Below are 144179 nucleotides of genomic sequence, written 5' to 3' on the forward strand. Positions count from 1 at the left end.
ACTTTGCTGCCTCACGCTGTGAGTCTAAGGCTCAGCTTTTGGCAGCAGAACAAAACCCTGGAAGCAGTCTGGAGGCATTCACATGTTTTGCTGCTTGCTTTGGCTACTGTCTAAGCATCCTAAGCCCTCTGCTGTCTTTACAGAAATACATTTTGCAAGGCATTCTTCAGAAAATATTCACAAGGAAAATATTTGCAATTTAGTCCCTCCCAGCCTCTCCTTTAAAAAAAGTTATTAAAAAAGCTGATTTACTAATTGTTCGGATAACAACTGCAGCCTTAGCCATAAGAAAAGCAAAGCACAATGCTAAAATAGGTCTTTTAAATTATCCTTTTTATGTCTCATTTTTTATTCATAACAGCGCAGATTCTCTCCTGTGTGATCTTGAATACCTAAGACCTTTTCAGACCTAAGAGGGTCTGAAAGACTTCTCAGACATTTCTAAGGCAGCGTATTTGACACTGCGTTCCCCAGGAGGGGCGCAGCACAGTGCAGCACACCTGAGCGAGCTGTAAAGTACACAGCGCTTGCTCCCGAGGTTATGAGCAGCAGGAGATGACTCTGGGGCAACAACCTAACGCTCATTCTGCTTCTGAAGTTAATTTAGCAGCCTGTATTGATTTCTCTGCTGCTTTGGCTAAACAGCTTCCGGTATATTTTGAAGTTATGCAAACTGAAAAGTTTTATGTTGCTTTCTTGGTGCCCTGCAGAATACATTCGCTTCCTGCTTTCTTAAGTGCCTTTATTGCAAATGGCACTGTGATCAGCCGCTTAATTAACCTCAATACCTGACACTGCAGCTCCACGTTTTTCTCTGACTAGCCAAAAATATTCTGATGGTTTTACTGTCTGCAGTTCGGGGTTAAGAATTGTCTCCAACTATCTGTATTATGTTCCCTTCGGAAAGAGCGCTGATGACAGTGACAGCAGTGAAGCCGAGAGAGAAAACTTTAATCATGAACTCAATTGCCACCCAAAGAGAGCACCGATTGCATTAGCCAGCTTTCCTGACAGGGACAGAAGTAAAGAAGCAAACCAATAGTACAGCACTTTGGAAACTTCCATCTTCACTAAAATGCCATTACACCTGAAGTTACGGGAATTAGATTAGCTTGATGATATGTCTCCAACAGCTGGATCAGAGAGGACTGCTGAAATTTCCCCTGGTTCTAAGCCTTGTCACCCTCAGTCCTGCTTACTGCTGCAACTCTGCAGGTTTATACCAGTTTCCATCAGCTCAGACTCTTTCTTAGAGCTAAATGAAGATGTGAAGTATGGCTTGAAGGGCAGAAGAGCTGAATTTGATTGTTCTGGGTCCTTGCTCATGGGTTGATTGAAATATGTGGTATTATCTACCCTTCTCTTCTCTTCAGAATAGCCTCAAACTGTTAGTTCTGAAATGAAACTCTTTGAGGAAAATGAGTATTCAGTAAGTATTTCACAATCAAAATGAGTCTTGGTATTTCTGGAAGAGGCCAGAATCATGCCAGCCCATCTGTTTAGGCCAAATTATTGACTCATTTGGGCAAGTCATTGTGGCTCTGTTTCCCCTTTCTAATAAAATAAGGATAAAAATTAAATCCTCAGTAGACTGAAGCTTTTATCACAGTTCCAAAATTGTTTCCTCTTTTTTTTAAGACCTTTATGATAGCAGAAGGAAAATGCTTGATGTTTGTTTTTCACCACTGTCATGCTCATCTGTTGTTCATCACAATGCAGACTGGGGGATTTTTTTGATACTCATATATGTCTTCTCTTTAGATGTCAAAAAAGAAAAAGGCAGAAAGATACTGTGGAATGAGAAAAATATGGAAAATATAAGAAGGTGATGGAATAGAAAGGTGAAAAAGCTATGTGAAGTACATGTTATTACAAAAAGTACTAAGACACTTTATCCCATGGGATAGCTTGGGATAAGAACACCTATTAAATGAAATAAAGTGTCCTCTGTGAGTGGAAAACAGCAGAAAATGTTCCAGGACCTTTTCTAAGGTATCAGCTATTTAGGAGGACTGGAGGATATCACTGAATGAAAGTGGCAGGAGACTACTAAAGGGACATGTAATTATCAGAGTTTTAATTTAATTAGATCATGGGTTGATGATGGCTATGGGACTATCAGTGGCTCACTGTCTTTGTTTTACCACTCTCTGGAAGGCAGAGATTATGCCATCAAGGGAGAATGGATCAAGTAGATGGTCTCCAAAGCACGCAACAGAAAGAAAGACCAATAGCAAGTGTAAAAAAATTCATAATGGCAACAACAGCAAGACTGTCTTAATCTACTTTCCCCAAACCTTCTGCTATACACATTAACCTCTCAGTACCACAAGCAGCACAGGGCCAGACAATACTGAGGTGATAGGTCACTGAAGCAATAAAGCACTACTATTTTAATATCTGTGTTTCTAAAATGCGTCTCCAAATTCCTTCCAGATATTTGACTGGTTGATGGAAATTTTGTTTCTGGGTTAAACCGTAGAGCAAACTGCAATCCTTATGCCCTCTTAAATCATGCAGCCTTCTTGGAATTACTAAAATTCCCTCCAAGTTGCATTACCCGGAGTTTGCAAATGTCTGGAAGGCATAAACCACTAATGCATGTAATTATTCTTTTTCCTCCTGCCATTTCTCCAGCTTTCCCACACAGATTCTGCTTTCTCCCAACCACTTCAAGAATGGAATATATTTATGTCTCAAAAACCATACACTATCTATCTCTCCTGATCCAGGGAGTCAGATTACACTAAGATTTAAAACATATTTCCTTGCTGAATAAATTAGACATTCATTCTTCCCTACAAGAAGGTATCTGCTTGCAAACTAGGTGTGACTCGGAATGGTCACCTCTTGATTTTCCTTCAGGGAGAATTTCAAGGCCTTTGACAGAAGGTATTGATCTTCCTGGCCTGACTAGAGCTAGGAGCAACCCACACTGCAAGGTCTTTGCAGCTGCACCCACCCTGCAGGAGAGAGAGCTGTGCTGAAGATAGATCTAGGCCTTCTCATGCAACTTTGGATCAAACCCTTAGACGAGGAGTTCTTAGGCAAAGCTAACTAACTCGGCCTCTTACTCCAACCCCCAGCCCGTTTGCCCTTCAGGGTGCCAGCTGTCCAACACTGGAGATTTCCCTCTGCAGGAGACTGGATGTTAAGCCGTAATAAATCTGCTTGGCAGCTCTGTTATGCTCCCCATCATTTCTGTCAGATACACTTTGCATGACATATCCTAGTGCTGGCTCCCAAGGTTGTGTCTCACATACAATAGGCATCTCCCACCTTCAAATACTCTTGAGTTAATAGCATACTCAGAGGGAACTTATTTCAGTGGCTCCTTTTCAAAGCAAGATGCTCAAAAGCCCCAAATGCCAAAGCCAAGATGATCTGGGCCACTTCATCTTTAATTTTCTGACTTCTCCAACTCACTAAAATGATGCACTCTGTATCAAAAGTTGACTGCTTAATTCTAAGTACTTGGATGCATTTTTTGCTCTCTCCAAAGCATTTTTACACTCATCCTGTACTAGAAATGCTTAGGAGATTGGATTCAGCATAATCTCAGTCATAGCTTTAAGTTATCTTCACTCATTCAGAAATGTTAAAACAACAGGGTTTTTCAGACTGCTTCTCTCTGGTTCAAAGATACACAGTTTTTGTCATTGTTGTCTGAAAAAAACAAATGTGATATTAAGGTGGATGAGGGAGGAAAGCAAATGTGACCCAGGATTTCTGATGCAGCAGTTCGACACAAATGTGGCTCTGTAAAGCTTGGAAGAGGTTGTTTTTGGTGTCTGTTTGTGTATTTCTGAATCTTGCTGCCCTTCCTCGCATGGTCAGTGAGCTGCAACCACACATTTCAGCTTGGGCTCATGAATCCTTGAAAATCCATCTGCAGGATTTTGATTTTGTGCACTCTGAAGACAGGAGCCATGTACAGCAATGCAGCTCCTGCTTGGGATTTCACATGCCTGTACTGCAAGATAATGAATGCCTGTGTGCCAATAAGTTTCTGTGTCTGTCTGCTTTCTTACCTGGGACTCCTGCAGTGGATAAACACCAAAGTAGCACAACTAGTTCTGCTTGAAGCCCATGAATAGTCCTGAACTGGTGTTTGCTAAGAAATCCCCACTCCATTAATTTCCTGCTTCCTCTTTCTGTTACAAGGATTCCTCTATGCTTTGGCTCTCTTTTTATTATTATTATCCTTACTTTTAAGACAAGTCGGAATATTTCTCAATACAGCGTTATGTCTTTGAACCTCCAATCATCACAACTAATCACTTAATTGTGGGGTACTTTGAGATACCAAGCATTCCAAATGAGCTTTTCCAGGTACCAGGCCATCAAACCCTGCCAGATTTCCCAGCTGTGCTGGGCTCTGTGGAGAGAATCCAAGTGGGTTTGGCAAGTCAGCTGCTCCCACCACCTACACACACACACCTACCAGTATTTTATTCGCTGAGCAACTCTTTCTTCTCCATCTCGTCCCACCCGCCACGGCTGCTTGGCCAGGAGGGGAATCTGTAGTTCAGCGGTTCAAAGGAAAGCTCATTCATCCTGCACCGAAAACTGCGACTGGGGCACGGCTGACCTGTTCCAGCTTGTCAGGAGCAATTAAGAAGTTCCAGCTCTGAGCTCCCAACCGAAAGGAAACGTGGAAGTCCTTCTGCTGTCACACCAAACAGTTTCTGGCATTGCAGGGCTCCGGCTTGCTTTTAAAACTGGAGAAGAGCAGGATTCTCTGTAGACATCTGACAGAGCTTCTTGCTGCCAGGCAGCTGGGAGCCAAGGAACCAAAGAAAGAGAACCAGCCCCCTCAGCTTCCCCAAAACAACACAATAATATCATGTACGCTCAATGGTACCGATGCCTAAATAAAGCTCCAGTGGATAAGATTTAAGAAACTAACTAAAAGCAAAGGCCCTCAGCATTATAAGCAACTCAAACAATGTAAGGATTTATTTTTCATGTTTTATTACTTCCATCACTGTTTTTATTATCCCCGTGAAATGCGTATGATTCAAGTAATATTAAAAGCATCTGAACAGTAAACTTCCAAAAGAATACGTCAGTCAATGCTTCAGACTTCACTTTCTTCCCCTTTATCTACACCTATGAAGAAAACAACGAAAACAAAAGTTATTATTTCTGGAGGACCAACAAAAACACCTTTTTGCCTCCAGTCTCCCAGCTACCTTACAGCATCAATCAGTTGTGAAAATGCATTCCCTGAAGTTCTGCTCATTCTATTTGCTGATTTTGGTGCACAGAGATGATTTAGCCTGATAAAGTTGCATTTATTTTTTTCATCTAACAGTGCAGTCCTCATTTCAGGAAGAAAATGGTGTTTTTCAAAAGGAGTAGGGCAAAAATGGTAGAAAAAAATACTGAATGCTGCATTTCTTCAGAGATCACACAGAATAAAAAGGATATATAAGTGAGGCAAACTCACCGTTTCAGTTGGTAGTTAGTCAAAATGCTGCTCAAGGAAAAGGTGATGTCCACATCCCAAAGTCACTTGTGCCATTTTCCCTGTGAGGTGCAGGTATTATTCTAAGTTCAGGCACATCCTATATGAAGCAAACAGAAGAAGATCAGTCTTGCGTTCTGCCATCTTGCTCGCTCTGGCTTTGAACTAAATGCAATTGAAACTAAGGGAAATGGCCAATTTAACTTTGTTGCGAGGCTGCGATGCCTGCTTGGTGCCCGGCATACCCTTGATCCTTTGCTATTCTCCACAAAGGAAGAATTCTCCTACAGCTTCTTTACCAACCTGTGGGATAAACAGAGGCCCATGGACAATGATGAATCTGACTGAAGCAAGACTGGGTTTCACAGATCCTCATCTTACCTCCTGCCTTATCTGTAGTTAATATCTGTAAAAGGCTTTGAATTTTCTTTTTCTCTTATCTGAGCTGAAACACTCATGGTGCACCCACTGGATGCAAGCAGTTGAAAGTGTCTCCTGGAGGGATCTAAGCTGACGAATGGGAGGAATCTCAACCTGCTTATCATTTTTGTTTTGCTATTATTTTAAACATGATTATAGTCAAGCACTTCTTGCAGACTTTAATATTAATGCAGGTTTTTCTGATCAATCAGCTAAGTTTGTTCTGTTCTGGTTCAGATCAGGCTGTGATTTTCCAAAGTGACTGACCAAGTTTCTCTCAACAGCTTGTTTCTACAATGACTTGGGTGATAACTACAGGTCCATGTAACATGAGAAACTTCAGGGAGGAATGAGGAAGGGTTCATGCACCCAAAACAATATGAGGTAGTGGTGTTCTTAGCAGTGTCAAAGTATGAGCTATTTGGCTGGTTTGATTCACCTGTATGTCTATGAATTTCCTTCCATGAAGAGTATGAAGTACAAACCAAAACTTTAATTTGTGATAAACAGTTGCACAAAGTAATTTGCTATGGAAAGATCCAAAATAATTCAGTACCAGCCCACTTCTTCATTTTTTTATTACTATTATCTCTAATTACAGGCATGAAATCCAGGTAATAAGTGGGTTACATTTTCTGCTAAGAAAATGAAGTGTATAATTATAGGCACATGTTCAACTGAGATACTGTGGCATCCAGTGCTTCCACAAAGATGATAATTGTCAACCTTTGCTCTGTAATTAAGTCTAAATGGGAATCCTAATCATTTTCCAAATGAGCAAACAGTAAGCCTATCATGACTGGCTCTGTTATGGCAATGAATGAAACTGATTTACTCTATGGGTTAATTAAGTTTTATGAAAGCCCATGCCCCCCTCTCCACAAAACCCACATTGTCAGCAAATATTTGAGCTAATTAGTCCTGTATTGTTTCAGTGCTGTGTGATAGCATAACCTAGATTATTCTATTAGGAGCCCTAGTTTTCTGCAACCTCCATTCCAAGTTCTCCCCTTGGAGTGACTACATTGCCTTTGATGCACCTGTCTTGGGTTCATGGCCTTCTTTTCCCTTTGAGGCTTATGATTTCAGCACTAGTCATGCACAAAAGAGGACACTATGCACATATGGTACTCAGCTTGCCTTACAAGTGTTCTTTACACCTAATCATGACCTAACATGATCAGTGCAAGTGGTCTTGTCTCATAGACTTTCTCTTCACTGCTTTTTCAGGTGGGATGAAATACCAAGGCAGCCAGCCCAGCAGGACTCTAGTAAGCATGGATCACACGTAGAGGTCCTATGCATTGCTGAATTCTGTGCATCATCCAAGGAAAACCATTAAACTACATGGGCCAACCAGAAACAACATTACTAGCTCTTACCTTCTGTGATTCCCACATTCAACACAGTATAATCATCTACTACAGTTAAAGAGACCATTTGAATTCTCAGCTTGATTTGCTCAATTCCCACAAAGACAGTGACTGTATTTAACTGTGCAGGAGAAGAGTCAGGAAACCGTCCCACATCACTTAACAGTCTGGTCTCCAAAGGAAGTCACACACATTTCTGGGAGGCCCAGAAATGGCTTCAGGTAGTGGCTGCTAGGAGTTGCCAAAGGTGTGGATGGAGAAAGGGGGACATTTTGGATCCGCTTGTCAGCCAATACCAATCAGCACAGATATGCTAACCTATTGCAGGTGAAGACCAAGTTTGTTTCCCCACTATCTCTATTCTCTCTCCACTTTCTCTCCTGGGTTGTTTGCCTAGATGAACATATTTATTTGTCCTTTCATGAAGGACTTGGGCTGCAAAATAAATGCAGAGCAAAATGCTTCCAATGTACTTGCCCAGATATAATGATTTGTGCAATTTAGTGGAAAAAAAATCACAGAGCTGAAAAAATATATGTGCTTCCTGTGGCGAGAGCACCTGAAAAGCAATGAAATTCCATTACGTGAAACAAGCCCATAAACAGCATTACGGAGCAGCCACTTGTCAGTGCTAGATGCTATTTGTGGGAAGCCACTAATTGCAGCTTTCATAAAACGGTTTGACTCCCTTCCAGGCTGATGCACAGCGTATTCCAAATGGGTGATTTAGAAGCTGCAGAAATGCCCCAGCCACAGGGGGAAGCTGCCACTTTGTGACTTGCTATGCAGAACATCCCAGTGGAGCAAGACACTGGCCACTTCTTGTCAACTACTGTCCACCTTCCATGTTGTCAACGTCTGCTCCTCCATTACAGTGACCCCAAAGACCAACAAAGACCCACTGGAGCAGGAATGGTACCACACATAACAAGGGGCAGACAGTCTTCAGCAGATTCCTGGCAGGATGCTATTACAGATAGGAAAACTAGGAAGAGAGACTAAGATCAAAATCCATTTATCTAAACAGAGACATCTGATGCCACTTGATACATACTATTCTAGGGCTCATGGAACTAGCAGATACAATGCAGGACCTACAAGAGATCTATTCTCTCCTGGAATGGCAGCTAGAGGCCAGACTGGGTATCCCAAATAGTTTGTGAAGTCTATGCTTAGGCAACAGAGTTGTGACATAAATGACTTTCTCATGGTGATTCAATGAGCCCACAGCAGCAGAAGTAGCTCTTCCAAGTCTAACGCTTTAGCATAAGACCTTTCTTCCTAATTACTTTTCTTACTATGTAACATGGTCTCTCTTATAGAAAAATTAAGGGAAATGAAATTTAAGTCAAACTTCTCATCTTCATTCTGAATCCAAAACATACATGCTTCATTTCTGACCCTAGGATTGCTTCATATCTTTGCCTGATGAAACTATACAGATGACACAACAGGATGTGCTTGAATGGCAAATGGCAAAATTGGCATGCAGCACTGTGATTCATTAGTCCTTCCAGAGCACAGAGAGAGGACAATCTGCTGATGTTTGGATAGTTTGCATGTTCTTATCTCAATGGAACTTGTTCACACAAGCAAGGTTTGATTTTATGTTATCCTAAGCATTGCCCTACACTTGTCCTAGTAGCTGAAAACAAGTTATTTTAGCTAGGGGCTCCAATATCCTCACTGCTTTTTCAATAAAAATAAACTGATCAGAGAATTAAAAAAAAAAAAGAAAAAAGAAAAATGCCAGAAAGAAACAGAACAGTATTTTCAGTGGCTCATGAGCTGGAAAATCAACATTTTTTAATGAGGGAAAAAAAAAAAAAAAGATTAAGGCCACTCAGCAGCTGAAAAAGCAAGCACTTATTAAAACAAAATATTTAATGTTCACAGTCATTCAATGTTTGGAAAAGCATGTTCTAATGACCATGTTTAATAATGTTTAGAGCCACCCAGAGCCTTGAAAAGCAACTTCTTGCCTAACAGTATAGAGCTGCTGATTCCAATAAATAACATTCATGTTGAACCCACCTATAGTGAATTAGATTCCCCACCACTTTTGGAGAGAAAAGGGTTAAAAAGCTTAAGGACTCCACTACTGGGAGCCCTAGGGAAGTTACGGAAAGGTAGCTGGTGTGAGAAGAGGGAAGGAAAATGCACAGCTGAGTGCTCTATTATTCTTTCCAGTGGGGAACATCTAGCATCCAGAGCCTCACCAGATATGCCCAGATATCAGCAACTGGAGAATGAATACAGAATTTCTACTGCTAAGAAAAAGAGGGAAAATTGTGCCACTGCAAGTATCCTCTACATCTTCATAAGTGAAAGGCTTTGGAGATGGTAACTGGAAAAAGAGGTTGGGGTAGACAAAGATCCAAGCACCCTGTAATATAAGGTATTCTTCAGTTCAAAAATCTAATAGTTTGTCTTGATGCAACACCATAGATTTATTCAAAAGCTCATCATATTAACACAGAAGATGATATCTGCTGGAGAATGGTCCTATTTCTAGCCATCTTCTACTCAGAAATGGCCCATCCATATTGAAAAATGGTCTTAATTTTGCTGCGTCTAAAACAAAAACTGCTCAGGGTCTAGTCCTGGGAGATCTGAGGTGTTGTGAACCAGTCTCCATGCTACTCGGTAACATGACTGCCTTGAATTTGAAACAGCACTGCAATTTGTTGTCAATATTTCACATTCCTTTAATTTTCATATGTGGAAAGTAAGTGCTTGGGGTCATCTCACCCTGTTGATGGGGATTCAGAGAGTCATTCTGAATCCCTCTGTGCATTTGGAACCTTTCCAGAAACTCAGCACGGTACCTGCAAAGCAATTTGTCCTTGCAAAAACATTTTGCCATTTAAAGCCACTAAGTGGCAGGGAAAAGCAAGTCCTGAAAATATAGGTTGTGTTTAGGGCTGGTTCATAGCTGTACACACTGAGGGCTTAAAATGTAATGCAGTAATCCTTCCCAGAGAAACCAGTTCCTAGGCTACTGTTAAGAGTATCCTTTCTACCCAGCAGAAACAAGAGAAATCAATGTATGTTAATCAAGATATCAGATATAAGAGAAATCTATCAACAAATAGAAATAGGACCAGTCTGCAGGCATGGTGCCAGGCATCTGGCCAAGACTTCGTGCAAATAAAGATATAGAATGCTAAAGCGAAGGCTCCCAGCACAGCAACGAAATGACAGTCAACTGCAGTGTTTCAGATCATGTTTGCAGAACCCTGCTGTACTCATCTGGTCCCACATCAATGACCAAGGCAGAGCTGAGACTGTAATTAAGATGATGACAGCAATTGCTCTGAACATCTAACTTCAGCTGCATCAAAGGAACAACTGACATTTCTTGGGTAAAACTGGAGGCTTTGGCTGTTTTGTTTCAGAGAACACTCATTTGCAATGTGTCTGCTGGTAGACAACGACCTTCAGTTGAAGGAAGGTCTACCTTAACGACACACTAACCTGAACGCTTGCAATGATACAACCTCAGCCTTCATCCTTAGTGAAATAGTTTTCTATCCAGAGAGAAAAAATGTTGCTACCATGCTGAAATGCTGGCTTTGCGTTCCTAGCTAAAAGGCATGTGTAGCTTTGACCAAAGGCCATATCTGCCAAGGGACATCAGGTAACTTGAATCTACTGGCCACTTTAGATGCTGTCTGTGGTCTGTAATCGTGTTCTGTGGTATCCCCCAGAAGTATAGGAACCTCCATGCCAGGATTTGGGGTCCTGGAGCTTGGAGCAGGGGGACACCAGGATATCAGCAAGCTTTTTAATCATATAAGAAGTTGAATGGAGCTTTTAGAATGCAGCATGATGGATAATCATAGGTGGAATGATACCAGTCACAAAGTCTAACCTGTTTATTAAGAGGTTGTTTACAGAAACTGTATCTACACCACAGGGTTTAATGCAGAGGCACAATACCACAAAAGCTAGCAGACTGCAAAGGTAAGGCAGAGCATATGCGCAGGATGAGGTCTCAGAATGCCTTGGCTCTGCACTGTAACATCTAGAAGAGACTCTGCTGAGACCGTAAGCTCAGTTCTCTGGTGCAGAGGGAAGATCCTAAGACAACAGGTCCCAGCACTGATGCAGCAGCATGTGGATGCCTGCTGGGTTCCCCACTGCCTCAGTGTATCCTCCACTACCACTTCTGCACAACTATCAGGGTCTTGCTGTTGCAAGGCCATCACACAGAGAGTTCACATCACACCTCTCACCAGCTGCAAACAGCAGAAACCTTCGTCAGATACACTGCAAATCCTCCGCTCCTTCCAACCCTGGGTGGCTGGTGTCCCCCACCATGTCCTCCTCCCTCACTCCACCTCCACACCATCTGACCTTCTGTCAAAGGATGACATTACTCTATCTTGGTGGGCTCTGGCCTGTTTCCAGCTCAGCTCACAGTATATTGAATATTCAGAGCATGACTAAAAGAAAGAACCATCCCATGCCGCTGACACAGGGCATCTAGCCGCCAGATGGCACTCAGCCAGCTAGTAAACTTGGGTTTCAATTTCACTCAATAAAGACAATTATAATATCTGTGTGCCATGCACACCCTGCCTCAGACGCACCGCATCCTCTGTCAGGGAGAAAGCTGACAATGTTATAAAGGGGCCATTCTCCCTCCTCAGCATTCAGAGATTGCAATTCTAGACTGTCTTCTCACTCCCGCACCTGGCTTTGTTGCCCACTCCTTACTGCCATCCCCAAAATCTTGATGTCACCTTAAAAAACAGGAGAGCTTTCAATTGCTGAGATCCCTTGTGTTCAACTTTTCAAATTTTCCTGGATACCATGCAATCAAGAAACTGGTCCTTACTCCCCTTTTAAATTGTTTTTAATTAAAGCTGAGATGGAATTTAGCCTGATCCTAAAGCATCAGGCTGTGAAAGCTGCAAAAGTTAAGCATGAGGAAGATACTGATTGCTGGGGATAAGCCCAAAAGAAGGATCCTGGAAAAAAAAACGTGAAGGACTGAAGGTAGCAGTTCAAAGTGACACATCTGTTGCTGCTCCCAGCAACATTCAAGCACTCTGTAAGAAACTAGTGGTTGCTTCACATGGGACTTTTTCCCATTTTCTGCAAGCATCCCGCCAAAATCCTACAGCTCAGTGTCCCCAGCAGCTCCCACCACCTGCTCTTTCTAGCCTCCAGCCCTGGGTTTGTCCAAGCTCTGACAGATACTGTGCAGATGAGAGCAGGCTACAAGAATCTTGGGGAGGAAGCAAATGTCTTTCTGTATATCTAAATGAAAAATGCCCCGGATCCAGTTTCCTCCTCTTAAGATCGTATGAAACAGACCCAGAAACACACACACTGTTTATGCCTGAGGAGGTATAGGGAACCACCTTAAGTCCTGTGACCGGTTAGACAACAGCTGCAGCAAGATTAATGCTTTAACTACATTAGTATCGTTATTGGTACTAAGTAGTTTTTCATATATTTGCTCTTCCACAGTGGTACTACAAGATATTTACCCGCTAGGAATGCTATACGTTAAACAATAAAAGGACTTGATTCTGTTCTCTCCCATACCAATTTTTCACTCATGATTTCCACTGAATTTACTGGGATCCATCATGATTTATACTGCAAACAAAGCAGAAGAGAAACAAAACCCCAGACCTGAGGAGTAAAGATGTTAAATTTCAGCAGTGGGGAGGGCTGGCTGAGGAAGGCAGGTAGCAAAGAATACAGAGCTCTTTGGAGACACCCCAGCATGCTCCTAATTTCTCCCACTCTAGGAAGTTTTCTGGGATGAAAGCTGATGAGTAAATACTATGAAACAAGTTGAGAAATGTAGATCTGGTGCCAAAAGATGCCAAATACAGTAAAGTGAAGCTTGCGTGGTTAAGAGAGATGGAAGGAAATGGAGAAGGAGAGACATGGCTATTAATGCGAAAACTGCACCTCTGGCCTGCACCGGTCTGCACTTGCCCTGAGCTCCAGAAAGCATTAAAAAGGGGGGAGAAGGGGAAATGGAATCTGTCCCTGGTGGCAGATCACTAGAAACAAGTAGGATCCATCTTGTCCTGAGGAACAAGAAAATAATCAAAACACAATCAGTAATTAATCCTCTTGCTTCCTAGCACAGGCTTGAAATACAATTATTACCATTTTTTTTAGGATTATTATGATTTGTTTCATTGGTTCTTCATTTAACAGTTTCCTTAAGAGAAAAAGAGAAGGTCTGTCCACAAAGATGTACTGAAGTGTTTGGTCCCGCAGCCTTGGCCAGCTGAGCTAAGCTGCAGAGATAGAGCTTTCCCTGCCAACGCTGCATTAGCTCAGTTCTTTGCGAAAAGAATAGAGGGGATAGAACTTGCCCAGAGACATTCATGACAGTGGCTTATTCAGCTGTGTTTGTCCTCAAACCGTCTCAAGGTCCTCAGCTCCCTGGGGGATTCAAAATCAAAACTTTTGGGGGAGGGAAAGGGAAACGGGAGAGAGGAATCTTTCAGGAATTTGGGCACAGCTGCTGCTCCAAATTTACTGCCTCACATCTGAAAACTCCCATGTAAGGCAAGACAGAACAATTGCTCCTTAAAAATATTCACCAGGCGTAGCTTGAAGAGCAGCTGTTGAAGCGGACACATTTATAACCACATCTTAGCAGTCCAAAAGCAACGCGATCGCAGCTTCTCCATCATCGGCACAGCGTCTTAACGTGATGACTGTAGATTGGCTAAAGTGGTTTTGGAGCAAAGAGGCATTTCTCTATCATTCTCACTTAAAATGGGCCAGCAGTGATGAAGTAAACAAGGTGGAGTCCTATGGTATTAGCTTTTTGTCATAAACCGTTTTGGACATACCCAGGTTTGTGTCCTGAAAAAAGATTTAAAAACTATGCAGAAAAAACAAATTAGGCTTTTTTGTAAGAACAGGATAGCTATCAGTTGAAGATATCTGAACGGCTCTAGTGACAATAACAGCTGATTTCAGAAAACATTCATTAATTAAAAATGAGGAAATTTCCAAGCTCAAATTACTAGGAACATACTGAGAACTTTATAAACCAGGCTTGGAAAGTGAAGAGGGAAAATAATGAGACATTACTTGAACATCAAGATAAAGTATTGAAAATATGTTGCGCCGCTTTCGGATAAAAGTCAAACCTTTGCAGTGAATAGACCAGGTCTTGTGTTGGAAAATGGAGGCCTTCAAATCTGCAAGTATTATTACAGGGCAACAGGGGTTCACAAGAACATGAGAAGTTAAATCTTTTTTTTTTTTCTTTCTGTGGACAGCACTACTTTTTCTCCTGCTCTGGGAAATAACCTGGTTGGACTCTTTGGAACAGCTGTTTTCTACCATCTTTGTCATCTGTTTTTCAAATTACCCAGACATTAAGTGATTACTTCTTATGATTTCAGCACAAGAGCATCTGGAATCTTCAAAAACTCAAATCATTTCAGGTTTCCCTTCCACCTCCTTTGCATCCTGTCTTCCTCTCTTTGGTCTCCAAACGAATTTCTTCCCCAAACCTTCTGACACTCTGGAACTTATGAGATCTCGCAAATTCTCAATTCAGAGGGTACAGGCATGCACAACAGAGCAAAGGGCAATAAATATTCTGCCAGAACCCTCACTATTTTCAGAATCTTATCCTCCTAGTAATAACTCAAAGGAAAGGAAAACACCATCTGAGTTGCTCATAAAATGACTGCTCCTGCAAGACAATTTCTCACAAACCACGTATGACCAGTGCTCAGCCTCCCGCTGAAATAAGGAAATTGCTCTCCTTTCCTTCCATCTGCTGGATCTCCATCACAATGGTCAAATCCCATGACCTTGCTCTGGAAGGGTACTTCACTGCTGTCTAACCTGAGGCATATTCCAAAGGCGAATCAATGCCCAAGTAAGATGCAGACGGGCCCAAAGAGCTCTGTGGTGAATATTAACCGATAAATGTCTGACCTGAAAGTTAACATGAAACAGCAAGATGGAAAGCATGAGTGTGGCTATAAAGGAATCAGTCAAAGGAGAGATTAACTGAATACAGTAAAGGAATGAAATGTGATGTCCCAGTTTACAGTGTGATGCAATTTACAGACATGTGACTACACAGAATCTCAAGGCTTTAAATGCAAGCAAGTTATTTTGCTGTTTTGCAACAAAATATTACATATTCTTTAATTTGCCACCTACTGCATGTGCTGTGCAATGTGCATCCTAAATGAGGTATCCCTCACTTTAATTGCACTTGGCTTCTCTCTCTCCAAATCATCAAACACACCTCTGCTCCTCTTACATCACCCTAAAATGATTCATCAGAGGTCAGCTCTGCATTCTCATCTGCAGCATGGCAATAAAACAGGACTTGTGATTTCTCATTTGGTTTTCCTGCACAGATTCCTGGATGGAATACACCAGGGACTCAAAATGAGTTTTATTTGTCTGCCTCCAGGTCATTTGTGGTGATTGCTTACTCTTTGTAAAGGTTACAACTGTCAGCACTGTGCTGCTTTAATGTACAAAGACTGCCACTAGGAGCAACACATGCAGGCAACACATAGATGTTTGCAGTCTCTCCAGCTGTCACAACATCCCTTCCACCTGATACAACTAAGGCTAAGAGGGACTCTATCTGGCTTGTCAGTCTTTATTCCTCCGAATAAACAGTGATGGATTTTATGGCCTGAGTTGTCTCCTTCCAGTGTGAAGGAACAAGGGAGTGTGAGGTACCTAGCAGGAGCAACAGGTTCAGTGTTACAGGGTTGGGATCCCTCCCATAATGTGTACAGGTGTTCACTTGTTGGTCCGCTGAGAAATCCGGCATTTTTGAACCTCTCTGTCTGAGTATGACTTAGAAGGGAAGGTTTGAAATGAGATGGGCTCAGCCCCTCAGAGTCTGAGAGATGTGCGGGGGTCTGGGAGTGCTATTGTATTTTAACTATCTCTAACACCAAATGCTTCAACTACGCCATCACCACGCTGTGCCTGAGGAAAGTGACCCTGCTCAGAGCCAGCACTGGTAGATAATCTGCACAAAAAGCTGTACTAGTGCAGCTGCACTGCTTTCAGGATCTGAGGTGGGATCTCTGCATGGTAGATGTACTGACTTGCTTCAAACTAGCTTTAGCATCTGTAGGACAGCACTGGACTGGACTGTGCAGAAAGTCCTTAATGAAAAAGTCCCAGGTCAGCAATCAGAGGATGGTCTTTTACCTTGGACCACTGTGGCCTATAGGCTCACAAAAATAAGCTCATAAGCAACTAAAATGAAATAGGAACAGAGTCCAGCAAGAATCCCATACTGGAGAACGACTTTGGGAAGTATCAGTCTAGCTGATCCATTTAAATTGGACCATGCTGAGTTTGAAAGATAAATTCAGGACTGAAGTTGTGCTGCTTTCTAAAGCAGCCATGGCTGCTGAATTGGCACCACTGAGGTCACTGAATGATAGGTTATATTTTTGTTCTACCTGGATTTTGAACACTCAGCAGCTCCCAGGCTCCACCGCCCTTCCTCCCAAGCACATCCATCATGACTGGCATTGATGGATTAGCCAAGGAGTGAGCGGACATGAACTAATGAGCACCATTCGGTTAAGACAGATGCATGCTAAAAGGGCAGCATAATGGGAGCTTTCATTTCACAGGATGCATCTGTGCTGGAGAAGCTGTCCAGCCACAGCTTTGCAAACTCATCAGCCTCTGATCTGTTTGGGATGCAGAATACTGTACAGCATGTGACCGCAAATGAAACAGCGTAAGGAATGTTCTTACCCCTCCTGCATGGCCGCCGCATGGCACATGGAGCCATACTAGAGTAGCAGCTGCCGCAGAGATGTCAAAACCCACACGCACACAGTACGATGAGATCAGGGCATACAATGAATGGTAGCAAAATATCTTCTGGAGTTGACACCAGAAGCACAGTTGGGCAGGAGCTATGGTAAGTGTTGCGCAAAGACAGGGCAAAAAAGACCCCTGTCCCAAAGATAGTCTAAGATGAAGAGAGAAGAGGTGGATAGAGACAGCCTGCAGGCTCACTGGGGAGACTGAGATCCGCAGGAGACCCAAAGCCTCTCAAAACCAACAATAGACAGAAGAGTGACAAGCCTCCAACATAGCAGTCTCTGCAAGGACAGGTCTTTACCACAGCCTAAGGAAAACTGATTCCCCAATAAGCCCAACAAGGCTTGGAGTAAGCTAAGGAATGGACATTGAGCCTGCATGATGGTTTATCCCATTATCAAACCTGCAGCTGCTAGACATGATGTTTCCCTGCAGCTATGCCCTAAGACCAAGCTCCCAGTGACCATTCTCAGACTTGACTTGCTCCCATCTTGCCTCACTTCTCATTTTCTGTCTTTTCTTCTTGTCCTGTCTTCCAGGTTTTTTGACTTTCATCCTGGCCTCTGTCCCTGCTTCTTCTTTAGACCTTCACTTCTGAAAAAGCCTTGGTTTCTTCAGGTCCTGGCTTCAGCTCATGTTGACTCCCATGCTTTCCTCCCATCTCAACCCCTTATTCCAAGCTGGCTCTATTAGTATATCAGCTACGTTTCCCTTATGTAAGATTCTCCAATCCAGAACTTTCCACAAGCATTAAATTAAATATTCCTTAGCAGCTTCCACACCATCCTCCACAAACCGACATTCATGGATCAACAGTCTCCCCATGCTACAGTAGAAAACTCCATGTACAAAAATTTCTCTGGACTCAAGTTATCCAGAAATCTTAGAAGTAGTCAGGTTCATCTGTGAAAAGCAACATTCTCTCTCTTCACAGGATGTTCTCCAGAATATTATATTTAACACCCTGGAGTCTTCAGCAACTGTTTCCCATTTGTAGCATCTTCTTTTCCATATGACATGTCTGACCAAAACCCTAATGCAAATACTGTGGAATTGCATATCTTTATAAGTACACACTGTCACATTCTCTTTTGAAGATAACTGGCAGCATACTGCATGCAAAGAACAGCTGGAAGTAGAGAAACAAGAGAGAGAGCAGATGAAACCATGAGTAAATACCATACAGATTGTGTAGAATGGCTATTAGCTGGGAGATTCCCAGAGAACTACAAAAATAACATCAACTTAGCTTGAATTTTTATTTACTTATTTTTTTAGACCCAAATATCAGCTGGCAAAGAGCTGCTAGGAGCAAATGGGGATATAACCAATGCATATTTGATGGCTGGCTGCTTTTTGTCAGAAAGGTGCATTTTACACCCATCAAGTATTTAATTAATACCCTTATGGCTTTAGGAATCTGCCCCAGAGTTTCTCTTCCCAGAGGTTCTGTCTGGGAAAGGCAGCTCCACACAGCACATTGCAGCACATATCTTCCTCAGTACAACATCTGGCAACAGAATGGTAATTGATGTTGTATGAAAAATAGATCATCTGTATGCTATTTTCCACCCTCCTCAGGAGGGAACCTTTTAATTGGCTGATAATATCCCCCCTTTAGTCTATCCTCTGAGAGGATTATATAAATCAGGCATCTAAAAGGTCAAGGGAGTCTCAAGAGAGGTTCCATAAAGAACAGAAAGTTGATGTCCCAGCCGTCCTACTGTCTTCCCCCAAGATACCCAGAAGAACCACAAAGGTCCAAATCCACCCATCCCATAGCCACAAAGTTCCTATTGAGAAAAACCTTTCACTAACAAACATTGCTTCTGTCTCACTAGGAAAATCCCAGTAAGTGGCACCGTCCAGGGCATCGGATGAATTTGCAGGGGAGGGGAGCGTGAGGATTTTTAACCTCCCCTCTCAGGTATAGCTCACGTGGCAGGAGGCAGCAGCCCCCTCTTCGTGGTGAGGGTCATGCTGTTTGGAGGGGACTCTCCTGACGTTGTCCTCCTGGCTGGTTCACGAGGGACTGCTCTAAACTACCACTCACCTGTGCTTAAAATGTGCCCCGAGAGATTATTGAGTTTGTATTTCCTCTGAGCAGTAGGGGTCCTCCAGCACCCCAGATGAATTTGAAAGCTCTCTTTACCCATGACACACCTATTGTTTTCTGCCGTGCCGGAGGTCCCTTTCCAGCTTTCACAGCAAACACGACTGATCCTCCCCACGTCCCTGTTTGCACAAGCCAGAGCATTTTCTGAGCAAGTGCCCCGTCAAGCAGGCTGTGTTGCATGGCCCTGACGCCCCGCTTGCTGCTGGAGCTGCCCTATAGCAGAGGAATCTGATTAATGCCACGTTGGAAGCTGGTGCCCGGAGGCTGCAAGAGAGGCGAGACTACCATTTGCAGCATGTGACGATTCCTGCTGCCCTCTGTCCCGGCAGGCACGGGCCGTGCCGTTTGCTATTCTTACTGTTAGGACTGTCAAAAGAACGCAGCGGCCTGGCAGCGATTCACTGCATCATGTTCAAGTGCTTTGACCTTTTCACTGTTCCAGAGTTTGGCCATTCTGGTCTTCTCTGGTTTGCAAACTCATTATGCCAGGGCAAGGGAGAAGGCATGGTCATCTTCATACGGGAAGAGAGAGCTGCATGCAACTGTGATTTGCTGACCAGTCACTCAAAGGCACAGATTTGGGTATGCGCATTAGTAAGGATAATGTGGGACAAAATTAAACAGAAGTAAAAGAACATTAGTAACTGCCATGCTGCAGCATAACTCTGCTTCCTGTCATGGGACTCCAGCCTAGAGGCAGAAGGCAAACTAGCATCCTGCCTGGAGACCAGGTTGTTTCACTACCTCAAATTAGCGTCTGCACAGGTCACAGGTAACAGTTTACCTAACTAAATAAGCCCAAAGCTTGAAAGAGGCAGTTTGTAACCAGCTGCATCTGATCATGTGACTGTATCATTGTGGGTTAATGAAAGAACCCAGGAGTCAGATCAATTCATGGTCTTTGCTTCAAAAGGGAAATCAAAAAAAAAAAACAAAAAACAAAAGAGCATCTACGTGCCTTCATTTCCTGCACTGATGAAGTTGCTTCCAATACTTGCAATTACCCTCTTGTTGAGAAAGGAATTAATTAGCATCACAATGTATCTTCAAAGTTCCAAGAAGAATAAAGGGATCTGGCACAATGCAGGATTCCTGGCATGGAAATCAGCCCCTCATCTAAACAGCAGGGGTGATTGTATAGGCATATTAGTGTGATACAGGGGGATGCACTTCTATTTGCTGCTGGAAGAATTTTGATGAATAAATCAAAATCCCAATCATGTCTAAAGATGCTTGTAGGACAGCTAGTGTTCAAGGAGGATCATTAATTGCTGCACATTAAGAGCTGGCTCCAACTGCACTGAAAGCAATGGGAATGTTGTTACTGAATTTGGGGGGTCACAGATCAGCCACCAAACCTCTGCTTCAGCTGCAGATTTCCAGCATTCTCAGCACTAATTCAGGAGCATTTTGAGGTGCCATCACTAGAAAGACCGATGTAGGCTGAATACAACCATCCCCTTCCTCAGCCGCTGAACAAAGTTCAAGATGCTTTAAATTAGGCAAAGATCATTCATTTATATCCTCAGACAATTTCAGCCATCAGCACTACCAATAAAATATTATATTCTTTATGTCTTATTTATTAAGACATCTTGATAAAATATCTGCAGACACTCTATAGACACACTGAGAAAGGCATCCCTGTGTCAGACAACAGAGGCGGGAGAAATGAAGGACGATGTAACAACAGATGAAGGCACTTCATCATAGATCTGCTGTTTGCAAAATTCAGAAGAGTAATAAACTGACGGGCAGCAAGAGTCACAATCTGCCACACATCTAAGTGCAACCATAGTAGTAGTAGCATGCTGTAAATCACGGCAGAAGATGACTCGGAGGTGGGATCTGAAGGACAAATAGCCATTGCTTCATCGGCCACTGACGCACAGGCAAGCTAAGGCTGTGGTGGGCTGCATCACTTGGAAAATGATGAGCCAGGTAATGTCAGACCAGAACTGTAAGCCTTATACTCCTCTTTGACTTGAACAAAAAAGCCTAAAATAAAACAGATATTGGAAACAAAAGAGCAGTTTTATGTGTTCTTAAAAAAAGGCAACTGGTATCTGTGAGTGTGTTTAACATCTTCCTTAAGGGTTATTGCTAACAGTAAACAAGAGGGTAGATGATTCTCTTTTGATACTTAAAGGACGGTGGAAAAGGAAGAGGTGACTTGAAATGCAATTATGTTTTGCAGTTGAGGGTGAGTGGGCAGGTGCAAGTAGTTACTGAGCAACCTGTTGCTTTGGAAAGAGCCATCTGAGATGGCTGCACTTGTTATCTTCAATCTGTTTACAGAGAAGTGGATGAAAGGAGAGATGTCTATCAGGCCAAGTGTAACAGTTTGTTCATGCTTTTCTGCCCTTTCAGCATTGATGCAATGATGGCAGCAGCGATAAAGGAGGAGTATCCACAAGGTGTGAAACCTATCTGATCGGCACCAGGACACGTTGTGGTGGGCACACTGTCAAGTTCGCCACCGCCTGAATGTTATTTTTACAGCTTGTGACTCATTTCAGTTTGTGCAACTGTTACGAAGCTGCTCCTGGCCATGGGGGCATACGCTTGACTGGAGTGGGATTCAGTCTGAATTTTGCGCCAGTCACTGTAGCTGTGTCTTAAAAAGGCAGCCTTGGGAGCACAGCTCCCAAAGCCATCTGCCTTGTTTGCAAAGAAATGCCTAGCAGCTAGTGGCATCCTAAAATATGGAGGCTACAGAGCTCAAAGCAGACCCTGTTAAAAAGGGAGGTTGTAGCATCCTGCTGCCAGTTTAGCTGCTTGTACACAGGCAGTTCGGTACTTCGGATGGACGGACTCAGGACAGAAGGAATCGTGAAGCAGTGCTGTTAGTTGTATACCCAGGACATGCCTGAGAAAGAAGAGCCATGAGCCTCACTTTGCTATATCATCTACTCCAATTTTTTATAGTTTCTCATACTGTTTTTTAGTGCTGTAATAGGAAAACACTGTATTAGTTGATTTCAAACAAAAATTGGCATTGAGTGAAATGTGTGTGGGGTTTTTTGTTTTTTTTTTTTCCTTTTAGACCAAGAGCTGTGCACTGGCCAGACTTCCTAGACTCTCCTGCAGATCTCTAGAATGAGACCTACGATGCTCATTCCTGCAAAAATGTGTGCTGACACAACAAATTTAATATTGTCACATATAAAAATGTAGCGAGAAAAAGAGTATTTATAGGATATAGCTTTTTCCCCATTTTGCAAGCTTTCCTTTGTCGCCAGTGCAGATTGTTAAAATCTGGTTCATAAACCACTAGCCATGTTTTTTCCCTTTCAAAAGAAAATGCCAAAGCAATAGTGGTAAAGTGTAAGAAAGTGGGCAGTGGACAGGTCCAGCTCAAGCCACAGCAAAAGCCTCTCTGCGTGCAGCTCAGTTGATACATCTCACTGCAGGAGGGGAAAAACTTTCTATTCCTATTGCATTTCCTATTGCCCCATGTACATAAATTGCTCATACCATAACTTATCTTGGAGAAGTAATAGGGAAAAAAACAAAAAACACAGGATCCCATATTTCAGCATTTTTATACTAGTCAAGGGCAACTTTATGGGTGAGGAAATTTGGTTGAAAGACATGGCAAGGCTGTATGATAAGTTAACTCAGAGCTGTTGTGTGTACCCATGAACTGTATCATGCTCACAGAGCACTGACAGCAACAGCCACGTAGAAAAATAAAATCTTGACTCCCAACCTAATGCAAAATGCCAGCCATGTAATAGGGAAGCAAACAAATGCTTAGAAAGACTTGGCACACAGAGGGTAAAATTCCTGTTATATCTGCAGACTGCTAAATATCACTGTGGGCATTTGCTCACTGCCATGATCACTGGACAACATCACTCAGAAAAGAAAATTTAGAAAGTAGAATTGAATACTGGAAGAAATAAGGAAAATTAGGCTATTCCATACCCCTATCAGACTTACTAGATCAAAGTCAGGCATAGGAAACTTCAGACAAGGTTGTCACTCATTGCAGTGTTTAATCCATTGCTAAAAGAGTATTTGAAAGATTATTTACTACTTGGAAGAAAAACAACAACAAAAAAACATTTGGCACGAGGGGAAGAGGAGAAGGGCTCCCAGGAGTGCTGTTCCTAAAGAAATAAATCCAATAGCACTTCATGAGAAAAGTAGAGATATATGAAATTTGGATCATGGTCCAAATCTCTCCCAGCTTTTTGGGATGGTTTTGTCATTGGATTTTATTTTGGGCCCTCTTTGGTAGAAAACAGGTCAAAAGTGAAAAATGCATAGAGAAGAAAAGACCCCTCTATTTCTGAGACCTTCTAAGTAAGATTTGTTTAAGGTTGCTTAACAATTCAGACATTCCCTCCATGCACATATGCAAAACAAAACCTGCCAGCCATGCTACCCCCAAATCCTGTTTATTCTTTTTCATGTTCTTTTGTTCTTCACGTTCTAGCTGGAACCAGCAGTGGCCATAGAAAGTAGCAGGGAGAATTCCTCATGCCTCGGTGTTTCTGGAGCAAGGACTATGAGAAATCTCAGTAGGAAGCCTGCACTGCTAAGATTTTTCACCCCTTTTTGAAGACGCAATGTGACTGAAGAACTCAGATAAGGCTCCAAATGCGTCTGTCCTTTGGGGTGAGTACTTGTGGCAAGAGCCTGCTGTACAGACCAAGGCCAAAGATTCCCATTGACACGGATAAAAAGTGGATAGGGTCCACACCTATGCTTCCTCCCTTCTCCTTTCTATCATGAAGAAGCATTTTCAGCTATTGGGTTGTATTCTCTGCTTAGTTACTGGCATAGATGATTGTACTGCACTGGTTTGCCCCGTGGTCAGCTTACTGGAGGAGAAAAAGTAGTGAATCCCACCCCCAGAGGTTTAACTGATAGAAGAGAAGAGAAGAGAAGAGAAGAGAAGAGAAGAGAAGAGAAGAGAAGAGAAGAGAAGAGAAGAGAAGAGAAGAGAAGATGAATGTGACTTCTTGTGTCCTAATAAACAAATGATACAAAACACTGCCAAACCTACTATGTGGTTGAATCTAGGGCTGAGATTTGTGGCTAGTCAGAACCCAAATCCAAACCCATTCCTTGCTCTGTCCCAAGTCTAAAGCCTGAATCTGAATTTTATGTCTTCAGCTTTTCTAACGTCGCTGCTTATACAGGGCCTGAAACTAGCCAACAACCTCGCGGTGAGTTTGGTTTCCTTCTTGCCCTGATGGCCAGGGAACGACGAAGCAGAGCACAGAGGGTTGTTTGTCTTTTGCAACCTGTCTTCAGTTCTATAGATCAGTCTGTGAAATTAAATTCAAGGCGTGAATGGCCCAGCTGCCCAACCTCTCCAATATCGATTTAGCCCATGCTGTCTGTGCCCCGCACAATATTTATGCCAAAGAGCATTAAAAAAAAATGCTGCTTCTTCAATATACTCTGACATTCAGCAGGAAAAGAAATGAAGGCAAGGAGGGGAGGGGGGAAGGAAAGAGGAAAACAGTCAGTTCCCAGAATGAAAAGCACAGACGTGCGTGTCGAACAGTTTTGTCTGCAGCAGTGGGACCAGGTGGTGGGAGGACACTGCAGTTAAGAAAACGCACAGCGTTCCTTCCTACCAGAAGTGCCTACATAATTGCAATTAGGTTGTGCCACGCTGGTCCCCTGCAAGCTTTGCCGAGGTAAAACTCCCTCAGAGGTTAAATTATTTAGCATGGCCGGAATGAGGAGCAGAAAATCTGGTTCCAGGTTACTTACTGAAGGGTATTTTGACAGAATCAGTCTGAAGGGAAATCAGAATAAATAAAGCCCTCGCCCAGATTTTTCTTGAGGTTCAGATGCTAACCTCACCTTGGAGGGGTATGGATAACCTGGGCGATCAGACCATCAGTGACTTTAATAAGGTGAATCTTAACAGCAGTTTTGAAGCTTTGCCCTGTAGGAGCCACGTCGCGCTCTCTAGTGAGTCCAGAGCCAGCGGCACAAGGATACAGGTTGGCACCTGGAAACCAAACCTGCCACTCATGCAGCAAGGACATGGGACAAATCTTTGCAGGACTTGCTCTAAACTCGTACATCTGAGACAACATTCAACAGGAGATCAAGAAGGACAGAGAGATATATTTTTGTTATATTTCTCATTTACCCACCTACGACTCATCAGCTTTTACCAGGGAGAAGAAACGTCAAAAGCGGTTTCTTTCCCAGACCAGGCAAGAGGCTGAATAAATTCCCTCATTAGCTTGGTGGCACCGTTATCTGTCTTTTCTCTCTTGCCCTCCATTTGCCATCTGGGATATTACAATTCACTCAGATTTTTCAACCATTTCTCCTTTTGTTCACCTCTCTTTTGTATTTCCTTTTCTGCAAATACTCCAGCAAATGAGCTCACTGGCAGGAACAAAGGCATTTAAGGCTAATGCTGCTACCCCTACAGGAAAACGGTTTTCAATTTTATCATCAGGTATAGAGCTAGGAAATATTTTTCAGACTATATTCGTTTTTGCTGATACAGGTCATCCAAAACATTTTACAAGTTTGGGCTGATTAATGTGAAATTGTTTTGATTGAAAAATGGAAGGGGGGGGGTGGAAATAACAATGCCTGCTTTTGACATTCAGAGAACAGAATAATTTTGGCTTTCAGCAGCATATGGTTTTACATTTACTTCAGTTTTATATAGGAGGTTTTTAAAACCTCAGAAATTAATCAAACATTAATTTGGTCCCAAAAAAAAATCTCTTTTTTAACTGACTTTCATTTTTCTTAAATAATGCAAAAATTACTTCCAGTTGAAAGGAATTATTCTTCCTATTTTCTTAACAGTTATACACCATTAATAGCTCATACGAGGTACATTTAGCCAGTGAGGTAACAGAAATAAACCACGTGATTGACAAAGACAACTTGAATTAGAAAGACTTCCAACAAATTGACCACAGATGAGATAAAGGCAGGATAAGTAAAAGTGCCATATAAATTACTCGCCATGAATTATCTGCCAGCTCAAGCAAACTGACAGTAATAGACCTAGGCAGCATATTCTGTCACCTTTCATTTTAGATCCTGATTTCCCAGTGAAACGATCAGCAGAAATCCTGCTTTGCTCACTAGGGAAGGTACAAGAAATTTAACTTCTACGGGGGCATTCTGTGCATCAGAGGAGACCGTTGTGTCTCCAGATGCAGTTGCACTCTCCTTGCCTTGTACCTTGACATTTGCATTCCTGAGAATATTAGTGCAATCCCTAGCGGGTCCAGATTCAGGTCCTGAGCAGCCAGGACCACAGCGAGTACAGCCAGGGCCACTGCCTGCACATCTTCAGGGATGCACATGGGAAAGAAGAGAACACCATCTCTCGAGACCATCACTTGCTGTCACAGCACTGGCTTGAAAACAAGAAAAGAGAAACGTTTTGCCCTGGACCTATCTGGCAGGCAACTGGGGAGAGTTTCTCCAAAATGATAGCCTGAGGCAAAATGTCTCCCTCATCTCACCTCAACCTAGGCAGCTTGTGTCTTCCTCCTGCTTCCCATGCGGGCAGAGTCCGTCAGAGCACAGAGCCTCCCCGGGGCTGGGGCACGTGGTGGGCAGGGAAGGAGCAGCACCACCGTGGCCCCGACGTGCCTGCGCCTGGAGGGAAGGGCTCTGGAAACTTGCCTCTTGGCTAGTCTCTTCTGCGTCCGATTGCCAGCTACTCGTGTCTGCTAATGGTCTGGGGATTTTGGAAAGTACTTCATCAATTTCCAATGCAGCATATTAAAAAAAATAAAAAACAAAAAAAACACCACTCTTAAAACCATTGGGAGTCAATACACAGAATGACATGTATTCTCCAGGGAGAAAAAGGCCCGCAGACTGCTGTCAATTGAAAGCACATCTGAAGTGCAGGAAGAGACAGGGAAAGAGTCTTATAGACTGTTTCCAGGCCTTTGGTTTCCATTTTGCCAAGAACATTTTCTGCGCTGGACAGGGGTGCGTACAGCATGTTAAGCAAGGCCTCCTAACAGTTATCTAAAGGGATTATATCGGACGGCATGATAAATCATTTCAAATAAAGGTATGAGACGATATCCAGAGACTTCAAGCTTCAATCTAATTAGACTTCTGGGAGCAGTGCCAGACTGCACTGGAGCTGCTAGATGAGCAGGGGGTGTGCGTGCAGACCCAGCGTGTTATCTCACGTACCTACATCTGGGGCACGTGAAGACCTCCCACATTTTTTGGGTATCCGTTTGACAAGGCTGCCAGTAGAACTGGTGATGGTGGTGGCCTCGATGGGAAGGGAGGGAAGGGGATAAGCACGCTACCTACCATTAAGTCAGCATACAGGGGAACAAAACTCACCTTGTAATAAGGTTACAGCACCAGGAAGCTTGTATTTCTTCTGGTGACATGTCAAGGCCCATGACATCATGCCTTGGTGTCATGGCCCCACATCACTTTACCATGAGGTAATCAGGTCAGGCCCAGAGTAAGGGCCCTTTAAATCACACGGTAAGTGTCAGGGGCTGTTTCTGATCGAATGACAGCCATATAAAGAAGGTGCCATTCACAACCTCCAGAATCCGTCTGTCATGCAGCTGCAGATCTTGGAGGGGAAAAAAAAAAAAAAAGAAAAAAAAAATCAAAATCAACAGCCAGGTGTCTGTAGTTTGTCCTTGCTTGGAGGCAGCCAGATGCTTTAGCGTTTCAGAAGGAGAATAGGAGGTGGGGGAAGGGGAAGAGAAAGAAATACCCTCTGATTTTCGCAAGGAGACCGACAGAAACTAGAACCCATTAGACGTCAAGAAATCATCCTGCAATATGCCAGGCACACTCGCGCAGCTCCTTACTCCACTCTCCTCCCAGCTCTGGGCAGAGATACTGCTTTATACGCATCTGACACACGCAGACTGCAATATTTTGCAGTAACACGCCAGGCTACGCGGTGCTCTCCCCTACTGCGCAGAACACTTCCTAAGGGTCCACCACCGACAGCACTGTGATTTAAGACCAGGGTGAATATGTGACCTGCAAGGCTAGTTAAAGCACTAAAATAAATTGCCAGAGGAGGATATGGAATCATCATCATCGGCAATTTTTAGCGGCAGGTTCAACGTCCTGCCTCCAAGCAGAGGGATGGAGTAAATAACCTTGCAAAGCCCCTTCCAATATGTTTTTTTATGATTTCATGGTTTAGGGAAGCAGTGTTGAGACCCCTGAGCCCCATTCCATATGTTTGCTGCTGCCTGACCAGGAAAAAAAAAATTAAACGTTAAAATAACCTTTAGACTTAGTTTATTTCTTTTAACATTGGTCTGCTAAAAGGCCTTCAAATCCCATTTCAGAGGCCTTCCTCCTACACTGCTCCCAACGTCCAGCACACCAGGCAAGAGGCTCTGCCTTCACTAAGGGAGATTTTTACAGTTGCTGAGGCTTGTTTTGCTTACAGCAACCTTGCGGATTACAGCCTTGTCCGGAGCAAATCGCCTGGCAAGGGGCTTTGCACACTTTCTGCCATGTAGGCAGGTAAAAGTAACTGTGTCCTGGCCCACAGTCTCTTTCCTCAGCTAATGTGGTCTTGGGACTCTCCTCTTCCAAATTTACCAGACACAGAGCTAAATCCTGGGAAGTGCTCTTGCCACCTCGCACACAGATTCGATGGCCACCTCAAAGCCTTTCTTCCTGGAGGTAAGCGCCTAGGTAACAACCTCAACCAGTAAACTAAAAGCGGTTTTCACTTGTGATCAGACCATTCTCTCCATCCTTCAAAGCCAGAAGGCAAACTGCAAGCTGACAGATGTGTTATTTTTAATCATCTCAGAACTTTTCAGTCGCTCTCCTGAGTTTTGCAGGGTGTATGCATGAGATTTGAAGGTGGCCTAGATCTGGCAGAATTGAAACCATACTAGCTTGGAGCCAGACAGCGCGAGACACAAAGTATTTCCCATGAGGATGCTAAGCACCCTCGTCTAAATCACTGGGCTGGTGGGGGCTCACTCTGCCTCCGGGTGCACTCAGTGCCTCACAGGATTGAGTCTCCAGTGCAGCAGTTACACCATTTTTACACAAATGAAGATAATGACATGACAAGCAAAATCAATTTTCATATGGTCTCTAAGCTGAGATTTGTTTCCAGAGGTTAAAGACACAGGGCAATACCCTTCAATGAAGCTAAACAATTTATAGCAGCTGAGGATCTATCCTTCAGAGCTTAGCCGCTAAGAGCAGGGAGAAATTAATTTCTGAATCCAGTGCATGTTCAGCCAGGCTTAAAGTAAATGGGGATTATTATTCTTTTCAGGTGCAAAGCAAATTATAACAATAAATATACACTGTAGGTTTAAAAGAAAGACTCCTGGGAGACAGCTGGATTCAGAAAGAAATTAGTCAGAAAGCAACTTCTGAAAGCACTGAATATTCTTTGTCATTTCCCAATCGATTCTTAACTCAGAAAGCCAGAAAACAGCCGACATTTCTAATAGCTGCTTTTGGAAGCGCACTCTGCCCAGCAGCATGATTTGTTAGGCCTGCTTGAGTTCCTGGCAGTCACTACAGATGAATCAGTGGTTTCTTTTTTAACATCTTCTGTGACAATAGTAACGCAGTGAGGAGAAAAGCTGCTTTCCTGAAATTCAGCTTTGCAGGATTCTGCAGACATTAAAATTCAAAATCCGAGAAGGCTCTAATGTAGAGAGTACATCCTAAAAATACCCGAGTGGCAGGTCAATGTTCCCCCTCGCTAACCCATTTATAAGCCTTCTTTTCTCTATTACTTTTTTCAGCTGAGATCAGTGCCACATTCTCAGGCACTGGCCAAATGAATAATGCCATTTCTTTACTTCAGATCACTGCAGTTTTAACTCTCTAGTCTTCCTTGCCAGAGCAATAACTGCAGAACGGCTGTGTAAGTACAGGCTGACCCGGGGGAGGAAGAGGACCTGGGAATCAGACCGTGAACTGCCTCCCCTTCTGCTCCGTATTTTCAATCAAATCCCTGCTTTCTCCCCCCCATCTAAAATGGACAAGCTGTGTCTTGCTATTAAACAGAATATCGCTCCAGGAAAAAAAAAAAAAAAAGACTTTTGTAAGATTGCTGCCATGCTGTTTTGCTGAAAGAGGTTCCGAGGCAAGGACTTTCTGGAAAGTCTCCTCGTTTGCTCTGTTGGAGCTGGTGGACTGGTCCACGGAGTTGCCCTGGTGGTGCTGTTCTTTCTCTATCACACCCTACTTAGTATACATGTGTGGGGCATCAAGCCAGCAGTCTTCACATCGCTCAGTCTTCCTGGAGCAATGATCTGGTCCGCTAATAGCTGCACAGTTTGTACCATTAAGGCAACTCACAGTGCAGCACCCAAAACATTGGTCTGGGACCTCTGTGTGTGAATGTTCCCATTTATCTCTCAGGAAGGAGTTCAGGTCAATCCGAACAATCAATCCTCAACAATTCCTGAAAGACATAATGAAATCTGGCAAAGAAAAGGAAAAAGGCAAAACCAAAACAAAACCCTTGCCAGTGCACAGGGGAGTTTTCTAGCTCTCTACACTAGGAGACAAAAGCCTCTCACGCTCAGCTCAGCTTGACGCTATTGACAGCCAGACCTTCGTAGCAGATTTCTCTCAGCATGAATTCCTGTCCCTGAAGTGGGCTTTATCCCCTCTAAACAGCAAACAACAAAACAAGTTAGAAAAGGAGTCACTTCAGCTCTTGAAGACAGATATTTGAGTATAGGCTTTATGTTCCAATAAATGCCAGCAAGGTCCTTTACAAACAGAGCATCTGGAGAGTTTAAAGAAAAAAAAAAAACCACTAAACACAGCCTTCTTTTCACCTGTACCAGCAATCAGCCAGGCACAGTAAAAGGCTGTTTCCCTGGGGCTGGGTATGGAGGGTTGAATTAGTGCCTTACAGATGGATGAAGTACTTAGTCAAGCCTCAAGTTTCTCAGGTTAGGGGTAAAAAGGTTGTTCAATAACAGTATACATCCCCACCATTGCTCATGGATAAGCGGGACTGACCAAGCATATATATATATATATATATATATATATATATAAGGGCAGCAGCTAACTAGTTTTCTCTTTCAAGTGCTTCGGTGTTTAACATTTTCTGCTTAGCCTGCTACAACAAGGAATCAATAACATTTTTGTATCTTGATGCTTTCTTTGGTTCACTTCTAAAAAATAATGGAGCAGATTTAACCCCTTCATGACCGCTGCATTCATATCTAAGGAGTCTGGCCTGAGGGAAATTTGGCCCAGTGCACTTTGAAATTCAAGGGATGGGAAAGGCTCTTCTGATGCTTTCTTCAAACACTGAATATGACCCACTTTTGAGGTCTCTCAAATGTTAGGATGGCCTTTTCTCGTTCCCATCATGAAGAAGTCATGCTAGGTGCTGCCTCCCTGGCCCTCATGAATCCTTCATGGAGTAAGAGGCTCACACAGTATGCCTCCCCATACAGTATCTTAACTTTTAAAACTGAAAATAGAAACCACAGATACTGTGGCACTGATCCTCCAAAGCAATTACACTTCATCTGACTGGTGCTTTGGTCATTCAGTGCTTAACAGTTGGAGAAAAAAGCACTTTGGCATGCTGAACCCAGCTTGATGCCATGGTCAGCTGAACCTTTGACTAACCCCAATTGATGTGAGAGAAATTTTGGCTTCTCTGCACGGTTGTTCTGGCCTTCCTTTACATTTCACCTGGGATCTCGGATCCTGACAATATTTAAGGTTTCTGAGAGTGAAAACATCTTTGTTTAATTTAGTCTTTGGCTTATGACCAACTGCACTGGCTCATGCTGACCGAAGTGTTTCTCAGCATTGCACAAATACACACAGAGGCAGAGGGAGAGCGTGCGCCTCTGCATGCACAGTGAGGTGTCCAGCTCTACCACCACAGCAGTGTGGACAGGGTGAGCTGGGAACTGGAGAGGCAGTCCTCCAACAGGGAAAAAAAAAAAATCAGTCCCACTCAGACCTGCTTGAAACATGATCTTGCCCTCCATCCCTGCCTTCTTTACTCCCCAGTTTGTCATTTTTCTCACTCAAAGAAGAAGGGGTGGGAGGTGGAAGGGGATCTTATCTTTTTAGGTATCCAGGACATTCAAGTACCATGTTCAAAACCACAGCAAACATGATTTGCATGGGGTACAAAGACAGGGACTGGTAGGGTAAAAACACTACCTCCTCCTCTTGGTGGGGGACTCAGAGCCATGAGGATTGTGGCAATCCAGACAGTCACTTCTTCACAGACCCTTTGATCTCAGATGCTCACACATCCTTCAGCAGCCTTTGTCTGAGCCGCTATGATCAAGAGGCTCTGGAAGATGCAGTCAGAGCCCTTCAGCAAAGCTTTGCACAGCACTTATTTATGTTCCTAAAGGAACATAAGTGAAAGCACAAGTTACAGAAAAGGAGATTCAGAGATGAAAAGGAAGCAACATGACTTGCATCTTGAGCAACCAGCCCGCCCTCTATTCCCCTGCCAGGAAAAGCTGCAGTGAAGTCGGTAATGCTCACTCAGCTGAGACTAGTACTTCAGGGAAGAGTGGAGAACAAACTGATCAGAATCACAGAATGGTTGAGTTTGGAAGATGACCCCCGGAGATCATCTAGTCCAACCCCCTCCCGCTCAAGCAGGGTCACCTAGAGCACATTCTAGTTCCTTCCTTAAGGAATGTCTTTCCTATGCCCTTCCCAACAGTAAAACAACTTGTGCTTGTTAATGACACCCCTCCTGAATTCAAATGTCCTCCTTTTCCTGCATCATTTGGTGTTTCAGCTGATACTTGGAGCGGATTCCTGCAGGCAGGACTCTCCCTGCAAGGTAAGTGCCAACTACAGGTGAGATGAAATAAGGCATTTTTCCTTTGCCTTCTGGTACATCAGAAGACAACAAAGTCCAAGTCCCAGTTTTGGTCCTGGAACCATTCTACTGCTGCTCCTAGTCAGGAGCCTCTGGTCTCCACCAGAAAGATTAGAGAATTGTTTTGAATACTAGAAAAATGCCAGGTCCCACTGAATCAGCTCAAGGATTTTCCCCTTACCCAGACTAGATAGCAAAGATGAAAAATGCAGAGTTTAAACAGCATCAAGAATGAACGCTGTTCAGTCATCTGCTTTAGATTTTTACAACGCCTTATTAGGAGCTGATTGACAAAGAAGAAAAGAAATAAAAAGAATAACAAATCCATACCCTGACTAGCAGGGAGAAGGCAAGAATGCAATGATTTTTACAAGACTGATGAATTGAAATGAACACAAACTCCACAGCTATAACCTTTTAAAGAGTCAGTCATATTGGGAGCATTGGCATGGAACAGTGCTTTTGATCTGCGTTATGATCAGAAACACTGAGAGAATCCATTCTGCACTTCATCATCGGCTAAGGCCGATCACCTTTTGCCACTGTAATTTAGAAAAGCCAAGGATCTGCTCCGCTTCAAGGTAAGAGTGAACACCTGCCCTCACTCCCCTTGGTTATTCACTGAATCCACATAGTGTCTTTAGGCAGTGTACAAAGTAGATGCGACTATTCCAGCCACTCCCCGCCCTAATCCCAGTCTCCCAGATGCAAGTGTGTATGGCTGGTGTGGGGGATTATTGCCAGAACTACTGCCTTCTTTCAAACTGCTCCTTATTACAGACCCTTCAGAAATATCCAGCAGCTTGGCACCCCTTCTGTCAGACATAAACATTGCTATTTTCCGTTAAGACCATCTACTTGGCCATCTTATGACAAGGAGACTCACTGGGCCAAGTGCTGTACAACTAACCAGCAAAGCTGCCCTCTGCTTGACACTAGAGATCATTTCTGATGTTTAGAAGATATTTCATGCTGCCCAAAGTCTGAGAGTGTTTGCCATGAGATCACTTCCCTCCAAAGTTATCTTCTTCAATGACAGCCAGGGCTTGAACAGCCATGGATGTATATTCTTGTCCAAGCCTGAACCTACACAGTTAAATAAAGTCTGCAATATGATGTCAATGCTCTCAAGAATCAACCTACACAATGACACATGGAGCTATACCAGGTATGACAACAGTAAAAGAGAAGTGTAACAAAAGTGGTATGGCAAAGGTAACATGAGCCCTAGAGTCTTTGGAGGCCTGCCTGTCATCTCTTGTTTGGCTAGAAAAGATTACCACTTCCTACACCACATTTTACAAGGATTCCGCAATAATTAAACAACATAAGGGAAGAAACTTCACAAGGTACAACTTCTGGCCCAGAAAGTCACCTATTCTTATACTTTTTCCTAACAGTCACTTGCCAGAGACGGGATCTTGGCAGAAATCAACATTTAGCCTGTGAGTTTATTCTAACCTAGTATGACTGGTTTTAGCTGAAAATACTTTAGATTATTCCCCTGTATGGGTCCAGAAGAAGAAGCTCTATGAAATGGTAGAGAAAGCTGGTATTTCTAACCCTGCAAACAATCAATATGACTTAGAAACACACAATGAGAGCAGATCTGCAGTCTGATTTTGCCAGTCCACGAACTGCGACTCATTTACATAAGTATTGGCTCTTTTGGGAAAGCTTTTCTGGGCTGAATAGCAGCTCCGTACCTTCTGAGGCTAAAGCATAATTCCTTCTGATAATGAAGAAACATAAAAGTGAAAAGCAGGATATCTGTGTATAGATTAAGTAACATGATTGCTTTCTATTAATATAATATAGGAGAGAGGGAAGGAGTGGGGAGGAGAGAAGTACTGGCAAAGGAGAATAGCTATTAAGCTAACAGGCGAAGCTGGTATAAGAACATATGAATTATAACTGGCCACAAACTGAAGAGCAGGGATTAGATTAGAAAATACCTCATCAGTAGAGCACAAGGTTCTGGAATGGCTGTTTGATCAGGCCACCTAGGACCTTTTGGTCCTAAATCCCCAAGCGACACGTTAAAGCAAGACAGCGTTCTAGAAGATTAAACTACTGATCTGCCATGGATGAGCTTGGCTGCTTGGGTGTAACTATCAGAGGAGGGCAGGGAGAGCTTTTGCAAAGAGTCCATTACATTGAGGATTATTTTAGCAAGAACATGGAAAAAATCCCCCCTCCTCAGTCCTGCCATTTCTGTCTCAGTCGGCACAAATCTTCCTTTTGTATCTACATTAAGATGTTGCCAGGATAGTAAAGGAGGAATTAATTTCTCTGAGGACTTTTCATACTTATCAGTCTGGAAGATTAAGATTAATTCAAACTCAAATTAAAGCAAAGGGACTGGCAATACCTGGAGAACACTGAAAAATGTATCATTCGGAACACTGTGTCAGTTCTTTACAGACTTTATGAAGCTACACATAATTTCAAAAGGCTTGAAAGATTAATTTTTGAAGTGCCAGATAGTGGTCTTTATCTCATAGACTTTCTGTGCTCTCTTTCTGTTTGCCTAAAAAATGAAATAAAATTGCAGCATTACAACCTTCCATGGCTCCAAAACCCCCTCCTCCAACCCTTACCATTAGGACCACATGATTTTCCCCACAGCACTACAAGTAAACCTTTTCTAAATTAAAAGGCAGGTGTGAAACAAGGTTTTTCCCCTTTTTGTGTGCTCCTCAAGTATGAATAAAGAGAAATTCCTGAGCGCAAGTAGACAATCCATGAATAATTCATCAGCCCCATGTTCTCTTCCAGATGTACAGACCCATGTGCTGATTGCTGTGCCTTTGAGTCCGCTGGGAGGCTTGGATACAACCGAGATAGACTTCTCTTCTGCTAAATCTTTTTTCAGCTCTTAGACCTGTGCTAGCAGCGTTCTCAGACTGCAGGCAAACTCCCTGATGAATTGTCTCGTCTCCTTTTCTTTGTTCTTCTTTTCACTGGCTTTGTCCAATACGCTTACACAAAATCACCCCTCACTTCACAACTCTTGCAGAAAGGAATAAAACATGGAGAAATGTTGTACATTTGCCCACAGAAACATGTCTCTCTCATCACAGTTGCTTGTTGCCTCAGGTTTAGCTACGTGGACACACATTTGATTGCACAGAGGGGCATTACCAGATTCTGCTTTGCATCAGTCAGGTCAAAAAAAGTCCAGAGTCCTAATTTTATGCAGAGATGCTGGTTTGCATTAAAGGAATGGCAGAACAACACTGATAAAGTATTCCTTCAGTTTTTAAGCTGTCTAATATAATAGAGAATATTAATCAAAGCACAAAAGAGACTCTCATGCTTCCCCAGTCACATATGTCAGTAGAATTACTTTCCAGCTTTAGAAACTTTCTTCCAAGTTATATCTTGAGCGGTAGTTACTAAATTAGGCTAAAAGTTTTCCATCTATTCTATTTTCTGCCCAGAAAATAGAGTATTTTAAATTTAACTCAGAATGACTCTTTTTTTGGAAATAATTTTTGTTTAATTTTCATCTGGGACAGGAAAGGGATTTCTTTTGTATTCAGCCAGCAATATTCAGGTTTGAGTCCTTTTACACAGTGCCCAAAACCGTGGAAATTTTAGAGGTTTGTTTTCAATGAGAAATGTTATTTTTCTATGAAAAAAGTTACAGCTGCCTCAACTAGCTCACAGAGGAAAGTGTTCAAGTACTAAATGTCCAGGCGCTGTTCACACCCAGCACAGACAAAATCAGTCACCCAAAGATTTCCTTTTGTCACAAAGCTCGAATAACCAACAGAGACCAGCTTCACAGCTGCAATGTGGGAGTGCCATGGGAAGGACACGGTATGGTGAGAAAAGCGTAACAAAACACAGAGTACTTAGCTGAACATTTCTCCAAAATGTAGTCATGCAACTTAGAGTCAATCATGTAGTGACTCTTAGGTTATAACAAGAAAATGTTATTGACTTCCAACTAGACCAGGATTGGTAATATTTCCTTCCACCCTTTCCAGTGCTTCTACCATATTGACTAAAAATACGTTGCTGCCCTGGGTCACAATGTTACACAAACACATTCACTAGAGGGTGCACGTTATTGCTTGCTCTTCCTTAAATTTTGTCTTTCTTACTTGGGGACCTGCATTAAAAACAAACAAACAAAAAACCCTCACACTATCATCCAAGAGAGCAGTGGGACTGCAGAGACAGAAAGCAGAACAACTGGCCATGCACAAGGACTGTCAACTGCAGAAAGAAAAATTGGGAACAGACACAGAAAAATATTTCTCTTCATACTCATTTGTAGTCTTCTTTTGACAGTACCAGGAAAACCAGCATGCACACAAAAAGTCAGTAACGTGTGACTTTCCCGTTGACTCTGTCTTGCTAATAACAGCACTCACACCACTACCAAGTACTTGGAAGGTTTTACTATTCTCCTCACTCTGTGTGGAGGGCTTGTGAGGTCATCAGCTTTCGTACAGGAAAAAAATCTGAATTCAGCACGAGGGAATTTTATGATTGACTTCATTTGAGATCATGCCAGTTAAGGGAAGGAAGACAGATCTTGTTTTAAGATGTGTTTATTTGCAGTTCTTCACCTACACACACATTCAGTTATAAATGTGGGTATCATAAACAGGGCTCTGTGCGTGCCTGTTTTTGTGGGAAGAAACTGAGCAGAAAGGAAATGACAAAATATTTTCTAAAGTCTCTACTATGCTTATAAAATGACTATTCCAACTGTGAAATAATCCTTCAACTACTGGATGCCACAGATAAAAATTATGGGTGGAAACATACTACCAGAATGTGTTTAAGTGTTAATTTCTTTGTGACATTAACACCAGCCAATTACCTTTTACTCATTCAGCTTGAACCAGTTTGATGGGTGTACATCATCAGGGGGCGTCCAACGACCTGAGTCACCCGTGGTCCTCGACGTGGTTGTCCGCATCACCCTGTGAGCAAGGGCAGCCACTAACTTTTGTGCTCAGCACTTGGCACCTGGGTACTAGTGCTTATTAGTGGAAATATTTTGTACTGGATGAGTCAGCCCTACCAAGTGCTTGGGTATATTTAGGTGTATTACACCACGGCCTAAGCCTGCTTGATTAAGACTATATCGCTGCTTATCTGGCCAGGGTATCACTTGACTGCGAAAGCAGAGATGTTTATAAGGCTGGCTGCAGGGGCTGTATGGGTGATTCCTAGGAACAATAGCTAGAGGTACATGTAGCCGGGCCAATACATAACTCATTCGGCACATTGCAAGTTTTATATGGTATAAGCAGAATTGTTATTTGAGAAAATCAGCAGGACATCAACAGGTATTCATGGTCTGACCTCCTTGTGCACTTCTGAAAATCCCACAAGAGCCCCCAGCTGCAATTTTAGGCATCTAATTACTGTAGACACTCCTGGGTGACTGTGAGAGAATCACATAAAGATACATTTTCCATTCCTCCCTGGATGGGAAATGAAGCAAACGCCTGATCAGCTGAATCAGAAGAGAACAATAACATGCAAACATTTCTGCGGGTCCGTTTTAAAGCTCCGTATACCAGCCAATAAAGAATGTCTTGTGCCTTGCAGTTTTGCTAATTTATAGCTATAATATTTTGATCATTAAATTATCAACATTTTGATGTGGGATTTAAAGCAAGAGAATTTGAACATAGGAAGGAGGAAGGGAAGGAAAGGAAGAAAATTAGAACCAGATAGCACTTCAAAAAGAATGACACCCCAGACAAAGAATCTGAGATATCCATCTATATTTCACCATCAAATGGGTGATACATCATTTTGCAATTAATTTTGAGAGCTAAAAAACATTAAGTATTGATTCCAATTAGCTCTGATGCCTAATTTACTCTCCATTACTTCTTCATTCCCTAATATAAGGTCTAGAAGTATGTGGATGGTGACTAGGGTAATTTTTTTCCCTCATGTGTGTTTGGCATGCGTGTTACTCAAGCTAGGCCCTTGTGCCTTGCAGTTTCAAAAGATTTGGGCCAAACCATCGAGTGTTGTAAATCTCCAGTGCTTCACTGACTTCTAGACAATACAAGCATCCTTCACCTATTTTCTGCCCCACACCACTAAACCAAATTGTCAGGCAACTCCTGGCGCTAGTTAACTAATAATGTAATTAGCAATGATTCAGATGGCTGGATTTTGCATGCTGACATGTGTTTATGAGAGATTGCTCTGGAGCAAAGGGGTCCTAATTTGAATTTCAATCTTCTTCAGCTATTTCTCAAAGATAAAGCTCAAGGCCCACATCTCCCCGGCAGCATCCATATGAACTTTTCCTTTTGAGTACAGCAGGGAAGTAAAGCAGGTGAAGAAACCCAACAGAAGTTTCCACGTTAGTGGCTCAAGTGCTCAGACGGTTGGTCTCCTGGTTGCAGTTTTCCCAAGACCATTGTTCTCATTATAAACAGTTGACTCAGAAACGTTGCAACAGATTTCAAATAAAGCATTCCCTCCCCATCCCCTGCTGCTCTCTTCCCGATACCCAGAAATGCTTAAAACAAACCAGATGTGCCGCACAAGGATATTCTGTGATAAAATCCTCAGAAGGTTCTCACTCTCCCAGGCTGTCCTCGAGTATTAGAAGTGGCCAGTTCATTTCCGTAAGTCATTATGCAAAACAGTCTGACAGGCCAAGGTGCTGGGGAGATGATTTCCCTTCTCTAATGTGACTTTCACACTCTCCTGATGATATACAACTTTAATAAAAAGCATAAGAAGAAAGTTCAGCCTAGTTGGGCATGTGGCACACAACTCAATCCAATTCTCCCCTCGGGCACTAATTTAAAACATATCCCAAGATGCTGATAGTCATCCAGTGTGCTGAGAGCCTGGTGAAAATGCACAGAAGTTCATGTGCTGGAAGGTCATAAACAGGCAATGCCATTTTGCATAAGGATTCCCAGGTGAACTTCATTTCTAGAACAAAGGTAGATGCATTCGACTCAGTTGATAAAAAGGCATAAGATAATACTAATTGGCTCTTCAGTGGAACTTTTCATCCTTTAAACTCTTAGGTAAGCATTCTTTCTGCTGTATTTTATAACTGGGGGAGTCCTGACTGACCGGAGAGACGAAAAGGTGCCTGATACAGTGCAGGGACAGACTCACTGAACCTCAATCAATGTGTTGTTAGGCAGTAACAGATTCAAAACACCACTGCAAACCTACCACGAGCTCCTCAGAGGCTTGACCAACCTCCAACAGAAGCTAGAACTAGCACATGGCTTTTCACAGGTCTCTAAAAAGCCCAAGAAGCACAGGTAGCATATTACAGTTATGCCCTATCTACCCCTATCAGTCACTGAGTACCTCAAGTGCAGGTACCTCAAGGGGGGCAATAGGGTATGAGAGGGGATCGAGAAGAGGAGAGGGAAGGTGGAGAAGGGAGCAGAATAAGTAAGCACAGTATCTACCTGTAACTGCCCAAATTATCATAACTGCCCTTTGGTAAAAGCTGCCATCTCCTGCACTCTTCCCTTCAGCCACTCCACTATCCACCTTTAATATTGCTAAATTCTTCATGGATCTGTCTACTCAGTTGTAAAGGCCTTCAAGACAAAATGCTGGGATCGGCATGCTCTTGCAAGGCTTCTCATTCCCCCCATTACAGCCCCACCTTTAAAACCCAGCCATGCAGAAGGCTCCCATTTGTCAGAGTGATTCAAATCCCTCATCAAAATTCAACCAAATGGTGTTTGCAAAGTGCCATCTCTCCCTTGGGTCATTATTATGTAAGGAAATAAATTGGAAAGAAAGAATGAAAAGACCTAAGTGAACGGTCACACAATGGGAAAGCTGGGAAGACTGCAGTGATTCCAGTGTTGCTGTGTGTTTCATGTTTGTCTTGAACACTTTATGGAATCATCTTCTTCCCTATCTGAACCCACATCTCCCATTAATAGACAAAAGCTTGAAAGCTTCCCCACAGGGAGAAAAGAAGGAAACTGTTCCATAAGAGGCAGGTAGACTTTAGCTCCAGAAGTGCTAGAAATTCATAATTTCTATGATAGTTACAGGCGTTATAGTGAAGTAAGCATGCTGAGGATGTGCTACAATCTCAAATTTCAATTTGGATTTTTGTTATTTGTGGAATTGGAGTCCTAGGCCCTAAACAGGACTGCATTGTGCTAGGCATTATGTAAACACAGGCTGAAAAGATGAAACTTGTCCCTAAGTCCAAGACAAGAGAGAGCAAGTGGACACAGACGGATGGGGCAAAAAAAAAAAAAAAAAAAAAGAAATTATACTGCTCACCAGTGTAGGCTGCCATCAAGGCACAGAGATGGGGATGTTCTCTGGCTCTCAGGTAATAAAAGGCACCTCTATTTTAATACACACAACTCTAATAAATCAAGCTGGATGAAGTCATAGATGCTAAAGTTGAGGGGTACAGAGGGTTAAGATCACAAAGAAATCTTACGCTGTTTCTAGTAACAGCATTTGTCTTTGCTTCACATCTTATTGGATTAAGCAGCAAAATATGGAATTAAAACAATTTCCAATAAATTAATTACAATTTTTTTCTTCAAATTAAAAAAAACATATTTTGCTTGGAATTAGCGTCTGCAGAAAAAAAAAATTCAAGCTCAGCTAGAGTTCATTTACCCCCCAAAAAAGTATTTGTTCTCCTGAGTTCCTTTCAAAGGGGCATGTGAAAACCCTTGACATTTGGAAGGGAAGGTATTTAGGGACATGAATGCTGTTACTTGCTCACTTCAAAACTGAGAACTCCCAGGTGTGGAGAGTGGCAGTAGATGCTGTACAAAACACAGAACAAAAGAGAGTGAGCCTCAGTCCCAGGGGGCTCTAACAGAGGTTGGAGAGAAGAGGCCAGATGAGAACAGAGACTGAGGAGAAGAAATGAGGACACAAGATTAGTGAGTGCACGCACCATGGACTCTGCCTGTCACACGGCAGTTCACCAGCCAGCTGCCCAGATCATATTCAAAACCTCAGGCCTGACAAACTGGAAATCATGACTTTATCTTTGGTATTTGAAAGAGCCAGGGAGCTAAATAAGGATGAAAAATTCACAAGGGGGGAGAAAAGAGCAACAAGCCAAGAGATGTTAATTGGTCCATATATTTGGGTCTTTCTTCCAGTACAGAGAGCACAGAAGAGAACCAGCTGATCAAAGGGCCTGCATTTCACACCTTGGGATTGCTTTCTCAAAAAGTTGAGCAAAGGAGAAAGTGGGCTGACAGCAAAGCTGCCTTATCTCCCTTTTTCTCTTCACCCCTCTCCCTGCCCCCTCGCCACCATCCTGAGGCTATCTGGGGACATTTGTATCCAAAAATATACAGGCACATAAAAAAAATCCTGAGGATCCAATATCATTCATCAAAGAGACAGCCCATACTCGTTCTGATGACAATGGTGCTAATCTTATCCCCTGGCTGCTGCCCAGAAGTGACATAATACTTAGAAATGTGTATTTGTTTTAGAGGCTATTTACTGCAGGAGGGGAGAGGGGGAGAGATACGAATCCAGGAAACTAACTGGATTTGTGGACACCACAGAGGATCTTCAGTCTATCGCAGTCCTGTGTCTATCACCCTGCTCTGTGTCACTTTTAAGACCCATCAGTGCAGCCAGAGCTCAGGTCCTTTGAGCAAAGGACCTTTTTAAGTCCTTTCAGATCCCAAGGATATGGGAGGTTAATATGTGCGCATGAGCAAGAGAGAATTTCTCAGACAGGGAGCAGAGTATCAGTTGGCTACAGTTCCCTTTCCAATAGGTCACGTGGACTGAGGTGACCTCATCTAGCAGCAAAAAGAAATCACCACTTCTAGGCATCTCTTATTTCAAGACTGACTTTTTTTCTTCAGCGTGAACTCTGGAATGGTTTAAAGGCAATGGGACCTGCTCTTTAAGTATTCCTATGGAAAGAATAGGGAACTGGAGAGACATCAATCTTCGTGAAATTCAGTCTAAATTAAGAACACTCCCATCAGAAATCCCAAAAGCAGACATGCATATTCATACAAAGGAAAGCCAGATTCCTAACAGGCAAATTACTTCAGCATCTCACCAGGTTCATCTATGCCACTATAAACCTTCATGCTAAATCTAGGCCCCTCATCCATATCTGTGTTGGAGGCGGTTTTGTCAAGTCAGTTGTTAAAATCGCAGTCAGCTCCCAAACCATTTGTCAAAGTCTCATTTCAGAGCACCTAGGTCTCTGCTGGGGCCAACGTGAGGCTTTCCAAGCAGCCCTCTCAGGCTCACCTCTCAGAGGTGCTGGGGAGGAGCTGAATCCCTGCCAACTCGCCACCCTGCTCTAGGGACAGGGGACTCGTGGGACACCCTACCCCACCCACACTCATGCAATCCCAACACAATTCAAAAACGGATCTGAATTAAAAAAAAAAAAAAAAAAAGGTTGGTTGTGCTGCTGTCAAACAAAGCGTGATGGGTAGTCTGTAGCTTCAAGGGCCATCGAACAGGAAATGAGGTTTGCACTATTCATCCTGAAATAAATATACAGGGACTAAGCAACCAAGGGAACTCTGTTTAAAATCACGGTTCTAAATATGCATTTCATGTAGATTTTATCAATCCACTGCTTCCTAATTACTGCCATGTGAGAACAAGGGACACTATTTTGAACCTTAATGATATAATAAATTAATCACCATTACATGATGATTTAAGCTCAAATATGTTTGCAATCAATATGAATTCAGAAAGCATAAAATAATGACCTGATTAGATCTCAAGCAAACACACATTTAAGAACCTTAACTGATGACATTAATGTTAATACCCCCTCTCTCCTGCAATCAGGCCCACATCTCCCGGCAGGAGGCAGCTCTGATGGCTAAAGCACATGATCAGCGGACAAGAAACCCACATTTTTTTTCTGATGCTGTCCTCTCTTCTCAGCTTGACTATTTCATTGCGTCAACCTCTCCATGTGAACAAAAGAGGAAACCATAGACAGCTGCACCAAGGCATGCTGGCTTTCCAAGCAAATACATCCATGATTTCTCACCCCTCCCACCCCAGTTCTCGCACCCTGCTTTGCTAGAGGAACAGCAGTCAGGACTCAACATATTGAACCCCTTCCTACTTCAGGAGGCTGCTGGAGCAGACATTCCTGTAACAAGGCTCACCTTGGTTGTGAGACTAGATCTGATATGGGTTATAAAGTGCTGTGAGACCCTTCAGAGTGGTTCCAGCTGAAATCACACACCTTGTGCTGTACTTCCTGCAAACAGACTATAAGGGAGAACCTCAGCCCTAGAGATCTTGTAGCTAACCAGAAGAAAAAAAAGGAAGGAAAAAAAAAAGAAAAGAAAAAAAGAAGCTGATGGTAAACAAAGGCAAGGAGAACAGGACATAGCAGCACCAAAAAGAGAGCCCATAGCAGCCCAAAAAGAGAGTTCCTGACCCCGGAACTCACCAGCCTGCTCCTCCTCAGCACCTCCATCAGTACTCGACATATCAGGACACGGTCGAGGACAAAAAACTAACCCTGATCATTCCCTGAATACTCATCATAGAGTGGCAATGTGCTGGGTTTTATTCTTTTGGGAAAGGTATTCTTCCTCAGAAGCAGCATTTTCCACTATGAATTTCATTGAAAAAGCAGAATGAAAGCATGGAAGTCAGTGAGCCAACTTCTTCAGTTATAACCCTCGGAAGATTAATAGTTGTCATTGTCCTAGGCTCCACAAAGAGGAATGGGCTGGATAAACTCTGACTTATTGCCTTATCCTCCCATTGCCTTTCAGAACAGTTTTGCCTGGCTTTGTCCAAATAGACTGATACGACATGGAAAAATTACTTTTTTCTTTGAAGGCTTTGTGTAAGATTCTTCAAATCTGGCTTAAAAGCAGGTCAGAGAGAAAAAAAAAATCCATCCTTCAAAGAATAGAAGTCAATCCCTGAATCCAGCCTGTTCTGGGTACACAGGCTATAGAAGGTTACAGACGGCCAGCGTAACATACAAAATCTCCCTACAACACTAATCTGTGCCTAGCAATTCAATGAGATAAAAATTTGATAACACATGGGCTGGCTGTGATTGCCCAGGGAAAAACATCTCCTTCATAATAATCTTATTATAGGCTAGTAGAGCTATTTTTGTGCCTATTCTTTGTGTGGAGCAATTTATTTTTATGGCTAGTAAAAGGAAATAAATTTCTCGGAAATGGCTCCTCGGTGAATTGGGGTCTGTGTAGCTCATTTTACGTTTATAGATAAGCAAAAGGTCAATTGAATGTTATGTCTTTCATTGCACGGCCTGCTAAGTCTTCACATAACAGGAAGAAATAATACAACTGTCCTACCGTTCCCCTCCAGGAGTCTTGTTTGAGGGAAGCCTTCTGTTTTGTGAGGTCGCTGTAAGGCACAGAAGATCAATCACTTGTCACGGGGCATTTGTCTTTCTTGCGAGATTTAATAGAGTGCATGGGATTAGAGATAGTAGATATCGCTATTGTGGAGAGCACCTGGTAAGAAATGTGCTGGGATCCTCTAGCATTTTTATTGGTTCTCATCATGTATAGATACACCCAGCAATATCAACTTACTAGACACTTTGCAGCAACTTCTACTGAGTTACCGTCATCAACATGGTCAGGAGAAGCTGTAATGCATAGAAATATATCCCCTCTCATTTACATTAGATGTAAAGCTTGGATCCTTACAGCATGTCTGTTCCAGTCTTATCTGTTAAGACTCACCCTACTGAATCATACATCACTCCTTTCTCACTTTGCCTTTCTTTGTACTGCACCTTGCAGAACAGGGGCCATGATCTCAGCTGACCTTTAAGAGAAAGTATTAACATGAAAACAGTTAATGCAGTGAGTGTGGCTGCAAAACTGCACAGCATTTTGCTGTACTTATTAAAAAAAAAAACAAAAAACACATTTTCAGGGAAGAGTGGCTCCTGAGAACACCAAGCAGCGCATTCTTGACATTTCGAGTACATTCACAGGGCATAATGCTGTGCAGAGGGCAGCAAGCGCTGGAGCCTGGTATTTCTAAACAGTACTACATCTTCTTTGTGGACATAAAATAAAAAGTACACCCTAAATAGACCCAAACAGTTTCTCATTACACATGCACAGCTCTCTTCCACTTTCATCCTATCTTCCTTTTAGGGATCCTTCTTGTTAGCCCTCTCCTCTGCCCACGGGCTGCCTCCAGGACAGCCTCCAGGCTGTCTCCCCTCTTCTGCTTAGAGCTCCCTCACCCTCGTTGTACACCAGCTCCTCTGCCTACACCCATGTGATAGAGGAGCAGGGCATAGCCCATTAGTGCTCACCGAATCCTCTGACCCAGAGTTTGTCCAAACCCAGTCAGAGAAACAGAACAGACATAAATGGGTCTCAGATATTTTTGGAGAGTCAGTAAACCCATCAGTTCCTGCTTGTTTTCTTTCTGATGCTGTTGCAGCATCGAAAGAGCAAGACACAACCATCTGTTTCAGAGAAAGTTTTGCCAGTTTGATAAACACAACAATTCTTTTGGTAATAATACTGTTTGAGGAAGACAAGCCTTGCACTTCCACCTTTGGTCTTACAGATTTGACCTGCATGCTCTCAGACCTATAGAGACGCAGAGAAAGCACGTGAACCGTGACCGAGCCCCCCATTTTGGAACAAGCTACACCCTAAGCTGACTTTTGATGTAGTTAAATATTACTATAAGGTACTTGAAGCTAATCAGAAAGAGCATTATTCAAATAGCTTTTTAGAACTAATTCTGTACTAGAACTTCTATTGCATTTGTGTGTATATATGGTCAGCATAGTTCAGTATCTACACCCTGCCTGTTCTCCTTTCTCATTTAGTATTTGATATCTGAATTATGTGCCAGTTATGCTGCTAAAATGAGCTCTTAGAAATAACCTTTTCCTCATCCACTGAAGCAGTTACAATTCCCTGACATAACTCATCTAATCACCACCTCAATGAGCAGAGCTTAATCTAAATACATGTACTGAGCACCTGCCACATGTACTCTTCATTTATCTTACATGGCTTTACATTAAAACCTAGCATGGACCTTTGATACATTATAGATGATAATATCAGACTGTTCATGGTGTAAATTAGGACCAACTACTCAAAGGACATTACAATTATCTCCTCACAGATACATAGCTTTAATTAAGCTACTGCCACCTTGAGGGATTAACAATCAGATCCTAGCCCATATATGGCAAGAACACGAAATGCACAGCCCTGATTATTTTGGCACCCTCAGAGTACTTGAGCTGTAAAAATTAAAATGCCTTGGAAGGAAGAGCGTGCTATAGCTGAAAGAATGTATTACCTGCCAATGCAACTGACTGGATATTCACTGCAGTCAAGAAACGGAACAGAGACAAGCCTGCATTCTTTAGCAGGGGGAGAGCATACAGAGTTCATCATTGACTTGGCTAAGTTGAGTGTATTTCACAGAAGAAGGAAATGGAAGTTCAAACCCCTCCAGCCCCACCTCCCTTGTCTCTTTCTTTCTAAGATAGTCTCCAAGTGACAGAGTTTAGCTTGTCAAACCTCTAAGGTTTTTTTCTACACATACTATATTCTGCTGTTGACTTACCAAGAAGCATTCTTCTCCTTAGGGAAAAAAATGGTTGAGGTCTAATGGGCTTGTTTTTCCATGTTTCCCCACTGAGGGAAGAACTCTGGCTGAAATCTTTCCCTGTACCTATAGAAGAGCAGCAGAGCACACTGCAACTCTCCAGTTCTGCTCTTAGAGTTATGACCACGACTTATTTTAACAGGCATCCGGAACGCACAGGTTTGAGCCATTCTTGGACACTTTAGCTGAATTTCAGCTAAAAGCCAAGCCTGCAAAGTCTCCAAAGGTTTTTAAAGAAGGCTATGTCCATGCTCAAATCTTATCAGTTGACTCCTTGCCACTGGTACCATTGTATTTCTAATGGCATGGGACACAGCGAGAGCCCAGGATGGTATTTAGACTGCACATTGGCCTGATGAAGTGACCACATAAATTTATACGCCATCTTGAAAGACAGAGGTGAATATTTTGGTTTTCTTTTCAACTCTAGAGCCCTATTGCCTGTAGGCTCATTGCAATTCAGTTTTCATGGCTGCCTATCAGACTTGGAGAGATCATAGTGTTCTGCAAAGGGATTCAGAAACAGGCTCAAAAAATCAAGAGCTATGAGTCATAAGCCATGAACTCAATCTCAGAGAGAAGATCTCAAAGCCCTGTCCAACTGGATGACATTTGAGAAAGTCTCTGATATATCCTGGATTTTAGCTCAGCCCTCAACAAGCAGACTAGCTCCTTGCAGCTCAGCCTGTACATGAGATCACTCACTGCCCCACTCTACTCCTATTATATCTGTTTTTCCCCATTCTTCAGAGACGACACAGTCAATAAACAGGATTTTTTTTCCTCCTATGACAAGTTTAATTTCACGAGACTGCAGTCATAGGATGTGATAAGGAATATAATGCAAATGTTATGGAAATACCATTCATTAATTACTTGAACTTACTGTGCATAAAAATCCATAAATGCTACCAACATCAATGCAATGGACTAAGGAAACTCGGAGATCTGGAGAAACTAAAGACAGCTCAGGCAATACAACCAGCTACTACTGTAAGATTAAACTCAGTGAGATATTTGTCAGTACTCAAACCAGGACATTTTCAAACAGAAGCAACAGGCTTACTACCTCTTCTCTTGTGAAGTTATTCCAAGCCTATGATACTAAGTCACTGGGAATCATTTCCCAAAACCAGTGTTTTTAATTTTTGCTCATCTTCATTTTCTTTTCCCCACTCTCCTAGATCATTGACTAGAAAATTATTCAGGCTGTGACACATACGGAAGTTTCGGAACAAACTATTCCCATCCTCCCCCGAAGCCTACAAAACAGAAGAGGAAGGATGCTCACAGACCTAGCAAGATTTCTTTAAAACTCTCACTTGCAAAACATTTCAAGCAGATTTCCAAAGATGTCATTTTACCTAGTTGAAAACAGACCTAATATTCTTGGCGAGGGTGATGGACTCTGTTATTCCAAGGTTCGTAATGATGACCCAAACATTACAGATTCACTTTTACCTAGAGGAATAGCTTAAATAGGACAGGGAGGAAAAAAGAAGAAAAAATAAAAGCAAATAGAGATCACCTCCCCTCTCAGCATCCACTAGCAGCTAAGGCACAGAGCTATAAAATATTGTTTAGCACCAAGTCTAAGGGTAACACTGCAAAATGCTGGAGAGTAGGGATCCCCTCAGTAACTTGCCCAGAATGCCCATTATCACGTCCGAGCAGCCTAACTCCTGCCTACACCAAACTCCCTCCTAAATTAAGGATTCCAGTTATTTACTTACTGTGCCCCTGAGTTGTCTTGTTTGATTGGTGCACCAGGCTCAACAAAAATAGTGAATATCTCAGAAATACATTGAGCATGCTCATTCAGATAGGCCTGGAGGAAGAGGAACAGCTATCTCAGTTTTAATACGGGGCCTCCGAAGTCAGAGCCTTTGCTGGAAAGTAGGAGAGCAGCTTTCTACTCCATCCCCAACCTATGGGGTTCAAGACACAACTGCCTGCTTCCTAGAGAGGGAGGAGCTGGGCAGCTGATTAAACCTGCTGCCAAGCCTGGCCAGCTAACTCAGGGATCTCCCTCCACATTGCTCCATAAGCTACTGAATCATCTCACTCATGTTTAGCAGCCTAAAGTCCCACTATCCTCCTTAAAAGCAGAGTTAAACACATATTCCTTCTCTGAGCAGAAGTGAACCCACAGCCTTTTTCTTTTATAAAATGAAACCTCAGAGGCTTCTGGCCTGGTTCCTCTCAGGGTTGCTCCCTAAATTTCCCTGGCAGGTCTTTCACAGGCTGCATCCTCCCTACCCAAGAAACTCCCAAGTGCATTCCCTTTGGCTTGATTCTCCTCTCTTTTATAGATACCCCAGTGTCCTTAATGGGACCTTAATCACATAATCCTTAGTCACACACATATTGCCTTTCACCTGGAGATGAGCTGCCTTTGGCACAAAGGTAACAGGGAACTGATCTTCTTCAAGATCTACCTCAGTCTGATAGCTCCAGGCCTGAAGGCAAGTACCCAACGCATTTTTTTCCATAGTGAATAGCTAATGAAGTCCATATGATCACTCACAACAAACAGAAGTGTGTGCACTCTCAGTACATTGCTCGAGGCTGGTTTTTGTTAGGGCTTTTTGGTTCCTTCTGTATAATAAAGGGAAGATAAGACAGCCTTTCACCAGGATGATATTTGGAGTGGAGGTGAGACAAAAACAGAACAGTGAATATGATGCACCTGGAAAAAAGCTCACTTATTTTGCATATTTAAGCTTAAGAATGCCACAAATTATTAAGGACTGGTTTCGAAGGATATTGGGATCTCATTTCCCATAGTCTCCTCTGAAGAACCCAGTCCAAAACATAGTTACATATTACATTTCTGTAATAAAGGATCATTATAACAGGGGATACTGCATGTGCCTGTGAACAAGGCAGTCTTGCCAGAGTAAAAGTATGCTAAAAGCAGCTTAGTTAAATGATTTCGGTACAATGTAAGCAATGTGTGTCTCTGGGCATTTTGAACAAATACTTTTGATGTGCAGGAGGTAAACAATTTCTTAGTGATAGGAGGAGGCAAGTAGTAGCTCAGGAAAGTGTGCAAACAGGAAACAAAAAAAAACAACAACAGAGACATTTCCTAGCTGTGAATTTCCATGGCCAGCAGGGTTATGTAAATCATGCTGTTCTGATGATCAGCTGTCTCCGGAGCATTGCCAGAAATTAAATGCAACTCCAGTGGTGCTAATAACTTCTGTTAACTTTCTGTTGATTTGCAATAGCACTACTAAGACTCTCATCACTATGAGAACTGGGTATGGAGTCCTCCCAGAATAAATGGAGGAGGACAAAAAATATGGCCTAAAAATGGTCAGCTCTGCATTGTCCAATACATACATGAATTCATAAAGGCAATAAACTGGTATCTATTTTTTTTTAATTTTCATTTGTCATAAATGAAATAAACAAATCTTTCTCGCCTCACACAGTATTTTTAATTCCATAACAGAAGAAACATTAAAAAGGAGGGAAACTGAACACAAAGTCATGTTATTTTGAAAAAAAAACCCAGCTATTACACAGACTGCCAAGACTGAAGCCAGCAAATACTATGCATAAACAAGCTGAATACACTTCTACCTTCTGTAAGCAGACATCTGGACACACATCACAGACTTTAGCACTGCCAGATGTGCAGAATTCCCTAAACTTAGTGCAGGGTTGGGGCTTATTTAAGCTCATTTTCTTTGCTTAAAAAGTAGACAAGAAGGTTCTGAAAGGCTTCTGAACTGAGTGGTTGTCAAATGCCCAGCATAAATCAAACTTGACAGGGCAATGTGGAATGGTGATTTTACCTTGCCCACCAGCACTGACTTCTACTCTGATCAATATAAATTTTCAAATGTTTGAGTAAATGTGAGTAAAATTGTTCCAGTACCATAAACATTCCTTTCACTGTCTGTCTCCCCCCACCCCCTCCCAGTTTTGCCCCAGATGCTATTTGGATGGGGCTCTTAGAGCCCTACTCAGTTTGACACTCTGCTTCCCCAAGCAGGCTGTCAGTGTTTGATTAATGGTTCAGATCATGCACACCACATTTGCCAGAGACATGAAATACTCTGTTCAGCTCTCACTTTGCAAGGCACATACTCCCTCTGATAAGTTGCTTGCAATCCCACAGTATATTTTCACGCCTCACTTTCCACGAGACCTGTGAAATTTCTCCCCAGCAGTCAAGCCGCGAGCTGAGGTTTTTCATGGCAGGTGGCCCAACTTTGTTATTGTTTAAACTGCATGATGATGTGGATGGAACCATATTGGTCACGTAGGGTACATGAGCATTATATACATTAAAAAAAAAAAAAAAGTTTGTTCCCATCGTGATGGAGTTTCTCTTGAAATTGTACATGCACAATGTATGTCTGTGTATCTAGAACTGTGTTTATGCACAGAAAAACATACACAATTGATGTAGAAGAAATATCTGGGCTATGTATTTTTATTGCTGCTCAGACTCCAGGGATTTTTGCCTAAGACTTTTTCTTTATGTAGAAATCTAATAAATTAGGTTAATCAGAGTTCTTGAAAACAACGGTTCAGATGGCAGGTGAAGAGCTGTGGATGCTTGCTGAACTTATATCGAGCAGTAACCTCGCTGAGGTTGTCATGAGTTACTTCCCCCTCTTGGTCAGGTCAGAACTATAGGGCATGGGAATAGCTTTTTTTAGGATGCTATAAGGATTCCTACTCCTAGCCATATGTAGTTATCTAAAATATCTCCTATTCCAAAGTTCAGACAACTTAGTGAATAAGTTCACTTGGAATAAGCTTCAGAGCTTTGATCAAAAGTGTTTAGTGTAATATAAAAGAGACTGAAGAAGGAACTCCACAATTAAAGTTCCAAATGATGATTACATTAAAACCACTTCAGATAGGACCTCCACAGGGTTGTTACTGGTAAAGCAGGCACAAAGGGAGGGCCAATAATAGTCATTCATTGGTGATCACTTTATGGCTGTGGAGAGGAAGATTACGGCTAAGAAAAAGCAGAAAGAAGCCACTGATTTTTCCTTTTCTTCCTCTTTGATGTTTCTCAGAGCTTTAAGAGAAGCAAAAATCTAAAGACCTAATCCTCTGTGCTATAAAGCCAGTTCAAGTGTGAGCATTTTAAAGACAGTGAAGTCACAAACATTTAAAACTAATAAAACTGAGCACAGCCCCATGCTCACACTGTTCAGAAGAGCCTGATAAAATTCCATTCCACGCTCAGTAGCAAACATTAAGTCTCTTGTGTTCTTTAATTTTCACTAATTCCTAAGTCTCCTAGGAGCTGTCCAAGACAAACATGAGCAGGACTTGATGTCACTAATTCATAAAATAAAGCAGAAGCGAGTGAAAATGGGTACATGTTCTTCTTATTTACTTCTTTATGAGGTACAGTGAAGGCCCAGAAGATCATGAGTACATTTTACTGATCATTTTGGAAGTAAATAAGAACATAAATGTATTTTTGAAAGCTATTTTAATGGAAAACAAGAATGGTTATTCACTATCTTTCCACCATAAGAGACCTAAAGATAATTAAATTAATTTATCAAGCAGCAGATTTAACATATATAAGAAGAATGCATTTCCACACAAGTCTTCCTTAAACTGCGGAACTCACTGCCACAGGACATTTTACAGGGCAAAGCACTCAGGATTGCAACTTTTGCAACTTCCCTATAGAACAATTCGGACACTGTTTATTTTCCGAATAGGATCCACTGCGGTTTGCAACAGTGCTTTTATAGCCTGAACCAATTCAGCCATCTCTGCAAACAACGATAGGAATGGTATGAGTTTCCAGTTCTCCCCTACCTTTTCCACCCTCCAGTTCTGAAACTCACCTAGACTATATGTTTACAGGATAGAAGAGTTGTCAGACACTTACCCTTGCCATCTGGTGATAATTTGCATCCTCCAAAATAATCTTTGTTTTAGGAGTTCAAACAAAGAATTCAAAGGAAAACCTAAAAATAAACAACATACTTCACCTGGCCTTGAAACCCCATGAGAATTTCAGTGTTACCTGGTTTCATCTTGAAACCATAAATCTTCCCAGGTTTGCACTAAGGTTCAGAATTTTGCTGGGACATACTGAGACTTAAAATTTTTCACACCAGCTTCATGTGATCCTCATCAAGAACAATGACAAGTGTTTCAGAAGAGAAAACAGACCTGAAAATCCTAACTTCGGAGAAGACTTATAGCTTAAATCTGTCTACATTTGAACTGCTTCTACTCATCTTCCTCTCTAGGAAGCAGGCTAAGACAAATCAGCACGTGCTCAAGGGCACAGCATAGTAGAAATCTGGACACAGACATATATCTTGGAAGGTAGATTCAGACTCCAGGTGACTTATAATGGGAATGAAAGTATTACATTAGCTAACATTTCTCAAAGAATTAAAGATTTAATTCTTTAAAGAAGAAAGGTTTTAAAGAATAAAATTCTCACAAGACGGTCAAAACCCTGAAATCTTGACCTCAGCAATCTTCCTGTACGTGCCATTTTATTATTCACTGGCATCTGCACTTCTAAGTTCTTTCTGGAGTCCAAATTAGAAATGCTATAGGCTTTTCATAGGGGGTCATTCTTGCTTTGCTAGATGCCTAGTGGTAGCAACATGAGAGCCCTCAGAGATACTTATTCTTAAAGATCTGTTTAGAAAATTAAAATCCAAAGTTTATAGCCTTTTCTTAAGCAAGCTGCTGCTTTAAAATCTACCTGTCACTCGTAGCTATTAGAATTTGTGTGTACCTTAATTTATTATCAGAAGAAGGCACTGTGAGAACAAAAAGAAAAAAAAAACCTCTTGAAGTGAGGGTTATTAATATTCACATCACTTGACATTTGTGCAGAAATGTTGTCCTAAGCTAATAGAACATGATCAAGCTTAACCTTGCAATTTTGTGCTTTTAGCAAGTGAACAAGTTTAATGCTTTTAAACCCTTATCAACTGCTCTTCAGTCCCTGCCTTTAAAACGTAATCTCCATCAAATGCTGCTGCAAATATCCTCCAAGTGACCTTGAAAGCAATCAGAATATGCAGAGTCCATTTTGGAGAGCACATCAATTTGTTTTGTAGTCTCAAACGAAAACAGACATCAAAACCAAAAGAGGATTATCTGAGAATGCCTGGGGAGGCCAATGCCTCAGTCACCACCTACTAACCAATCTGAGAACACGATATACTGCAGATTTACACCACTGAAATGAACACCTCATCCTAGATACTTCGAAGGGGAAAGAGTAGTCAGCTGCTCAGGTATCAAATGAAGCATTTTAAGGTGTTTTTCAGGAAACAGGAGCCTCAGGGGATTAGAAAGCAAACTGAAGTATTTCCCATACAGGTTCCCAACCTGCTTATTGAGCAGATCCATATCAATGAAACTTGTCTTCCAGGTTCTGGTAACTCACACAAAATGAGTTCAAGAGGTCTCCATTCAGTTTGTTTCTCAACTACCAGCAATTAGGTTTACAAACTCAGCTGGCATCTGCTCATTGTCATTCTCAGCAGAAGGAGCAACTGCTGAATTGTTTTGGAGTACTAGGAAAATTGTTGTCCCATTAGCCTCCACCTCCTCAAGCCTCCGTTTATCTTGGAAAGAGGAAAAAGAACCAAAAGGAAGAACTTTCTCTAACATAATTGTCAGCCCACACTTTCTGCTATAGCAAAGCCATCAAGAAAACAAAACACAGGCTGTACTAGTCCTTGAGGACATTAAAATAATGTTGACTATCTTGCACATTTAATAAAATGAGTTGCTCTATCATAAACACTGTACCTAAATTTTCTCTTCTAAGACGGATAAAATGGCATCGCAGCCATAAAATGATATACAAAGATCATGGCAAGGATGTTCTCCATTTTCTTGCAGAGTGGGGAAGCATTAAGAGAAATGAACACAGACATTTTAGGGCCATGCTTGTCTTTTTAAGTTTTAAGGTGTAGCAGTATATTCCGTTTGTTGTTCTTTAGATGTGGAGTATCATAAATATCATATCTTCTCTCTCCTCTTTAACCACTGAAAGTTTGATAGACGGATAGGCATGGAATTTCTCTCATCCTTCATAGATTTTTAGGCCAGAATGAACAATTACAGATATCTGTGCTGATCTCTTTCAGAATAGGAGCCAGCAAACTGTAAACAGTAATTTCTCCATCAAAGTCATGACTCTTGCTCGAGTCAGTGTATCTTTTACACAGAGGAGGGAAAATCCACAATGCATGTATGTTCATTGTTAAAAATAGCAACGTCCGAATTCAGCCAGGTTTACCTTCCAACCACTGGATCTTGTTACATGTGCTACTTTCCCTCTCTAGATTAATGGAGCTGTCTACTATCTATTAGTGGATCAAATCACCTCTTAACCTCCTCTTCAATAAACTTAACAGATTGAAGGAGAGGGACATTTAGCTTTCTCAAAAGGATGTGGAAGAATATTAGCTCTTCTACATCCCCAGAATAGGGTTTATGTAGGTGATGTGCTTGGTGGCAGTTTTTACCAGTCCCCAGAGGCAATGTATTTAATACAGGTTGGTTGGGAAATTGAGAAAAATATGGGGCCAAAAGAAAACTTAAGGTAGCCCAACACAGGTTCCTTCCTTTCTTAAACATTCGGCTATAGTTGGCTTCCGATATGACATTGCCTCTTATATTTCCAGGGTTTGAAAGGCTATTCCAGCAAAGGCAGAAATATAATGTTCTGTTTAAGGCATTTCTTATACGTTTTAAAAAGCAAAAAGGATGGCAATACACAGGCACCATAAAAACAAGAAAAGTTTCTCTGTCTTTCCAGTCCACTCCAGTAATTTATAAAACTATATCAAGCAATAGGCAACTTTTCCATGTTTACAATCCAAAGACCCTGGAGCAACAGCATCACTTTAGACTCAAGGGGACCAATCTCGGTTCACTTGCTTGCTGAAATCCCAAGCAGTTGGCTGGACTATAAGCCGCCTGGGGCTCAGCTGTGCATTAATCTAGCAGTTGCTACTGTGTATTTAGACAAGTGTAGTCAAAAAACCTTAGACTATCTAATGTGAAATCACCTTTCAAAGCAAAGCAAATGAAAAAACCTCTGATATTATTACTAGTTAGGATAGCCTACATGTTTCATGGTTCTTTTGAATATTGATGAAACCAAGAGGATAGGCCGGTTTCCAATATTTTCTCAATTATATTCTATTATTGGCACCAATAAGACCAATTGCCAACTTCAGAACTAACCTCACGTTTTACTTATAAGGTTTTGCCACCATCATGTAAACACAGCTGAGAACCATTATAAGAATTAATAATCAAGTTCCTGGTGTAGGAATCTACATACAGCTTTCATTGCTGTAATATCCTAGTCTTCTCTTATCATTCACTGAGTCCCAGAATATTTCTGCCAGTAAACATGTTCACTCAAGTATTTGCAGAAAACCAGCATGTAAAGGGCATGAAAACTGGGGAAACAGTTTCATTTAAAAAGAACAAGGAGAAAGAAAATCTGCCTGCTTACCAAGCACTCATCTCACTGTTTACTCTTCCTTCTACTTCTCCCAAAGCATTCACCATGTCCCTTGACTTTCTTGTTACAACAGAATCTCAAAAGTAATGGCATCATCAAGAATAGGAGGGGAGAGACACGCATTAGGTAAAAAAAAGCCCCAGCACCCTGTGAATTGCTTCAAGATAGGATTAATGAGTATGTCCTGCTCAAAGATGAAACTCATCATTATTGTTACCTTTAATAACCCCATTTCCTCAGAAGAGCCCTCAGTGCTGAGGATGAGGATGTGTGCCGGCAGCTTGAATTATTCATGTGGGCTGTTAGAAAACAATCATCCGTTCTGGCATTAATGGTCTGTAAAGAGTTGCCTCTGACAAAACCATTTAACACTAGCAATAAATAAATTAATTAATAATGGGGAGGTGGCGGCGGGGGCAAGCATAATGATGGTGTACTGATGTAACACACCCTGGAAAATATTATTTTCTTAGACTGCAGATCACAGGCTCTTCATCAAGTCTCTCTCTCTCTCTCAAACACACATCCCAGGAAGAAATACACATGCAATCTTCTGGCTCTGAAACGGTGAAATATTGGAAGGTAGCTTTGGTTCAGAGCTGGATGAACAGCAAATCTTGAGGAGGAAAACGCATGTAGAGAAAAAGAAGAATATTCTAGGTAATTGCTCCTTCATTCTGAGTAAAGGAGAAGGAATGGGAATACTGGAATGGTTTCTATTAGTCTTCTTCCTGAAACAGGAAGGAGACTTAGATGGGGAATGACAGCAGATCTTCTGGCCTCAACTCTGTCAGAGTCTTGCTGAGTTTCTGCGGCTGGATTCTACACATAAAAATGGCATTTGTCCTCTCCTCCTAGAATATAGGTAGTTATGTTTGCATATCACAATTAGGACTTGAGAATTTAAAGTCTATGTAAAGAGTTTGAGAATTTTAAGTGAAGATTCTTTCATTATGCACTTAGCTAGACTAGATAGCTGAATTATATCTGTCAGATCCAGTTCATGGCAATATATAGAAGATCAGATTTTGACAGGGTGGTGTTCTGTAGTGTTTTCTTCTATCTATCATACTCCAGCCTATCTTGGAAAGTATGTTTTTTGAACAAAATAATACTTTGCAATGGCATTTCAGCCTTTGAGTTTCTCAGTTGTAGTTAGGAAATAATGTCAGACTTAATTTCCATTTTCATCTGCACAAAACATTCTGCAATTCAGAGGTAAGATCCCCACAAGACCAAAAAAATAAATAAATATTAAACATTTGCTTGGCTAAAAAACAAGGCTCCACTTAACATACTGGTCATGTCACATTATTTCCACAAAGACTTCTTTTGTAAAAATAAAAAGTATCAGAAATATTTGTGCTATTTGTTTAATGATAAAATCATTGGCATGAGACTTGTTCAGATATTTATCAGCTAAACTTTTCCCTGGTTTAGGAACCAAAAGTCAGAGTCTTTCAGAGGCCACCCTGTTCACCTCTACCCCAGAGCAGGTCTGATCATAGCTGTCATTCCACAGGGCCATTTGTCCATCCTGTTCTTAGAGATCTCCAGTGACAAAGGCCCTAGATTCTCTCCAGTTTAACCTTTCTCATGTTTCCCAGATCCCTGATCATTCTTGTTGCTCTTCTCCAGATTATCTCCATCTGGTCCAGTTTTTCAGAGCATAGCAAGCCTGGACCCAGTATTTCAGCTTAATGCATACCCAGACTGAGCAGCAAAGAATTACTTCAGCATCCTAAAGGTTGACCTTCTACTTATCCATTCCATTTTGGGTTTGGCTTTTTTTTAAATCATCCCATCCACGAGCAAAAATGTTATTATCACATGGGTCACAACAATTAACACCAAGAATAAATGATAGCATTTTTATCAGGTCAGTTGTTCCACTGACTAAATTACAAATGCCCTTGACTTCTGCATCCAACTTCAACAGATCTGGATCCAGTACAGCTTTCCAGTGCAGGCTATTATTGATCACCATCCAGCAAAGCAACTGAACACATGCTTAACTTCAAGCGCACACCGAAAACTTACTGATTATAGTGAAACTAAAGCGTTTATTGTGTTTTGATGAACCAAGCAGTTAGGCACATATCTAACTGTAAACATGTGAGCCAGAAGGATTATTCGTGTTCTAAAGTCATACACCTGTTAAGTGCTTTATTGGGCTGAGGGCATAATTAACACAAAATGTAGCTATATATATTTAATTACAAGTAGGACTAATGACCAAAAATTACTTTAAAAATAGCAGGATATTTCCAGAGGCCAACTGTGAACTAGTCATACTCCCAAGATCTAATTTTGTATCCTCTTGGAATCTGAAGAGAGACAAAACAAATGCTGTGTTTTTCAGTCCCACAGAAATCATACTTGAATCAAATTATCTTTTGTATTTATCAGCTAAATAATCCTGTCAACTGTCCAACAACTGCAGCAGCCCCAGGAGCTTTTGTAAACTAGCTGATGAATGATTGGTTAAATAAATCTGTTACAATTATTCTGGTAATGAAAAACAAAAACGACAGCATGTCTTCTCCAACACAAGTTAAATCCTATTTGCTGCTTTTTGGTAATGGGAGATATCGTATTTCTTTAATAGCGAGGATTTATTTGTGTGGGTAATTGCAGAGCCCAAAATAGCTACAGAATCTTTTTCTGAGAAAGGATCTTAAAAAGCCAACATTCATATTGCTGGGTCTTATCATAATGTAACATTTCACTTAATGAAACACAGGAATGACTCAAGCATCCCTGAATTTATAGACTCTTTGCAAGTTAAGAAACAGACATGAGCTCAGACTTTGACCATAATGAATAGGAGAAAGAGCATGAACAAACAGCTATTTATATGAGGGCAGTGTCTCCACAAAAAAGCTACAAGGCCTTTGGGTCAAACTCTCAAGAAGCTGATGTAAATACCTCTTTGCATTTTATTAGAAATTAAAAAAAAAAAACAAACCACAAGGTGTCAAAACAGAGCCATCAAACTCATCTCTTCCATAATCCACCTGTAACATGCCTCAGCCATTTATCTGGAAGAGACAGAAAAATTAGGATGTCTTTAATCTTGCTGTAAGGTCTCCTTGATAAGACCTAAGCTTAAGAACTAACTAGTCACCACAAGAAAGTCAAAACCAGGTACATTCCCGCAATTTCAGTATCATAAAAATCAGTGCTCAGTCATCAGGGCAATGAAGCTCATCTCAGGAAGGGCTGTTTCTCCTCCATCCACTGGGCTGGATGTTTTGATTTAGTTTAATTGTTGAAAAAGATCATGAAAGAAAGAAACCACTTAGGCTCTTGTATGGAGGTGGGTTTTCTCAAGGAATGATACACATGGATGCATCCTTTGTGGAGTGAACAAATAAAGTGTTTGGACAATTTTTTGTGTGTGCCTTGATGGGTCCAATCCAATTTCCACTGCCATCTTTGTGGACCTCTGAATCCAGAGGAAAATATATTCAAGAATGTTTAGGCATATTCTGATGTACACTTAGATTCAGCACTTGTAGAGACACTTGCAGAGCACACAAAAATACAAGGTACAAGTCCTGCTGTATTTGAACAAACAGTGGAAAACAAGATTCATGGACTAGATGGGCCTCATTTTAAAACTGAAGTCTTTTTATCAGGAAAAGAAAGAGCACTCCTGAAGTTTATAAAAGTTGTGCAATAAGAATACAGAAACAAGACATAAGCAGCAAGTGACTTGTTAACCATTGATAAGGAATAGGAGAATTCCAAACTTGCTATGTGAGTAAACAGTCCCTGCAAACCTTTTGCAAGCAGAACAGACTGTCAAATTTGTTCAAAGTAAAAACATTTGTCTGATAATTTTGGACAGGAAGCAAACCCATAAAACTCATGAACTGATTGTGGGCAATTCATGGAGTGAGAAATCCCTGGATGAATACCAGTATTGTCTCAGATAAACATTACTTTCCCATGAACTAAGTAATTTGGTCTGTAAATTGTCCAGGAAGATTTTAGTTAGCAATCTCATAGTCCTTGAGGAATATATGTATATACATATATATATTTTTTTAATAAATTGGACAATTTCTATAAAGGACATTTACTTGTATCCAACTCCGCAATACCATGGACAGAGCATGTATATTTAGGAAAACGGGGGGAAAAAAAAAGTGTTGATCAAAGTCTGAATGACCTAGGCAGTTCTTTCAATACTCTGTCTGAATTCTGGAAATGTTACTATCACTGGTAAATTTTGAAGCAGTGATATTTTACCATCACCAGTAAACTCCTGGCCTCATTTAAGCACAGGAAAAATTGCCACCGATTTCACTATGGTTAGAACCGATGAGGATTTCTGAGCTGTAGACACAAAAATCCTGAGGCATAAAGAAGAGCCGAGAGTTATCAAAGGAGATTCAAAGGTAAGATGGACTGAAGAGTTCAAGCCTCTGAAGTTTGCTGTTACTGCTGTTACAGGCTAAGGATCTGACTGAAGTACAGCCTCAAAAGGGAGCACATTATCACACCAGCTACAGAAGTGTATTTACATTAAAAAAAATGGAGACTCTTTTCTTCTTCAAGCAACAAAAAGAGCTTAAATTTGAATACGCACAGATGCATGGATTTTGTGAGTTTTTTTTCTTCCAAGGATGATCAAGGTCAGTGTGCTAGGGCTGGGGAGCTAAATCAAATGCAAATTAAAACATGAACACACAGAAGATCATAATATTCAATAAGGCAACTTTGGAAATAGTGTAAGTGAATTAGAGGGTTGAAGACATAATTCATTTTCAATGGATAATATAAAGCTATGTGGGAAGGAAATGCTTGTGCATTTGCAAAGCACAGAGTAGGCTCAGAATAAGAAACTGGATAGATGATTTAGCAGGTAACACATATTCCACCCTTGAGGTGACTGAATTTCCCTGAGAAATGAACCAATTTTTACACCTGCATATCAGAGTTAGGACACCTTAGGGAATGAAATACCCTCTCTAGAAGTTTACATTTGTTATTACACATGGAAGAATTAAGTCATAAATATCTGTGTAAATAGGACTATTTTCCAAGCAACTGCAACTTTGTTTCAAGAATAGCATCCCAGTGAAATGGAAAACAATCCCCATCCGGTCAAGGAGAATAACATGCCCCCCGATGGCCTCATGCTGACACACAATCCATTCAGGCAAAGGAAAATCAAAGCACAGCTCTCCTCACAGAAGGGAACGAGTACTAGTGAGAAGCAAAATGATGGTGGTATAAAATGATATTTAAAATAGCCTGGTACTGAATTCCCCCACTATTCTTACGCAGAGATAAAATGAGATAGGAGGAAATGATTAGAAAAATCTTTCAGTAATAACTTACTGGCACCTCCTAGAAAACAGGTAGAAAATGAGTTTTGTGTGCGCGTTTGTTTCCAGTGAGTTGTTTTTATGATTAAAGTGAAGGATACAGATCTGGTTTCAATCAGTTTGCAGTCTCAGGTCTCTCACTCTCAGTTTTCCCGTGTGTAAAATGGACACCCAACTTCTTAACGACTCTTTATGATATCAGCTGAGTGGTATAACAGAACAGGCAAGAAATAGATCATTTTTTTGTATGCATTTTGAGAGCAAAGACACTCATCAGTCTAAGAGGCCACAAGCTTGAGCTGCCAATCTACTGGAAGTTTTGGAATTTTTTGAGTCCACGTTGAAATAGTAGCTATGCTCAGGTAGCTGTTCACGTCATTGCGGAGAGGATGTCATTCACCCTTTCAGACGGAGCGTAGCGCACTGAGGACAAGCTGCTACATCAGGCAGCAGCAGACGCGGCCCCCCAGCCTAAGCGAACTGCCGCTCGTTCCCCAGCGGCAGCAACCCTTAAGTAGACCACGGTCTCTTTGCTCAGGCGCATTGTAAATTTGGTCCTTGTTAAAATGGGTGATTACATAATCTCATGCTAATTCTTGCAGTAATTCCCTTGCACACAGCTTTCATATTTCTGGTTAATTAGAAGAAAATGTAATCCATTCCTAGAGACACATTGCTCTTACGTTTCCTTTTCTTTAAAAAGGATTTTGCAATTAAACTTCCTTGGCAAACAGCCCAGCTCAGTGACCTTGTGTCTTTTACCTGTAGGATAATAAGCAACAGGAAGGGAGCACAAATAGCTATTAGTATTATGGCCTGCGTTTAAATATTTGGAGGAAATTGGAGCTTGTTAGAGCAGGCCTGGCCTTCATGAACCCTCCACTGCTGCTGTCCCCAGTCTTCTGCTATTTAACATGTATCATTAACAACACCGGCTCTTTTTCCCCCTTCTGCCACTCAGCCATAATTAAATTGCTCGCATCAGAGCGCATTAAACAGTGCAAGTTTGCATGATTTGCTAATAATCTTGTTTCAGAAGTGTCAGCTTTCCAATTTAACAGACTTGCTCCTTCTCCTGGACCTGCTATCAGCATCAAACCTTTTCCATTTGTCTTACGAGCTCCACTAGAAAAACAAAACAAAAGAAAAGAGAAAAAAAACCACTAGAGCTCTAAGGAAAACAAAACTACACATGAGCCTCAGAGTCAATGAAACTCCAGTCTTCCTTCCCTCCCTTGCTCTCACCTGACAGGCTGGGGACCAGGAAAGAGGTGGGTTTTTTTGTTGTTTTTTTTGGTTTTTGTTTTTTGTTTTTTTAAGTGAGATGTAAAAGGAAGGATTAAAAAAAATGGGCCAGTACAAGCACATTTAATTCAGCAATAATTAATGTATCTGTATCTATCTAAATATACAGACCACACATCTGCCAGGCATCTTGAGAGATTACTACAAGAGAGCCAGCCAGAACCTCAGCATAGAAGTAGTTTCTCTCTAAGCTTCCTGAAGGAAGGAACAAACTTCTCACCTGTGAATCTGAAAGTACCTGACAAATATTAATAAATCTTCACAGCACTCCTGAAAGGTAAGTCAGTACTATTTTCCTAATTTTGCAACTGGAACACTGAAGTACAGAAAAGTTCAGTGACTACTAAACATCACATGGTATTTTAGAGTTGGAAAAGAATATAGACTAGAGGCATGCTAGCTATCGCAGTACTCCTATCTAATAAATAGATGTTAAAAAGATGTACATACTGGGGGACTGACTGGCCACTGCATTAATGTAACTTTATCCTGGTGCAAATGATGATTTTGGTGCAACACAGGAATGAAGGAAGCCTGACTGATGCCTAGTGCTTCTTAACATCTAACCTATTCCTCAAAGGCAGAGCTGGAAGAGACCTGCAGATATCAGATCAACTCTCAACTGTCTGTTTTCACTGCTCAGTGTGTAACTAAATTATAAACAAGAGGAGTGGTTATTGATCAGTTTAAAATATTTCACCAAGAAAGCAGCTTGTTTCCAGCTGGGCCATCCTGAGAGATTTGCAAGCTACACTGCAGCGATCAATCATGGCTCTGCCATGCAAAGTCCAAAAACGCCTTTAAAGCACTGGAAGTCTTAGAGATAGGCAGAACCATTTAGAAGAAAAAAGAAACACTGACTTATCCTCACACTTTTCCACTCAGAATCCACCCGGTGTCCACCAAAAAAAAAAAAAAAAAAAAAAAAAACCACAACACACACACTTTCTTTTTTCCTTTATGTTATAAAACTGAGGTGACCTCCAAACTTCCTTTCTCCTTGGATCAAGAGAGAATTTTTACTAACACTGTGGTAGTGTCTCATGTATTAAGGTTCAGGCACTGAACGCACACAGCCAAAGGATTCAGAAGAAAGCTTACAAGGTTAAAAACTGTCAACAGACAGGAATGGCATGAAGGTTAATTGCTATTTGCAAAGCACTTTGGGGTCTCTTCAGATAAAAGGTTTTCTGTCTCCATTAAAAAACTTTGAAGCAAGCTACAACCAGTGAGTAATCAATGTCCAGCATGTCAAAATACTGGAGACAACCTGTTCCTAAGTCCTGTCAGCTCAGAAATATTTTGAGAGATAACAGCACAGTTTGGTCTGTATCATGGCTAGCCGAGGTCAAAACGGGACCAGAAAATCCTGCATGCTGATCTTTCACCAGAAAGCCTCAGTATAGCCAATAAATTCAGTCCAGGCTTTGAAGAGCCCAGGCAAAAGGCCACCATATGAAACGGCATACACTAACTTGACCAGCACTGGGGCTTCATCCTTTATCCATAAGTTCAAAGGACAATACCAAGGAAAAGCAAACAAGCACGAGGGGAAGCAAAAAAATTCTGCAAACCTGACAGTTTCCTAAATCCCATTCCTTCCTCTGCCTTGTAGATTTACCATAATTAGTTTAGCAGAGAGGTGAATATGGCTGCTGATTTTATTCATTTAATTATTCTAAGCAGGCCAGTAAATGTTAAAAGCATTTAGGGCCCTAGTCATTTTATCTCAGGGAGGGATTAATAACAAAGAGCCAGGTAGTAGCTTAAACAGCTGCAAAAGATAAAACTCATTTTCCATTTTCACTTGATTGCACTCCAAGACATCCTCTGTACCATGCTTGCTTCACACAAGGAATGTGGGACCTGCCACACTAAGTTCAGCAGCTCATCTCATCCAGTCTTTTTCTCCAGTAGTGACAATATCAGCTGCTTCAGAGGAAAATACAAGAAACAGACAAGTACCTAAGAAAAGCTTCTAATTTACATTCATCAGTTAGATATCAGTTTGTGACTGTGTATTGAGGAATTATAGCCATATTAATAACATATCTTTAGACCGTCCTGTGAACTTCCTACAGAGTTTTTGAACTCTGCTAACCTTTGCTAATACCCTCTGGCAGTGAGTTACTTGAGCTAATTCACTATTGTAGGGAATAATATTAGGACACACACATGCTGGGATTGTCCACTCCAAAAGATATCATAGGGGATTCATGATGAGATCACGTCTGGCATTTTGAAAGGCAAAATTAAGGCATTAAACAGAGATGATCCAAGGTGATACCAGTTAATACTAGCAATAGAGCTAGATAGCCTGGCTCTCCCCCACCACAGTCACTGGAACATGTTTCTCTACATGACTACACCAAGATGAGGAATCTTGTGATACAGATTTCCAGTGGAGTGATGATGCCAGGGAAGACAAATTGCAAGCAAAATCAGATGGCAGCCCTTTTTAAACCGTCTTTAGGAGGTCAACTTTAAAGCAAAGCAAGGGGTAGGAAGTGCACGAGCAAAAGGAAGAAAGACTTGTGCAGCTACTTCTTATTTATCAGATCATAAAATCAGCCAGAGTATTCATATAGATGTTCATACAGAGGATGGGTTAATCCTATGAATATCAGACACTTATCTAGACAGATGCAAAATTCTGGGTTAAGCCCCAGAAATTTTGGCTTATTATTCCATCTTGAGGTACAATTTATTATACTGTCTTTTGGAAGAAACCTTAACAATAAAGTGCTGTTCTTTTTCAGCTACAGAAAACATTTCTTTTCTAATGTAAACATTACATAATACAGCTATGAGAACTTGCGAAGAACTGCAGGAAGCCACTGTCTGTTCTGCACCCTGCTGTCACAGATTCGCCATCCCCCAGTGGAAGGGGTCTGATGGTCCCTACAGCCCTACCCACGTACTTGCTCCAGGATGACTTGCTCATAGGATGGATGCATCCTGCTTGGGCTGTAGGAATGAAGAGCACTGTTAGAAGTGAAGCCATTTCTGTGTCTGAGCTCCCTGTTAAATCTACCCCCCCATTCAGGAGTATTGCAAAGGGACGGCTATGGACAGTAGAAAAGAAACAAACTTGGAGAGCGAAAGGCCGAGGTGGCCAGAGATGGGAGGAAAAGGAGAAATGAAACAACTGTTTGAAGCAAAACAACATCTTCCCAGGGTAGAGCAGCTCCACAGCTAGCATAACACAGGAATAGGGGAACATTGCTCAATCTAGACCAGTGTCAGTAATAAAATTAAAAACCTTTTGGTTATAAGAGGTTGTCATCTGCACTGTTTGTGCATTCCAAGAAGAAGCAGCCATAGATCAAGATAATCCCCTTTCTTGCTTGTGTTTTCAGTCTGTTCATTTTTCCAGTGTCAGCAAGTTCTGTATTGTTTGCAAGCCAAAAAATGACAGCAGTTTGGTCTTGGTTCACCCAATATGTGCTTGTGTGACTTCCACACTCTAATTCATCCCATCCAGGAGCAGAATCTGAGAGCCTAAGACAGTCCTGCAACCTTGCTCCGAGAGGTTTGAGACTGTTAATAAACCTGGGAAGTGCTTTAAACAAAAACAAACAAATAGGCACAGACTGGTCTGGGGACTAGGTAGCTACGGTAATTAACTGTTAAAGATCCATGTAAGTCTTTTCTTTGAATCAGAACCTCAGAGAAAAGCTCTTTTTATTGGCGTTTGAGGGACGCTAAGTAAAATTAAATGCATACCCAGGGATGGGATTGTAAGAAAATCTGTATTCTCCCTAACATATTGAAAAGCTGAGAAATGTGACGTTTGCAGATTATTTATTAACAGTAGAACAGAAGCTATTTTAGGCACATGTCTTTAGACACCATTAACAGAGTAATTTACTCTCCCGAGTGCCCTTTCAGGAAACAGTAGGAACTAAGTAAACCCCATATATCATTCAGAAACAGGAACAATTCTCATTGTTTCTTTCCTAAATCTATTTCCTTTCTCAGAACTTTGTCACCATATGGTCAACAAGGAAGCAATGTAACAGGATCTGATAAGACTGAATTATATATTTTAGCAAACTTCAGGAGCTGGACCAAGGCATTTAAATACATCAGTTACTGAGTTAGGATAAACCATTTGCCATCTTATCAACCAGGAAAACGAAAAGGAAAGACTATGCATCTGAACTAATGTATAAGGGGCCTCACTGCACTGATAGAAATGAAGGGGCAAAACATGACCATCCAGTTGTTCCTCATGTTTGTGTTTAACAAATGGCTCCTTCCTGGTTATCTTTTTTATTCCTCTAGCAATTTTTTTTAGAAAAGCAGGCAGCAAGCATGATGTAATATATATACAGGACTAACAGAAGACAGGATGCTTTACTGCAGCCTGTTACTGCATGCGTTCAGTTTTCTATTGCTCAGAAACAGCTGTGCGCTCTCTGTCTACACATCTTGTGTTAGATTAAAAAAAAATTTTTGAGAAAGAACAAAAGTAAAATCTCCCCCAAAATTTGGTCATTGACGTGTGGGGCGTGGGTGTGCGTAACTAAGTAAGCACGCATGTTCTGCGTGCAACAGTTTTTGAATCGGAAACAAAACAGAGTATTTCTAACAAGGCAAAACTTGAAAAGAGAATGTCAAGCCCAAAGACATGTCAAATAACCTTTTTCAGAGCTGCATATCATAGGGTTTATTTACAGGGTCCATTAACTTTTCAAAAAATCCTATCCCTTTTCAACTCAAAAAATTGTCCAGAGAGTGATCATGATGTTTGGCTCAGTTGCGCCGTTTCAGTCAGCAAAGCACAATAAGAAACGCACAAAAATCTGAGAAAATAGGCAGGTTTTGCTTCTGATGACCTCCCTAGTGCCCCAGCCGCTCTGTTATCGGCACTTGAAGCAGTCAGATTACAGCTCGCTCAGGTTCAGCTACCCAGCCTCCCACAGCACCCCCGACGGCAGAGTAGGTGGACCTGGTGCTTTGACAACATAACAAGGTCTTCATTTTTATTTGATCTTTATGCAGCATTGAGTTAAATAGGACTAATAATGAATACAAGATGGAATTCATGTTCTGGGCCTTCTACTCAGAAATGACTCATTTCATTTTTCAAAACTAGGAACTTAGTAGGATTTTGGTTGGCTTCCTGTCCTCCAGGGATGAACTTCGCCCACAGAAAACAGACCCAAATTCCTATGTACAGCAGAATAGGAAATCATTTCTTTCACTTGGGGGATACAGCCCCTTTGGCCACCCAGCTACATCTTCATGCCATTCCAGTTAAGGCTGGAGCCATATGTACATATCCCAGTGTTATAGTCTAAGGACATATGGAAACGTGTTGTGGAGATTCAAGGTCATTTTGAATCAGCAGAAAGGCATAAGAACTCCATCCAACTGCCCCTTTGCATCTTCTACAACTTATCCCCAAATTGATTTCTAAACTTGTCTAGAGATTAAGAAAAATACTACAGCTTGGGTTGAGGCTTTTTAATGCGGAAATGCTCCCCCAGCCTTCACTGCAACACTCTGAAAGCCATTACAAGCCTTCCTGGAGACTGCAGGGAAATCACTGGAGATGTGTAAACCCCCTAAAGACCCTGGAAAGCAAATCAGTATATTCGCATAGAGCTAAATGATGTCAAACTGATGGCATTTGCAGAGGAATTGCCACCCACATCGTTAGAAATTAATCCTGAAATAGCGTAAACCACCTAACTGCTGCTAATTGGTCTTGTCCTCACTTTGTCTCTGCTAGTCTCTCGAGTTGTATTTTCACTTCTATTTGTCAGATTCTGGTCTTTCCAGTCTCTCGTATCTTTTCCAATAGCTTGCAAAGACCAGTGTCAAGTATTTTGCTCTTGCTCTCAGCTCACTGGAAGAATCTATATTACAAACAAAATTATCAGCCTCTCTAGCTGTAGCATCGCCTGCCTGCACAACCAATTTCCAGTTAGGCCAGAGCCTACAAGGGAGAGCAGAGACGCTGAAGCCGCTTCTATGAGCTTCAAATTCAGGGCTGCTTCATTCTACAACTCTTTCTTTCCCTACAGAAGGAAAGATTTGGACACCACACTTAGCAGGAAAACACAGGCCAAGTCAACATGTAAAAAACATCCTGCAAAGAGAGTATTCAGCAAGTTGCTCCTGTAGAGGTAGGACCTGCTTACAAGGTGCTGCACAGCTTCAAGATGGTCTCCTAATGTTATCACACTTTATCTATGTAAGCAACAAGTATTTCATTTAGACAAGGGGTGTTCAGGACCCATATTCCTACTATGAATAAATTCAGGATAATTTACTCATGCAGTGATTTTTTTAAAGAAACTTCACTTCCTTTTTTAAAGGAAAAGGGAGAAAATACATAAAACCACAGTCCACATGGAAACAAAGTCTGTTCCTTCTTCATTAGCCAAGCCACAGACAAGTTATAATTCACATTTCCCTTGAGTCTCATCATTACCCAAATTTGGAAAACAAGTAGGGAGTAGTTGGGGGTGGGAAGGGGTGCGCGGAAGGGGTGAAGCTTGCCAACATATTACATGCTGAATTTCTTTTCCTTTAATTGTATCCGAAATAAATGAAAAACTTCTTGTGGTCCAAGTCATGGGATTTGTTAATCAGCTGGGTAGAGCTGGGTTTGCGAAACTGAAGTCCCTGGGGAAATGGTTTCACTACTGAAAGAAACAAGTGACTCAGAGCCCCATCCTCAGGCTCAGTTTTCTTTTCTTAAATGGTTTCATTGAAAGCAGTGATTGCCGATGCCCAGGAGTACTGGTCTAAAAGTCTCTTTTTGTGCTACAGCAACAGCACAGGTTGGGGTCTTCAGCCATAGGGTTCCCACTGACATCTGAGGGCTTGAGTTTCTCTCAGGTCATATTAAGGACTTATACATTTCTGACAGGGAAACTCCCAGAGCTCAAAGGTAGCTTTAAATCCTACTCTTATGAGTTGAGTTGCACTATATACTTCTTATTTGTAGGAGGGAAAAAGGAAAGAAAAAAAAAAACACTAGGATCACAAGGTGGGTCCCTCTTTTTTGCAATTGAGGGAGCTTTTTTTGATAATTAGACTGTTACAGGTAGAATTACATCTGATTTGCTTGACGAGTCTCATTTTTAATGCAATTAGGCAGACAAGGTTTGACAGACTAGACTATCAAGGAGCCAAAGAGCCAAAGGGAATTTGCATATATTATAAAATAATTGGAATGGCAGGGTAAAGTAAGAACCAACCTGACCTAAGCCTTCATTCAAATAGAAATGTGTGAATAATTGATTTTCCACATTCCTGGCTGAACAGAAGAGTTAAAGTTCATCAGCAAGAACAGATTTTCTTTTTCTAATCTCTAAAGAAAAAAAAGTTTGAAAATAAAAAAATGGAATATACAGACAATTCCAAATGAAATATCCATTTGAAACATCACATTGAAACATTTTATTTAGAAGCTGTAAGGTAAAACATCTGCAGCCAAAATAAGCCAGCAAAGTGTTAGGAAGGAGGGAATAGGTTGGACTGAAAAAATCTCACACATCTTTACTTTGAAGCACAAAGTTTGAAACGCTGTCATTTCTCCCTCAGCAGAAAAAGAGCATCTGTTAAAACTATTGTTTTTCAGTATGCAGCAGTTTTAATGACACTCTTGTTAAGCAAGCATTATCAAGTGCAAGATTTCCAATCAGTTCCAAAGAATAGGAAGAACTTGGAAACATATCCTACACAGCTAATAGCAAGCACTTCAACCTGTGTCTCCCACATCAAGTGAAAATACCTCCCAGCTTTTGGCCACTCCTAGATGTGGCACTCCTTCCTTCATTCAGAAACTCTGAAAGTTCCCAATGACTTCTGAATTGGAGAAAAGTGTTGCAATCTTCGAATTTTCATAGTATGAAAAAAGATCCATTTGAATTTGTGCACATATTTTTGCTTTCTGGACTGCAGCTTCCCTACTTACATTAGAACACAGGCCTCCAAAATATCAAGAAAGAACCGATTCTGGCAAGTCCTACTCCAGTCAGAACCAAAGAGCTACCAGGAGGGTGTTTTTTGGTTTTTGTTTTTTTTTCCTCTCTCTCCTCTCTCCCCAAGAAAACCTGTTCTTGTAGCTTTTACAGAGCTGATGTCAACCGAACGTACCGAAAGGAAGCACCTGATCCTATTTGCAACACTTAGCTGGACTTGAGATTTTACATTTCACCTACTTGTTATTCCAGGGCATAAACAGTAGGTAAATCCAGCTTTGCTGAACTCTTTCCACCTTAACTCTTAACTGACTTCTGAAGCTAAGCTAAAGCATATTTTGTTCTGCTGGTGCAATTTAACTCTTCACAGAGGTCACAGTAGCTCATACTATTAAATAATGCAGGCTAGACAATGCTGACTTAATAAAACTCACATGTCATTTTGTGTTAGAATTGATTTTCTTACTTGAGGGCCACTTCAGCTTGCAAATCAAAAGTGTCTTCTGTTGGTTCTTTCAAAAGGACGCTGCCATTGCCCAGGCTTCCTTCAGAAACAGAGATTGATGGGACCAGGCTTGTGTTGGGTCAGTGTCTAATGGCCTCCTCTCAGCGGCCTGAATTATTCATAAGTGCTGGAGCACCTCATGTTTTTTGATTAACGTGTATAATGGAGGCTATGTCATAGCTGCAATATGTAACTACTTTCCTGAATTTTGCAGACCAGTATTCTCTCTTCCTTCCCCTTTCTCATCCCTCCTCTCCCCAGAAATAGTGTTACTTTGGTGGGAGGTATATCTTTTAAGGACATACGTTGAGTCATCCCTAGAACAAGGTGGATGATTATAACTCACTTCATTTGGACCCCACTAATAATTACATCTTTCCATTTTCTAGCATATTTCATCCAAGGCTCCTTAAATAATAACTCATACGCTCATACCTGAATTATAAACTTACTGAGATCACCAGGCCATTTGATAGCAGAGCTGAGAATACAGCCTCTGTTCTTATCATAAAAAGTCTTTGCTTCCACCTAGTCTGTCTGTACGTTTTCACTACTTTGGTTCTCCAGGCTCCAACGTTATAATATAGGAGTGCAAAGATGGACTTTTGTTTAAAGTTTTGGAAATAAGATGTGTGTTTTCTTTCAAGATCTGTCAGGCCTTCCTTCTTACGACCTTGACAAAAGACACTTATTGGATATCCTCATTCCATAGGAAACAGAGGTAAACAGTAAAAATTGCAAAAAGTTCTTTGTGATTCACAGGTGAAAGGATCTTGTGCAGAGCACAGGACACATGCTTCACAAATAATGTGGTCTTTCTCATCTCTCTTGGTTCTTTTCCTCTGAACTTCTGCTTTGCCTATTGATGACAGCAAAGCTCCAAATGTATTCAGTCTCTAGACAGAACTGTTTACAACTCATGTAGAAGTCAATGATCTGTTTTGACTAAAGAAGCAAGCCAAGTCCAAAAATAGCAAGAACTTTGTAAGAGAAAGCAATTAAAGCACTTCTAGAATTAATTATCTTCTACCATGTACTCATAAAAGGCAGTGAGCTCAAATCCAGCTTCACCCATGGACATTCCCACCAAGCATCATGATCAGTTCTCCAGTACCTTCCATTATGCAGTGACATTTCTCCCTACAATAAACAGCTACAGAAAAAAAACAGAAAAACAAACAAAACCCCCCCACAAGAGTACAAGCCAGTGGAGAACTCTGAATCAGTTGGGAACATATTGCCTTGCACTACTCACTCGGAAAAACACGGAGAGCAGCCTAGGTCCTTCCTAGAAGTTGGGGGAAATAGAATGTGAGGTACTTTGCAGACAAAGCCCACAAGCATGAGATAGGATGGGGTCCTGCTCTCATAAAAAGTCAAGTCTTGGGCAGGTGCTAAATTCTTGCAATTCTCTTTAGTTAGCAGTTATGCAAACAAGATGAAGAGAAGGAGCCTTCTTTAGAGCAATGAAGTGCAAGCTGGAACTCCTTGTTTCTTTTCCCAGCTTTGCTACAGACATCAACATTGTGAGTTTGGAATAGAAAAATTTTGACCTTCTGAGGAAGGGGGCTTTTGGGTTACAACACATCCTATGCAGCCGAAGATACAGATGGTGTGAGTCAGGTTTGCTAGAGATGACACTTAAATGCCATCTTCTGCTCCTCCAAGGTCTTACTCACTGCTATATTAACTCCAAACTCATTTAAAAAGAGGCAAGGATAATGGTAATGACTAAAACAAAATCAATGTTTAATGCTATTAATTATAACAATGACATTATGTAATTGGAAAAAGCAAATTACTGAAGACAGAGGAAGGACTTATGATCTGTTCTGATGATCAGCATTGAATTCTTAATTGATGGATCAATTATGTATATAACTGCAGCCACTTAAATTGGTTTCTGCAGAGCTGAATGTTCTCAGCTTCAGTCCAAATTACAAATAATATACAGTATATTTTGACCCAATAACAATGAGATAAGCACTTGGAGGCTTTATAGTTCCAAAGCCATTAGTATTCTCTGAACATTATAGAGGATTGACAAGGGACAAGCACAGCAGGTTTGGATTAGGACTTTGTCTATAAACCAGTAATAATGAAAGGCAAAAAAAAGTTATGTGAAATAATATTTTTGTCACAGAAGTCCTCTTAGAAACCGAGTTAAGAGCTAATAAAATAGAAAGGAACAAGGGTTTTAGTACTAGAAGTGCAGGTAATTATATATAGTAGATATAAATTGTCTGTAGTTTGCAAATCAGTTCTAGGCTTTTAACTTAAAAATCACTGTGGGTAAAGTTTTTCTAAAAATGACTACGCATCTTCAGAGGCAGAGTTCCACTGAAAGTAGGAATGGTACACTTTACAAAAACAATAATTTTCAGTACCACTTTAGGACAACAAGAAGAGTAGAATATCGAGATTAGACCTAAAAGCAGTGGCTTTCCCCAACTCCCTCCCCACCCATATGATAACTGAATGGGCTTTTCCTTAATTCTAGCCACTCCTATACTTCAATTTTTCTCTAGTAGAAGTCAAAAACCAAGAAACAGAAACCTTGATATCCATTTCCGTTAGCAGCCTTCTTCATCAGCTATCTCTTAGAATAAATTCGGACGCAAAGCTGGGAACACAGTGAACTGCATCTTTAAGATATTTTCCCCTTCCCAGCTGTGTTAGAAGACAGCTGTCTTGAGGCGAGCTGTGATGTCTTAATCCATCTCCCCATCCAAGAGAGGAACACTTCAGGTCCCCCTTAGAGAGCATCTCTGTGTCACTCACCAGACTAGAAAGACAATCAACCCGTCGCAGATATCCTCAGGGCCTACAAGGGCTACTCGGAAGTTTGTGGCTGAAGGCAGACCCCACGTCAGGAGCTCAGCCCTCAGCCTCCAGACTAGACCCCAGACCAGAAGAAGCAGTAACCCTTAAATTTATAAAAGGTGTCCTGTAAAGGAGAGATGAGACAACATCTAAGGTCTGGACTGTGGGGTGAGGTCAGATGTTTGTCCCCAGAACGGCGAGACCACCCCTGCCTGGAGAGGACACGGCACTGGTGACAAAGCACATATGACAATGCCACATGACGCACGCAGCAGCATGACGATGGGCCACGGGGAGCACTACTCATCACGGCCGGGCCCACGCAGGGCTGTGGGGAGGCCTCAGCAAGCGGCTCTCGGGACTGGGGCTGCCCCAGAACATAACCCAGAGCTTGCAAATAGAAGCGACAGAAACATTTGCAAGGAGAAGCTCCGTTTAACATGCCCTCCAAAAGCAAGCGGGGTTGGCGGCCAGCTCAGTTGGCAGAAAAACATGAGCAAAGAGCTGGGGTATAGTTAGAAAAAGGAAACTGGTACTCAGAGAGGTTGCTGAGACAAGGCATATTAACCTTTCCTGCATGCTGAATTACAGTTTGCCTGAAGTCTGCCAGAAATCTGAACACTTTGAACAGTTGCATAAAAAACTCAAAGCCTATTTTATCTCAGCAATGAGAAATACTTTGAAATACCTTCACCGACCCACCAGCCAGGTAAGTGAGTGGACTCTCCAATACAGGCCCAGGGTTGAAGAACCTCATTAGCAATTCATATGCCGGCATCTCTAAGTTTCTGTTTATCATCCCCAGAGTTCACTCTCAATGCACTAGACTAACCTCATGAATTCATGAATAGACACAAAAGACTTACAGTCATCATTAGGATGTACTTCCCTACACACACACACACACACACTCTTCAAATATCACTAATCCCTGTCTCTCACAGATCTGCTGCAGAGAGCATTTCATTTGAAAGTTTGGGAACACAGAGCCCAAAGACAACATATAAGCATACACACTTAAAATTTATGAGACAAGCATTTTCAGTGCCATTTATATTCCATTCCATCCTTGTGGCCTTTTGGGCTAACAAAGGGGGGGGGGGGACACTCAACCAAAAGGGATGGAAATACTGATTTCATTTACACATTCCTTTTTTCATTTGCTTTTGAAAACTAAGAAGAGAGAGAGGAAAGAACAAAAAAAAAAAAATCAAGCTATATGTCTGTCCAAATCTCTTTACTTTTTTAGTGCTATCCCATCATTTCTGATGTGAAGGTATTTCTTTGTTATTCTCTGCTGAACTTGCCTTAGTAATTTCACCTTAATTCAAGGTTTTCTATCTAGAGGTTTATATTTGATGGATTCAAGATATCAACAAACTAAATATATTAAAATTAATTTAAAATGTGACAGATATTTTTGTAATTAGAAATGTTATAAGAAATGACTAAAAGGGCAGAGGTGATCTATCAGGAAGAGATAAGACAGCACAAAGCATGAAGGGTAGATTTGGCACGGAAAGAACAGGAATAGTGTGTGTAATGAAGCAAAGATGCCAAAGGAGAAAAAAAAAAGAAAGAAAAAATACAGAAAGCTAGATGGTTGGGTCATGAAACATTCTGAGGGGAACAAAAAGAGAATGGAGAAAAAAAAAAAAAAAAACACCAAACAACTGTATATCAATGTGAGAAGAATAAGCCAGAACAAAAAATAAAATAAAATAAAAATAAAAGCTTCAAGAAGATCAGAAGAAATTCTCACAGGGTGACAAGAGAGGGTCTCCCAACAGGCAAGAATGAGTCCATAATTATACTGAAGACTAAAAAAGAATATTCAGACGGACTCTGAAATTACCTGATAGATACCATAATACATAATGCCACTAAATCCAGGAAGTCACAGAGATTGCCATTATCCCCGATTTTTAAACAGTGGGGCTGACAGAAGAGCAGGGAAGAGAGAGAGAGGTGCATCTCGAAGTGAAGCAACTGCAGGTGACTACAACAGATCTCCCCAACTTCAGTGGTCTCCCTCCACTTCCGCCCTTTCCAAGAAATCTCTCACTGCATCCATGAAGAAGTCATGCAGGCATCATCTACAGGCATCCCCCTAAGGGAAAGGGTTTGTAATACTGAAACAGAGAGAACAAATCTGCAAAGGTGGCTGCAGACTAGGCACTGACTGAGGCCAAGATCCCACAGGGTGAAGGGAGCGATGGGTTGAGGCTGGGGACAGGCTGTGGCTTCCTTAGGGTCGTTTTAAATTTAGAAATTCAAAACCAGGAATCACGCACTTGTAGATCAGGCTGTGCACTGCAAACAGGTTTTCACGAGCACTCTGCAGTACTGCCAGAGAGGAGGATGGGGAACGCGTGGATATTAGAGGGAGATTGTTGGTTTCTTCGCTATATAGCAGGAAAGAAAAAACTTCCAAAGAGGCCACAGCTAGAGGATAGTGAGGTACAACAGCTTTCTTTTCTTCTGATCAGCTTTTTTTTTGTTGTTTTTTTGAATTGCAGATTCCTGCTTTACACTTTCAGCACACAGCCAGTGTCTTAGTGCAACAGGAAAACCGCACCACACTGTAGTCTCTCTTCACAGGGCAGAGATTTTCATGTCATCTATTATTCACATCACAGCTTGCTGCAGTGATTCCAGGAAGACCTTAAAAGAGCCCTGTCCTACTCTCATGAAGAGTAAGAGAATATAACTTCCCCATAGGAGGGGTCAGGAAACTGGAAAGCCAGCTAGCACCTCCTCCCTGTGCACAAACTTTCTGTCTTACAACAGCACTGTCCAAAGGAGGACAATACTCATACAAGTAAATCAGACTAGAATAAGCATTTTAAAATTTAGCTATGTCTTACGTCATCAAATAGGAAGAACCACATCATTTCTTACAGTATTAATCACTGTGGAACAAGGGACAAGCTATTTTGTTTTCTATGCTACTAGACACGAATTCAGGCATGAGGAGACTCATGTGGACATCTCTCCATAGAGATGATACATTATCCAGTAAAATGATTTTGTCAGCCTTACTCTGAAGGAAATGTGAGTGCTGATGCCACTCACCAATCAGTGCTGACAATAGTTTGCTTTAATTGATGTGGCTAAGTGGTGATGTGATCATGGCTGCCCCCTTCACCCCCCACCGTGATTTGTTTCTGACCCTTTCTCAACAGTTAGGGCATACATCACGTGTGACCTTTAAAAATATATATATTTTTTATACACACACTATATATATATATAAAAGAAAAGACTGCAGTTGTGTTTTGGATGCACTCGAAAGCTCCCAAGGAATCCAAGCCCTGTGCTGCAAGGCACTGCACAGACATTTAAAAATGCACACAAACCATCACATGCACACTGTGGCTTACTTATACATTTCACAAGCTGTTAATTAGGGTACATTCAGGTTAAGTAGTTTGCACAAATTGACAAAGGAAAGAGAGCAGGGGCAGAAACTGAATCCAGGCTACTTCTTGAGTCCTAATTTAGCTTTACGTTTCAAAGGGATTTTCATACTTTGCTCTCCCTAATACTCACTGCACCCACCTTTTTCTTCACTCCCCATTTTGCATTTGGTTCAACTCCATTTCCACTGAAGCAAAATTCTCTTTGGCTCTAACAGAGCCCAACTTTAACAGGCTTGATTTTCTGTTTCTCCCTATGACTTCAGAAGGGTGAAGATTATTTTAGATGCCGCTTTTATTTGGCTTGCAATTTTTTGGGAGGGTGGAAGAGGGTCCCAATGAGCAGCAGACATCTGTACCTCCTTTGCAAGGATGAGCTGGGCCCATTAGTAAACAACACACCGTGACTAGTAAAAGAAAAGAAAAGAAAAAAAAGTCTGGTGTGCTACATAACAGCACTAGGCACTTCCAGTTACTACAGACTCTTTCAGTTCTCTTTTAGGTGTTATGCTCATTGCTTCTATTCCACTGTTACTAGAACAAAATACTGCCTATGGAAAATCATATAGCTAATCATTAAATAAAAGGAAATGTGCAAATGAGAGCACAAGAAGCAAGAACATCAAAGCACAACTGTTAACAAGTATAGGGCTCAGAAACCGCCTGTTGGAGCTTCATTCCCATATGCCTCTGAGCCCTGTAGAGCTCATACTTTAAATAGAAAAAGCCGGGAAGAGTGTCCCTGCTGGGAAAAAGCGGTGGCATACAGAAATAACACTTCAGCTCAGGCCTCCAATTCAGAGGTTCACACACTTCAGCTGCTACCAGTTTGGGAAGCTCAGCCCTAGGCTACGCTGCTTGCAACGGCTGTGAGAAGGAGGATACCTTAAATGCCACTGACAAAATAACCTTCTTTCTGTTGATTTGCAAGGCATGATCAACTGGTTCGGCCATGTAGCAAGCACCCCAACCTGCCAGTAGCTCCCTCACACTCAGCTCTAGCTTTAAGGAAGCAAATATTAACCAGGACCCTGGGGTTTTCTCCTCTTGCTTTCTCCAAGAGGTATTAGTGACAGGTTGCTTGAAGTCTCGTCTGTGGGAGACTTACATCATCTCTGTGCAGAGTTACTACAGGATGTCAGCACAGACGGGGTAGCAAAGTCCTCTCAGGGTCAGCCACAACATGACCCAAAGGGAAAAGCAAACTCCGCACAAGATATTCCCACAACCGACAGAGCTGACTAACACACTGTTCAGTTACGGAAGGGAACATTCCTTCAGCTGAGCTACCAAAAAATAAGCCCCTTCCTGAAAGGTAGGATGGGGCCTCCAGACTAGCACCTTGGAAGATTCCTGTAATGTTCATTAAAAAAAAATTATACATTAAATATATAAATATATATATATATATATTTAGCCAAGGATTCTACAAAGGCTGCTAGTGGAAAAAAGAGTAATTAGTTTCCCACAAAATAGAATGCCTCCTTCCATGTTCTGTTTTTATTATCTCAGCAGTGACTGACACGCAGTACAGGATTTGGCAATATTTGAAATTAGGAACATGGCAGGGAAGTTCATAAACTGATTAACACAATTACTATTCATTTGATCTTGATTGCTATAGCGGAGACTTCTGATTAAGCCAGTCTGCCCTGCAATTTCTGCAGATTTTCTTCCATGCTTAGAATATCATGGGCCCAATATGACACACTCAGCACTGCTTTTTTGCCCACGGCCCAGTTCTGCTTGGTGTGTGACAGCTTCAGCTATTCCAATTAGCCCACTATAGGAAGAGGCTTGGTTTTGTTCACTAACTGCACATTTATTATCATCCACCAGTTTAACTAAATTGCATGTCTGGTCAGCCCATATTTAACCACATATTTGCACTGTCTTTTTTCATATACCTCATGGCATAGCTGATCATAGGGATTCAGGTTCCACAGGTCCTTTTTATTAACAGGGAAGAGATGCAGGTTTCTGTTAATTCCCACTTTTCTTATTTTTCTTCCCCCCATCCCTAAAGAAAGGGTCTTAAAGAAGAGGTAAAAGGAAAGCCTTCCCTTTGAAAACCATCAAGTCTCTCCTAGCTTGCAGATCCCTACTATGCATATGTCAATAGAATTAAGGTAGAAAAAAAGTAATCAATACTTATATGCCAGACATCAAACAAATACTAATAATCAATCCCCTCTAATTTATACACTTCACTCCATACACAAGCTATTTCAGAGCCAAGGCTTTGCAGCAGGGTTCCTGATGCCTTTTACTCTCTGAAAAGTCAATACTTATCTTTACTGAATGATGCAGAAAGCACACAAATTTGAGTAAGCTTTACGATGAAATTCCAAACTGAAATGGAGGTGCAATGTTTCAATGGCTGATGAACCCAAGCAAGAGCTTCAAGAGCTGAGAAAAGCCTGAGACCAGGGTTTTTTCCCTCTTTGCCCCCCCCACCCCCATATATTTTAGATGCAGCAGCATCCTGCGGTGACTGTACTTAGAACTGTAACAGAAGGAGAAGGTGTCCTGGTAATGCTCCAGAGCATATGTAATGAGAAGAGCAGCATGCAGAGCATGGGGCCATTTGCTGATGTCCTTGAGCAGCTGATGTTGGTTGCGCTCAATTAAAAGGCTCAACGAGATTGTTTCACAGTGCTTTAATGACATTGCTTTTGCTCAGCTGTCATAAACGTTTTCATGAACTAACTAATTACCACTGTCAGAGGAGTCAGTTTATTGAGACCACCTGCAGTTAAATTCAGGTACACGTGACGAACACTTTATTTTAACATCCACAAAGTTCCTGGAACTGATATCTACCAACATGTGAGTACACTAAGTGACCTCAAAAGGTGTTCTGAGCTTCCATGTTAGCCTACTTGATACTGATCCTCTAGCATACGTTAGATACCAATGAAATCAATAGGAGATTGGGTATGCATAAGCAATCAGCTCATTTGTTTTGCCTTTTCAGCAGACCCAGTAATCTGTTGGGGGGCAGGGGGAATCATTTAAGAGTTATGACTATCATTTCACACAAGTATCTGATTCAGTATTTGGGCATTTCTGACACCACAGGAGCTGCTGCATCAGGAACAAGCCTCAGAAAGAGCTGGCAAATTAGCTACCATTTAGAAGAGTATTTCAGTTCTTGCAGTGGCTGCTCTGTTTTAGACAGCTGCCATCCACCCATTCTCTTCCCCAATGGGAAATTACTGTCTCCACAGTTGTGCTTCAACTGAAAGTCCAGAAAGCTTCACCAGGGTAGAAGTCTCTTCAGAAGTACAAAGCAAACACATTACAAAATAACTTAATAAACTGGATATTGTCTTATGGGCCACATCCATCTGGTGCTTTAATCACAGGCATATTTTCCCTGGGGCAAATCCTGTAGTAGTCTTTTTGTTTGTTTGTTTTTTTCCCCTCCAATTGTGACCCAAGCTAAAATTAGGCTTAAGTTTTAGAACTGGAGATGTTCCCTGTTCACTGCAGAGAATGTAGTTTTTGTTTTCATCCCCTACTCTACAAGGCTGCCATTTCAAACCCTGTGGCTGGCCTCCCATCATCCTCCCAAATGCAGGTGTGTTTGCTTGCAAGGTCTTCACAGGCCAATTGTTCCATTTAGCACTAGTTTAAAAGAACAAAATGCCCTCAGGTGGACCAGCTCCTATCACCAGAAGAGGCACCAGATCCATCCATACCACTTCCATTTGAAGCAATAACCTTGCAGGATTATTTTCCCTATCAGCTTTTCCTTCTACTAGGTAAATCATGTAGCCTATTAAAGCCATTTCTATGATCTCCTTTAACAATGCTTTTGAAGGCAATATCAAAGAATTGCTGCTGGTGTTACACATATTACAGTAAGCTCCTGATAGCAGATGTTAATGCATTTTACAATTGGGAATGTTGTTGCAAGATAAAAAACAGGCAGTCTGCAGGAATCAGCAAAAACCACTTAATTTCACACATGTATAGCCACTGACGAGTGTTCAATGAGATTAGGAGATGCCCTTGTCAGCAAACTTATCATAACTTTCTCCAAATATCAAATCCCTAATTAGTTTATACTGTGGCTTTGCAGAGGGTAAGCATGGCTGGGAAAGAGCAAACAGTAGCTGATTTCACAGGGACATGCTCGCTTTGTGCAGACTTAACCATTATAAGAAGGCAAATACTGCATAAAAACGCACTCGGATGGAAAGATTCATAGGTTTTGTTTCAGCCTAGTTTGCAGACTTACCTAGAAGTTCCTGAAACCTGTGGCATCTTAATAACCTGGGGATGGCCTACGTCATTGCCAGGAAGCTGTCTCTAAAGCTAGAAGCATTTTTGTCCATAAATCTATTGAATTTGCCACTTAATGGTCAGTTTCCAACTCCGGTGGCATGTTTCCTGAAGCAAGCTCAGGTTGCTCACCACTGGAAGAGCAATAGAAAAGTAGGTGTAGCATCCTCTGTCTGATGAAGCTATATCAAGGGGCAAAGGAAACGTTCAGAAGAGAAGGCCTAAAATTATTTTAGTATCTCTGCAAGCTGCAGAATATTGTTCAAGTTAAAGAGAAAAAGCATCTTTGAGTACCTTCCAGGCATCACCAAGCCTAGAAAGTGAACTGTAAGACTGATCAGGGCTTACGCTGTATCAAAGTGATTTAATCATATTTTCTTCAAGGAGAACTCCCTGGAGAGAAGAGGAAAAAGGTGACTTTGGTTCTTCTGCAAATGAGGTTCCTAGGTCAGTGAGGGTCTGCTGGACGTTTCAGTACTGAGAGATCTGAGCAAGGCCAAGACCCTTGGTAACTAACACGTGGGAGCAGGAGGATAACCACTGTAAATTCATGCATGAGCTCCTACATGATGCTCACACCACAAGTTGTATGATGCAGAAGTTGGCTTTGCCTTTGAGGAAGCAAGAAAGGAATGAAACTTCAGTTCTACATATTAAATTAAGAAGTGAATACCCTTTTGAATAATTACGTTACATTCAGATGTGACAAATCTGTCCTTCAACAATCATAAACTCGGTTCAAAGAAGCCAGTCACCTGGCTTACTCAACATCCAGTAACTTTGGATAATATATGCAAAATAAGTAATTTATATGGAATTTGCAAATGCTTTATTAATTCCCTGGATTTTCAGCCTGAATCTGATTCCCTATTATCTTACCCTTTTTTACAGGCATATAGACAGCTACTATTAAAAGAACAGATAGTGTGCGAGTTCTAGCTGTGCCATTTACAATTTTACAGCTCATATCGAGTAGCTCTTCCAAGTGTTCTGACCATCCTGAACCCATCACCTCCCAAAAGCACAAAGAGCTCTCTCGCTCGCAAGAGAGAGAGCGCGCAAGCAAGCGCAAGTCCTTCACCTGCATTTGCCACGCATTCCTCAAGTTACCTGGGCAATTCAACCCTGACCTTGCTACCCAGCCAAAGTCTAAAAAAAGCGTGTTCCGCTGAGGGTACCCCTTACTGCCATATCTCATTCTGATCCCAGCAGCAGTTTCCCACAAGGAGAAGGGACATTAACAGGGTTTGAAAGAACCGCAATCTGTGCTCAGATAACTCTTTACAGCTGAGGGGGACTTTTTGGTAATCCACTACAGACAGGGTGAGGAGATGCACTAGCAATTATGGCTTTGTAAAGGGATAGTGCCAGGTCAGGATTGCTGGGATAGCTAGACAAGAGTAGGAAGGGAATCCAAAATTAGCTGGAATTCTTTATGGGGCCAGGCAGGGAAGGGCTCCAGACAGCATGGTGAAAGACACTGGGGTAAGGCAGAAATGAATTTGAGGATGCGAGTTTAGCAGTAAGGCCAACTGAATAATATATAAAGAACTTCTGCTTGCTGGAAGAGAGACAGGAAACTGGAAGCACAGGGAAAGACACCTCAACCTACACTCTACAGCTAGGCTGTAGCTTCCTCAGGCATTCCCTCATGGAGAGGAAAGGCCAGCACAAGCTGTGAGATACTTAGTCACAGAAGTTGCCCGTACACTTTCTTTGGAAGCTGCAATCCCAGTTTTGGACTGGTCCAACTACACATTGGCCAGTTTTTCTTTTTACCAGGGTTTGCTACCAGGCCCCAAGGAAGTGACTGAATATCTTTGTGTTCGTTCCAGAAGTTGTTGAGTTGGGTCTTTACCGTAATGCAAACTCTGTTAGAATATCCAAGATGAAGAAACAGGCCCAGATGATGACAATGAGCCATTCCCAGAAAGCGTGTTAAATCTGGAAAGTGACACTTGTATTGCTGAAGCCAGTAACCTACTAGAGACCATTACAGGCAAACAGTGGAAAAGCACCCAACAATACTGTAATAACCTCACTAGGTAAACCCCAGACTTATTCCCCCAATAGTTTACAGTAAGTATAGTAAATCTGGTGGGGGGGGAGGTGGGGAGTCTAGCTTCTGTTTGAATCCCCTTTCCACTCTTAGAAAGATCTCTTGGTTAGGTGAAAGCTGTTTACATTAAAGGAAGAAGTAGTTTCTGGGTTACCTCAAGACTGTGCTTAAACTACAGGACCACTTTAACTTCTAGGTCATAGAGGAAACATGCTGGATAAAGGTCCAGTTTATTAGTTTACTCATTAGGGGACAGTATGAAAGGTATTCATTTTTTAATGAGCAAGGGTTTTGTTTTGTTTTTCACAGTAAAGAAGGTCCATTATATATAAAGACTCTATGTCTCTTCTAGAGCAGAGCACCGTTTGGGCCAAAATTACTATTCTGGTTAAGATAAAAATCACTCTCCGCCTTACTCAAGATCACAGGCAAAACCTTCCACTGACTCCAGTAAGAAGTTTGTCTAAAGACCAGTTGGACTGGGATTCAAAACATGCTTTTAGCATTCTAGAAATTACATATCTGACAGCTTTAGCACAGTATTTGAGCATTTACCAGTAACAACTATTTTTATACGTATTTTAACTGTTAGACAATCTCAGAGGAGCTTACATTTGCCATTTTCATCCTCTAGAAATAATGTTTGCTGGACTAATATTGTGTTCCCGCACATCCCCAGAGTTTAAGTGATCCCAAGGCTAATGACAGGGGGAAAAAACCCAGCAAGCACATACTTAATTGTATTTTAAGTACTGTGGTAATAAACCAAGTTCAACTATAAGATATTGGGATATTCACATATTATCTACACCCACACCTCTGATATAATGAATCTCTGGAGCAATCTAACTTTTTCATTATTATTATTGCAAGTTCTACTGCTAAGCACCATGGGAAAGAATATGTAAATCAGAAACATAAATGTGCCAGTTAAAAGCTGCCAGATTGAACTAATGAGGGTGTTACAGGAAGTATACAGCTACATTTTGATTTTTTTAAAGAGCTAATTAAGGCTACCTAATTATCCCAACTAGTAAGAGTATTACCCTCTTGGATAGCTATGAGTAATTAAGTTAAAGCAATAAAGTAATATAAGTTACATTCAATCTTTGAAAAATCTCAGCAGTAGCAGATGGACTATGTGTATATAGTAGCTTCCCTGGCAAAAAAAAAAGAAAAAAAAAAGAAAGAAAAGGTGAACAGGGCATTTCAAGATATATTAAGAATTGTTTTTCCCATTAGCTTTCCACCAAAAAAAAAAAAAAAAAAAAAAAAAAAAAAGACAATGCAACTGGTAACAGAAAAGCCCCAACCAGTTTGTGTGAATATATCTATGAGACACAAAGAAGATTCCCCATCTTAGAGAATTTCAAGAATAAAAGACACAAAAAGACTCCGGCTCCCTCGAGAAACAGTGACACAGGTTTCAAGAATACCATCACATTAGATATCCAAACACTGTAACTTAAGTGTTCAAAACAGTCATGATGGAACAGGAAATGCCACAGGCTGTTTGAATAAAGGTGCTGTCCAGAAGAATAGTCCTACTGAAGGAATTAGAGTCTGTGTCTATGTGTGGCTGACTTAAAGCAAATGAGTCCAACCTCTGCATTGCCAGCAGGTAAAGCACCACAGATACACCTCCAAACCATACATTTGATCATCAGTTAAACACTCAGGCTTGTAATCCATAGTCCAGTCTCTCTCCTGTGAGCTGCCAAACAGTCTTTAAAGTCCTTCAGGAGGAGTAGATGATGTCAAATATATACAAAATACCTTAAATTAACAAAACCTTAAAAGAGTTAGAATTGTCAACACTGGTGGGAAACTCTGTGTGTTGAGCACTTTCCACTTGTTGCTCCTGCCAGTTCAGGATCACTGCATTCCTCTTCTGTGCTGTGCAAGGGGACTAGTGCCACTACCTGCAGTAGCATTGCCTAGTCTTTGCACTTGCTGAAACACTGTGCATTGAAAGCAGGCCCAGGACAACACCGTTGGGTCACTAATCCCACAGAAGGACTTACCTCAGGTCACACTGCCAGTTCCGCACAGAGCTGAGCGGGGAATTCAGCACACCAGGCTCAAGGCTGTTAGTGTAACCATGAAACCGTTCTTCCTCACTACGCCACTCCTCTTCCTCCATCAAAGTTGCTCTTTTACCTCAACCCTAACCCTTCTACTAGTCCTAGCCCTTTTCCTTTGCATGACACACAGTAATACAATGCAGAAGGCCTCATCACTCTAGAACAAATCCATTGTAGGAGGAGTTTCCTTCCCTGAAGCAAAGAAAAATACACAGCTGAGAAGATGGCAAATTAAATATCAGCTCCCAACCACAGAAAAAACCTTCCCCTTTGCTATTCACTGTTAATCTGTAACACTCCCTGCTGCCCTAATCCCAGGTTTCCTATATTGCTAGGCTGATTTGCCAGGTGCTTTGAATTGTTTTGAATTTCAGGGCAGTGAAAGCTAATGCTTTCTTTATTCCTGCATATCATTTTGAATGCTCCAGAGAACCTTTTCCACGCAGCTGGCTTGCTAGCTTTCTTTGTGCGCAGCCCAGGGGCTGGTGTAGGAGATTGCCGTGTTACCATAACACAAATTGAGCTCTTTTAAAGGCAGTTAGGAATGTGGAGGTACCAACAGCTAACTAACAGGCTTTTCAGGAGTGCTTAAATGTCCAGCTCTTATTTATCTTGATGGTGGCTGGGCTTTAAAAATCTCCCGCTGCTCACCAAGATTTGGCGTAAAACAAAGCTCTAGTAGGCCAATTCTGGCAGGAGGGAAAGGGTTAAAAAAGACGATGGAGCTCAGAAGACATTCTTGAATAACAGTTTACACACACACACTCCCCCTGCTCTTTAGAAAAAGCAGCAAGCTCAAGTTGCCACGGACTGTGGTGTGCCCAGAACAGCTCTCTGCTTCACCCCAGCTGCTATGTGAACACAGGGACCTTGCCAGAAGACACCTATTATGTAAATCTTACATCTTCCATCCTGAGACCTTTTCATTTTTGCATATTATCCCCCACCTCTGTTGAAATTTGCAGCAAGGGAAGTTTCACATTACTGCTCAGGCTCCGCTGCAAAACCCGTCACAGACCTCCTTTATACAAAAACTAAGTGCTGGCAGTAGCACTCAAGCTCTGTACCCAGGTGCAAGAGCAGAGATTGTCACAACGATCAACAGAATGAAAAATCCCAGGTCCTGCTGGAGGAAGAAGAAACAACACACGTGCTTGCAGTGTAAGCTAAATCAACTTTATCCAAAGCCAGGAAGAATCACTTCTATTTTTGCATGCTGCAGCAGAACACAAAAGGTCCGTTTTAGGGCAAGCCCAGAAGAGAAGAAAGGAATCAGCAGGCCCGAAGGAATAAGATCCAGTGATATTCCCTTCTGATCTTGTACCTTTATCCACAACAAACAAATGAGTCAAATTAAGAGGAAAAAAACTCAATCAGCGATCCCAAACCAATGAGCATGGTTTGCATATATTCCTGTTTCAATGGTCTTATCAGTGAAGTCTGGGTGTCCAGTCAGTGAAACGCTCATAATTGTTTTTATCCCCTTGAAAACAACAAGCTGGTTGGAAGCAGAATTAAATTGATTTGTGAACAATGTTTACCCTTTTTCTTGCCACCAAGCAGACAACCAATTAATGACATTAAAGATTAATTAACACAGAGGCCTGTGCACTACCTGCCAGATGTCCTTTCCTCAGTAAGGCAAATACCTGCAGTTTTGCCTGAAGTTTCTATTTTGAATATCTAGAGTGCAGCAAAATCATGGAAAATAGTTTCAAAAAAAGATGGAATGAGAGGTCAGGAGATGCTGGATTTTTCAACTATTATTTGTTAGTGCCTCATTTGCAGGGAACAGTGCAGAATGCTCAGTGTCTTTGGGAGCATTTGGCCTAAAATGGAGTGGAAATGTAGTCAGAAGAGTTGGGTGTGTTTGTGTAAGCTGGAAGGAGGGAGAAAGTATATATTAGGCATTTCTCACACACACATACCCCACACCTGCTCTTGACAGCTTGTTCCATGTTTCATATCAAATGTATAAATAACGTATATACATTTTACATATAAACGGAGTAATGCAAACTCTGCCAACTCTGTCTATACTTAGACACAGACACAAAAGCGCAGACACAGGACTAGAGATCCCTGTGTATGGGGACATATGGGTACATACTTAGCATTTAAAACCTCTCCATCCTGTAAAACTGCAAAACAAACCCTTCTTCTCCCCTGAGGTAATAAGTCTGTTAACTATTTCCCGCCCTGATTTTCCTCTTACTTTCAGACCAACCTTTTTTTACTTTCTTCAGATGTGCATGAGGACCTTTTTATTGTTATTTTTTGCTGAAGGATGTCAAGGACATTTTGCCTAATCTCTTGTAAAGTACCAAAGAGACTGCAAACTAAATCAGATCATGTCTCTTACTTTTGTGCTCCAGATTTTGTATCTTGATGTTATTCATGCTAACAGGACTTAGTGGAGTCTTTCTTTCTCACTTCCTCTCTACTTTAACCCAGTCCACACTTGCCCAGAGCTGCTCCCATATGCACACAATATAATCTTTAAACACTTTTTTGTTTAAGATGAGGAGGACTAGCTTCTGCTTCATGGCTTTGCTAGCTGCAGCTGTTTGGCAGAGCCACAGCAAAGACAATGTAGAATGGGTAATAGAAGTGATTAGGAAACAAGGAGGGGCACAAGAATTTTGGACAAGATATGAAAGAGCTGAGCAGCACAGCCAAAGGCTCGATGACTCACTGCAAGTCAGCAGCAGGTGATTTGGAGGCTGGGATCAAATGAAGCCAGCTCAATCCACTGCTGTAGAGGAAGATCTTGTACAAAGGGTCTTGTAGAAATTCACCATCTTCACAACACAACACAACCCATCCATCCCAATTCTGATCCTGGCCTCAAATCCTCGTTCCTGCTTTCTCTCTCCCCTACCCTTGTTCTGCTTCCGCTTCCAGTTCAAGCTTGCCTTTTCCTGGGTTCTGCCCCAGATGTGCCACCCCAATGCGTTCATGCTCCAAAGCGCACCCCATCTGGTTCCCCTCTCTTCTCCAGCAAGGACCACGCATGGCTTGCACCAAGCCCTAGAGGATACTTTCTACATGCAAAATGTCAAGAAGTGGAACCAGCAATATATAGCAACTCTGGACTGAAAATGGGCTTGGGAAATGCTCTCATGATTAGTAGACTCAGAGGATTATGACCCAGTGCACGTGCTTCTATGGAGCTTTTACAGCGACTCGCCCTGACAAGCCAGGACAGAGGTACATAAGTTACCTCTACTGGAGTGAGGGCGATGACAGCAGGAGTCAGCAATAGGTGACTCAAAGGCTGTTTCAAAGCTGTCCAGGAACACAGAGAGAAAAACAGAAGCTGCCATCAACATTTCATTTACAGTTTAGAAAGACATGCTTTTATCCAGCTGCAAACCAGAAGGCTCGAAGCAAAGAGATTTGGGTGGCATCCCATAGCTGGCATGTTTCAGAATGCCTCAAGAGAAGGTCATCCAGATTTTAGGTCCTCTCTGGTCCTAAAATCTCTGTACAGGCACGGAGCAGCTGCCTCAAAGTATAGGAAAGGGGCTTTACATGAAGAATATGCTTCCGTCCCAACAAGCATTCAATGGCCTTACCTTGCATTTAGCAGTTCTCCAAAAATACCACTAAAGTAAGCTCATTTTTGGAAGAACGAGCAAGGACTAGATTAGATCTTACATACGGGGTCTGAAACACAGACTATAGGAGATCTTTGCTGAGGCCTATTTGGAGAGAGAAGAAAAAAAGCTTATCTGCCTGCTGTTCTCATGGACTTCAAGACAATTTGCTCCACAGATCCAGAACCTGCTATGCCATAGCACAGAGCTGAGGCTGCTTCCAACAGCTGCTGTGAGGCAGTCTGGTTTTGTGATCTACTCCAAGGCATTGCAGCTCTGCCTCCTCTCCAGTCTGACACCAGCATCTGTGCAGCTGAGTACAGCCACCACCTCCCCCTGCCTCAGTTCTCTAGCTGTAAAATGGAAGAGCTGCACAGACTTTCTGTCCTGCCCTTGCATTCATCCAGTGGAGAGCCATAAAGACAGACAACAATTGCTATTAATTATCACCAACTTCGTGGTTCATTTCTGAGGCCTCTTTCAGTTTTGATAAGAATCTCCTGCTGCTGAGTTGAATAGCATAAGGGTCACCCAGGCTGAAGGAACCTTTATCACTTTCTCTCTTTCCTCCAGGGAGATAATAACAGCCAAGATTCTAGTTTAAGCTTATTAAAGTGCCCAGTTATCTGTTTCAGCATGGATAATTTAATCAGACAAGTTAAATATTTATGAGGCTGCATTTTATTGTCGACAAAAGATAAAAAGTGCTTTAAGTGCTATTCAGAATAAGAATTATAATGATGATTAAAAAAGCCGTTGGTAATGACACTTGATATTATTATTGCTAGCTCCTAGGATTACTGAACCATCACAGAAGACTGCAAACAAGAGACCAGGAGCTGGAAATGAAACATGCTCTCTATCTCTCTCCATGCAGATCTTGTGAACAGATCCAAGGCTAAGCAGATCACCCAGACTGCATCCAGCCCAAAATTGTATTGTGTGGATTCACAGTATAAAGCAAGACCAACACAGCAAGAATCATTGCAGTTCCTCTTGCCATCTTTTTTTTTTAAGGCAAAAGACAGAATCTGACCCTGAAAAAAGAGGGCTGCACCAGACTATAAGCACAATTGTGGTTTTCAAGTCACTTCTAATGAAGTGCAAATTTGAAAGGAGAAATCAGCTGTTTTTATATCACCCATCCACTGTGAGGAACATCCAGCAAAAAAAGAAAGCAAGTTATACGTACTTTTGAACAAGGAATCAGTTCATTTTCACCCTGGATCAGCATGAAGGTATATTTAGCACAGGGTTTCGATTACAGACGAAGCCTGTATGTTTCTCAAGGTGAACAGCTTTGCTCTGGGAGGTGTGGGGACTTTAGAGTTTCTGCCAGCAGAGGCCTTGATACAGCAAGATATTTACACACATGGCTAACATTTAACACATAGAGAATACTCATGGATTTAAAGTTAGGGCAGTACTGAAATACATTATTGATCTGAGGTCAGAGCCTGTAAACTGAATATTTTGGTTAGAGCAGAAGAAAAAAAACATGCAGAAAAGGGACACCCTGCTCTCTGTATCACTAGATTTTAATTTTTCCTTATCTTTGTGAGCATTAAAGTAAAGCTCAAATAATTTGAAGGCATATAAACCATGCATATAGCAATGTTAATGTTGTGAGACTGAACAAACAGAAAGTAATATAGTGTATCAATTACATTTGTTCTGCCTCAGGTAACTTAGACTTTTTAAAAATATATTCACTTTCCTTCTTCATGTTCAAATTCTACTACATCAGTATTTTATTTATGAGTGCCAATTATATAGGTGGGCAGCAAAATATGTATTTTATATATAAAATATAGATAGCAGCAAATCTTAAATTAACTTTGGTGAAAAGCTTTCACTTTGGGAATTTTTGATATTTGAGCTCTTATTAATGCTACCTTGATGCCATACCATTCTTAGAACATACTCTCTTCATGTATTCTGAAGTGTGACGTAAGTGGAAGATGGATATTAATACTAATACCATTATTTCTACCTTCCCTACCAATAATGATGGGTACCACTTCAACTAGAATAGAATAGACAATAGAGCCATTTGAAAGTGTCCTCTTATTTACTTTAGTGTCCTCTTATTTACTTTCTTCTCATTATTTTTTCATGAGAAGGAACACTACATATTGTCTAAAAATTCTGGTTATACAATGGATATTTTTTCGAGCTGTTTGTTGGTTTTGGTAGGGTTTGGGGGGAGGGGGGTTCTGCTGTTAATTTGTCTGACAAAAGGTATTCATCAAATGCTTATCACAAAAAGTATTACGTCTTTTTCCCATCTACTCACTCCCTCTCAAATTGAAATCAGATAGCCCATCCCGCATGTCATAGGAACTGCACCAGGTGTTCCAGGAATAATTATGCAATGTTTCTTCGATTGAGCATATAGAAACTTTTAATTCTTTGGAGGTGGAAAGGAAAACTCCGCTGTCTTAGTGATCAGATGAGGAATCATCTACTTTTAAGGAGAAAAAAAAATCATTTTTAAAGATTTAAAAGCTTTGGCTCATTTTCCAATCAATCATCTTCATTAACAAGTTGTCTCTAGAAAGCTGCTGCTATAGAAAAAAAAAAATTCAACCTGTCAAGGGCTTTTTTTCCTTCCTGCCTCCTGCACCCAATTAAGGCTTCTCCTGAAGTTATTCCACTGTCTGCAAAAGGCGAGCCTTTTTCAGACATGTCCTTCCCCGTGAAGAACTTCCATTTACTGGCAACTCTAAGACACTAAACCACAACAACTCTTACTGGAGAGCAAGCAAAACCTTTTTGGAAGCAGACCCAGAGAGAACACAGACTATCAAATCAATTCTTCTGTCACATTTCTCTGGGATAAAATTGTGCAAAAAAAAGTCCAGAGATCTTACTTGAAGTTAATCAAATTATATATAACTAGTTGGTCAAGTTGCCAATAAATAAAACATAATAAGCTCCCAATAAACAAAAGAATGAGTTAATGAGCTGTATGCAGTTGGAACAAAGTCCCAACAAGTACTTTCTCACGTATATGTCTAAATGAATCAGAAGGATGTTTTCAGTCTAAATCCATTCAAAACTGTCTTCTGAGATTCTTGCTGTGTTTGCTTACTCATAGGAGTCCCACAGCACGGGTCCTGTTCTCTTTGTGGATGATACTGGTAATGGTTTTAAAAACCAAGAGAACCAATAACACATTTCAGGACAATGAAAACTATAATGGAAGTTTGTGAAACTGCTCCATCAGCTGTAATGCATCTCCCCATCCCCCAAATTACTTGATCGAAATGAAGAATTAAGAATTCATTATTTCCACTTTTATATTCTCAGTAATTCTCATGAACCTGGTAAGCCACTGAAATCCTCTCTGAAGCCTCATTAGAGTTCCTGTGTGTCTAACAAATACACCTCACACAGCATTTCTCATGGCCCTTTAGCAAACCTTAGCCCCAGGGGTATTGTTTGGGATCACCATCTCCATTTCACAGATGAGGAAAGAGATGCTGAGGGTCTATCCTTTTCCTGGCTATACCCAAGAATGGCAGGGAGCAAACCCAGCTCTTCCATTTATCCCAGCTCTTACACATGAGCGTGGCTATGACCCTCAATGGGAGCAGAGTCAGCAGCTGTTCTGAGCCAGCACAGTTGATGTGGTCTTCTTGTACAACCAGCGTGACCTCCCACAGCAAGTGAGACTCTGTATGAAGTGATGCTGGTGCAAAGTCACTGGAAGATCTGGCTTAGTATTTCCTTTTCTATCCCTGAGACAGCTCCTTGCTTCTGGGTAGGGAAGAGAAGAGGGGAGGGCAAAGCCAGGGTTGACTCTGCAACTGCTTTGTACGCCTGTATTTCACAACCAAATATATATGTGCAGGTAGCAAATCAACTCTTCCTTTCCTAGCTATCATCATTGAGCAGGTACAGTGCACTGAGACCGGTGCTCTTACACATAATGGAAATCAGGAAGAAATAGGAAGAAGCTGATTTTGTCTTCTTTGTTAACAATCTCCCTCTCCCCCTTAGAGATAAGATGTCAGCTAGATAATTTATTAGGAAATATCACTGTAGTGCAATATGGTATATACTGTCCTTTGGGGGTAGAAAATCAAATATTCGCTTGTCACTGGAAGTGTTGATTTAATTGGTATGTATAACGATTCACCATTTTGCCTTAAAACAGCTGCATAGGAGGCTGTATTTTTCATAGTAAGAATAGCTAGGTTTTAATTCAGATGACTGGCAGCAATTGCTGTGGTGACATGCAATAGTTCATAAGCTCCAAGTCCCGACTAGCCTGAATACAAACGTTACCTACTGCTCAGGGAGTCGGCAGAGCTACCGGGAGCGCACGGTCCGAGCGCAGCTCTCGTGTCCCCCAGCACCCGTCTGCCAGCGCATGGGATCCCTCCCCGCGGCTGCTCGCGGCTCGCGCCAGGTGGCAAGTGTCAGGCGCTCCCAAATTCCTCCACGGCCCTGTGGCCGGCTGCGTCTGAAACGAGGGCGACAGGCTGCGCTCTTGAAACCTGAGATTTCCGTAAAACCGAGGAAGGAGTTTTAGACCGAGCCAGACCTCCCACAAGTGGGCACAGTGCCATTTTCGTTACCTCCGTGGGGAATTTGGCCCTGGGTTTTTTTTGTTGTTGTTGTTGTTGTTTTTTCAAATGAGGTATTTATTAATTTCCCAGTGGCCGCTGTTTTTCCGTGAGCAGGCTGTTAAATCACTTGGCACGCAGGACGCACACGGAATGCACGCAGAAGGCTGCAAGCAAGGATCCGGCTTCAAAAGGCGCCTTACGAAGTTGAATTTGCCCCATATGGTTCGCCCCATAACTCAGCAGCCCCAGTCCACAGGGAGCAACAAGAGGCGGAGAGGTCACAGCAACAGGTTTGGTATTCACACCTCCAAGGCTTACTAATCCCCCCCACCTCAGGGGGCAAGAGGGACGGAGGGAGCAAACGGTGCTGAAAGAGTTTTTCTGAGCAGGTGCCTCCCTACCTGCTAGACGGGCCTGAAGTGGGAAACCTCATTCGCTTATCTGCGATTCGGACAGACATAAAATAAAATAGTCCTGGGCTTCGCCTGCATTAGCTGAGATGGAGGGAAGAGCAGAGCCAGCTGGCTGATACGGCCCCTGACAAACTCGTGGAGCCCAGAGCTGGGGCCCGGATTTGAAGCGTGATTTCGTGAAAGCCGGCCAGTGTATTTAGGAGAATAGTTAACCAAACCTATTTACTTTCTTGCAAATGGGCATTTCAGTTAATCAAAACTAATCTGCAAATATCTGCCAAAGACAGTAAGTTGTTTTGATTGTGGGAATATTTGCGTTCAAAAAACCACACACCTCAAAACCAAAAATATTTTGAAAACGTTTTTTTCATATTGAAGTAACCTTCGTTTTCATAGTTTATGCTTAAAAAAAAATTGAAGACCCTGAGTATTTCATTTTGGATTAACAAAACCTTGCATTTGTTTAAAAACATTGTAAGGAATTTCATTTGAGGGAGGAAAAAAACAAACAAATGCATTTCACAGCAACCCACAATTAAATGTGTTGCCATTTTTTCAATTTGGCCAGTGACCTTGAAAATCAGTTATTTACGTAACTCTAGTTGAGGGTCTGTCTGTCTCTCCTCTAAATGACAGCTAACGAATCTGACATGTATCCTGGTGAAGAATTAGAATCATGTCCTTTTGATACTACAGCTTTTACGGAGATTTCTTATACAAACTCATACTCTTATGCTTCTCTAGGTATTAATTTTACTAACAATGTTGTTCCAAACCCATTCTGTAACAAAACTCCAGTATATAGCCAGGGCAGTGTGTTTAAGTAGGGAACCCAGCTGAACATTTTTCACAGTCACCTTCCAGGCTGTATTGGTGCTTCTAATGAATAGTGACATCAAACACACATAAATTAGGCTGTAGGCTGAGGATAATTAAATTGAGCAAGTTGAAAAAAATAAACTGTATCAACTAAATCCCAATTTGCAAACTATTATATGTAGTTTTCAAGGTTTCAAAAGAACAATGGATACAACTAGGGGATTAGAGCAAGGTTCAAATTTCCTAGGGATGATTTGATATTCTATCTGCACTGTGAGCAAGTCATGTTGCATCAGATCAAATCCCGATTTCATTCCATTGTGAAAAAAATCTATTGTTGCCACCCTTTCCCCCTACTTCTTCATTATGGGGATATAATTTATCGAAGTGCCCCTGAGATTTTGCAGCACAGAATGGAGGTAGCATTATATATTTCAAATAGCTCCTTTGTTGCAGAGCACTAGTGGTTAATAGGATGATAATGAAAATATGGAAATTAAATTAGCTTGGTGCCAGGGCTGAAAGAATAGTTTCTTTAACTTGCAATGCAGCAAGGTTATTAGCAAAACTCAAAAATAGAAATGTGACTGTTACGTTGTGTTCTAGGAAAGCTGGGAGGGTTGAGATTTCTCCCTTTTCCTGAGTTTGGAAAGAAAATGAGTGTTTTTCATGTCTCTTACTGATGGTAGGGATCTAGATTTTGGAGGGCATGGGAAAAAAGATTAGTTTAACAGTATGATGTGAAAAGGCAAAATATTTATCAGTGACACTTCAAGAAGGGAAACCATAGCTTGAGTGATTATGAAGAAAAAAACTGTGAATGATCCTATATCCCTGCAAGCTTTATCACTGCTGAGAAATAGGATTTCTAAATTAGGATAAAGACCTTTTTGGCTTTTTCAGTCTATGCGTAATTATCCCAGGGAATACAAAAGACACTAGAAGAACCAAACTGAAAAGGACTTTGCAACAGTAAGTGGAGCCTTATTCCTGGGTGTGAGCAGCAGTGAACAAGAATTCAGGTGCAATAGGAGGTACTGGGTCAACAGCAATCCCTGCTACTCAAGTCCACTGCTATCAGGTGTAGTCAAACACTCAACACAGTCATCTCCTCTGGGAGAGCACCATACCAATACACTAACCTCAAATCCAGCAGGCCAACTAGCACTTGAACAAGACTGCTCCACTCCATGCCAACACTGTGATTTCTCTAGTTTTGATTTCTCTAGTTCATCAATATCCACTGCAATTAGAAGCCAGCACTAGAGTCCAGTCAATCTGGACACTCAGCTGAAGCTCCACGATGTAAATTAAAAAACAAAACCAACACAAACAAACAAAAGCACACACCAGAGCATGGTTCTTGATTACTCAGTATGACTACACTGGCCATATGGTATGCACTTGCTTTGATGCATCAAAGTTTCCTTCAACCTCCATTTAAACAAAAAAGGTCCTAACAGTCTTGGAGAAAGATTGTACACACCAGCTTGTATCCCTTATGAGTCTGGCAGGCAGTTAGCCAAGTGCTAAATAAAACACTAATCATCCAGGCAGACAAAATGCTACTGCTTTCCAAAATTGTGTTTTTCCCACTGTAGACATAAAACAGCTATATTAAACCTGTAAAGATGATGATGATAATAATAACAATAATCAATAATAATGGGACTTAATGTCTGCTCCCAACTGCGGTTAGAAGCCAGCTACTGCTTATTGCAGGCACCTGGTGCTGGTCCTTACCCACAGCATGAGAATGCAGACAGTACTGTGGGTATTAACAGTTGCTGTCGCTGGGCAACTCGCTGATACCTTGCAGACCACAGATGGAGTACGATTGCCCAATGCTGTACTTACCTGTATTTATGGTAGTTGCATGCACTCATGCCTTTCAGATATTCAGACATCATAAATATGACAAGGTTCCTAAAACTGGAACAGAGATTGTCCAAAGAAACCTCATTGCAAATATTTCTTTCCATGGAGTTTCAGAAAATAAGAAATGAACAATATTAAGCTTGACGGCTCTGTCTTTCAGTAAAATTTCTCTATCTTGTCTTCCCCACACTCTCCCAAGAACTGACACATAAATATGAATAATAAAGAAATCTCTGAATTATGCCAATAGGACAAAAGAAATATGAAGGTTAAAAACCATTGTGCTTGAGAAGGAAAGCAAGTAACTTCTGTCCAAGTTTTCAAAAAGGCAACAAATGGAGCTATGCATTTTAGAGCTTAAAAGAGGACTTCAATTCATCTGAAGAGGCTGTCCTTCAGATGAGTGAGGAAAACTCTCATCCCAGCATGAAACAATCATCATGGGAGCTCGGCATCTTCTACTAAAGCATCAATATTCCTCATGTTCAAAGCAGGACAAAGTAGCAGGTGGATCAATGATTAGATCCACTGTGCTCCCTCAGCATTGTTCTTTCAAAATGGCAATATGGGTACCAGTGCAAAGCCGGGATACATAGCAACATTTAGCAAGGCAAATTGACTCCAAGGCAGAACGACACAAACCAATCCCTCAGCCACCAGGAATCTATCACCTCCCTCAGGCACGGTCCCAGACAGGAGACAGTGTGCTATGGGACAAGAAGCTGAAAAGTGAAATCAAAACAAGTTGCAATTAGTCACTTTGCTAAACCTGGCTAGGATTACAGAGAGTCCATTACTTTCTGAATTAGGACACACAAAAAGCAGAACACTAAGTGGTAAGCGTTGTTACTCTTTGCTGAAAGGGTGCAAACTGCTATGAAAAAGTTGTAGAAGTAATTATTTTTCCCAGCATTTTCATCCTCATTTCTGAGATTCTTCTTCAGAATAGTTTCAATATGAAGTGAGTGTAGGCAGCAACTCCTTTGTACTTTTTCATTCTCCTCATGCGAAAGAGCTTCTTGTACAAACTCCACCTCACATTGGTGGAAGAGTTCTGCTTTTTGCAGAATAGAGATAGACCCAGTGAAATCTTGGCTCCGTCAAAACCAGTTGCAAAACTCTTCTTGCCTAAATTGGCCCAAGATTTATCCCAAAAGTCAAAATATGATGGAAGGAAACCACAGGGCAGAAATCTAGAATCTGGGATTGTCCAAATCAGGAGAAAATTAATGCAAGAGTTATATTAACATTAATAGTACTATCGTGATCATTGTAGTGGAAGGGTGAGGCTCTGCTTTACTTAAATTAAACAAAGATATGTATCTGTTTAGCATATTTGTGACTGCAGTACAAGATATTTCATCACTGTGGTTGCAAAATAATCTTCATTTTTTTCCATGGGAGATTACTCAAACCACAATAATGTGTTTTCCCAAATAAACAGATAACTTTACAGACTGCTGGGTAATAAAATAAGAATAAACACAGAAGACATACCTTATTAAAAAAATTAGCTTGTTATTTTTCAGACTCTTCTTTTGATTTGCAAGTTAATAAAAACCACAGCGAGTTGCCATAGGGAGGATAATTAATTAGTCATCTATAAAATTAATGTTGCAGGGCGAGGAGGTTTTCACTTGAAATATTCATAGAAAATAGCAAAAACATATTCCAGCACTAGAGATGGTGCCATGTAATTCTTAAGTAACTGTAATTGTTATTTTCTCCTGAAAGACAGTTCTGATGGTGATAGAAAATGGTCAAAGGAATGGCTCACTTTATCAGCTCTCTTGTTAAATGAAGTCACCTGTCTCCCTGCAGAGTGACAAAGAATTGCACTACTGGATTCAGACAATGAGCTGTGCCACTGCATTCTCTTCCCTCCAGCTTCTTTTTAAAACAGAGTTACCGCCAGCCCCAAGTCTCACCACAGAAGCGATACAACGTATTGAAAATCCCGTGTTTCCTCCCATCACTCCCATGGGAGCATCTGTCTCTAAAAGTGTATCACACAGCTACACTCACTGATCCACCAGGAGCTGACTCTGAGCATGGTCAGGCAAATGCAAGATTCCCAGTGATGCATCTGGGCATTAAGTCAAACAAGCATCTCATGCAAGTCCCAAGGATCAGCTCAAGACTGGTCAGTGAGAGAATTCAGTCCTCTGCCCAGTATTAAGTTTTCTACTCAGGCAAACCAGGAAGCTGGAAAAAATTAATAAGGGGAGATAGCAATGTCCCCAAAAGCTGTTTGAATATTTTCAGAATGAAATTTTTATTCTGAAGTGAATTAAGACTATTTTAATTCTGCATGAAAGTTCACAGCCAGGAGGTTTGAATAATCCACTAATTCATAACTTTAATTAATTCATACCATCCTCTCTAGGCCCTTTTGCAGACACATTACCTCTCTTTGATAAGTAAGTACCTAACTTGTTACATCTCACTTGGATTTATCCTGAGGTAAGAGGATGGTTACTTATTTTACTTCATATGAATATTCTTCACTCTTTTCAGGTTCTTCAGATATTATTGCTGCTGATTTGCATTACCATTACAAAAAGTACAGAGATCACTCCAGCCCCAAAGAGGTAACAATCCGAGGGCAAGAGATGACAGGCATGTACAGAAAGAGGAAGAATTACAGGGAAACTGTGAGATCAAGATGTTCACCATCATATGCAGTTTCAATAAACCCTATCATCATCATCAGGCAATGGGACAAAGAACGGACTTCAAGGAGGATAATGGCATTATCCTCCTTGCAGGCTGATGGTGGGTTTCCTCCAAGAGTGAGGGATTGGATGGGAGAAAGGAACAGAAATGTGTGATTGAAAATGTAATAAGCAGGTGATGAAGGCCAGCATTATGTGCTGATTGGAGACAGGAACTTTGATCTTGTTTGATACAGAATGTAAGATAAGTCAAGTGGGGAAGAGTCTGTGAAAGGTCTGGAAAATGAAGAAAAGTGATTTGGTGCAGTAGAGAAGGAAGGATGCAAAAGACATGGGTAATACGATCAAAGTGATCTTTCAGTTCCTATAACTGAGCCATGTTGCATCTGTCAAAGCCAGAGGAAAAATGGTGTTGCAGAAATGAAATAAAAGCTAGCACCTGGACAAGAGTTTTATTTAAGCCAAGAGATGGAAAAGGCCATTACCTCAAATATTATGCTAATGCAACAAGATCTAGACACAAGGTGAATGTAAGATATAGAGAGCTACCAGAGTCAAAATGTTGTCTGGATGAGAGACATCTGTGACGATGTTTATAAAGTAAAGGTTTGGGGACTGTAAATTAGGAAAATTATGAAAAACAATCTTGAGCTGATGTCTAGATATTCACAAAGAGCTGTTAGAGACAGGGGCCCAAATTTTAATTTGGCAGGAAGAAGGTCTGCAGAAGACAGACAGTTGAATGACCTGTCATGTAAAGACAACAGCAGCTGTGGACTATACAGTGCTATCCAGTGACAGAAAAGTGTAAAAGGAGAAGAGACATTTTTCCGCCTAAAACTCCATGAATGACTGACCTAGCTTTGGACTGAAAAACAAAACACTTTCATGGGAACTCACCCAAGTCAGCTCTGATTAGCTGGAATTATTGAAAAACTGGATTGTAAATATATTTTTCTTCTTCTTGGAGTATGAAAACAATATTTAACTGTGGAAACCTAAAGCAGTAGAGCTGTGAAATGTAACAGTTGACATCTGCTATCCAACAGGGCAGATACCAGCCTACCCCTATTTCCATAGATGCCATCTTCTTAAGCGAGGACTTCCTATCTCTCTAAGCTGCCCAAGCAGCTTCTGATTAGCATGAAGCACAGGAGAGAGATCATTCATGTTCTGTCATTGATCCAAAGAGTGACAACGTCCAAATGAGAAAACATGCTGCACTGTGGAAATCTGCTGTGACGTTCTCCATTTTTACCTCCAAGAGGAACTCCGTTCATTTACTAAGAACACTTCTGAGTGGTACCTGTTCCCTGATTATTAATGTGGTATTCACAAAAACTCAGTCCTCTACTAAATGTATCAGGATAACAGCTTTGCAGACTGAAATCTCCTTTTCTCATACTTATTATTGATATAATCCGGACAACAGAGATACTAAAACGACTAGGATTTGCAAGTTTTAGTACCTGATTTGCAAGCACAACTAGGTATTTACATTCCAGAATATCACTGAAATTTGAGCCTGCAGGCAAAGATTGTTGCAGAAAGAAAGGCCTAGTGAAGACAGATAGCAGGACCCTAAAATGTATACCACTATTTGGCAGGACTATCATGACTCTCTGCCCAGTACTTTGTACTCAGGTTATCATTTACTTCTGTCACCCAGGAACCCATGCCCAGATGCTTTTCTCAATGCTTTTGCCAGCTGATGGTTGTTCCAGCTGAGGAAGGAATGAGTGCTCAACTTACCATGTTCTCAATGTTCACAGCTTTAAGTATGTCTTGTACAATAGCTTTTTTCAGTTTCCCAGCTTCTTTTAACAGTGACATGATTGGAGCTGTTCTACATGAAGAGGCTAGGGCAGGTATAATATGGACCTGCTCTCCTGAGAAATAGAAAGGGTGAAAACAATTGAGTTCATGGTCAGTTTGGTCTGCCAGCAGGAAAGAACTTCCTCAACTTGACCTTCCCCTTGACTTCCTCATTTTTCATACTGAGAACCTGATGCTTGTTCCTGCAAAAGTAATTGAAGGAATCTTGAGGAAATAATAGTATTCCCATTTCAAACGAGCCAAGCTAAAAAAAAAAAAAAAAAAAATCACACTGTGGACAGCATTATAAGCCAGATTGCTCAGACACATCTGCTGCTCTCCTCTCACCACTATAAAGGATTCTTCAAAGAGACAGTGAAAGCTCATTACCAGACACCGAGTGGGTGAAAAAAGTCAGAAGTCCACAGTTCATCAGCTTATATTATATCTACGTTGGGGAAAAATACAAGTCTTAAGATATCTACCTCAGCTACTCAGCAAGAGATTTATATTAAAAAAAGGGGGGGGGGAGGGGGAAGCATTTGCAAGACACTGTCATATTATCCATCAAGAATCCTGTTCTGTTAGATTGGATTATATGGTAGCTGTCCCTGCTCAGTCACCTCTCTTTCATCACATTAGTCTTCAGTACAGCATTGGCACACTCTCACCTTTTCCTGGCAGTCACACAGCAAGACAGGCCCATATTGAACACTAGTTAAGGAAGACAAGAAGAAATGGGAACATCATATTGTGTTTTCTAGATAAATTAGGATTTCAACACTGGATCTTTGAAAAGCCCAAGCACAATTTACTCCATTCATTCTGTACTACAGCATGGCTAATAGATATAGATAGCTGAACCAGTGCCTGAAGCAGTAAACCACAATCCCCCTCAAACAGGATGAATGGTCAGTGTTGCGGAGATGGAGCTTTTATTTGGCACCTATAAGCAGATGGCATTAGCTGAGAGAGAAGTGTGTCTTCTTCACCTTCACCTTCACCTGCCTTTGTTGAACAGCCCATAGTAGTCTTGTGCTGACTCATAACTTCCTTTCATGGCAGGAGGAACCTGAAGTGAACCGTGGCATTGAATTCCAATGACCCAGTACAGGGATTTGCCAAGAAAGAGAAGATTTCTCTGTGTTTCTGTCACCTATGTTAATGTGCTCCTTGCTAAGAACATAAACAACTTCCTCCAACTAGACCAGTTCCTTTGAGCAGTTTGAATCCTTAATCCTTAATCAATGTTGCCTCCTCTATTCTCTTGTTCCTCTGTCTCAACCATCCTTCCATCTGCACAGGTTGCCAAAACAAGGCCATATGAAATGTTTATTGTTATCTATCTGTCTCTGAAAACTATGATGAAAGATAGGAGAATAGCTGGAGCCAGCAGTTCCTCAAGCTATCAAGTTCAGAGAAGTTCTGATATTTAGCTTATCAGAAATTTAGCCTAGGTAGGCAACAACCCAAATCTGTCACATTGATAACAGCAGATATTGTAAAAGATAGGGAAAAAATCCAGCTGTGGACAATAGTGATTTGGTTGGAGTGTACTTACAAATCTAAGTTCTTGATTCAACATTTAACCTGGCCAAAAATCCAAATGATGCTAACACTAAAGCCTGCCTTTCCATGTATCTTGTTCATGTCTGACAGATGCAGCTCATCCTTCAGATTCAAGAAGATAGAAAAGATTATAGAAAAAGCAACTAAAAGAAAGAAGCAGAAAAAATTGCAAAATTTAACTTCTTTAGACATGTACATGTTTGTTTTGTATGGGTGAAGACATTGCTGAATTCTTATAAACCTGTCTTCATCTTTGATATTTCTGAAAGACTGCTATTTAGTATACCCAAGAGTTTTAGTTCCAAAATCTCTTTTTTCTCTCTTTAAAACAAAGCATCCTGTTGATGAGAAAGTCCCACTAAGAGTTATTCCTCCAGCATTCAGTCAGATTTTAAGTTCTGTAATTGGCCAAATGGCTACGCTATGTATATGCTTCAGCATTGCACTCTCTGGGCCAATAATACACTCGTGTGTCTTCATGAGTATGAACAAAAGCTAATGGAGTTCTATACACCCAGAAACGTATAATAGAAGTATATATTAAAATAGATTATGGAGCTAAATGAGATCTTATGGTGAAGTCTCCCCAGGAAAAAGCTCCACAAGATGAAGAAAGCAAGAGATTTTTGCAGGGAAGGATACTTTGGACAAACTGATGAAAATAAGAAAGATATGAGTTGGAAAATACAGTTAGAAAATAAAATGAGAGAACATCTATGTTCAGTGGTTTAAGCAAAAGCATAGGCAATCAGGAAGGTTGATTTACTCACTATAAGGAACTGCCAAGTCAAAAATATAACTGTATTGCCACTGTATTGCCATCTCGTTCTGAAGATGCCTAAGAGGTGCTAAAGTATTTGAAAAAAAAAAACCCTTCCCAGTATAAAACAAAGTATCTAAAATACCTACACCCAGAGAGACGTCAATGTAAGCCCTTAAATGTTGGTTAAGTTAAGTTGCTTTCTGCTCCATAGTCTGGCTTTTTTATACTACATTCTAATGTCCCAAGCTCTCCCAGTGTGTTATACCATAAGTCTAGGCATCTCTATCACTTAGAGCTGTGGATTTGGGGATGAAGGAATGGGACAGGGCATTACTTAAGTCTCTTTGGGGACCCGGACCTTTTATTTACCTGGGCTTTTATTTTTCCACATAGAAGTTGTGAATAGTTGACAGACATGTATGAAGAATTTCAAGATCTTCAGATGAAAATTACAATACAGGTGCTATGTTATTATTTCTCATAACTAGGGCAAAGGATTCCAAGTAGGAATTCCTGAGATCTAAACTCAGATGCTAATGACCTTGGGCAAATAACTGATATTTCTGGGCTTCCACTGATCCACCTTACATGATCCAGAGTATGAAGAGAGAGGCACAAAGGAGAACCAACAACCAATAGATCAGTAAAATCTAATTTAAAGTAGAAAAGTCATAAGGAATACTAAATGGTTTAAGACCATGAAACATCTGGGAGAAATGTGAGATGATTTAAAAAAAAAATTATAGCCAAGATATAAATCCTGCCTGATACACTCTTTTTTTTCATCTTCATAAAATTCCACGAGGAAAGAAAGATGACACACATGAAGGAATGGGTACAGCCTAGTTTGCTTCTGAAAGGTGATGTGAAATGCTCCACACAGACACACCAATAGGAACAAGTCTATATCAAGATAACATCTCTGAATGCATGATATCACAGACTGTAAGGGTACATTGCAATAGCAGGAGGCAGAGAGAGGAATGAAGAAGGATAGTTGCAGGTTCTGTCATGAGAATCCGCAGAAATACTAAGACTCACCTAATTGACCTACTACCCTTGTATGTTCAAGAGCATTTGCTCGGTGTACTAGAAAAGCCTATAACCAGAGGGGATCAAATCAAGGGAGACTTGATTAGATCTAGAGCGGAGAGAGATAAATGGCCTGTAAGACAGTGTCCAGTCATAAGGTAGTCTGTAACCTGCAACAAAGGAGACATTTTGCAGTATAAAAGAGGTGAGTGGACTGTGTCAAGATAGTTGTAGATAGGATCATGAAACCATCATCAATTGTGTGCAGCTGCAGAATTATGTAACCATCAACAGTGGCATATAGCTGCAGGGAAACACTCTTTATTCATTAAATTGCCTACAGTACCCACTATCTTTGGGATTAATCTGGCTAGAGGCCCAGAGAATTTAGAAGATGCCATCTCTGCTTTCATTAGCAAAGTGAAGAGATCCCATCTCTTTTCCAGTAGCTTGTATATAAAACAAGACATGGCTGTCCCATGGACTAGTTCTTCTCAAGATTCTGAGCAATCCCTACAGCATTTCTGAAGAGGTAAGAAATGAAAATAAATTCAAAAAATGCACACAGTGCCAGTAAAACTTTATGCCATCTCAAAACTTATTTGTTAGGTGCCTATACAGCTTGTTCCTTCCTGGTAGGCTGCAGGCCCATTAGACTATTTACTGTTATTGAGTTAAGGCTGACTGATTAAAAATCCCGTGAGTACCCAGATGCGCACAAAGGGACTATCAAGACAGAGAGATTAGAGGGATTTCAGAGGGAGCTTTGCCCAAGCAGAAATTGGAATCTATCTTGCAAATTCTCCCTGCAGTTGTTGTTTCCTGTCATTACTAAAACATCTCATCAAAGGCCAACAATGAAATTGGTATTGTGAGCCCAGACCAAGAAGAAATTTTGCTTGCATGCTTTCTTGTTTGCCACAACCTGAACTTAAAACAATTTGTGACAGAAGCAGCACTGCTGTGTTTACAGTCTAATATGGCTCTATTAACACGTACTTAACCTCATTACAGCTTGAATCAATCTCGGCCCAGATATTGCATATTTTACAAGTCAGAGCAATGTGGAGTCTCCTGAAGAGTCTTAGCAGAACTGGTGATAGGGCAGGCTTACAGCGCTGTCATGGGATGATTTTAAAAGCAATAACCCTGGAAGACTGGGAGACTACTTCACAGCCCAAAACCAGTGTGGAACACCATAAACTCCCTCCCTTCCCCTCCCTTAACTCCACTTTTAAGATAACCTCATAAACCAATTCTCTCTCCCCTGTTATAATCAAGCCCAGAAAACTATAAGGCCTGGTGCCACACACTGTCTCCCCATATTATGCTCCACCATTTCAGGATTTCCTCATGGATTTTTTTCAAATTGCTACTAATACATTTACTGTTACTGGGCTTTTTTCCATCTGGAACCAGTTGCCTTCATTTAGGTACCAGGTTAGTTGCTGCCTGAAAGGACCATCTGAGCATACAGTTTTCAAAGTCAATTCCCTGTTTTCATGTCACTCATCCAAAACTTGTCTATCAGAAGCCTGAGGCCTGAATTTGTCCCTAAGTGTTCCCCCCCACTTTTTCTGCTCCTCTCTCAAAGTACTCCTCAGATGAGGAGAGCAGCTTATTCAGGAGATCTTTCCATGAGGTCTCTCCACCCAGCTCTTCCCTCCAGCTGGGGCATACTGCAGCCTTGTGCCAAATTCAGCAAGACACAGCACGTTGAAAAGCACTGTTTATTTTCCCCGTGAAATAGCTGCAACGTATCCTTTCCCCTCCGCGCTGAAGGAAGCAGACTTCCAAAGCACACGTTCATGATTCCAAGTGTCTTTTCCATAACACTGAGCTCTGTTGTCGTAGGCTGCAAGGGGGTTCTGGAAACGGACATATGGAAGAGGAGCTGGGGTCAACTTGCCTATCTGCAGACCCCTGGATCTTTGTGCTGATCTCTTTAGGAAATCACTATCTAGCGCTCACCCATGGCTACCCCAGAAGATGGATGGCCCACCCAAAAGTTGTAGAACATTTATTCTTGCAATATACCACAAAGCCTTGACTGTTTATTGTAGAGGCTAATGAAACTGTGAAGAAAACATGTTCTTACTGAGATTGTTGCTTCTGGGCAATACAGAGCACCAGCCATTCTTAGTCCAAATGAATGGCATGAAAAATAGATCGATTAAAAATGTTTCCAAACAAGCTTTGAGACACAGGGAAGCTGTGACGTGACTATTTTTTTTTATTCCCTCCATTCTGCAAACAATATCTGACTGCAATCCTTAATAGTATCTGAATCCAGCACTCAAAAAAAGATTTGGAGTGCATTACCCTTGAGTTACTTTCCTAATGAAAAGCTCCTGAGGTAACCCAGCCCAGTCACATTGCACAGGCTCAGACAGAAGCTAAATAATCCCCACCAGAGAAACTCTGCTGCATTCTTATTTATTTCTTACCTCAGCAGTGAAAAGTTATTTCTGGATGCTGTTTGAGAAAGGCATGGCCATTCAGCAGACTGCTGCTATCCAGTCCCCTTGGTATCTCAACATTTTCTTAAACTATCACAAAAGCTTTTTATCCTGCAGGGAGAGTTCACAGAGCATTCATGGCTGTGCACATATATACACACATTCCTTGGTTACCTCTCCCGTAAATATTTTCTCTGCTTTGGTATGATATCATACAAGGGTGTATCATAAAATTTCTGAGAGGGAGAAGTTGTGTTCTCAGATGTGTGGTTTGTTTAATGTGTCCAGATGCATAGAGAATGCAAAAGGGGGGTGGACCAGATGAAATCTGCATTATAATATTGGGGATTTGTAACAGTCTTGGTTTTATTATTAAATATGCAGAGAAAATCAAAAATAAGAATGTGGCAGAAACTGACCCAAAACAGAAATAAAATCAGAAGTTTCTGCAGTTGTTTCTGAGATTCATTCCTCCTTAAATCTTCAGGAATCTTTCATATTACAGTTACATACAGTATAATGGGTGTCTGTGGGACTCAAAAGAATAGAGAGTGCTACTAGAGCTACAAATATAAGAGTGATGTTTGAAGCTATGTCATTTCCATCACCCCAAAATTATAGGCTAAACTCTCTAAGCAGGTATAAGTCAGTGGCTGGCAGGAAATTAAACTCTTATCCTTGCAGTGGATTCTACCTACTACTGATGGACCATTAAGAATGTATCAGAAATTTAAAAGTAAAACAAAATCCTATCACTGTAACAAATTAAGCTCATCCTCATTTAAGTCTTGGCTGATCTACAGAGAATTCTTTCTTGTCCATCTCTTTTACCAGTATGGGCCTCTCCAGATCTTATTAATAAAGAAAAAGTAGAACAAAGATCTACATGTTCCTACTTTCAAATGGAAGTTAAATACTGATTACTGTCAAAAAATATAAAAAGCGCAGAAGTAGAAAAAGAGGAACAGACCAAACTGATAATGACTTTCTGATCCCAAATTATCAGATCTTAATATCTTTAGGGAGGATATCAGTCAAATGGGAATAGTCTTCAAGGAATGAGAAGCCTATGCCTTGGAACTTGCCTCAGGCTCAGTCAGTGTCTTTGAATCCAAGAGTGCAAATCTTGGGACTTCTCCACTGATATGGTTTAGGATGTCACAGAGCCTCTCAGTGCAATATGCTTGTATTCATCCCAGCTCCCCTGCTACACTACTACTATAATTTATCTTTGCTGCTGTCAGTCTCTTAGATGTCATTTGGCTCAGAAGAGAATTGTCCCAAACTTCAGAGTTACCATGTCCTTAAAAGATACCTTCTTAAGCTATGCTTTGCTTTAGCATTCCTTCAGGCATGGCTTCAAATAGTTGTGTTTTTCTTGGTGTAGATTAGGAGACACTGGTAGAGGAATAAGAGTGCCAAGTTGAGATTTTCTGTTTTACTTTTGGCCCATCTGCTATTCATAGGAAACTTTCATCTCTACCTCTACAGCACATAGAGTGACTCTGATTTTCATGGAAAATTCCGAGGATACTCACAAATGAACTCGCTGGCCTGATGCTAACTCTTGCCACTGAGTGGGCCACTGGTGCCTCTCCATGACGAATATGCAAAAGAAGGTGTACCTGAAGTAGTACCAAGAATCTTAAGTGAAATTATTTCTGTGATTCTCAAGTCTGACCTTGTGTGCAAAAAAAGGCCATAAAATTTGACCTAGAGATTCCTTCAGAGTTCAAAAACTTTCAGCTGAACTTCAGCAACAATGTTCGGTTTGGAGTGACATAGAGAATGAGAGGAAAATTCAGACCATCCCTTCTTATATGTATTGGCACCAAACCAGAAAGGAATAAAAAGAAATCCAGTCTCCCCCACCCATCCCATCCAGCAGAGCATGTTTCCAAATGCTCATTGTTCCACAGTATAACAAACCGAGCAAGAGCAAGGTCACTCTTAGTCTGCTGGAGCCTTCAGGTTCATTTTCTTTCACAATTAAAATATTTATCTTGGAAAAGACAGTCCTGCTCCTCACCATTTACTACATTTTCATACAGCTTAAAGTAGCAATGAGTAGCAAAGAAAGACCTGCTTTAGGAATGGATTGCTTTAGCAGCCTATACGGGGAGGTCTCCCACTCCATAAAGGACACCTGGTGAACATCATTCAGACAACAAGTGGCTACTTGTTTCCTTATCAAGAATGTGGCATTTAAATACCTGGTCTCCTTGATTCATGGATTAATCAATCACACAAAAACACACCTGGGATCTAGGCTGAACACTGTTGATACTCTATGCTGTATTCAACCCAACTCCCTAACCTAATATTCCATTAATAGAATAACCAAGCTCATTATCTGAGAGAGCTCCAGAGACAATAGCTGGTTGGCACTAGACATTTTGCTCAAAAGCTGGAGCATTCATTTAATGAGAAAACTGAGTAAACATATAAAGCATTTCATTGGTTTTACATGGAGATTTCTCAAGGAAAAACAACAATTTTTGGACTACATAGGGCTTTAGAGGTAGATTTTTCCATGAACATCTCTTCCCTTCCTTCTTCCTGGCTCATCCGCTTTAGATTTTCTGGTTTTCTTTGCCCAAAGGTGCTGGCTTCTTTTCTCTGGCCTGGCCCTGCATGGGTTTCAAGAGTATTCAGAGTTGTTTTTGCAAAGCCTCCGGGATCATATGGTAGGAAGAGGTGCTTTAAAAACACGTTAAAATAATGTTGCTTTTAAATGGAATTCAGGACTGACGAAAGATACTAGGTTGACTGAAATCTCCAATTTGTTTCCGTAAGGAATACATTTCAGGTTAGCCATTCAAAAGCATATGGGCAATATTTATTGACATTTCCATGCAAATGGTCGGTCATTAACTGTTCTTTAATACACTCACATTTCAAGCCCTTTGTACCTCTCATTTCCTTCCTAGTCAGCCAGTCATTTCCTCTGCATCCTGCATGGAGGAGCACAGAGACACTAGTCAGGTAGGAGAGGCCTGGCAAAACAGCTAGGTTGTGCATGACCTGCCAACTCATTCATACCTTCTTGCACCAAAGTAGGAAGCAGGTTCTGGAGCCAGACACTCTTTGTGCAGATGCACCTGTACGCATACATCTACACTTTGGCCAAGCCTTACTGGATGAGGAGTTTTATCCATGGAAGAAATAAAATATAGCACAAACTTCTGCCTTGCTGTGTCATGAGCAGGGAACAGCTTCCCCCTCATTAGTCTCACATAGTTAATTATATTTATGGTGTAATAAGACAGTCTCACACATCACTGTAAAGACCTACAGCAGGAAGAAATCCATAGATAAAGAATTCAAATACAAATAAAAATAACATCCCTCCCCAAAGCAATAACCTAATGTAAATAAGATGTTACCTAAACCATCCTTGTGCCTTCTCAAAAGCAAACCTCACTGCTTTGTTCCCTGCTGCTCTCTGTCATGGGATTAGATTACTCATTGCTCAGAGATGAGATGTTGTATCAGCTTCGATTTCTGGGCCTTGTCCGCCTTTAACAGAAGGAAAAGATCCAACGTTCCTTCAAGGCTACAGTCCCACAAGAATGAGGGCAGGTTTCCCACATACATACAATACCTGCTGCAAAGTTTTAGCCATCAACTCATTCCTACAGAAATCCTGCAGAAAACAGGTAAGCACAGAAATCCCCTTCAAACACATTAGTTTTGCTGTGGCGTGTTGGTTCCTGACTCACCTTCCTCCCCTGTCACATTATATAAACTTGAAACTTGCTCCATGACTGTTTATTCACCACGCTTGTTGGATGAATGGTATTGTGCCTTTATTGTTATGAATTCTGCTTGCTAATTTCTGGAAAGAGACTGTACTTTCCCTACCACTGGGATTACATAAAGGGGACAGAGCTATAGAGCATTTGGCCATTCACTTCTCAACAGGGAAGCTTGTTGGTTTATTTACAAAAGTTTGTATTGTGCTGACAGCTCTGCATTTCTCCATACTACAACTTCACATCATTAAAAAGATGACTATTACCATTACGATTAAAACACACAGTTTCTCCCCTGGGGAAAGGAAAAAGGAAAAATCTGCCTCAACAGAATAAGCTAATGATTATTTTGAAAGCATTAGTCAAAGACACAGCATTGATAGCCCTGGATAAAACTTAGAGAGTCTCTGATTTTCACATGCCACATACTGGAGAGCAACATGTTTTTAAAATAGAACTGGCTCTTTTTTTAGGGAAGCCATTTACAAAGATACTTCCATAGCAGGTAACATTCAAGCCATGCACCAAAATACTAGCTCCTTGGTGCTTCCTGAAATCTTTCCCCGCTCCGAAGCTTTGCTCACCTAATCCAAACTCAACTAAGTTGCACTACTGTCAGAAGAGATATCAGTCTCCCTCATTAATGGGAAGCCACTGGCATTCCTAGCTCTAAAATTGAGCCTATACAACGCAGTGGTAAAAAGGGTTCTGAATATATATGGAGAACATTCAGAAACAGCACTTAAAAACTTGATTTAAGGAAAGACCAAAAAATATATCCAACTTCAGTAAGCTCAGCAAAAATAATGCTCTCCCAGAAAATTTCTTTTGCACATTGTTTCAATAGCAAGAAAAGTCACTAAAATTTTAATAGAGCAACTTTTGAAAATACCCTCCTAACTGAAGCTTCTTGGGTCAGCTCAAACTGAACCACTTTTCATTTGTCCAATCAACAGAAAAACATCTATTTTTTCAAAAGCTCTAATTATGAACCAAACTCCATAGCAAATACCAGATGGGTTCAGGTTATTTTATGGTGTTGACTCCCATGTACCTCTACCCCAACCACTGTAATATCTGAGATCCAGATCTGAACAGCATGGCTCCATCCAGCTCTTCTTGATGTCTGTGAACAAGGCCGTGCTGTACACCCAAGTTTTGGCCAGCTAACAATTCCTTTTGGGCTCAAATGCAACTGTACTGCCAGAATTTCACACAATACTTAGCAAGCAAATGTATTCCAGATAATCAGTGCATCTCAAAAACAGGAAAAGGGTCATGGCCCTGACAAATAGGCTCCCAGTGAATTCCCTTCATACACGCAACCTTGTTCTCCCTAAATGAACAGCTGTGAGCCAGCTGAAATATAAGAATGTCTCTCCTCCAGACTACACTCTCTACTCAGGGTTTAACACAATTACACAGTTATTGTGTAAGAAAAGTCAGTCAAGGGAGAGAGACAAATGGTTTTATTTCTCATCCAGCTACATAACAGATTACCAGGAGCACTAACTCATCTGTCTTTCTACTATTTTACTTTCATTATACGTTGGAAATGGGAAGTCATTTTTCACAAGATTGATCTTTAACTAGTTAGAAATTAAACTCTTCAAATTGGTGCATCCTGCGAAATGGAACATCCATTATCCTGGGCTTTGGTTCCACCTTATTTATCATTCATCATAGTAGCTCCTTCTCTAAACCTAACCTCACCAGGTTCCCCAGCTAAATTCAAGACTCAGAGACAAGCAAAAGGTATGTGATACTGAGCCAGAAATGGCTGAAACCAAGACCCGATCATGAAAAAGGCAGTAAAGTATCAAAATCTAGCAGAGAAATAGCACTATCTATCTCGAGCAACTTCATCTGCCCCAGCTGAGTGGGCAGGTCTGGCTTTCACCTTTCCCAGCCTCTCCTTCTCATTACATCCTATCAATTGCTGCTGCCAAGCTCCTGTCTAAAGTAGTAAAAATACACAGACATCCTGTATGCTTGGTCCCAAGTGGATCAAAGCAATTACTACTTCAATATCCAGTCTGCTACTCCAGCATGATGTTACATTTCAGTGTGTGGACTGTCCCCACAACTGCAGAAAGTCCCAGGCCCTCGGTGCACCTGAACTGGAGCAAGTTGTGCAGGTAGTGTGATGCAAAGGACAGAATTAGCATAAGAACACAACTTGGCCTATTTTCCCTGCTTCTCTTCTTGAGGCTGCTTGGAAGGGGCAGGACACCATTACATTTTTCATCCTGGGACATGGGGAGCATTTTACCTTGTCTTTTGAAGTTGTCTTTATTTACCTTTTTTACCTGTTGTAAAAGCACGCGACTGAGCTCTGCTTCATCCTCTCAGGTCTTAAAAGCAAGAGGTGGCTGTGATGGGTGTTTCAGTATGACCTCATGTGTAACACATGCTACATTATATTATTCAGATCTCTGCACTCCACTTCTGGTTGAAATAGAGAATTAGGCTCTTAGGAAAAACAAACACATTTGATTTAAGCAATGTTCCATGCAAGGATATTGCTACTGTACTCCTGCATAAGTTGCTTAAATGGCTAGCTTCCACCACTAGTAATAAATTGCAAAAATTTAAAAAAGCCAGCTGCTTTCAGCTGCTGGATCTTAATGTTCTTTCCCTTGTGAGAATACAGGGTCAATCATTTGCTGTGCTCTCAGAGGCCTATAGACTATTGATCTCTGTTTTGAAAAGCTGATGATACTGATGGTCTCAAATTTCTCACTGTGAGCTAAGCTTTCATTCAGACTCATTACTGTCACTTCACTTCCCCTGCTTACCCCTACGACTTTGCTAAAGGAGGGGGACAACAACCTGGCTACATGTTCCAGAGACTAAAACATTTCCAACACTGCTCTGCTTACATGTTGTACAAGCACATCTACCCTCTCACCCACCGCGTCAAACACTTCTCTTTTCTTTCCAATCTCAGATGAACACCAGGAAAGTGTCCAGTGATCTAGGGCTGCTTCTCTCTCTGCTTAGCTGAGCAAGTGTTACAGTAACTGCCATTTCCTATTTATGAGACCAAAGCATTAAATTAATTGCTTTGAAACAGTACCATCATGGTCACCAAGAAGCCCTAGAAATAATTACATGGATTTTATGAACAAATAAAGAAAAAAAAATGAAAAGGTCAGATCTCTGCACCAAGTGATTTGATTGTTTCTCTTTTTATAGCCAAAAGGATTTCTAAGATAACCAGACTGAACTGCTGTGACCTTTCATTCTCCCAACTCTTTAATTAGCAGAATTGCACAGCTTCACCTTAAAATGCTGTCACCCTAAGAATATGGCGATTGACATTGAATTTACTGTATTATGTAAATAGTAGGGCTGTGCATTTCCACACTATGGTTGCATTCATCTGAGCCTCATGCATCAGACTATTTTATGAATGTAAGTTACTTACAACTCACAACGTGCCAGCAAGTACACACAAAAGTTACAGAGGTTCAAAACATACTCTGCTGCAATTGTTTCAACTGTTCTTTTCATCCTGTGTTTTACACTACCAAAAACTGGAAATAACAACAGAGCAATGAAGACTCAGGAACAGTGCACAGGAGTGTGAGGACAAAAAAAAAATCAACATATTAAAAACCAGAATGTTTATTGCCAGGAAAAACTAGTTTAGAATAACAAAGAAAACACCTTTCTCAGCCCCAAAGGTAACTACTGAGATCAAATCTCAAATCAAATGAACTGCCTGGTTTGTACAAAGGTTCATGTGTTACACACCTGCACACACAGCAACAGCTTCCCTTTTAAAAGATACTTCAAAAATGAGTCAAATATACTAATCAGTAAAACAAGAGGCAGACCTTGCCCTGACCTATCATGATCTTTCTTAAAAAGCCTTTCCCCATGTCAGTACTGTTAATAGTTTTAGTTGTGCCCAACGTAGAGAAGGAAATGCCCCAGCACAGAGTTGAATATGACTAAGTTTTTTCAACGTTTCTTTCTCATATTTTACTCTGTCACCTCTTGGTCATTAAAATCAAGGTATACGCACAAACCAATCTGAATAGAACCCCAAGGTGGGAAAGAAGATAAGATTTTACTCATTTCAAAGAAGCTGCTTACTGCCTTTTGCTGTATGTTGGTGCACAGCAAAGGTGGGCTGCTGTTATGGTTATAGAGTGACAGAGATTTCTAAATTTTGTTTCTGGATTGTTCTATTAAAAAAAGCTTTCAGATTTCCTCATCCTACAGTTTTAGTTCCTCTGCTTCCCTTATAACCATTTCTTACCATGCAGCGAACAATTCCTTCAGGATCAAAGGGGGTTCTGTTATTGTTGCGCAGTTGCTGAATGGCACCAGTTGTGTGTCACCAGCTAACAAGAAAAAGACATTTGGACTGCAAGTTGACAGTCTGCCTGGAATCCATCATATGCTGTGCATGCAGTTATGGACTGTGCATTAAGGCCCAAATAGATGCTGCCAATGCCAAACTGCAATGGTTCTGGACAGTACTGCTTGAGGACACGTTGTCTCCAAAGTGCTGAATTTCTTCCGTGCCCCAGCGCTTGAAAGAATCAGCCAAGTGAATTGTTGCAGGCTGAGTGCTTGTATCACAATTACTGCTGCTGATAGCCACTCTGAAGAAATGGTTCTGTTTGAAATTCTGCAGAGCTTTATCCAGCTTTCCCTTTCAATTCTACTTTTTAAGCACTTTCCCCTCCCATGGCACGCTGTTGTCCTGTTGCTGAGTTTCCATACAATGGATCTGAGCTCCTGGACAATTTTTTTTTTTTTTTTCCAGTCAATAACAACATCATCTAATCCATCATCTAGAGAGCACTGCAATTATAGCAAGGGCAGATGGGTGTTGGGAGGCAAGGATAAGGAGGCCACGGTGCTCCCTGTTAGCATCAGCCAGTGGAGTGCAGCTCTGTGTGTGCCCAGCCTCTCCATGGATGTCCTGGCTGCAGCCAGCCTTGGCTTACAGGACCAGGCTTGCACCCGGGACCAGGCAGCCAGCTCTGTCAAAGCCTTCTGGTGCAACGCACTGCAGCGCATTGCTGGGTGTTTCAAGTCCCTAGGTTGTAAAATGAATGCTCTTCAGTGGGCTCTACCAGGTCATTGCGAGACTAAATTGTGACACAAATTAGAAGCTTTATGTTCCTACTTAGACAATTTTGCTGGATAGACTGAATGAAAAAAAGACAAAATTCTCACAATGTCATTGGGAGCAGAACTGGATCTACAGGATGATCCTGGAGGTAACCAGGAAAATGACAAGTTTTAAAACAAAGAGGACTTTAGCAGTTGACTTAAGCATGACAAGCTTTTTGTACTTACCATGAAAATGAAATGCAAGTATGATTTACCTGTTTCAGGGTTCTTCCATCCTCAGCAGGATAAATGTATGCCAATCATAAGGCTAATAAAGTTAGTCTACTTCTAGCACTCCGACTAGCTTGCTTTGAGCTAGCTCACATTTCTGCCAATGCACAGGTATTGCCTTGGCTGGGGTAACTTGTAAAGTTTATGCACAACACCAGGACCTCAACTGTTTTTTATTAGAATTGCTCTTGTAAGGTCAGATCAATTACAGAGATTCGTATGAGCTTCCACCAGTTAAGAAGCGCTGGGAGCGTCTGGGGCACTTGGCTCTACTCTCCAAACTAACATAACAGAAACCTAGTATCTGATCTTCCTAGAGGAACTGAGTCATGGTTTCAAAAAACTCATCCAAGCTTTATTGCATACACCTGCATTAAACACTCAGAGGTGTGTTCTGCATATATACTTTTGCCATCTTCTCAGCATCTTACTCAACATACACTTCCCAAAAATACCCAGTTGGCATGAGCACATGCATTTGGAAGCCAGACCCTGATGCAGTGTGGCATCGCTCCAGGAAGTCAGTTTAAACTGGCTGAGAATCTGACCTACATTTACCTGCTTAATTCAGGGCACCCTGCAACATTCTGTGCTCATTTGCAAAAGCCTGATCTACTGTCTACATCACTGTACTCAGATCTGTTGGAAAAAACATTTTACTTCATTCCCACTGAGTGTATAATCAAGTCTTTACCTCTACTGTGCACAGGGGAGAAAGAAGGGATGTATTTTTTTTAAGAGGTGTGATGTGATTTTTATTGTATGACTATTCACCTGCTTTCTGTGACCTCCTAAGCATATTTAAGAGGGAATCTGACACTGGGACCAAACATGAGGCTGGGGGAGAAGTCAGCTAACACAAAACACATGTGCTCAAGCAGTTTGCTTTGCCTTGCTAATATTCAAGAAATTTGTTTTGCTCACTAAGGCACTTGCATTTCAGCTCAGTCCTGCAGGGAAAAGCTAATCCTCAAGTTATGGCAATACAGCCAGTTGATATGGGGAAGGAAGGAGGGGCCCAGAAAACCAAGGGAAGGAGGAGAAAGAAAAGATTCAGCATTCTAGCCTGACCTGACTGCAGGTTCACACGAGAAGAGGTGAAGCTGCAGCTGTCACGCTGAAGGGAAATGCAGTCATTTATAAACCCAGTGAAATCTCCTGGGAAAGAGAAGCAACACACAGACACACACACACACAAGCATTCCTTAAGACCGGAGCTAAGGGCAGGTTTTTCCCACCATGTGTGAGAGTCAATGCAGCCAGAGAGGACTTTGGCACTATTCTCATTGCAGCTCCAGACAGATTTGCTTCCTGTCCCTACACAGGCAGATGTCACCAGCCTTTCCTGTGCATTCACTCTAGTGTCCAAGACCTCCTCTATTGTGAGAAGTTCTACCGTCAAAGCCTGCAAATTCATTTCCTTGCAATATTTCTTAACATGCAAAAGGTCTCATGAAAACAGTACTATCCAAGGGGGCTGAACACTGGGAAAAAAAATACATTTTTTTTTCTTGAGTTTCTCTTCCTCCCACAATTCTGAACATCTCTTCACTTTTATTAGAGGTTTGACTCATCTCTCTGCTGTTGGTGATTGTGTGAGTATTTTTGTCTATGCAGCTGAATGGGGAATAGTCATTGTGAATATACATGATTTGATACTGATATCGCTTCAGAAATTTCAACACGTCTCAGAGGCAAGGGAGAGAAGCAACACTGACTACTCAGGAGGCTATCAACCATAGCAAACAACAAATCATTTAGAGAACCATTTGATCAAAACAGCTGCAGAAAACTGTATATCTAAACTGGTCTGTGACCTACAGGGGCAGAGGAATTCAAATTGCAAGAGGGGCTCACGTGGAAAAAAAAGCCAGCAGGATTCCCAGACTAAAATAAAAACTACAGCTGCAAGCTAGTTTGTTCACATCCAATAACCCAAGGAGGCTTCTGACTGTCTCTCAACTTCTTTTTGTGAGAAAAAATAAAATTGGGAGAAAAATACAGTTAGTTTCTTGCAGTAGCTACTTGGGTTCATTATTTCTGTGACCAGCCAGCTAGAAAGATGTGATGGGAATGTTCCTCTTTGTGCTAACTGCCCTAGAAGCATGTGCTTAGCCTGGCAGGGGAGCCCAGGGTTTTAGCAAAGGTCAAATTATATCCTGCTAATTGCACCAGCATCATTTTACTATCTCCGCATGAGCCTGTCAGGTTTGTGCATGAGCAACCAAGAAGATCTTAATGGACTTAGGAGGCTGAAGCAAGCAGTAGGACCAGGCAAGAGCTGACTCTGAGTGGGCCACAGTGGGAGACTGTCAAATCCTTTCAGGGTTAATAACGCACCTTCCTAGGATGTGAGTTAGAGGCCGAGGACTCCTGTTCGCATTGAGCCAATATGCTGTGTTAGGTAATTACCGTACAAGAGAAAAACTCATCAAGGCTCCCCCCATCCAGAAGGCTTTTACAGAAAGAAAAAAAAAAAGAAAAAAAAGAAAAAGAAAGCCACCCCAACAAGTACAATTAATACACTTGCTGCAGCTTTCCATCACATTCTCCTCACCACCGATCAACTCCAGTTGTCAGCATTGTCTGAAACGACCCATTCTGTGAAGCCAGCAGCCCGGCTTGTACAGTAAGGCAAAGGATAAAATTTCAGGAAAGGCTGAAGCCCACCGTTAAGGGATTCAGTCCTGATAAATTGCCTGTCAGCTACAGCTGAAGTACAATGTTGGCTGACCTTTTCTTGATGAGTAATAGCCAGACTTTACTGAGTACAGAGGTACCTGACTTCCATGGAAACCAAAGTTTAGTTCTCATGTGATGCGTAAAATCCAGTTCACTTACTTGTGGGAGGAGGTAGCTGTGATAAAATTTAAAAAAGAGTTTTCAAAGGAATAATGCTGCTTTTGCTTCTGTATACCCTCTGTTCTGCAAGGGCACAGGCTGAAATGCAACAGTAATATCTCAGTTACTTACTGTTGGTAAAACTCCCTGCAAAACCATGACCAAATACGTGCACAGAAAGACAATTCCTGCTTCAGAGCACTAGGAATCAGAATAGACAAGACAGATAAAAAGGAGATTTTAATCACCCCGGACGTACTCAGTAGAGGATCTAAGACCCAGAGAAGCTAAATGATTGTCCAAGATCAAACAAGGGGTTTGAGGTGGATCTAGGATGTAAACCCCTATGTTATTTGAGCCGGGTCAGTATTCTGACCATGCTTTCTCTCTCATATGGTAACTCATAAATAAGGTTTGGGTGTATACCTTGCAATACCATTTATTACATACATACATCTTCTAGCATATGAATCCAAGTTCCTCGTAAGAGTTTGACTTCTGTGTGTAATTGGCAGGCTTGCTCTGGAGCTAACAGGTGTGTTACAAGTGAACACAGAGCCCATTCTCAGTTCACAAAATGTATGCTGCAAAGCAAACTAATACAGACCTAAGCCAGAGAGCAAACACTGAACCATCCAGCAGCATCCAGCCCCTCTTATCTCTGCGATTCCAATGACTAGCACCATGCCCTTCCAATGAGCAGCCCACAATGCCTTCAGTCAACCCACCCATGCAAACGAGGAAGGGCAGAGGCTTTTGTACTGTCTTTTCCCTACCTGTCACACCTTTTCCTTTTCTGCCCAGTACTTGATCCCAGCGCATAATTAAAAGTTTTACATACTGCATTCTCTTTGATTGCAGGAAAGGGGACTGTATCAGAAGGAAGAAGCAAGAATTTGGAGAAAGGCTGTAGCTGACATGGCATATCTGTGTCGTTGAATATATCTTGTTCCTGGCTCCCTCTCCCGTTCTGGTGGGTTTGTATAAATAGAAGGCAATGAGCATCTGATGCTGCCAATCTATCCAGACCCCCTTGTTAACTCAGAACATACAGTTCTGTGATAAGGACTGAAAGAAAAAATGTCTTCATCTTTTAACCACTGCCTCCAAACCATCTTGATATCATTACTTTGTACAGAAAAGCTAGCCTGGAGGTGTCAGATTCAAGACTCCTCTTAAATGAAGAGCCACACTAAACCAGCTGAGAAATTCCCTCGTACTCCCCTTTTCAGAGTAATTTTCCTTTTTCAAAATCATTGTTATGGAAGAGGAGAATGGCTGCAATGGAAAGAAAATATCTCCTTTGATTCAAAATATTTTCCATGGAAAATTTTGGGCCAAAGAAAAGGTGAAGTCTCCAAAATGTTCATATGACAGAAACTTCTGACCAGGCTGAGATGGGGATCCCTACAGGACAGTTTAAAATTAGTCTGGGTAACAGGACTTCTGCTGGAGTCCTGGGAATTGTTCTACAGCCAAATTTCTTTTACTCTCAGTGTATTTTTGCTGATGCTCAGCCAAAGTCTGGCCCTTTGTTTCATTCTGTTAAATGTGCCTGTATCTTCTTGTGCCACTCAATGCCTCTCGCCCTGGGAGTTCTTACCCTCAAGAATGTATAGCTTACTTATTGTTATAACTCTTCTCACAGATTTAAACATGACAGTGGGTGAAAGGGGATGGGACAGGAAGATAAAGCTTATCACATAGATTTTAAGCATGATCTCTCACTCCTGCTGAAAGGTACCTTCCATCTGAACAGTGGAGACCCCCAGTCTGTCACAGCAGACCTCCTTTTTAATAGACCCAGTAGGGGAACCAGTGTCTCCTGAAACCTGGGACCATGCCCTATTCCACAGGTTGAGAGGATCCACATTAAGAGGATCTTATGCTGTGCAGGACTTAGCCTTTCCTTTTCCCCCTTTAAAATAAGTTACAGGTAACTGAATAAGCAGTTTCATATTTTCAGGATATAGGCCAATGTACTTGGAGCTGCTCCAGTTCCTATGCTGTGACAAACTCGGCTTAGATTAGCCCCTCTGCACACGCAGTGCACAAAGAGAAATTGGATTATTAAAAGTGAAGAAAAGATAAACACCAGTTTTGGAAGGTTCCCCTATTGTTATTCAGGATTTCTTCCCACATTGCAGTGGGTTGTTTGATTTTTTATATATATTACATTCTTCTGTTCACTGAACCATTCAACAGCCATGCAGGGAGACCAACCACAAAAAAGAAATCATGCCATAAAAGTGTATGGTAAATGCACACAGAAACCTGCTTGCAATGGTATCAGGCTTGTTGCACCTTCCCAAGATGGTATCATCCCCAACTGTATTACAGTTGCCCAGATTATACTGCTGGTCCCAGCTAGCTTACAAACTCCTTGAGGCTGGAATCAACATCTTCTAAATTTGTAGAGATGCCAGGAGGCTTTTCATATTCAGCAAACTGTCTCCCTCGGGCAGAAGTCTGAACACGGCTCTTTAACCACCACTGCAACTCTCAACACTGTTTCCTTTCAGATGGACACCATAGTCTGTCTCCAGTGTTCATTCACATTGGCAGATACTTTAGCTTAGGTAAAGACTTGTAGGATTCAGACCATCAGACCACCAGGCCAGTCTTTTCTGACACTGATTTTCACAAGGGCGGCCACGAGACAAGGATAACATACAGCTGGGCTTGCAAAAAGAACTGGATCCAACAACTACCAGTCTCCTAGGCATTCATACTCTCACTCAAGGAAACCATTTCTCAACCTTTTAATTTTTTTTCTGACTCAATTAGAAAGCTGCAATCATTTTTTCCCTGCCTTTAGCAACTCACTCTGGCTTCTGCTCCTTCCAAGGTAAGTTGCAGCATATCTTGGCAAGCCCCAGTAACAGGAAGAAAAGCACACTCTGTGATCTGAGAAGGGTTTGGACTTGTGATTTACTCTGAACAGCGCTACAGAGGAGCTCTCTCCAGGTGGGTTAAGTAAGACTTTCAGCGGTGCTCTCCACGTAAGGTATGGAGCCAGTATTCATGCGCTTAAAGCCACAGGACAGCACCAATCCATTGGTCAAATAACCCCTGAGTCACTAGGCACCAAGGAGAGATTTGTCAAGGAGGTGGAAGCCTCCTTTCTGAGTTTCAGGAACAGCTGCATGAATAGAGTTCCTCAAATGCCTCCATCGGCACACAGAAGTAGTTATTTGCTTTCTGGCTTTCAAAGAGGAATGCAGTTGGTTTTGGCTCATCTGTCCTGTCTGCTAGGCTAGGAACCTGATGAGGAGCAAAATCCAGCCAGCCTGGGACAACAGCTGCACCAGCAACCAGGTGGGCTAGGCCCAGAGCCACCATCTGCCAAGGAAGGCTAGGTGCTTGATGGAAATCATTTCTCTCAGGCTGCCCCCAAGTCAACTTCCAAGGTCTATATACACAGAAGGACTCATGGAAGGTACCTCAGTGTAGCCAGGCTGTTTTCCTCAATGCCTTTAGGTTCTCTATGAAGTTGAAAGCTGTTCTCTACAACTATGCTCCCCTCTACTCACTCTCCTCTCCCTCAGGGATTTGGTAGCCCAAGGATTTCTTCAGCCACTGGGATGCTTCTATGGAAAAGTCTAGACATACTAATGACCTTGGAAAAGCAGCCAAGTCCTCCTCCATTCAACCAACCCCTCCTCCAGGCCACTGTCTCGGTCCCACTGTCTGGGGAGCCCTTCTTCTCCTACCGCTTCCATGTTCTGCAGCTGCCTTTGGTCTTCATGACAGCAAATCACTTGCTTCATGGGCAGTTCCTCCCCTGCTATTCCCTACCAGTATGGCTAAACTATCCATCCTCCATCTTCAGTGCCAAGCTGCTTGGAAATACCACACTTTGCTCCGTTGAACAAATACCTTTATTTTCTTTAAAATAAATAAATAAATAAATATTGGTAACTAATTCATTTCCTGACTGGTTTCTACAACTACTACTTAAACGTTGCCCTTTCCCAGTGATAGTTACACAGCCCAGCTTTCACTGTTGCTTTCTTCTTCTTTGTGTAGGGCTCAGCCAGCAACTCCTGCCTTCCCCTCCAAATAATCAGGTAGGTTTTCTTCCCGTTTCAGGTCCTTAGCAGCACACTAGGTCCATTTCCCAATGACAGTTGGAAAACAAAACCAATTGGAATGCAAATAACCTCTTTGAAATCTTTCCACCAACACCTTTGACTTTTTCTGCTGTATCCATAGGCTTTTAAAACAGAACATCACACAGAGCAGATAAGGCACAGCACGTGACCCCTTTGCATATTTTCAACACACATCAGCATGTAAACCCCTTTGCACCGAATGGTCAGGACACCCACATTTAAGGAGAGAGCAAGCCCTGCTACACCACCACTGTCCCCATACCTCCCGGCTGTGAGGTTGTTAACCACCACCTATGGATCATCTCTCTCTCTCTCTTCATCTTTACACTTGCTGAATGGCTCAGTTCAGACCAGGAATCCAGTGTTGGATTTTTGCATTATTTAATCAAAGAGGTGCAACTTTCTTTGGCTCCTTCTGCACTGACGCACAGTTCTCTCACATTATAATCCACAATAAGGGCCACCAGAAGCCTGAAACGGTGTCTGAACACAACACAGTGCTCTCTTTTCGTGATGGGCTAACAAAAAAATACTCTGAGTATTTCTCACTAACAGATAAACTTGGCCATCACACTAAGAAAATTAAAGCAAACGGAGCCAGTCTGTCAGCTGGAACACTCTGCCCACAGAACACAACAGCCTACTCTGGCTGTTACTTTACATGGATCTTAAATTAAATGCCAAACAGTGTTTGGCACAAGAGCCCTGTGGCTGCCCTTAGAGAAAATCTGACACCTTTGCTGTTTCCCACTGCTCTCTACTGCTTGGCTAGAGGCGGGGGAGGTACAGACTGTCTCACAGCTCCCTGTTTTTTCCCTTATGCTTTTTCCTCTAAGAAAGCATGTAAACAAAGAAATTTCTTGTGGTGTTTATTCAAAGGGACTGAGAGCAATGCAACACTTTGTAGTATCGGGCATGATTTGGAGCAGATCCTTGGCATTGGCACTTGGCTTCTTGGCAATTCCTTGGCACTGACATGACAGATACTTTCACATACAGATATTCAGCAGTGCTTTCGCATCTATATCCACTTCTGGCTTCAGTCCTTTTGACTCTGTGCTCCAGCACCTTTTGCCAAAACAGAACTGTAACAGCCTTACTACATACGGTCATCCTCCCACCTTGCCATGCCAATACACCTGTGCCAACCTGGTGAGGCCTCCTGCCACACCTTTACCATCATTTGGCTATTCCACTCTGCTGTATTTTGAGAAGATACATCATGCATAACATGCTGAAATCTTCTCCATCAGCATTCCCTAACTGTATGGGGATGAAAATAGGACCATCAGTCACATTCCTGTGAACTGGGCTTTAAGACAACAGTCAGGCTATTGTAGCTAAACAGGTAATGACAGTTGAGCCGCAGTAACTCTCCATGAGCCCACACTGAGCCAAATGGAAATGGAAGTAGGATTTTACTCAGCTGAGACCACTCAGGCTTCCTCCCTCCACCATCTCCCATCAGAAATTAAGGAGGAACAGAAATCATTTGATGTGACTAAATGCAAGAATGTCCAGGGATGTCTTCAGGCAAGAGCAGTTATCTAAGTATGTAGCCTGCAGAGGCACTAACATACCCAGTAAGAGTCACATTCTTATGCACCCACTTCACTGCAGGCGAAGGGATCAGCTGCTCCAACAGCAGGTACTGCATGATCTTGGCTTATCTGCATCCCAGGCTGGTCTTCTGCCAATAAAGTGTGAGACATATGTTGAGTAGTCGCTATTTCTTTGCTAAATAGGGAGAGTTCTTGGCTGCAGCAATCACCGTTTCAGATCCCCTTAGTGCCAACAGGGCCAGAGAGCCCTGGGAGAGCTTGCTCTTCTACCCCATCATCCCAGACTTCACCCTTGGAGCACCAAAGGTCTCTCTTGGCTACATGACTTTTCAGGCATTTGAGCCGGCTCAGAGAGAAAAGTGTTAAGGAAGCAGAAGTTGTCCACCTGGCCCCTGGGTGTCCTGCAGCTAAGATTTGTGGAAACAGAGTACCTGCTGCAAAAGGGTGAAAGCAATACTGAGCAACTTCTATGCATTCAGCCACCAGAATAATCACTGAGCTGATCTTACTACCTCACGCTTGCCTTTTACACCAGAAATACATTTTTCTTCCAGGTCTGAAAGTTACCAGCCAGAGACTCACAGCATGGAAATAGCCTGAGAACTGCTGATGGCCAAAACAGTATTTTTTTAAGCCAGCTGAGGACCTAAGACAATGTTTGTCCTACGAACCCTTGAATTCAGTTGTGACCACCACTCAAAGAATTCCACCACTGGGTTCACACATGAACCCTGTTAAAAGTCCACCTAATTGCTACTGCCAGCAAGAGATTCCCAGCAGCCTTAGTGAGGGAACTGCTTCAGCTCTGCAGCTGTGCTCTGGGAAGATCATACTGAGCTTTGTTGCTGTAAGGACTGTGAGAAGATGAGCATTTCCCATAGATTTGTAACTATTCTATGTCTGCACCCAGCTGGAGCCCAGAACTGCAGAAAGGGAAAACAGGAACCAATATATTTATTGTTTTAACCCTCCACCTCTCAGAAAAAAGACAAAAGAGTGATTGCTTGTGGTTTGAGGTGAAGTATGGGCAAAGGCTAAAGGGATGTGATGTGGGAAGAAGTAAGTGGAAAATATGAGGGGACAGAGAATGGGTACTAAAGTATTCCAATATGATCATATTTCCTTTAATTCAGTCCTGTACTGATCATATTGTTGACAGGACTCTTACTGTGATGATGTTACTGGACTTGTCCTGAAATTGTCCCTACCTCTGTGGAAAGAAGAAAGATTGTTGGGGATGGGGAGATTAAGTGGTTCCTCCTTATTCAGAGAAACTCTCTCATCAGGACAAGAGATCCACACAAAGCTAGTGACATTCAGAAGCTATGGGGATGTGTGAAACAGCAAGAAGGTGCCAGTAGGCATAAGGAAAAGAAATTGGCTCCAAATGCTGCACTCAGCTGCGGCATGTCAATGGAGCTGCAAATTACAGCAACCTCAGTGTACTGAAAAGAAGGGGAGTGTGAGTGTCTGAACTCAGCAGAAATGAAGCTTCATATTAGATAACACCTTTCATCTAAACATCTCAGCTGATATGCATAGTTCTTCTACCCTTTTATTTTCTTTTCCATTTTGCAAATACTGAAACCAATGCAGAAAAGTTAAGTGACAATATCCAAGATTCCCCAGCAAGTTCTCTTAGCTGAAGAGGGAGCACAGATTGGTAGTCACCTACTTTTGACCACTAACCAGCACCTTCCCTACCAAGAACAGGCTCAGGACCCATGTCTCTTGCTCAGCAGTCCCTGCTATAACCAAGAGATAGTACCTCTAGTACTCCATCCTGAAGTATCACAGTGCTGCCTTACTGCTGGAAGTACAGCAGAAGATAAATATTTTCTTTTTTTTTTTTCTTTCTAGGCAGCACACTGTTCTCTGTGATGGGTTCTGCCGACTGGCCAAGCAGAGCAGGAAAGACTTTCACTATTTCTTATGCAGAAGGGAGGCCTTATGGGATGAAAGAGTCCCTTGATCCCTTCCTCATACTTACATCTCCCACCCTGTCTTCCAGCACATACCTGCTTGCTCTGAATGAACACCTGAACTGCTGCAAGACTCTTAAATTAATTTTCTACATGCCCCTGAGGTCTCCCAAGGCTTAAGAGAAAAAGGCCTTTCAAAAATGACCAAAAATGGTGAAGGGGAACTTCTATACTAGGGAGTAAAGCTACTTACAGACTGCATGCAATTAAAGTACTACCTGAGTACTGCAGGATATAAAAGGAAATGTGCCATGAACTGTACCCAGTACATAAATTCTCATCCTGGACAGAGACTGTAGGACTGCACAGCAGGCTTCTCCCGCTTCCCTCGCTAGCTGACCAAGCTGCTGGAGGGCCAGCAGGACTGAGGTGGTAGCCACCTGAATTATGCTTCCTCGGGAGAAATAGCAGGCTCGTCAAAAAACAGTTGGGAAGAGCAGAACCACAGCCCTCCTCTGGCCTTCCTCCCTGCCTTCCTAATTGTAGCCTTCTCTTAACAAAGAGCCTCTTGATTCCAGGCATTTTGCTCAGCCCATGAGAGACACTGACATACTAGGTATTTTCTCCATAGAATTGCTTACCATCATAAATGTAACACAGGAATAGAAACAAGAGCACTCAAGCATTATCCCTTGTAAATCCTGCCACTTGAGCCTGCAGTGAGGTTATGAATGATGCAGCAATTTTAATATCGCACTTCCAGGACAGCAGTGAGTGACGTTGCAGATACAGAGGGTCATCACTGGAATGCAAGTGTGGGTAGAAGAAAGTTTGAGAAGGAAAAAAATCTCTCTGCAGACACCAACACTGTATCTGATAGAAAAGAAAAACAAGAAGGATGCCAGCTGTTTGGATAGCTGTTCTCAGTTTAATGTTTCTTCCAGGGTAAATATACTCTCCTAAAGAAACAAGATTAAAATAAGGCCTGCAAAAATTTGCCTCTCAAAGCACTAGAAAATCTGAAGTACCAAGTCCTGCAGCAGTGAAAGAAGGGCAAGGATATAAAAAGCTGCTTGAGGGCTACAATGTATTAAGACCTGACTGAAGTAGAGACATCCCACACAGCCAGGGAAGAGTCATTGCAAGAAGAGCCAACAACAATTACTGAGGTGATGTCTCAATCTGTAAGACACAGACCTGGAGAAAAGCTTGGACGGAAATTGCTTGTATTTTGCAAGAGAGAACTTACCCCGATCATGTTTCAGTGTACTCTGCGGGACAGTTGGCAATCCACAGCTGGACCAGACTGGCAAGCATCCACTGACTTTTTTTTTTTACAGTCATGCCCATTTGCACTGGCCAGCCAAGGGCCTGGCCATTGGGACCCAAAGGCATTTATTGCTGTGCAGGGTCTGCCCTTTTATTGCCTATAACAATGGTTAAGCTCAGAATCTGAATTCTCTCCTGGAACCTGTGGGCAGCAAAGGATTTAACTGGCAAATGCTAATCCCTTTTAATAATATGACCTTTTTGGTCTGTACTTTACTAGTTTTAACAAGCCCGCCTGCAAGGGTTGATTGATTTACTTGCCTGGTGCTTAGACGCAAATTTATTATGTTAAGTTGTTAGTTAAAGAAGCTTGCCTTGAATCACCGTCTTTGGGACTTCAGCTCATTATTATTAGACTCTCACATTTATTTTCCCATCATTTCACATCTAGAAATTAATGAAAGACTGGCAACACAATTTCTCTCCTCTCTCCCCCTCCCCCTGTCCCCCACCGTCCCTGAAATGGTTACTTTGGCAGGAAATGGGCATGAGCAAATGGAACTGCAAGCTAGAGAATGTGTGTTTCTCTGTGAAAGCAAAGGCATAGTGCATGACTCACAAAACCACTTGGACTAGAATGAGTATACCAAGGGCAATCTTCCAAATCCACTCTCTGCCCACTTTGAAGGCACTCAGGGGCAAAAGCTGAGGGAATGGTGACAATGCACAGAGTTCGGGCAGATACTACATGCCTGAGGACAGACGGAGGGAACATCAAACTTTTATTTACTCCATCAGTAAAGCACTAATTTCCCCCCAACCTGGTCATTATAATAATAGGGCATTATGCTTCTAGTGCAATAAAGGGACATTATTTGCACTATTACATAATATCATCGTACAGCCAGGGATGAAGAATCATTTCAAAAAGAGCCAACAACAATTGCTGAGGTGATGTCTGTAAGGCACAGACCTGGAGAAGAGAGTGGACAGAGAAATCGCCTGTGTGTTGCAAGGTCCACTGGAAGCCAAGGGACAGCAAATTCAAGCCTTCCTCTGTTTCACTGTGCTCCAGGGATGCATGTAGTCCCCAGAGATGCTATCTACTGGTGACTGCTTGCTATGCATCTCGACCCAAACCTCACGTGAAACAGAGGGTGGTTTATCCAAGAAGTCGCAGAACCTCTTCACTGCCCCACTGACATGATGTTTCTTTCATAGGGCCAACAGGTACATAAGCTGATTACTGCTGTACTGAGCCTTGAAATATCTACCTATCAAAGATACGTGACATTCAGATTACAAACTCCTTAGGGCATACACTGTATTTTTGCTGATCTTTGAGCTATTCCTATCTTAGTGAAAACTTCATCTATGATTAGAGTCCTTATACATTATAGTGACTGAATAAAATTTTATTGTTATAATAATGATAACCTTAGCTCCACAGATTTCAGCACTTGTTTAACCACTTCTAATGCAACTATCCAGTCATTTTTTTTCTTATTCTCTTCCCTTGTCCTTGGATACAGGCATGGAGTACCTCGTCCAGACAGTCACTTCTACCAGTCTGGGACTTACTCAGGAGTGGTCAGTAATGAAAGTTCCTCACCTGCAAGCAACCTGGAAAGCTCATTGCTTTTACCCAAGTCAGAGAATAGCCTCTGCACACACGCGCATCCCTTCAATCATTTGATTAGCTCTTCTGTAAGGCCTTACTACCACCAAAACACCCTCCACAGCTCTTTGTGAAAGATACATGTACATTAAGGCTACACAGTCCTTTTCCAGGGACATTCTGCCCATCTTCCAACCTGACCAGACACAAACTAGCTTCAAAACAGAAGCTGCGTGACTGGATTATGCAATGACCTCTGCAAGCTAATAAACTCTGCTCAAGTTAACTGTGGCCACCTGGCATTTGATCAGGTCAGCTCATAGTGGGTCAGTCTGGAACATGGGTCGAGCAAGCACTTGTCTGAAAGAACTGGCTAGATAAAACCTCCAAGTACACTTTGAAAGCGGATTAAGCCAAGCCATAAAAGGGCTTGCACAGTTCATACTGTGAGAGTCTACTGCGGAATGAGGGCAGAATATGCTCCAAGTCTATACTAACTTGCCACAAAATGTCTACTCCCTCGGGACCAGAGTGCACTGTGTTCTATAAAATACCAAGAGAAACCAGGTCGGGAGAATTGTCTGCAGTGGTGAGAAGCTGGAGAGCAAATGCAGACATGAACTCTCTACTTTGCCAGACTCATCGTATTTTTTGGTTTGGACGTCCTCGTCTGAATGAGGCAGCTGAGGTCTTGACTCCTCCTCTGCTACCATCTAATTATGAAGTTACATAACCATTTTTCTGACCCTAACCAAGATAATATTTTAATGAGATCCTCTCAGCCATGATTAAGTCTGCAGACATATTTATGCACCCTTCATGAAGGGATGGAAATGATGGGAATGAGTCATGACAGGTGATGGAATGATTCAGCCATCCATCTGCCTGCTTTCCATGAACTGTATCACTTTTGACTGCAATTAATTGCCCATACAAAAATAATGGGCTGTTAAATTTCAGAACATTTCTCAAAGTCAGGGACTCAAACTTCTAAAGAGGATATTTCAGTAAGTGGATTTAAAATGTTCAAAAATTATAAAAAGAAAAGCTCTCTCTTGTACATTTAAGCTCAATGCTAGGACTGAAGTACTCCTGTTTAATTAATTTATTAGATTTTAGCTGTATGGACTCCTAAGCCAACTCAGCTCAGAGCAGGCAAAGAAATACAGAGCCCCACAGGAATGTGTTGCCAATGAATGTGGACAAGCCATGTTCATAATCAGACTTAACCATCGCATGTGCTAATAGCTGGAAAAGCTATAATTATGAATTCATTTCTGTGCTTTATGAGATGTATTTACATGTTAATGACCATGACAAGCACAGGAATAAGCCTGGAAATGAAAATGTTGCTGCAGAAAGGTAGTGAGGTATAACCAGGCTGACATGTTAAGAACAACAAAGTCATCAGCAAGCAAGGAAGAAATGTTTTATGGTCAATTTTGAGGTGAATATTCTGGATTTCAGTGACTTTTGTGGATGTCTTTTCTGATTCAAGATGAGATTGTGCAAGCATCCTATAAAAAAGGCACATGTACTTAAAATTATCTTGACTGGTGATAGAGGGACAGTGAATGACAGTCGATTGTGAGTACTAGACAAACCCTTCTGTGATAAAGAGGACCCTTCCATTGTGCTCAGCCACCTCCTCTCCATGTCCACTCACCTGCAGTCCTGACTATGTGGATCAAGCAGGGACCATCTCCCACCGAAATCACCGGGAAATTTGCCAGGGAGTACGACAGCATCCTTAGTGTTTATGGACAGGAAGTGAAACTACAGAAAATAATCCTGTGAAAACTATGATGGGTGGTGATTCAAAATCCTTTTGCACCATACCTGAAGTACTTTTTCAAGCTTTTTACAGTGACGTCCTGGTTAAATTGTAACTCTGCTTATGACAAACTGCTTACTGACACAGCTCAGCTCTTCATCTTCCCTTCCTGCTGGAAACTATCAGAGAGGGCTCCTGTATTGCTTTTAACATGATGTCTACCTATGAAAGGGCAGCAGAAATCACAGTGCATCTCTGTGCCTCCTTCACCTGACATCACTGTGGCAAGATCCACTTAAGAACAAAGTTTTACTAGGATGTATCTGACCAATTCTTTTCAAAGCCCCTCAGTATCTTTCACCTTATTTTAGGGCAGGGCTTAGAAATACCTTGCAGGTATTTCTTTGGTAAACATTTTCCACTTCATTGGTGGCTTTCACTTGAAGAATTCAGTGCAAATGTCTAGTTGCTGTCCATCCCATGCACCACTGTCATCACTAGCTTTAGGTCCAATTCAACAGCAGAGATTTTCTGTTGACTCCACTAGAAGCAGAGGCAAAACCTACCTGTAGCGATTCTTTATATCCATTCTGTAGGACATGTCCTGCTGCAAGCCTGATCCATCTTCCCTTGCAAGAAATTTTCAAAGCACACTTGAAATCCCTTTAATCTTACCCTGTTCAGAAATAAAGTCCATGCTGTATTTCTCTGCCTCTGTCTGAAAGCAGCCTTACCAAGAGAATTCGTGTTAGTCTCCCACAACACATATAACTGAATTATTCTTTCAGAAAGTTGCTGTATTGATCTCTCCACTGATAAATAAGGCATGTTTAAAGACATTTTTTACTGCTGACATGATTCTGCACAATAAGCAGGATAGGATAAAAAGAAAAAAAAAAAGCCACGTTCTTCCTTGCTACCAGACAAAAGGAATCCCTTGACTACTCCCACAATGGAGAAAAGCAGATACTAATGTAAAACCTCTGCATTAATCATGTTTGATTAAGTCAACGGTGACTTCGCTACTGTTGTAGCCACATGCCATTTGTAATATAGACACTCTGATCTGATTAAATGAAAACTAAATCAGGCTAAACAACTCTGCTGCTTGCTTTCAGGCAGACCCAGTGAGGGGAAGTTCCATAAAGATGGTTCTTTCCGCAGTCTTTCCATTCTAGCTGAAATGAGACAGATATTAATGACACTATATTGATGTAAATGCAGGGTTGAACTAACCAGCAAAGTACGGAGAGAGAAGGGGAGGACTGGATCAGACCCCATGAAGAGCTGTGACAGACTGTAATCTCCATTGTGCAAAATGGACATTGTGCTAAATTCCTAGTAAGCTGCGTAAACTGTACAGTGTCTTTAATCAAGACATTTATTTTTTTTAAGTTCCTCTAGCATTTTGAATGGTGCAAGAAATGCCCCAACTTTGACAGATCAGAGCAACCTGGCACCTAAATCACATCCAAATCAGAACCAAAACCAAAGGGCTTCTCTGTCCACAGACAAGCTCAACCTTTACTTCCTCCGGTCTTCCCTCTCTGACCTCCACACAGAGGGCACCAGAGCATGCTGCGGAGGAGTGATTTCCAGTTCACACTCTACGCTGTGAGTCAGAGCCACAAGATGTTCAACCTGTCTATCCGGCTTCCAACCCCAGTGTCCAGGCTTTGAGTCAGAGCTACCACAGGCCGTCTCCTACATCTTCCAGCCCTGGATTAATGCCAAGGACTCTGGGCCAACTGAGGTCAGTGGAAATTTTCTCTTGACGTGAAGGAGGTTCTCAATCTTCAGCAGTAGAGCTTGGAAAAGAAGCCAGATTAGCTAGTCAGAGAAAGAGACTGGAGAGACACTGAACACAGGATCTTCTGTTCTTCCAAAATCAGCTGTCAGTCTTTCAAAGACTCACCCATATCTAGCTTCCTTTTTACCATTATTCTCTCATCATCTTCTTATTCTACTTTGTATCTACACTTTCACTTGAAAGCTCATAATCTTATCATTCAAAGCCTGAAGAAATCCAGCCTAAAGGCGTTTACTTCCTTATACAAAAAATTAGTGTGTGGGCTTTTCTTATAGCAAGAAATGAAACTATAAGTGCTCTAATGACAAACTCATTTCTCCTTGAAACCATGTGCCTGTTTCTCTGAATATCTCCACATTTCAGCTTCATCTTTACCAGAAATGGTAAAATACTACTATGCAAATGAGGAAGTAATTCGTGAGCACAGTGCTCTGGTGTACATAATTATAGATTGAGCAGAAAATGATGACTCAAGAACCTTTAATAGAAGTACAGTTGAAAAATCTTCCTCCGGAACCTGGAAAACTCAGTGGTCAGCACACTTCCTCCTTATTCCTGCAGGTAAATGCTCACTTTCAGCAAGATGATGTTGTGAGTTTGGACTTGCAAGCTAAAATTCACACAGGCTGGCCTTAAATGATTATTTCTGCAGTACTGAAGGGAAGCCATGCTGCCAAAGATCAGTCCAACCAGAGTGGTGGCCGAGGAGTAGCTTGGGCTTCAAAACAGGTTGAGGGGAAACCCAATCATCAGATAAATTAACAAATACTGTTGGTCTGGAAAAAAAAAAAAAAAGTCTAGCCCAATTTTGACATCATTGATTGGAAATTTCAGCCCCAGCCTCCCTGATTTTCCACATTAAATTGAGATTTTCAGGTGGTTTTTCTTCCCCCTCTTCATGCACATTCAGTTAAAGGTGCTTTAAGATAAAATGCAAGATGGCTATCAAGCTTTTCTTCAGCTTCCCCTCATCTCTCTCTCTCCCCCTCCTATTTCTACCCTGGGAAAGGAACTCTGATATCAGACTGAGAGAAAGTCAATAGCTGACAGCAAGGAAATATCTGAGTCATTGATCGTCACTTCAGGCTCCAGATTCAATACAAACCAAAGGGGAGACACACACTTATACACGCACCCACAAAAGAGAGTGAATACATTAACTACTGGTGTGCTACAAAGACAGAAGGAACTGCTAATATGACTAACAAGTATAAGAAATACTGAAAACAGAAGATGCAACCAGAGGATAAAAGAACACCCATTTAAGTCATTAAAATTATGTTTAAAAAGGCAGAGTCAGAGACTGAGATATTCATTTGTAAGGATCAGATCGTCAAAGGCTTTTCTGCATCTAATTTCTGTTCAACTGTCTAAATTCCCATGGCAATGTACAGGATATTAAGCACCTAAATAGCAATGTAGTGTCTAAATATTCTTAGAGCTTAGCCTAAATAATTATTTCATGCCTCCCTAAAGATAAAAGTGACCAAAAGTCATTTTTGTTTGATACTGGTCTCCTGAACTGAGCCAGAGTCCCTCGTTTGTGTTCATTATCAATAAATATTGTTAAAAAAAGAGAAAAAACATCCAGCTCCATAAACAATATTGACTCATCCTAATCAAAAAAGCTGAACACTGAATGGATAGTGCAGATATCACTCTTTACCTTATTCCTTAGGATAGGGTCTTGTATTTACTGTTGTGACATTTAAGCTTGCCAAGCATGCCGTGATCAAACAGATCTTTCCTGGAAATCAGCTGCCCCAAGTGACTCAGTTTTTTAAAGTTTTTCTCCATTTTATCATCAAAATCTTCTTTTAGAACTCTATTTTGTATCTAATCCACTACTAACTAGGCCTTTATCTTCCACCTCCCACCCCCTTTTTCTATTAGATATTCATATAGAATTTCAGGGGGTCATCAGAAGCTGAACTGATCCATTGAGACTATCGATTACAAGAAGTATTCTTCATAATTAATTCACAGAGTATCCTGAAAATGAACAGTCTCAAAGATATATCATGGTCAGGAGATACCCACCATTGGTGAAGTTGAGTAGGTCTTTTTTTTAGGGAGGTATAAGCCAATATTGATGTGGTAACACTCCATTTAGATACACACATATTTACTGGGTAAAAATAAAATACGTAATTGCTGAAATGATATGAAATATATTAAAATCAAATCCATCCCCCTAACACATACTGCCCAGTTATTAGACTCTAATTGGCCAATAAGCTATATGTAAAGGACAATGTATTCTGCCCATTCTTTAAAAGTTTTTTCATATGAAATGTCAGTCTAGGTATATTTTTTACAGTATATACAATAGGGGATATCTTTAATAGGTCAGCTATAATTTATTATTACTTTTAGTTAATACAATAAAACAGTCATGTTTTAATTGGCTTACAGAGTTGGCAATGATTTTTTTTTTTAATCAATGCTTAACTTTAATAGCTTAATTTATAAAATGCACCATGAAGATACTCCTGAGGTTGAATCTTCTATTAATTTGGACCATGAACACAAAGTATACACTAAATTAAAATTAATCAGTGAGACACATATCTGGAATAGCCCAGGGATTTAGCTAAACAGTTCTGATATACTTTAAGCTCTTGTTTAAAAAAAAAAAAAAAAAAAAACACCCAACCCACACTGTAAGACTCTCTAATTCTTTCTGCTTCAGACCAAGGCAGAAACTCTCGGAATAAGCATGCCCTATTTCTGCAACCAGTATTTACATAAGTAATCATCTAATTCTGACTGAAGTCAAGAGAATTGCATTTGGGGTAAATAGTTTGCTCTTGAAAGGGAGGCTACTGGCAGCACTTAAAGAATTGTACAGACCAAGCAGCAAGCAACATGAAATCCTTCAAAGCTCTTCTGAAGAGCTGTAGGATGCAGAAATGCAAACTAAAAGCAGACAAGGCTTGGTCCGAACTGGGAGGCTCTCACATTAACTCAGTGACATTTCAGGCCCTTTTCCAGAGGACGCCTTTCGGTGCTCAGGATCAAGCCCTTCACTGAACTTTCAGGTCAGACAGATGCACTGCTCTCTCCCCTCGTCAGCTGCGGATTACTTTTTGCCAGACAGGTCCCAGCCTCCACACATTTCCAGATTAAATGTTATACAGGCCTTTCTCTTGGAACATACAGACAATTAAATCCCACTTTCCAAAATGATCCACGCATGTGTGTGCGTGAAACTGCCTCACCTGTGCTATAAATAACACCTGAAATTGAAAAAGGTCATGAGTGATATTCTTGGCAGTGTTAATCACATAGCTTTATCAACATCAACTTGTATTACACTGATCTACACCATCTGGCCCCAAATCTAATTTGCTTTTCACTGTCTACTTGCCAGTGGTTTACTTTCAATATTTTTCTGAGCTGGTGGAATAAGAAAAGGCTGGTGTGCTTCATTTTTAATTTGTAGTCTGGCTGCCTCCTGTCAGCTTCGCTACTGTGGGTCCTGCCTAGCATAAATTTGCTATATTTCTGATGCAATCAAGATTTACTTCTCGTAATAAAGAGAAAAAAATTAAAAAGAAGAAACACCACATTTCAATAGACCAGACCTGCATATTATTTTTAAGAGGAAAGGATGTCCCAAATGCCTGGCATGAGACATAATTTCCATCCCCCCAATCTTGGCAGCTGTGTGTTGTGTCTAACTTTGACTGAGCGTGCTGGCTTCCATGAGCAATGGGGATGTTATCTGATGCGGCCCCTGACACCACGAACATTATCTGTGTGTTGAACCTTATGGAACAGTTTGGATATCCAGGCATTAGCGATTCACTTCTGAATCATTGTCCCATGAATCTACCTCTGAAACTGGCTCTAATATCTTGAGTTTATGCACAGCTCCCTGTCAGATAGTCTATGCATTTTCCAGTATCGTTTCACGTGCATGAGGTATTAGTTACCAGACTCCCTAAATAATGTCTCTATCAGCTTATCAGCCAGGCTGAAATTCTATTCATTTTCTTTTGGATACAACAGAATTTAGAAAATGGTTCATGCTAGATATTAATATTCCTTAAATCCAAAATGCTAGAATTAGGCCCTTCTATGTGTATCTGAAGATATTACAAGATAGCTAAAAAAGCACTCAAAATTCAACTTCTTTTAGTGTTTCTTTACCAAAAAAAAAAAAAAAAAAAATCACAGTTAAAACTTCTATTTGGAGATTTTAAAAGTGATAAAGCTGGAAGTAAGTAGACCTATTTTTCAAGGCTAACTCAGCCTTCTTAATTAGAATCCCCATCTTCTGGCTGCAGTTACATGGGTTGACAAGTTTATGTTCCTAAGTGCATTCCAGCCTACTCCTTGCTATCCCTCTGTGGGATAATATTAGCTCCTCTGTTAGCTGAATTGCTCCTGTCAAAATGAACTAGTATTTCAAGAGTTTAAGCAAAGCTACATCATCTTGATTAAAATGAGTTAAGGAGAAATCACAGGAGCAACTCTGTGAGGGGCTCTGCGAGGTGGGAACATGCTCTTTAGCAAGCATGGACTCCAGCAGAAGAATGCATGCAAGAAATGTGCGTTTGTGGGATTTTAGCGATTGAATCATCTCCCAGTAATATGATTCATCTCCCAGTTCCAGTCCTCTGCTTGTACAGGATCATTTTCAATTCACCACACCCAACCAAACCAGCCTCTGCCCCCTACCACTTTGCCTTCCGAACAAGAGCCCATTTAAAGGCAAGGGCACACCTTGTAACTCTAGACATGTTGTACAGTATGACTTGCCTTTGCAATACTGTTTTAATGATACAAGTGCTTAAGTAGGGGATGTAAATGCTTTCCAAGGATTAAGACGTCAGGATCAGCACTCTAGGTCACACATTCAATTCTAAGTGCTTCTGTATTGTTTCACTCTACGTATTATTGATTCTGGACACTGTTACAGAGAGATTGAAAGCACGGCTTGTACTTTTCCGACATGTCAAACATGCAGGATTGTCTTCATATGGGACATCCCATTGAACGGTAGGTACCCTTAAAGGCAGCGCACAGCAACTCAAAGCTTGTTTGTGTGTGCTAAGCTCACTCTTAGCAAGCCAGTCAATTATGGGGCTAGCCAAAGCATCCATCATCTTAACGACAGCATGTGGAGTGCTTGAAAGCGGAGAGGATGGTGGGGAGATGGGCTAGGCAAGGTCTGAATGAACCATCAGATTAAAAGCAGCCTGCAAAGAACCACAGGTCAGCCTACCCTGTATTTCAAGCAGACTCTGGAGCCACAGGCCATAGCAGTGCGTAGGAAAGGGCATGCCCACGCTACCCTTAAAACACATCTGCCTTCAGGACAGGAAAGGTGTGTTATAATTGTTGCTGGATGAGATAACTCTCCCACCTGCTGCTGGGGTGTTGTTGCGTAAGGAAAACAAGCCATGAACAGCCTCCATTAATGGCAAATCAAAGCAGGAGATGAAATCAGGGGCTTTGAAATCCTGTCTAAAGATCCTGCCTCTCTCCAATGTCTAAAGAGGAAGCACTTGCAGACTAGCCAGCTCAGACACCTAGGCATGGAGAGCACAAATAGGCTCCTTAGTCTGTACCTCATCTGCTCAGCTTGAAATACCACCTTTTTACTGCACAACAGCTCTGTGGAAATAAGCATGAAAATTGAATGCTCGTATCCAATAGCAATGGGACCAGATAATAGGATCATTGACTTTAATTTGCCTTGGACTTGATTCTTCATGCTCTGGCTAAAATAACTCCTAATCTTTGGACCATCCACTGCCTGAATGTTACCCAGTAAAATCTGACCCTATTATACAGCCCCCCAGGGAAATATATTTCTGACAACATTTTTAAAACTGTCTCTATATGGCTTTTTGCCTCTAAATTTAGAAATAGAAATGAAGCCTTTCCAAGACAGTGCAAAACACTGCCATGATTTTGGGTGAGGGCTTATGCTTTGTGGAGAAAAGCGGATCAAAATTCCTGTTTCAGAAACAGAAAGGAAACACTTAGAGGGAAATCAAAAAGCAAAACTGAGTAGCAGTGAAGTGAAACTGGACAATCTGTTTTTATTGGCCAAGCTAAATCAAGCGTGTCTTGATCAAGTATACAGCAACTTTTGTGTAAAATAAACTTAGCATTAAAATCTAGGTCTTCTGAATAATTAACTGCCTGATTAATTGTGATCTCCATTCAGCAAGGTACTTAAACAGCTGAGCAATACTATTAACCTTCCTAGGACTACACAAAAGATTGAAGTTAGGCAAGTGTGTGTTACTAGGCCTCACTGGAAAGCGAGGGTTTTGCAAATAAGAAAAAATCTGTAGGTTATCTGTCCTCCCAGGCTCTCAATCTTGTAAATATATGGGCACCCACGTATCACTGTGCTCTTGAGTATTGCCATTTTAGTCAAGTAAAACAGATATCCCTGCAAGAGCAAGAAAGGAAGGAAAAAAAATGGATGAATGAAGAAAGTGTAGCTGAAAAGATCTCAGTTACTCAAGGGGTTTCTTCAACAGCAAGGAAGATCTATACTCTTTATATTCCTCTCCTACAGGCAAGATTTCATTTTTAGATTGAAAACTTCAACACCCACTTGCTGTATGCGAACGGCAAGTTTGTCCTGTGGCTAAAATTGATAGCATGCCAAATGCTGTAAAAGGTTAACACCAGCACTATTGTAATCCTTGGCCACAACTTTCATTTTCTTAATTTGCTGACACAGAGTAATGTAGGGCTGTGCTGTACGAGAGAATACTAAGCAATCTGAGTTACAAATTTTCTCTGAATGTCTAAGTTGACCTTTGAAGCTTTCAATAAAAATATAATTTAAAGAGGGGGAAAAATTGTTAACATGGAAATGGAATTACAGGAACAGGACCAAACTCATTCCTTTGAGTTGGTATCTGCTCACATTTGATGTCGCTATGTAATTATACATCACAGCTTGAGTGAAAAAAATATATATATATATTTTTTGCTTCATGCTAAAAGCAAACCTCATATAAATGGTTTATTAACTGGAAAGGAATTGACAGTGCTTGAGTGTTTTGGGGTAGGCACAATCACATAGCTGCATTAATGATCCAAGTGCTCTCCCTCTCACATATGGGCCTGATTTCTCATTTAAGGCTGTTTAACATCACTCTAGGAGCATAAAGGGGAACTTTGAGTGCCATTTTTATTCATACCTACTCTAGGATCCCATGCATTGCTAGAGAGGTGAAGTGTGGCTTTTGTGTACATGACAGTCTGGCCTGTGATATTTTAATTGAGAAAAATTTCTCAAGAGGACCCGACAGCACAAATCAAAAGTGGTTCCTCCAGTTCCCCAGCCTGTCTCCACGAAAGACCAGCAGAGGTTTACAAACTGTGGATTAAATATGCCATCTAAGAGGTATGTATGGCTATTAATACTCCAGAGATCCCACAGCAGACAATAGGGTAATGGCATGGGTATGCTTCCTCCAAATCCCTGTCAATTAGTGGTACTGCTTCAAGCATGATACTTGTGTGAAATGAGAGAACATCAGATAGACCAGAAAAAAGCCAATTTGTTGGCCCTTACAACAGTTGTGACATGACATAGCCCCATTTTGCTTTTCCATCAGGCAAGATGGAGTAGAAAGGGGGCAAGTGATTTTAATTCCTGCGAAAAGAGCTGAGGCTGTGCCAGTTTCCATACAGGGAAAGCAGGTTTCTGCTCATTCAGGGAAAGCCTGTAAGTCAGGATGTCGCAGGATGAACCAAGTAACAGGGTGAGGCAGCTTTGACAGAAAGCAACCAGATTGAGAGTCAGTATTCCAATCTCCTCCTTTGAATTCTTTGGTAAAAACTAAATATAATCTATATTTTGCTGACAGAGATTGGTTCTCCAATGAGAGCAAAACTAGAAAAGGGAAAGCAAGACATTTGACATCATGCAAGCAAGAGCAGAAAGAACAGTGGATTCCTTGATCTGAACAGCAGTAAATAGCTGTATTCAGTCTCTCCTATGCAGAGAGCACCTGCCTTCATGGCAAAAAGTACCTCTGTATTATCCAAGTCTGCTCTCTTGGCTGTTTAAGATCCTGGTGTTTCTCAGTCAAGGCTCCCTGTTGGATCACTGGTTATAAGAGCCAGCACTAACATACATCACTTCTCATGTCTGGAGATAGTCTCTTCAAAATCCAGCCTGCTGCAGAGGCAGTAGAGAAAACATCCAAGTGAGATGCTCACAGACAACCTTCACATATGGCTTACGCAGGGGTCTACATTTTTGCACGGTCTTCTGAGATAAGATGCACTTGGCAGCACACAGCCAGACAGAGATGTAACAGTACTAACCCTCCACGTACTCAAACTGGATGCTGTGCACAGACTGCTTTCCCTGAATCCTCCAAGCCCCATAGTGGCAAGACCATTTCTTAAAGCACTGCCATAGAACTTTAATGCGGCACAGCTTACTGTAGCAAGTCCAGATTTTCATGGTCCAGTGGTAGTTAATTTTCTAAAGGTCAAATTTTACATGTTTATTTTGACTGGTGCCCTGCCCAATACAAAGACGCAGCTATATTAATAGTTTACAAATCAAATGCACAGCTCATTCTATGAAACCATACAGAGTTTCGCTCTATTTCACCCAGAGAGTGACATTTCATTTCAGAAAAGGCCAAGGCAACGTCCCAGTGCAGAACATCTGGTTGGCTAACACAATGGAACACAGCACCTGTGAACACGCTCAGTGTTTATTTTATAACTAGTTGTCCACCATCCGCATAAAAATATGTTTTTAGGCTGTTAAAGTTTATTCCTTGCCAGGGAAATCTGGTGTGATAATGCAGTCTGTTTGTCTTGGAATGTCCTCATTTCTGGGCCATGCACGGCTAAGCCAAAATTTCTGGAAGGTGATAGGGGAAGAAGAGGTTTTCTTCCCTTTATCTCCTGCATTTTTTTTCCTGGTCTTTTCAGCTTTTTAGACATTCTGCTGAGCATCTAATGGTACTGGACTCTGCGCCAAACAGCACAGTTAAGAAAGAACAGAGATGGACTGCAGCAAGGTCTGTGGCTTAAAATCTATCATCCAGGGGCTAAGGAAGTACAAACAAACTAATAAAAGCAGAAAATTATGAAATCCTGGCCTAAACACCAAACAAAATTTCTTAATTTAGGGCTCTCCTAATGGCTGAAACTGCCACAAAGTTGGCTCTGGAGGACAATCCTCCTCCTGCCAGATCCTTCGTTTGGAAGAGAAACTCCAGGATCCCAGCCAGCCTAAGGTGTTACTGGGGAAGGGAGGTTTCAGGAGGAATAAGGCTGGGGGAATGCAAAATCTTATAAAAAGTCTTGCCAAAAGGGAGGTGAAGGATTCTAGCTGAAAGTTCAAGCTATATTGGGTAGGCTTCAGTCTTCATTGGCCAAATTTTCCACCAGTACAAATAAGCTGTGAAAATACAATAAAGCTGACCACTAAAAACATCTGTCCAGTGGCCTGGAAGGGACCTCCAGAGGCCCAGACCTGGCTAAAGAGCTAGCTAACACAGTGAATGCACCACAGGCTGGAAAACGAGCGATATGTGAGGCAGGGAAAAAGGAATGGCTCAGCTGTTGTTACTGCTCCACCACTGGCTCCTCCTGGCT

General features: G+C 41.5%; 1 long non-coding RNA gene across 1 annotated transcript; it reads right to left on the reverse strand.

Moving 5' to 3' along the window:
* Nucleotides 1-5006: 5006 nt before the first annotated feature.
* On the reverse strand, nucleotides 5007-108666 carry LOC106482523 (uncharacterized). The gene is made up of 3 exons (XR_001292174.2): nucleotides 108529-108666; nucleotides 5453-5570; nucleotides 5007-5112 (listed from the first exon to the last, which is right to left on the reverse strand). It is a non-coding gene; the product is annotated as an uncharacterized lncRNA (long non-coding RNA).
* Nucleotides 108667-144179: the final 35513 nt, after the last annotated feature.

This window comes from Apteryx mantelli, chromosome 15 (assembly GCF_036417845.1).
Source record: "Apteryx mantelli isolate bAptMan1 chromosome 15, bAptMan1.hap1, whole genome shotgun sequence".
In the NCBI taxonomy this organism is placed as follows: Eukaryota; Metazoa; Chordata; class Aves; order Apterygiformes; family Apterygidae; genus Apteryx; species Apteryx mantelli.